Here is a 144,179-nt window from a genome sequence, read left to right as displayed (position 1 = left end):
CCCATAGTGCTGGTCCCAAAACCCGATGGCACTGTTAGGTTTTGTAACGACTTTAGGGAACTGAACAGTGTCTCCAAGTTCGATGCCTACCCGATGCCTCGGATCGACGAACTCGTGGACAGGTTGGGACAAGCCCGCTACATAACGACCCTAGACCTGACGAAAGGCTACTGGCAGATACCCCTAACTGAATCGGCCAAGGAGAAAACGGCCTTTTCCACTCCGGAAGGCTCGTTTCAGTATAAGCGCATGCCTTTTGGTCTGCATGGAGCTCCTGCATCATTCCAACGAATGATGGATAAAACTTTGAGCCCACATCGCCCGTATGCAGCTGCTTATTTGGACGATGTGGTCATCCACAGCCCAGATTGGGACTCGCACCTGCTCTGGGTACAAGCAGTGGTAGATTCCCTTAAGGAAGCAGGTCTTACGGCCAAGCCAAAAAAGTGTGCCATAGGCCTGGAGGAAGCCAAATACCTTGGCTACGTTATTGGCCGGGGACTGGTCAAGCCCCAGACCAATAAGGTTGAGGCAATTCAAAAATGGCCCCAACCGATAAACAAAAAACAAGTTCGGGCCTTTATTGGCATTACGGGGTATTACCGGCGGTTTATACCTGACTTTGCCACCATTGCCGCCCCTCTGACTGACCTGACAAAGGGCAGAGGGTCGGCCATGGTTAAATGGAATCCTGAAGCTGAGGAGGCCTTCCAGAAGTTAAAGCGGGCCCTTTGTGTACTACCGGTGTTGGTAACCCCGGACTTCTCAAAGGAGTTTGTGGTACAGACGGACGCCTCTGAGGGGGGCCTAGGGGCTGTCCTATCCCAAACCAGAGATGGTGAGGAGCACCCAGTGGTATACCTGAGCCGAAAGCTGAACAAGCATCAAAATAACTATGCCATTGTTGAGAAGGAGTGTCTGGCTATTAAATGGGCCCTAGACTCGCTGAAATATTACTTATTGGGAAGGTCGTTTAAGCTCGTCACCGACCATGCACCCCTAAAGTGGATGTGTGACAACAGGGAAAAAAATAGCCGTGTGACAAGATGGTTTCTGGCCTTACAGCCCTTTAAGTTTTCAGTAGAGCATAGGCCGGGCAAGCTCCAAAACAATGCAGATGCCCTCTCCCGCATGCATTGTATGCTGGGGACAGTTGCTCAGCCGCAGGGGCTAGAGCAGAGGGGGGGGGGGGGGGGGGGATATGTGACGGTATGTAAGGTGAGGTGGTGGATGATAGGTATGTTTCACCTCGCATGCGCTCTGTTGTCAGGGACTAAACCGGAATCCGGCCCGGGTTTTTCCAGCCTCTGTGGCAGGCTTGGTTCCGGTCCAGAGATTATGGCGTTCACCTCCAGGTGGACTTTAAATAAACAGGAAGAGAGCACAACAGGTCTCTCATGTGCTGAGTCTCAGGACTGTAACCTGTGTTGCTGAAGAGAGAGCTATGTTTGGATGCGGGAAAAACAAAAGGTTTGCTTCACCATTTGTGTTGTGGATGTTGGGGAGCAGCCCCACACCGTATAGTCAGGACACGACTGTATAGCTTAGCGCCAGACGGCAAGGATTTACTTTATGTTTTGCTTGTTTTCTGCTGTGCAAACCTTTGTGCCTAAATAAACCTGGCAACAAGCCAGATTTTCAAGGAAACTGCCTGCTTGCGGACTGTCTGTTCAGAAAAAGGTGATCCCCACGAGCTAATCTCCCACAATATTCAGAGATTAGGTGTTGCACCGGTGGCCTGCGGCTGCTCTGCTTCCCTCTCCCTGGCAGTCTGAACCTGCCTTCTCCGCCGGTCTTGCTCTGTCCTCCATGCAAACTGAGGCCTGCTTGCTGGCAAACACCCTAATCACATGCACATTTCCCTGTAGGATGGTGCCTGAGCAATAGGTTTTCTAGCATGCTAGTATCTTGCAAAGGCATTTGTGTTGTCTGTCGGTGTACCAACTTTCTGACTAGTGGCTGACCTCCATATAGACCATTCGCTGCCTACCCTGATCTTGGATCGTTTACCGTATGCCATGTACTTTGCCTGCCCTGACTCAAATTTTGCCTGACCCCTGTGGATCAGCTGTCAATCGTACAGAGATTACTCCAGGAGGTAGCAGCCTCATGGTTCCCCTCCAGTGAAGTCCACAACACTCTACAGGGGTTAAAACCAGGGGACTGCCAGGATGACACCCTTAGAAGTAGTGCAAAGTCAAATCTGTTGGTTGACAAAGTGGTTTCACATGGTTGCCACGCATGCTGTTGCCTGTAGTTACATGTTACTTGTTGGCTGGTGTGTGCACTTCCCTTTTTAGTGGTTTCCTCCCTCTGTCTGGTGCTGGAAGGGTTAACTCTCTGACTGGGTGTGGTCACTTGGGTTCTATTACCTGTGGCTACCTGGCTGGAGTCAGTGGTACTCCAGCCGTCGTTGGTGCTCGAGCTCTGCTCCAGTCCAGGGTGTTCTGTCTGCCCAGTCCTTGAGGGCTACCTTGTAGGAAATCGGTGTCATCTGCGATATCACCCTGTGTTCTCAAGCATGTCTTCCCTCTCTTACATGTTGTGTATGTTTGGTGTGGGGTTAGGTATTTGGTGTGTTGTTATGTCTAGCTTGTTGTTCCATGTTTGGTGTTGTCATCCAGCATGTATGCTACACATTTACTTGTCTACCTCCATGAGGGGGCTTGTTTCCTGGAGGGGGTGAACCATATGTCTGTATGCAGTGCTGCCTGGGGCTGCTGTGCACCTTGCTGTATGGGGCCCAGGCAGTATCAAATGTACTGGATACCTGTTTGTGGTGTTGTTGGTACGGAGTCCTGTTTGGTGTGTGGGCTCCTGTACGTATGCACGGGTTCCAGTCGTGGTGGCAGCGGCAGGTAAGCGTGTTGTCTGGTGTTCTTACCTGCCGGCTCTGTGCTGTATTTAGTCTTCCACTTTTTTTGCCTGCAGCTAGGCCATTTGAGACTCCTGTTCCTCTGTGTCTGGGAAGAACAGGTCGCCTCTCCCCTGCTCCTATGTGAGGGATTCTCAGGGCGACTCAGGGCCAAAGGTATCCAGGGTATGAGCCGTCCTACCATCAAGGTCCGCTCATACGGTTAGGAGTTAGGGCGAGGATTAGGGACGCGATAGGAGGTGACCTGATCCCGGCGTCCTGGACTAGCTGCTCCCCCTTTATACTTGACATTGTACAGTGGGGGGGGGGGGGGGGGGGGGGACATTGTACATGTTCGGTAGTGGTTACCTGCAAAATAACATCAATATAATTGTCAAGACCCAGTGTTTCCGAGCAGAACTTTGCCCAGAGCATCACACTGCCTCCACTGGCTTCTCTTTATCCCACAGTGCTTCCTGGTGCCATCTTGTCCCCAGCAAAGCTACATGATATAAAAGAAAAAGGGCATTTATCAGACCAAGCCTCAATTGTTCCATGGTCCAGTACTGACGCATACATGCCCATGGACTGTAGGTGTTTCAGCAGTGGACAAGTCACCATTAGGACGCACTGGTTGGTGGCTATAAAACCTAAGATACAGCGAGCTGAGATGTCCTGAGTACTCTGACATCTTTCTATCATAACCAGCAGTAGTTTGCGCTACAGTAACTATATGTATATATGTGGTATAGACCAGACGAGGTAGCCTCGTCACTCCCCTCAGATCATTGAGTGTTGGATTTCCATGATCCTCTTACTAGTTGTCCTTCCGTGCACCACTCTTATTAACCACTACTTTATTATTAATGTAATGGCCCCCTCTTTATTATTAATGTAATGGCCCCCTCTTTATTATTAATATAATGGCCCCCTCTTTGTTATTAATATAATGGCCCCCTCTATGTTATTAATATAATGGCTGCCTCTCCACTCTTATTACTATGCCATTCAGTACTCCTCCTCATTCTGCTCCAGTCCTCCCCCAACCCAATACTTCCCCCAGTGCCTCTGCAATTAGGTAAGGTAACATAAAAAAAATACTTACCTGTCTCCATCCCCGCTTGTGGCGTCCCGGTGCAGGCGGTCACGAACGCCTCACTGTGCCTTCCTGCGCCGCGTCATCTCGCGAGATCCAACGCAGGAGGTCACAGTGAGGTTATCGTGACCGAGTCCTGCATCGCTCTACTGCCTTATAGGCTTCAGGCCTAGTGGCATAACGGAGGGGACGGGAGCCATAGGCTCCCATAGCCCTCATTGAAATTTCGGCTGCCTGGCGCCCCCTGCAATTTGACGCCCAGGGCAACTGCCCCTCCGCCCCCCCCCCCCACGCTACGCCCCTGACCTAATATACCCCCCTCTCTTCACAGGTGCCAAGTTCAAAAGCTTGAATGCAAAGTGGATTACAATTACGTGTTTTAGCACTAAAGGCATCCGTCCACTCCACTGTGGAAAAGCGTAACCATTCATTAAAAGCAACTACTTTGTACTACATCCAGTAGCATCCATTATTTCTTGCATGTCTCTGCACCAATGGAGTTCCTATAGTGCCGCTTAGGTCCTAGGAGGAGGAGCAGCAGCTTATAGCACAGAATTGTGTCCATTATGTGCACATCTTGCCCTGGGTGAGCGGTTTGAATTTTCCCCTCATCTAGAACAGCGGTCTCTCCATTATGGATAGCAGTCTTTTCTATTTTCTGTATAAGACTGTAAGACAGTCAATGTTCTTCAAAGTCAGTAGCAATAAAAGAATTTTGATTTAAAAAAAAAATTTAATCCAAGGATGCAATTAGAAAAAGAGTAATAAAAATGATACTTGTGTACTTCAATGGAGCCGAGCTGCACCTAGGCCACGTGATCAATGAACTTGACATGACTCAGCCTAGGCAAAGCTGGAAAAGACCAAGGCGAGTGCTGCTGCCTTCTCAAACAGCTGATCGTCGGGGATCCCGGGAGTTTGACCCCCACTGATCAGATACTGATGACCTATCCTGGGGATAGGTCATCAGTACAGAAGACCTCTTTAACACCAAGTCATACAACACAATTCAGTTGCACCAAATGCATGAAAACTACAATTTCATAAATTTGGTGTAACCGTACAATGCAAAACCAGACTTAAAATTGACATTCAAAAGATAAATGTCCCCCTAAATGTTTGAAATATAATAAATGAAAAAAAAAGCCCATTAAGCGAGAGCAGAGAAAAATAAAAACCCAAGACATATTCTATTATTCTAGAACGGCTTGTACAACACAGATGGTGGTTGGAGGATAATAGAGGAAGTTACTACTTGGTGACTGTGGGTGGATGAGTAGAAGTCATTGCCTGGGGCTGAATGTTGGATGCTAAGACAGGGGCCTTCTGTTCCCAGAGACTATATTAGAGAGCACAACATAGTAGTTATGATGCAAAATCCAAGCCCCCAGCAGCACACTCATTAGATAATAATGACTACAGTATCTACTTCATGTGGGAGAATTAATGAAGAGGCGGCTATGGAATGTTGTGAGCAAGAAGGGGTTAATTAACATGCACTACTCCCACCATACAAACAGTTCATGTAGAAACCATTATCTAAAGCAGCTTTGGGGATTTATATAGAATATAAAGCATATAGAAATTACTGCAGTTATAAAGCCAGTGGTGTGGGGGGTAGCGGCCATTCTGTGGCCCATATGAACGTTACACGCAAGAATCCAGAGAAGCAAAGAAAATGCCTAAGACTACTTTCACATTGCCTTAGGCTTTTCCAGGAGGCTGTTCGGACAGGGGAACAGCCTGCCGTATCCTTACTACCATTTGCACCCGTACTGCCAGAAGTATGTCCAGCCCCATTCACTATAATAGGGACCGGCCGGGCAAAAACTGCAGAGTGACAGAAATGCCTAACGCCAATGTGGAAGAAGGCCTTAATATACCAAATAGATATTGTCAATATTCTGTAGGAATGCACACAACATCCGTCAAGGCAACGCTTCCTTAGGGCGTTTACATGGCAGACTTCTCACATGGTTTTCAGCTGAACTCTGTGCCGAAATCTGCCTCCCTTTCATGTTAATTGGTAATGTGCATTGCAAAAAAAAAGATTAACATGCTTACTGTTGCCATGCAAACATAGATTAGCCCCATAGCATGGAGGCTAAATCCGCCTGTGGATCTGCCACAGGAACAACTATAAATCTGCAACAGTAAGCCTTGGATTTCTTCAGAGGATACCCTTTGTTTCCATTCATTTCAATAGGAGCACAAAGAACAGCTCTGATGGCGATACATATGTAGTCTATTAAATACAATAACATTTTAATGGCGTAAAAAAAAATTCTGGTTATGGCGCACGCCCTATATGAGATTTTTTTGGAGCTTCGCACCACTTTGAGAAAAGGAGTGTGGCTCACCATATTTACTTTACAGAAAGAAAGTCAGAAGATGCCCTTAATAAATCTGGCACCTCTTACTCCAGGACACTTTGTAGAGAGTCCTAGTAAATCTCACCCTTATGCCTCATGCACACGGCCGTTGCCTGGCGTATTGCAGCCCGCGGCTCTGTGCTCCCCGCATCACGGATGTGGACCCATTCACTTGAATCGGTCTGCAACCCGGAACTTTGGTGCGGAATGGATGCACGGAACCACTACGGAGTGCTTCCGTGTTGTTTCTGTCTATGCCTCTGCATTGCAAACAAATAAAAAATGTTCTGTTTTTTCCGGTGCGGACGGATCACGGACCCATTGCAGTTGAATGGGTCTTGATCCGTCACGGACACCGTATGGACGTTGCCCGTCCATTGGGGACCGCAAATTGTGGTCCCCAATGCACGGAACGGCAGTGTGCATGAGGCCTTAGTGCTTTAACAATGGAGTCATGGCGGATAATGAGAAATATTCTCATTCCAATCATACACCAAATTATAAGTGGAAGTGACATAAAAGGGACCCATATTAGTGGCCTGTGTCACTTTCAAGCACTCCTTCTCCCAAAGTTGCAAGGTTTAAAGGGAATGTGTCATCAGAAAATGACCTATTGTTTAAGTTGTTTTCTTCTTACACTCATTTAAGAATTTTTGGTGATTTTTAAAAATCCATGTTTTCATGGCAAAAAAAAAAAAAAAAATATATATATATATATATATATATATATAATTATTAACTAAAATCCTGCAGTTTTTACATTCCTGTCTTTTGAGAGCAGCTACATGGGCCATAGACACAACGGACAGGAGCTGACCCCCATTGACTTCTATGGGGGAGGGGGGCATGTCTTGTGACCTGTGCAGGTCAGGTGGGAGTAGAGAAGCTGTGATATCACCTGTTGTGAATGGCGTGTGTGTATATATATATATATATATATATATATATACATACACACACACACACATAGATGAGTGACAGGGGGAAAAGAACGTTAAAAAAAAAAAAGTTTAACACAAAAATGTGATTTAAAGCGAACCTTTCACCAGGATTTCACTTAATAAACTATTACCAGTACCTTATAGATTATACTCATTGTGTTTCAATGCATTCTTGTGCCGCTTTCCTGGGATGGATATTCATGAAAGTATCCAGCTCCTGAAGTCACGCTAGAAGTCAAGGGGGTAGCCCTTCCCTCACTCCGGGCTGTAACTCCCCTGCCCTAACCCCGCCTCTAAGTAGTGTAACTGACACCCGGCTCAGTCGCCGGGACCCGGCTTGTACAGGCGGCGCATGCGCCGTCGGACTCGAGCGTGATCCTGTAACTGAATCGCGCATGCGCCGTCCTCGATGCCTGCCTGTCTTCTCTTCCTCACACGCGATTCAGTTACAGGATCGCGCTTGAGTCCGACGGCGCATGCGCCGCCTGTACAAGCGCGGTCCCGGCTACTGAGCCGGGTGTCAGTTACACTACTTAGAGGCGGGGTTAGGGCAGGGGAGTTACAGCCCGGAGTGAGGGAAGGGCTACCCCCTTGACTTCTAGCGTGACTTCAGGAGCTGGAGACGAGGACTTTATGTCGTTTTTTTCAGGAATATCCATCCCAGGAAAGCGGCACAAGAATGTATTGAAACACAATGAGGATAATCTATAAGGTACTGGTAATAGTTTATTAAGTAAAATCCTGGTGAAAGGTTCGCTTTAAACAATAGGTCATTTTCTCATGGCACATTCCCTTTAAAGGAAACCTGTCATCACTTTCTAAGCATATTTATCCACTCCCTTTTCTATAAATACGTTTTAATGCATTAATACTGATATGAAAATCAATTCTAAATGAACTATCAATTCAGAGAAAAACCGAAAATAAATGTTCCCGCCATATATGTAAATGCACCTTAGATGAGTCCTGTCTCCTCCATGCTTCAGAGAGGAGTCTAGCGTTCTCTGACTCTTGGAGTGCAGCCACGCCCACAAATGAATAAAACACACCCACTACGATTGCTCATCTCCACTCCTTCTCTTCCAAGTCTGGCAGCTGCGCAGTATACATTATATGATCAGTAGTAGTGTTGATCGCAAATTTTTATTGCAAATATTAGCACTTCGTAATCGCAAATATTTTTTTTTCATCAGTGAGTGAGGCAACTGGTTCTGCACATGCGCAGGATTTGGGACGTGAGTTCAGGAGGAGGGTAGGATCTTTAGATTCTGTCACTCTTATAACGCGAGGTGGGGTTAGCAATTGGAAATGATGAGGTAAGCATTTAATTTACATAACTTGAAAAAAGCTAAAGTAGACTGTAAATGAAGTACTTGGAGGTGTTTAAAAAAAATAAAAATAAACTAGGATGATTAGGGTGGGGAAGAACTATCTCAGGATGCCGATGATTCTTATGGTTAAAAACCGGTGACAGGTTCCCTTTAAGAAAGGCAAAATCCAACTCTATGTAGAAAGTAGATGTTGGTAATTGGGTGTCACGGATGGTGTTGCAGAAAGCTGGAACTTATAAATAAACATCCAACTGGCTTGATCCCAAACTAAGGAGCATATGGGTGAGCCCTATAAAACCCCTAGAGCTCTCCCTGACTGCTATGCCCATGCAAAGGTCTTTATGGTAGAAGATTGCATGTCCACGTACCTCATACTATGTGACACCTGAAAACCCTATAATAGTGAGGGGACACGGCCACCGGCTCCCTGCACTTAATACGGACGGAGTCAGGGTCACCTAGAATCAAGCCAGCAAGAAAACACAAATAAAGGAAACAGACTTATCTGAGGAAGCAGCCTCCAGCAGTGAACACAATCCAGTAAGAAGTATAAACCGCAAAGTGAGGCAGTATGGGAGGGAATATAAAGGGAGACAATTAGTGTAAATAGGTGACAGCTGGGAGAAGGAAAGGAGATGACAAAGTGAAACCAAAACAAGGAACTTCATGCAGGTAGAGAAGAACATCTAACAGACCTTCTCACAGAAGTGGTGGTGACATTGGGGTTGTGGGGGGAGTCTTTACGCGGCACATGCCACATCTGGGAATTTGGAAACAAACAAACAAGTTTGATTCTGCAAAATGGAAAATAAATCATACAGGCCTACTGGGATGGTGGGTGCATCTTGGAAGACAACCACCACAAACCAAGAACAAAGACTCCACAGGACATCTCAATTCACCAGTGATGGCAGCCAAAATATGACAGCGTAGGAGCAAGAAAAGGTCAAGAATGTCATGTTTATACTATACTACAATGCTCAGCAAAGGTTACAGAGCAATGACAATGACCACATACCTGAGTATTGTGCTCTAGAAGGATCTCCACGGCCCTTATGTTTTCCTGAGGCCATAAACATTAACCAATTGCTGATGGTTCCTTCCAACAATCTAATAAGCTTGGGGTGAACACACTGCCCCCCAACATCTGCAGTCAGAGGAACCTAGGCATTTAGATTGTGTTCTACTCTAATACCTTGTTCCCTGGGTAGATAAGCAGTGCGAGGTGTCTGGTAATCCCTTATGCTATGAATATGGATACTCATCTGATTCAAGAAAGCTGTGTTAAAGGATCTATCCCACACATTTAAAACGGTTTATGCTCACAGTTGCAAGAAAAAGTATGTAAACCCTTTGGAATGATATGGAGTTCTGCACAAATTGGTCATAAAATGTGTTCTAATCTTCATCTAAGTCACAACAATAGACAATCACAGTCTGCTTAAACTAATAACACACAAAGAATTCAATGTTACCATGTTTTTATTAATCACACCATGTAAACATTCACAGTGCAGGTGGAAAAAGTATGTGAACGCCTAGACTAATTACATCTCCAAGAGCTAATTGGAGTGAGGTGCCAACTGGAGTCCAATCAATGATATGAGATTGGAGGTGTTGGTTACAGCTGCCCTGCCCTATAAAAAAAACACACACCAGTTCTGGGTTTGCTTTTCACAAGAAGCATTGCCTGATATGAATGATGCCTCGCATAAAAGAGCTCTCAGAAGACCTACGATTAAGAATTGTTGACTTGCATAAAGATAGAAAGGGTTATAAAAGTATCTCCAAAAGCCTTGCTGTTCATCAGTCCATGGTAAGACAAATTGTCTATAAATGGAGAAAGTTCAGCACTGCTGCTACTCTCCCTAGGAGTGGCCGCCCTGTAAAGATGACTGCAAGAGCACAGCGCAGACTTCTCAATAAGGTGAATAAGAATCCTAGCGTGTCAGCTAAAGACTTACAAAAGTCTCTGGCATATGCTAACATCCCTGTTAGCGAATCTACTATATGTAAAACACTAAACAAGAATGGATTTCATGGGAGGATACCACAGAGGAAGCCACTGCTGTCCAAAAAAAACATTGCTGCACATTTACAGTTTGCACAAGAGCACCTGGATGTTCCACAGCAGTACTGGCAAAATATTCTGTGGACAGATGAAACCAAAGTTGAGTTGTTTGGAAGAAACACACAACACTATGTGTGGAGAAAAAGAGGCACAGCACACCAACATTAAAACCTCATCCCAACTGAAGTATGGTGGTGGGGGTATCATAGTTGGGGCTGCTTTGCTGCGTCACTGCCTGGACGGATTGCCATCATTGAAGGAAAACAACATTGCTTACCGGTAATCGTTTTTCTCGATACCCATGACGGCACCCTATGCGACTCAGGACCTCCCATCTGGACAGGAAACCTGAGAAGATAAAAAGAACACACCCCCTCCAAGCACCAGTGGAAGAAATAAATTGTTCTCCGGAGAGAGAAGTGGTACCTATGTACTAGAACATTCGACTTATATATCCATATTACCTCATATAGACACATATATATATAGCCACATTTTTTATTTTATTTTTGGGAGGGAAATTTGGAGGGTGCTGTCATGGGTATCGAGAAAAACGATTACAGGTAAGCAATATTGTTTTCCCCTCACCCATGACGGCACCCTATGCGAGATAAACTATAAATCGGAACCTAGGGAGGGACTACAGCCTGAAGAACCCTGTCTCCGAAGGATGCATCAGAATGAAGCTGCAATCTATAATGCTTAAGGAAGGTATGTGGAGAACTCCAGGTGGCTTCCCTACAGATTTGAGCTAGGGAAACATCTGCTCTCTCTGCCCAGGAGGTCGAGACTGCTCTAGTGGAATGGGCCCCGTATTCAGATGGAGGAGGAAGCCCTAAGGAAATATAAGCCTTAACTATGGCCTTTTTAATCCATCTAGCAATGACCCCGGAAGACACTTTGCACCCTTTGTTTTTGCCTAGAAACTGGACCAGGAGATTTTCATCCTTTCTCCAGGGGGAGGTGGCTTTTAAATAGGCCAGCAGACATCTTCTAACATCTAAGCAATGACATTTCTGTTCTGAACTGTTGGAAGGGTTTGGAAAAAAGGACGGCAGTACAATATCTTGGTTCCTGTGAAAATCAGAGACTACTTTGGGTAAAAAGGTAGGACGTGGTCTAATGACTACTTGATTCTCCAGAATAGTGGTGTAAGGAGGATAAGCCGAAAAGGCTTGGATCTCTGATATCCTCCTAGCGGAGGTGATGGCTAAGAGGAAAGCCATTTTTATGGACAGCATGTCTATCGAAACTTCAGACAGAGGTTCAAAGGGCTCCTGGGTAAGTGCTGTCAAAACCCTATTTAGATCCCAGGGAGGGGAAAGAGGTCTTAGGGAAGGATGGAGTCTAGCTGATGCAGATAAAAAAAACTATAGATAATATAAAGAGTATGGTGGCTCTCTGTTGCGTCTAACTATGAGTGGGTGCTGCTAAGCCTGAATGACTCACCCAGTCAAAAGAAGTAATAATGTATGTAGAGAGGCTGAGCACTCTCCCAACGGACCACACACAGACTATTCAAAAAATTATTATATTTATTACACCAATATATAGATCTAAAAGATAAATAATATTACAATATAACAAAAAACACAATAAAAATAATTTTTTTATTGTGTTTTTTGTTATATTGTAATATTATTTATCTTTTAGATCTATATATTGGTGTAATAAATATAATAATTTTTTGAATAGTCTGTGTGTGGTCCGTTGGGAGATTGCTCAGCCTCTCTACATGCAGATAAAAAAACGCTTAACCCAAGGGTGGACAGCTAGTTGGAAGTCGAAAAAGTAGCTCAAAGCCGCCGCCTGCACCTTTAAGGTGGAAGCCCTGAGCCCCTTATCCAGACCAGCTTGCAGGAAATCCAGGATCTTAGGGACTTCTGGAGGGCTAAACGGATCTGGACTGGACCCTAAAAAGGAGGAGTAGGTTTTCCAGACTCTATTATACTTTCTAGCAGTAGTAACCTTCCTGCTGCCTAAAAGGGTGGAAACTACTCTGTTGGAAAGGCCTCTCCCTAACCAGATATCCCTGTCAACTTCCATACTGATAACTGCAGAATTTCTGGGTTGGGATGTAGGACAGGGCACTGGGAGAGAAGATCTTCCCTCGGAGGAATGATCCAAGGGGGCTCCCTGGATAGGTTTATCAGGGTTGAGTACCACACTCTCTTTGGCCATCTTGGGGCTACTAATATTATGGAGGCTCTTTCCCTCTGGACTTTCTTCAGGAATTAGGGAAAGGGGAGGGAAGGCGTATTCGTATTCCTGATTCCAGTCTTGAGCTAGATCGTCTATAGCTGTAGGATTCTCTGAACGATTTAGGGAGAAGAATCTTTCCACCTTCCTGTTCTTCCGGGAGGCAAAGAGGTCTATTGTCGGAGACCCAAATCTGGACACAATCTGAGAGAATACTTCCTCGTTCAGACTCTATTCTGCTTGACTGAGCTTGACTCGACTTAGAAAGTTGGCTAGAATATTTTCTTTCTTCTTAGATGGACTGCGGATAGAAAAAGGTTCCTCTCTTCTGCTACCTGAAAAATCTCCTGGCAGAGGGAGAGAAGGGATGGTACTCTTGTTCCGCCCTGGCGATTTATATAAGCCACTGTCGTTGAGTTGTCTGAGTAGAAGACCAGTCTTCTGTTTGAGACTTCCGGGATTGCAATCTTTAGGGCCATCACTACAGCTTTGAGTTCCTTGTAGTTTGAAGTGCATTTTCTTGTTAAGTCCCATCTTCCTTGCCAGTATCTTTTTTCGGAGTGTACGCCCCAGCCCCAGGAACTGGCGTCCGTAGTTATCATCATGGGATCTGCAAAAGACCAAGGCATTCCCACCGAGAGGTTTCTTTGAGATGTCCACCACAGAAGGGATGATCTTGCTCTGGATGAAAGATGGAACCTTTCCTTCAGCGTTTGTGGAAGTCCATTCCAAGCCTGCAATGGTCTTGTGTGAATCTGCGCGAAGGGTACAGCCGGAATCGTAGCCGTCAAATGACCCAGTACCATCACTGCTTGTCTGAAAGAACACTGCAAGGAACAAAACAGGGTCCAAACATGCTCTATAGTGGACGAGACTTTCCTTTGTGGGAGGATTGTCTTCTGGAACTTGGAGTCTATCTGCATTCCTAAAAAGGTGCAATTCTGAGACGGGGTTAAAACAAGATTTTGCATGATTTATCTTCCACCCGAGATCTTTTAACAGGGAGCATACCAGAACTAGATCTTTCTGTAACTGGTCTTCTGTGTGTGGGCAATAAACAAAATGTCGTCCAGATAAGGTATCAACACCACCCTGGACAGTCGGAGAAAGGCCACCATCTCCACCACCACTTTTGTAAAAATTCTTGGGGCCTGTGATACCCTGAAGGGGAGTGCCCTGTATTGTAAATGCAGAAGCTGACCATGCATGTAGACTGCTGTTCTCAATTTTTTTGGGGAGGAAGCATGAATTGGGATATGGTAATAAGCATCCTCTAGATCTATGCTTGCCATCCAGCAATCCTTGAACAATAGATCTACGGTCATTTTTATTGTCTCCATACGAAACCTTTTGTATTTTAAGAACTTGTTTAGCTTTTTTCAGTTCAATATCATGCGAAAGGATCCGTTGGGTTTTTTGACCAAAAATAGAGGGGAGTAAAACCCCTTGCCTTCCTCCCTCTTGGGTACCTGGCAGACTACTCCTTTGTCTAGTAGTAAACGGACTTCCAATTCTAACACCTTGGACTTTTGGTAGTTTCTGGGAAGGGGAGTGCAGGTGAAAGAGTCTTGAGGATAAGAGAGGAACTGCAACCAGAATCCCTTCCTTATCCCCCCCCAGGACCCACTTGTTCTGGGTAATCCCTGTCCAAGTCGGGAAAAAGTAAGCTAACCTTCCCCCAACCTGGAGTCCGGCGTCATTGTTGTTTCCCTTTCAGCGTATTATCCTGTGTCTTAAAGAGGAATCCACCTGATCTTTTCTGAAACCTGTCTGTTTCCTTTTTATCATAAGGTCTGCCCCTCTGTCTTCTAAAACTCTGCTGGGGTTTACAAAAAAAGGGATTTCTCTGAGGTGTAGGAAATCTCTTCTTGTCTAAAGCTTTCTCCAATATTTCATCCAGACAAGATGCAAAAAGTCTGTTCCCTTTACATGGAAGGACGCAGAGTCTGGCTTTAGAACCTTGATCCCCTTTCCATGACTTAAGCCAAATGGCTCTTTTAGCGGCATTAGTCATGGCCGAGGATTTGACAGCGAAACGGATAACATCGGTAGAAGCATCTGTAAAAAAAATCTGCTGCCTTAGAGAATGTAGGTAAGGAGGCCAGGATTTCTTACCTAGGTTTCTTTTCTTTAAGATGAATCTCTAGCTGGTCCAACCAGATTTGGAGGGACCTGGACACTCAGGTAGCTGTGATAGCAGGTTTGAGACAAGTGGCTGATGTTTCCCAGGCACGTTTTAAATAAATATTGGCCGTTTCAACCTAGACCATCAAAGGGAAGTGTTGCTTTTTTGACTATTTTGGCGACCGGGGCGTCCACTGTAGGAGCCTTATCCCATATTGAGGATACTTCTTCATCATACGGATACTTTCTTTTTAATGAGGTGGGAGTAAAAAACTTCCTGTTAGGATTTTTCCACTCTTTTTTGATAAGGGCCTGTAAGTTTTCGTGCATAGTAAAAAACCCTATGTTTTTTAGGGCCTAGAGCTTGGAAGGCTTGATCCGCAGCAGATCTAGTTTGTTTAATATCTTCTAGCTGCATAGTGGATCTTACAGTTTCCAGTAATGGCTGTGTATCCTCAGGGGGAAAAAAGGATCTTCCTGAATATTAGTCATCCGAGGAATCAGAGTTGCTGGAAAACAACTGTCCTGATTCTTTATCTTAGTTATCAGAAGAGTCAAATTACCTGCTTTCATATTCTGCTGACCTATCCGGGGACCTGATACTGCCTTTACTGAATGCTTTAAGTGAAGCCTTCACTTCTGACCTAATCAAACATTTCATGGACCTGGTCAAACTCTGTGACTCTTCCGCCACAAGCTTATCTATGCATGTTGAACACAAAGGTTTAAGGTATGAGGCGGATAGGGCCACTTTACAACCTGCACATTCCTTGTGCTTGGTCTTGCTAGAAGACTTTTTAGGCAGCTTTGAGGTCTACAACAATCAAATAATATACCATTAGTAAGGAAAAGAATGTTCTCACCCATAGCAAATAAACTTTTCCTTCCCCACTCCTTAAGACCGGTATCAGGCTTGCGGGCCTCAAGGGTTCCAGGGGTTCAGCGTGTCCATCCACAGGTTCCATCATACTGCCAAGCTGGGAACCCCTTCAGCACAAACACTGTGTGCCTTCCACGCTGGCTGCCTGCTCCTGCAGCCGCTCTTATATTTGAAAGACACGCCTCGGCTCCTACTTCCGGTTTCCGCGGTCCCCGAAGGCTCCGCACCCCGACATCATCGAATGCGCCCAAGTGCGGCCGCGTGCATGCGCACAAGCGCTTGATGCACGCGGCCGCTATTCTTGGTATTGGCGGTGGCCCTCACGCCGGGACAAGAGTGGGGAGCCACCTTAACGCGGCCACAGCGACTCCCCGCAGGACCGGAAAGTAGAGCAGGAGGAGGAGGCAGACTTGCGGGGAGCGGCTTCCGGCACGGCCACAGAACTACCGCTCCCCAGGGAAAATGGTCTCCTTATGGCAACCGGCCAAGACCCTCCCCCAGCGGCAGATGGTGATGAGGTATGTTCTTTGGCAGCAGATCTCTGCTGCCCTGCTTCTTAGGATCTCCCATCCGGAGGACAGGAAACCTGAACTGGTGTTTGGTGGGGGTGTGTTCTTTTTATATTCTCAGGTTTCCTGTCCAGATGGGAGGTCCTGAGTCGTGGTGTGAGTGGAAAAATGAATTCCCAAGTTTATCAAGACATTTTGCAGGAGAACTTAAGGCCATCTGTCCACCAGCTAAAGCTCAACAGAAGATGGGTGTTGCAACAGGACAACAACCCAAAGCATAAAAGTAAATCAACAACAGAATGGCTTAAACAGAAGAAAATACGCCTTCTGGAGTGGCCCAGCCAGAGTCCTGACCTCCACCTGATTGAGATGCTGTGCCATGACCTCAAGAAAGAGATTCACACCAGACATCGCAAGAATATTGCTGAACTGAAACTGTCCTGTAAAGAGGAATGGTCAAGAATTACTCCTGACCGTTGTGCACGTCTGATCTGCAACTACACAAAACGTTTGGTTGAAGTTATTGCTGCCAAAAGGAGGTTCAACCAGTTATTAAATCCAAGGGTTCACATACTTTTTCCACCTGTACTGTGAATGTTTACATGGTATGTTAAAAAAAAAACATGGCAACGTTTAATTCTTAGTGTGTTATTAGTTTAAGCAGACTGTGATTGTCTATTGTTGTGACTTAGATGAAGATCAGATCACATTTTATGACCAATTTGTGCAGAAATCCATATCATTCCAAAGGGTTCACATACTTTTTCTTGCAACTGTATTGCTTGCCTTTCTGTGGGTGGGCAGCAGCATCAAGCTGCCATCTCCCAGGATGCATAGGAATTAATTTTACACACTTATATAGCACTGACTTATTACACAGCACTTTATAGACATTAGCATCACACAGTCCCTTACCAGTATGTCTTAGGCCTCATGCACATGGCCGTTGTTTTGGGCTGCATCAGAGCCGCAGCTTTGGCGGCTCGGATGCAGACCTATTCACTTCAATTGGGCCGCAAAAGATGCAGACAGCACGGTTCAGTGGTCCGCAAAAAAACAAACAAAAAAAAAACAAAAAAAACCTGTCCTATTATTGTCAGCGCTTTGCAGACAAGAATAGGCAGTTATTTTAAAGGCTGTCCATGCCGTTCCGCAAATTGCGGAATGCACATAGACGCCATCCGTGTTTTGTGGATCCTCGATTTGTGGACTGCAAAACACACAACAGTCGTGTGCATGTAGCCTTAAGGCTGGGTTCACACTTGAGCGTTGCGCAAACGCGCGTTTTACGCGCGTTTTTGACGCGCATTTTTATGCACGTTTTTGTAATAGTAAACGCGCGTTTGACGCGCGTTTGTGTGATTCACTACAGTGTCCTATGGCCACAAACGCCCCAAAAGTCGCTCATGTACTTTTTGGAGCGTCGGGCGTTTTACAGCGCGATCGTACGCGCTGTAAAACGCCCAAGTGTGAACCATTCCCATAGGGAATCATTGGTTTCTCCTTGTTGAGCGTTTTACAGCGCGTAGGAACGCGCTGTAAAACGCTCAGGTGTGAACCCAGCCTTAAAGGGAACCTGCCACCGGGATTTTGTGTATAGAGCGGAGGACATGGGTTGCTAGATCGCCGCTAGCACATCCACAATACCCAGTCCCCATAGCTCTGTGTGCCTTTATGGTGTAAAAAAACGATTTTATACATATGCAAATTAACCTGAGATGAGTCAGAGACAGGACTCATCTCAGGTTAATTTGCATATGTATCAAATCGTTTTTTTTTACTAAATAAAAGCACACAGAGCTATGGGGACTGGATATTGCGGATGTGCTAGTGGCCATCTAGCAACCCATGTCCTCAGCTCTATACCCAAAATCCCGGTGACAGGTTCCCTTTAACCACCTCCGGACCGCCTAACGCGCCGATGCGTCCGGAAGGTGGTTGCTTTTCTCCTCCTGGACGCATCGGCGCGTCATCTCGCGAGACGCGAGATTTCCTGTGAACGCGCGCACACAGGCGCGCGCGCTCACAGGAACGGAAGGTAAGCGAGTGGATCTCCAGCCTGCCAGCGGCGATCGCTCGCTGGCAGGCTGGAGATCCGAATTTTTTAACCCCTAACAGGTATATTAGACGCTGTTTTCATAACAGCGTCTAATATACCTCCTACCTGGTCCTCTGGTGGTCCCTTTTGTTAGGATCGACCACCAGAGGACTCAGGTAGGTCAGTACAGTCCCACCAAACACCACACCACACTACACTACACTACACCCCCCCCCCCCGGTCACTTATTAACCCCTTATAAACCCCTGATCACCCCATATAAACTCCCTGATCACCCCCCTGTCATTGATCACCGCCCTGTCATTGATCACCCCCCTGTCAGGCTCCGTTCAGACGTCCGCATGATTTTTACGGATCCGATCCATGTATCCATGGATCCGTAAAAATCATGCGGACGTCTGAATGGAGCCTTACAGGGGGGGTGATCAGTGACAGGGGGGTGATCACCCTGATTACCCTGATCACCCCCTGTCATTGATAACCCCCCTGTAAGGCTCCATTCAGACGTCCGCATGCGTTCTGTGGATCCGATCCATGTATCCATGGATCCGTAAAAAATCATGCGGACGTCTGAATGGAGCCTTACAGGGGGGGTGATTACCCTGATCACCCCCTGTCATTGATAACCCCCCTGTAAGGCTCCATTCAGACGTCCGCATGCGTTCTGTGGATCCGATCCATGTATCCATGGATCCGTAAAAAATCATGCGGATGTCTGAATGGAGCCTTACAGGGGGGTGATCAGTGACAGGGGGGTGATCACCCTGATTACCCTGATCACCCCCTGTCATTGATAACCCCCCTGTAAGGCTCCATTCAGACGTCCGCATGCGTTTTGTGGATCCGATCCATGTATCCATGGATCCGTAAAAAATCATGCGGATGTCTGAATGGAGCCTTACAGGGGGGGTGATCAGTGACAGGGGGGTGATCACCCTGATTACCCTGATCACCCCCTGTCATTGATAACCCCCCTGTAAGGCTCCATTCAGACGTCTGCATGCGTTCTGTGGATCCGATCCATGTATCCATGGATCCGTAAAAATCATGCGGACGTCTGAATGGAGCCTTACAGGGGGGGTGATCAGTGACAGGGGGGTGATTACCCTGATCACCCCCTGTCATTGATAACCCCCCTGTAAGGCTCCATTCAGACGTCCGCATGCGTTTTGTGGATCCGATCCATGTATCCATGGATCCGTAAAAAATCATGCGGATGTCTGAATGGAGCCTTACAGGGGGGGTGATCAGTGACAGGGGGGTGATCACCCTGATTACCCTGATCACCCCCTGTCATTGATAACCCCCCTGTAAGGCTCCATTCAGACGTCCGCATGCGTTCTGTGGATCCGATCCATGTATCCATGGATCCGTAAAAATCATGCGGACGTCTGAATGGAGCCTTACAGGGGGGGTGATCAGTGACAGGGGGGTGATTACCCTGATCACCCCCTGTCATTGATAACCCCCCTGTAAGGCTCCATTCAGACGTCCGCATGCGTTTTGTGGATCCGATCCATGTATCCATGGATCCGTAAAAAATCATGCGGATGTCTGAATGGAGCCTTACAGGGGGGGTGATCAGTGACAGGGGGGTGATCACCCTGATCACCCCCTGTCATTGATAACCCCCCTGTAAGGCTCCATTCAGACGTCCGCATGCGTTTTGTGGATCCGATCCATGTATCCATGGATCCGTAAAAAATCATGCGGATGTCTGAATGGAGCCTTACAGGGGGGGTGATCAGTGACAGGGGGGTGATCACCCTGATTACCCTGATCACCCCCTGTCATTGATAACCCCCCTGTAAGGCTCCATTCAGACGTCCGCATGCGTTCTGTGGATCCGATCCATGTATCCATGAATCCGTAAAAATCATGCGGACGTCTGAATGGAGCCTTACAGGGGGGGTGATCAGTGACAGGGGGGTGATTACCCTGATCACCCCCTGTCATTGATAACCCCCCTGTAAGGCTCCATTCAGACGTCCGCATGCGTTTTGTGGATCCGATCCATGTATCCATGGATCCGTAAAAAATCATGCGGATGTCTGAATGGAGCCTTACAGGGGGGGTGATCAGTGACAGGGGGGTGATCACCCTGATTACCCCCTGTCATTGATAACCCCCCTGTAAGGCTCCATTCAGACGTCCGCATGCGTTCTGTGGATCCGATCCATGTATCCATGGATCCGTAAAAATCATGCGGACGTCTGAATGGAGCCTTACAGGGGGGGTGATCAGTGACAGGGGGGTGATTACCCTGATCACCCCCTGTCATTGATAACCCCCCTGTAAGGCTCCATTCAGACGTCCGCATGCGTTCTGTGGATCCGATCCATGTATCCATGGATCCGTAAAAAATCATGCGGATGTCTGAATGGAGCCTTACAGGGGGGGTGATCAATGACAGGGGGGTGATCAGGGAGTCTATATGGGTGATCACCCCCCTGTCATTGATCACTCCCCCCCTGGTAAGGCTCCATTCAGCCATTTTTTTTGGCACAAGTTAGCGGAAATTTTTTGTTTGTTTTTGTTTTCGTTTTTTCTTACAAAGTCTCATATTCCACTAACTTGTGTCAAAAAATAAAATCTCACATGGACGCACCATACCCCTCACGGAATCCAAATGCGTAAACATTTTTAGACATTTATATTCCAGACTTCTTCTCACGCTTTAGGGCCCCTAAAAAGCCAGGGCAGTATAAATACCCCACATGTGACCCCATTTCGGAAAGAAGACACCCCAAGGTATTCCGTGAGGGGCATATTGAGTCCATGAAAGATTGAAATTTTTGTCCTAAGTTAGCGGAAAGTGAGACTTTGTGAGAAAAAAAACAAAAAAAATCAATATCCGCTAACTTATGCAAAAAAAAAAAAATTCTAGGAACTCGCCATGCCCCTCATTGAATACCTCGGGGTGTCTTCTTTCCAAAGTGGGGTCACATGTGGGGTATTTATACTGCCCTGGCTTTTTAGGGGCCCGAAAGTGTGAGAAGAAGTCTGGGATCCAAATGTCTAAAAATGCCCTCCTAAAAGGAATTTGGGCCCCTTTGCGCATCTAGGCTGCAAAAAAGTGTCACACATCTGGTATCGCCGTACTCAGGAGAAGTTGGGCAATGTGTTTTGGGGTGTCATTTTACATATACCCATGCTGGGTGAGAGAAATATCTTGGTCAAATGCCAACTTTGTATAAAAAAAATGGGAAAAGTTGTCTTTTGCCAAGATATTTCTCTCACCCAGCATGGGTATATGTAAAATGACACCCCAAAACACATTCCCCAACTTCTCCTGAGTACGGCGATACCAGATGTGTGACACTTTTTTGCAGCCAAGGTGGGCAAAGGGGCACCTTTCAGATTTCGCAGGCCATTTTTTACACATTTTGATTTCAAGGTACTTCTTACACATTTGGGCCCCTAAATTGCCAGGGCAGTATAACTACGCCACAAGTGACCCCATTTTGGAAAGAAGACACCCCAAGGTATTCCGTGGGGGGCACGGCGAGTTCCTAGAATTTTTTATTTTTTGTCACAATTTAGCGGAAAATGATGATTTTTCTTTTTTTTTTCTTTTTTCCTTACAAAGTCTCATATTCCACTAACTTGCGACAAAAAATAAAAAATTCTAGGAACTCGCCATGCCCCTCACGGAATACCTTGGGGTGTCTTCTTTCCAAAATGGGGTCACTTGTGGCGTAGTTATACTGCCCTGGCAATTTAGGGGCCCTAATGTGTGAGAAGAACTTTGCAATCAAAATGTGTAAAAAATGCCCTGCAAAATCCGAAAGGTGCACTTTGGAATATGTGCCCCTTTGCCCACCTTGGCAGCAAAAAAGTGTGACACATCTGGTATCGCCGTACTCAGGAGAAGTTGGGCAATGTGTTTTGGGGTGTCATTTTACATATACCCATGCTGGGTGAGAAAAATATCTTGGTCAAATGCCAACTTTGTATAAAAAAATTGGAAAAGTTGTCTTTTGCCAAGATATTTCTCTCACCCAGCATGGGTATATGTAAAATGACAGCCCAAAACACATTCCCCAACTTCTCCTGAGTACGGCGATACCAGATGTGTGACACTTTTTTGATGCCAAGGTGGGCAAAGGGGCACATATTCCAAAGTGCACCTTTCGGATTTCACCGGTCATTTTTTACACATTTTGATTGCAAAGTACTTCTCACACATTTGGGCCCCTAAATTGCCAGGGCAGTATAACTACGCCACAAGTGACCCCATTTTGGAAAGAAGACACCCCATGGTATTCCGTGAGGGGCATGGCGAGTTCCTAGAATTTTTTATTTTTTGTCGCAAGTTAGTGGAATATGAGACTTTGTAAGGAAAAAAGAGAAAAAAAAAAAATCATCATTTTCCGCTAACTTGTGACAAAAAATAAAAAATTCTAGGAACTCGCAGTGCCCCTCACGGAATACCTTAGGGTGTCTTCTTTCCAAAATGGGGTCACTTGTGGCGTAGTTATACTGCCCTGGCAATTTAGGGGCCCAAATGTGTGAGAAGTACCTTGCAATCAAAATGTGTAAAAAATGGCCTGCAAAATCCGAAAGGTGCACTTTGGAATATGTGCCCCTTTGCCCACCTTGGCAGCAAAAAAGTGTGACACATCTGGTATCGCCGTACTCAGGAGAAGTTGGGCAATGTGTTTTGGGGTGTCATTTTACATATACCCATGCTGGGTGAGAAAAATATCTTGGTCAAATGCCAACTTTGTATAAAAAAATGGGAAAAGTTGTCTTTTGCCAAGATATTTCTCTCACCCAGCATGGGTATATGTAAAATGACACCCCAAAACACATTCCCCAACTTCTCCTGAGTACGGCGATACCACATGTGTGACACTTTTTTGCTGCCAAGGTGGGCAAAGGGGCGCATATTCCAAAGTGCACCTTTCGGATTTCACCGGTCATTTCTTACACATTTTGATTGCAAAGTTCTTCTCACACATTTGGGCCCCTAAATTGCCAGGGCAGTATAACTACCCCACAAGTGACCCCATTTTGGAAAGAAGACACCCCAAGGTATTCTGTGAGGGGCATGGTGAGTTCCTAGAATTTTTTTTTTTTTGTCGCAAGTTAGTGGAATATGAGACTTTGTAAGAAAAAATAAAAAAATAAAATCATCATCATTTTCCGCTAACTTGTGACAAAAAATAAAAAGTTCTATGAACTCACTATGCCCATCAGCGAATACCTTAGGGTGTCTACTTTCCGAAATGGGGTCATTTGTGGGGTTTTTCTACTGTTTGGGCATTGTAGAACCTCAGGAAACATGACAGGTGCTCAGAAAATCAGAGCCGTTTCAAAAAGCGGAAATTCACATTTTTGTACCATAGTTTGTAAATGCTATAACTTTTACCCAAACCATTTTTTTTTTGCCCAAACATTTTTTTTTTATCAAAGACATGTAGAACTATAAATTTAGCGAAAAATTTATATATGGATGTCGTTTTTTTTGCAAAATTTCACAGCTGAAAGTGAAAAATGTCATTTTTTTGCAAAAAAATCGTTACATTTTGATTAATAACAAAAAAAGTAAAAATGTCAGCAGCAATAAAATACCACCAAATGAAAGCTCCATTAGTGAGAAGAAAAGGAGGTAAAATTCATTTGGGTGGTAAGTTGCATGACCGAGCGATAAACGGTGAAAGTAGTGTAGTGCCGAAGTGTAAAAAGTGGCCTGGTCATGAAGGGGGTTTCACCTAGCGGGGCTGAAGTGGTTAAAGAGAGGAAAGTGGAGTACTCGGTGGAAACCCACGCGAACACTGGGAGAACATACAAACTGCAAGCAGATGTTGTCCTTGGTCGGATTCGAACTCAGGACACCAGCGCTAAGGGTACTTTCACACTAGTTTTTCTTTTCCGGCATAGAGTTCCGTCCTAGGGGCTCTATACTGGAAAATAACTGATCAGTTTTATCCCCATGCATTGTGAATGGAGAGCAATCCGTTCAGGATGCATCAGGATGTCTTCAGTTCAGTCTTTTTGACGTTTTAGGACGGAGATAATACCGCAGCGTGCTGCAGTTCTCTCTCCGGCCCAAAAAAACTGAACACTTGCCGGAATGCCGGATCAGGCATTAAATTTACAGTTAAACGTGTCTGTGTGATAAACGGAACAACGGATCCTTTCTTGCAATGCATTTGTGAGACGGATCCGCATCCGGATCAGTCTGCAAATGCTGTCCGTTTGCATGCAGATTGCCTGATCCGGCAGGCAGTTCCAGCGACGGAACTGCTTGCTGGATTAATCTGCCGCAAGTGTGAAAGTACCCTAAGGCACCAATGCTAACCACTGTGCTACTAGCCTGTTAACCCCTTTTTACCACCTGCATAGAAAGTACTCCCTCACACATAGCCCTAGAGATACATATGCTGTGTAACACCCCTCGCAATTTTCTTTTCTACTGTCTAGACTAGGGATGCTCAACCTGCGGCCCTTCAGCTGTAGCAAAACTACAATTCCCAACATGCCCGGAAAGCCTACAGCCAAGCATGATGGGAGTTGTAGTTTTACAACAGCTGGAGGACCTCAGGTTGAGCATCCCTGGTCTAGATAGTGATATAGCTGTATATTTCTATGAATATAGTAGGTATGGATGAATTAAAGGTGTCTGGGCTGCTTCACTATCAGTTAACTATTCCAGTATTGGGAAAGGAAGGGGGCAGGGAGGCTGCTGAGCATGAATGCAGAAGATGGAACAGAAGCTTAACCAGCAAGGGCACTACTGAGAGGAAAATGCACAAACAAAAATATATTTTTATTGCATGTAGATTGCCATATCTCATTTGATGTGCCCTATTTGTCGCATAGAATTTTTTTTTCTGGGATAACCCCCTTTAACCACTTAAGGACAACAGGTTTATACACCCCTAGTGACCAGGCCCTTTTTTTACAAATCGGCACTTCACAACTTTAACGGTTTATTGCTCAGTCATGCAACTTTCCACCCAAATGAATTTTACCTTCTTTTCTTCTCACTAATAGAGCTTTCATTTGGTGGTATTTCATTGCTGCTGACATTTTAACTTTTTTTGTTATTAATCGAAATTTACCAAAATTTTAGCAAAAAAATGACATTTATATAAATTTTTCTCTAAATTTATTGTTCTACAGGTCTTTGATAAAAAAAATATGTTTGTAAACTCTATAAGTTTTATTTTTTTACCCAAACTATGGTACAAAAATGTGAATTTCCGCTTTTTGAAGCAGCTCTGACTTTCTGAGCACCTGTCATGTTTCCTAGGTTCTACAATGCCCAGACAGTAGAAAAACCCCACAAATGACCCCATTTCGGAAAGTAGACACCCTAAGCTATTCGCTGATGGGCATAGTGAGTTCATATAACTTTTTATTTTTTGTCACAAGTTAGCGGAAAATGATGATTTTTTTTATAATTTTTTTTTTCCCTTACAAAATCTCATATTCCACTAACTTGTGACAAAAAATAAAAACTTCCATGAACTCACTATGCCCATCACAAAATACCTTGGGGCATCTTCTTTCCAAAAGGGGGTCACTTGTGGGGTAGTTATACTGCCTTGGCATTTTAGGGGCCCTAATGCGTGAGAAGTAGTTTGAAATCAAAATGTGTAAAAAAATGCCCTGTGAAATCCTAAAGGTGCTCTTTGGAATGTGGGCCCCTTTGCCCACCTAGGCTGCAAAAAAAGTGTCACACATGTGGTATCGCCGTACCTCAGGAGAAGTTGGGCAATGTGGTTTGGGGTGTCTTTTTACACATGCCCATGCTGGGTGAGATAAATAATCTCTGTCAAATGACAACTTTGTATAAAAAAAAAAAAATGGGAAAAGTTGTCTTTTAGAGAGATATTTCTCTCACCCAGCATGGGCATGTGTAAAAAGACACCCCATAACACATTGCCCAACTTCTCCTGAGTACGGAGATACCACATGTGACACTTTTTTGCAGCCTAGGTGCGCAAAGGGGCCCAAATACCAATGTATCTATTAGGAGGGCATTTGGATTCCAGACTTCTTCTCATGCTTTAGGGCCCCTAAAATGCCAGGGCAGTATAAATACCCCACATATGACCCCATTTTGGAAAGAAGACACCCCAAGGTATTCCGTGAGGGGCATGGCGAGTTCATAGAAGTTTTTTGGCACAAGTTAGCAGAATTTCTTTTTGTTTTTTCTAACAAAGTCTCCCTTTCCGCTAACTTGTGACAAAAAATATAAATTTTACATGAACTCGCCATGCCCCTCACAAAATACCTTGGGGTGTCTTCTTTCAAGATGGGGTCACATGTGGGGTATTTATACTGCCCTGGCATTTTAGGGGCCCTAAAGCGTGACAAGAAGTCTGGAATATAAAGGTCTAAAAAATTTTACGCACTTGGAATCCGTAAGGGGTATGGTGAGTTCATGTGAGATTTTATTTTATTTGTCACAAGTTAGTGGAATATGAGACTTTGTAAGAAAAAAAACAAACAAAAAAAAACAAACACAACAATTTCCGCTAACTTGTGCCAAACAAAATGTCTGAATGGAGCCTTACAGGGGGGTGATCAGGGAGTCTATATGGGGTGATCATCTCCCTGTCATTGATCACCCCCCTGTAAGGCTCCATTCAGAGGTCCGTATGTGTTTTGCGGATCCACGGATCGGATCCGCAAAACACATACAGACGTCTGAATGGAGCCTGACAGGGGGGTGATCACCCCATATAGACTCCCTGATCACCCCCTGTAATTCTCCATTCAGAGGTCTGTATGTGTTTTGCGGATCCACGGATCGGATCGTCTGAATGGAGCCTGACAGGGGGGTGATCACCCCATATAGACTCCCTGATCACCCCCTGTAATTCTCCATTCAGAGGTCTGTATGTGTTTTGCGGATCCACGGATCGGATCGTCTGAATGGAGCCTTACAGGGGGGTGATCAATGACAGGGGGGTGATCACCCCCCTGTAAGGCTCCATTCAGACGTCCATATGTGTTTTGCGGATATGATCCATGGATCCGCAAAACAGATACGGACCTCTGAATGGAGCCAGCCTTACAGGGGGGGTGATCAGGGAGTCTATATGGGCTACATGTCATTAATCACCCCCCTGTAAGGCTCCATTCAGACGTCCGTATGTGTTTTGCAGATCCGCAAAACACATACGGACGTCTGAATGGAGCCTTACACGGGGGTGATCAATGACAGGGGGGTGATCAGGGAGTCTAATATGGGGTGATCAGGGGTTAATAAGTGACAGGGGGGGGTGTAGTGTAGTGGTGTTTGGTGCTACTTATTACAGAGCTGCCTGTGTCCTCTGGTGGTCGATCCAAGCAAAAGGGACCACCAGAGGACCAGGTAGCAGGTATTAGACACTTAACAAAACAGTGTCTAATATACCTGTTAGGGGTTAAAAACAAAACAAAAAAAAACCTGCATCTACAGCCTGCCACGAGATGACGCCAATCGGCGTTAGTGTGACCTGGCAGAGCCGCAGCATTGACGCCGATCGGCGTTAGCGAGACGGGAGATGGTTAAAGGGTTTCTATCACCTTGTTTTGATATAATTAGGCTACTTTCACACTTGCGCTTGATCGGATCCGTTCTGAACGGATCCGATCATATTAATGCAGACGGAGGCTCCGTTCAGTACGGATCCGTCTGCCTTAATAACTTAGAAAAATTTCTAAGTGCGAAAGTAGCCTGCGCGGATCCGTTCAGACTTTCAATGTAAAGTCAATGGGGCACGGATCCGCTTGAAGATTGAGCCATATGGTGTCATCTTCAAGCGGATCCGTTCCCATTGACTTACATTGTAAGTCTGGACGGATCCGCACGCCTCCGCACGGCCAGGCGGACAGCTGAACGCTGCAAGCAGAGTTCAGCTGTCCGCCTGGCCGTGCGGAGGCGAGCGGAGCGGAATCTGAACGCCGCCAGACTAATGCAGTCTGAGCGGATCCGCATCCATTCAGACTGCATCAGGGCTGGACGGAAGCGTTCTGCTCCGCTCGTGAGCTCCTTCAAACGGAGCTCACGAGCGGACAGCAGAACGCTAGTGTGAAAGTAGCCTAAGCTATCAGACACTAGCGATCCGCTAGTGTCTGCTCTACCAAACAATGCTATTATAATACAGACACGCACGGCGCAGGCGCTAGAATTCGTCCACTGGCTGAGGGAGGATCGCATTCCAGAGGAGATGGGCGGGCTGGAGGGACGCGCTGGGCGGCATTTTGTGTGAGTAGACCGAGCCTCTAGGTGCTGAAAAGACGCCCCCATAGCACCTAGAGGCTCATTAGCAGATCAATAAAAGTTCGTTTTTTTTAGGCAAACGGCTGCACACAAAGGTATTATAATAGCATTGTTTGGTAGAGCAGACACTAGCGGATCGCTAGTGTCCGATAGCTAATTATGTCAAAACGAGGCGATAGAAACCCTTTAAGGCTACTTTCACACTTGCGTTCCTGTTTTCCGGTATTGAGATCCGGCAGAGGTTTCCATTTAGTCCTCATGCATTCAGAATGGAAAGAGATCCGTTCAGGATGTCTTCTGTTCTGTCAGCATTCGATTTTGTGACCGGACACAAAACCGCTGCAAGCTATGATTTTGTGTCCGCTCTTAAAAACAGAGGAAAACAGATCTGGCACTAAAAAACAATAATGCAAGTCAAAGGTGACAGATCCGTCACCCATTGACTTTCAATGTATTTAGTGACTGATCCATTCCTCCCCCCTTCCCCCCCAGTTTTGATTTCACACAACCGCATCCAAACGGAACCGATGCACATGGAAGTGCAAAAATCAAAACGATCCATTTAATTCCAGTATGGAGATCATCTGCCGGATCTCAAAACCGGAATTAACAATACAAGTGTGAACTTAGCCTAAGAGTACAGATGAGTGAAGCGAGCTTTGGACGCTATATCTGAAGCCGCTTCGTTAAAAAATGTGTTATAATACTGTACGGAGATTCGTCTCCGTACAGTATTAGAACATATGGGCTCCGATGAGCCGAAGCAAGCTATTCATGAAGTCGCGCGAGACTTCGCTGAATAACTTCAGTAGTTGATTATTACAGGTGAAAAAACACTTCAAAACTTGGAACCAAAACTTGGCTTTGGTTCTGAGTTGTACCAAGGTTTTTCACTGTAATAATCAATCACCAAAATTGTTCAACGAAGTTGAGAGCAAATTCGGCTCATACATTTTAATACTGTATGGAAACGAAACTCCGTACAGTATTATACATTTTTTTTTTTTTTTAGAGAAGCGACTCTGGATGTAGCATCCGAAGCTGCTTCGCTCATCTCTACCTAAGAGTGTAGAGGTGATACATGAACGAACCATATAGGAGCTGCCCGTAGTACTGCATGCAATTATTCTGTCCCTGCTGTTACCATTTCCCAGATTTGCTGATACACAGTAGTCAATCACAACCAGCAGAGAAATCATGGGGGGGGGGGGGGGGGGGGGGACCAACAGCCTGAGCGTTCATCTTATTGTAAGGGGAGGGGGGGGGGGGGGTCCAGGCATGTGCCCTGCGGCTCCTTTCTTTGTCAGGGTCTGACATAGCCGAGCACTGCCAGCTCCATAGACTTTGAAGAGCGGCAGGGCGTATGTGTGAGCACCGCTTTCCTTCTAGCGATTATGGGGGTTGCAGTGAAGGTATTTACTATTTATTGGCCTTATTGTCGATGAATGTTTTGTGGAATAACCAGTTAAAAACAGGTGAGTACTTTACTGTCACAATGAGTTTAAGAGCAATCTTCTGAAAGCAGCAAAGAGAAAAAAAGTGAAACAAGTTTTTATTTTTATAAAAAATAAAACAAAAATATTTAAGTTACAACTTCACATTATAGATTGAGGTGGATAACACAGACTGACATACATATACAAAAGAAACCTAGTATAAATCACAGTGGTGACAGCCAGAGAGCAAAAGCCATCCATATACACAGGATTATACAAGACTTTAGAAATACCTCCATCTGAGGAACAAAGACCCACATAAAGACTAGGGCGTCATGTAAACAAATCTTTTGGCGACACCGTATTCCAGTCTTAATAGCTTTATACAAGAGAAACACAATCATACGGAAAGTACTTGAGTATAAAGAGGAAGATGGCCATCTGGTTACATGCCTCCTGTATCAGTTATCCATCCCTGGGAATTGGTAAGCCGGCTCATACAGTAATATATTGTGTAGAAAGTACAGCTTCTGCTTTGGATAGATTTACATCTACAATATGTGGATTGGTTTACACTGTAGACTAGATAGAAACGGTTTGATATCTGTACAGATCGGATGTAACAGGTGTCTAGGTCACTAAGCATGACATCTGGGTATGAGGGTCAGGTGGCAATCCTCCCAATAACAGGATAGGTTCACATGACATCTTTTTGGAGGAGGTTTGAGGCAGATTATTCAGCCAAAGCCAGAAGTTGATTTGAAAGGAATCAGAAATATAAAGTATTGGAAGGCCTTCCACCTCTCCTTCCTGCTAGATCCTCTCCTGGCTTTGGCTGGAAAACCTGCACGAAAATCCACCTCAAATCCTCCTGTAACTCTGTGAACCTACCTTAATAAAGGTTTAATGTAAAGCGGCAGATTTGCTGGAGAAAGTTCTGCATATACGTGAATGTGGAGGTAGTAAGCGCATGGATTTCTGCAGACACCTTTCAGATGAATAGGACAGTTTCAGGAATGACTGAATACAGATAGGCAATATACCCTAACACTTAGATGGTCAGCTTACAGGCTCTAGCCCTTGACTCATACAAGATTAAGACTGTCTGCCCTTCTAAACACTATAAACGACCAGGTGAAAGGTACGTTTCATCTAGAGATCAATGGTGTCTTGCCGCATAATACAGACATATTAATTATGACAGATATTATAGTTTGAGCCATCATGAGCACGCAACTTAGTTTTTCAGATCTATTCATGGGAGGGGGATTTAGACTTGAGATGTAAATTTGCCTGTTCCTGAAGGCTGTGCAGGTATAGGATTTGTCTGAAGCGTCTTCGTTCTTGGCAGGATCAGAAGGTTCGGCATTTAAACTCCAGCTAGAACTTCTCTATGCCATTAAGAGTCATTAAGATGCACTTAATAGCTGTGGGCAGAAGCAGAGGGCTCACTAGCTCATCCATCCCGGAAGGAGCAGGGGCGGGGGAGGGGATAGCAATATAGAGAGCTAGTGTAATGGACAAAATGGGAGAAAGATGAACACACAGGCTAATAAGCTATGCAGAAACACGAACAGGTAGATGACAAGATACAAGGAAATGATGGCACCAATCATCAATCTGTTTACCCCTTCACGATGCCACCCCACTAAGATAAATATCATAGGACGTACGTGACAGGGTTACAGTCGGTGTAGTACCGGGGGACCCCAAAGTTTGCTCATGAGCCAACACTGAGCAGAGCTGTTTTCCATACAAACTCTCATCCAAATTAACCTGAGCAGTTCTTAATTCTCCAAAATGAGCAGTCTGTTGAGGGTTACTGTGCCGCTGAGACACAAGCTGCGAATCCCAGTCCGATTCTGATGAGTTTTCATACTGTGCAAGCTTAGGGTTGAAGCAGAGCGTGAGGGCAGTGCCTTCGCCCTCGGTTGTTCTGTTACTGCGATCTCTATCTGCCCAGTCACTAAACACAGGGACTGTTGGCTGGTTCATAGAACCGGGAAGCTGGTGAAATACCCACATAGGCATTGACTGGCAATGTAATGGCTGTCTTTTTGCAGGAGGCTGACATGGAGACAAGCAGTGCTTTCGCTTACCTACACACCAGTCTGTAGTGGACACCATTGGCTCTGTCTCTTGTGAATCAACCAAATTGCCCAAAGGTTCAGTACTTTGTGTAACAGTCACATCACCTTCTGTACCTGGATGCCAAGGTGCCAATGTCAACTGGTCTATGGATAAGTTGTTACTTAGTTCGGTTTGTACCTCATGTGCTGCATTTACCAGCAGCTTTTTTTGTGTGGAAACCAACATAACATGTTGTCGATGGTCCACTGCAGGCTCCACTAGTGGCACCTCTGCACCAGTAACTGGATCCAGATGATGTACCGTGCACTCACTTTCACAAGCCGGCCCTCCAGCACTGGGCATAACATCATCTACCAGTAATTGATTAGTTTGGTGAGGAGCAGCACTAATTATTAGTGGCTCTAGATGTGCAGAGATAATAGGATCTCCTAGTACTGGTTCATTAGATGATCCATTAAAGCCACCCTGTGCCAGTGCATGAAGAGAATCTCCTAGGGCATTGAGGAATAATGGTTGTACCGATGTATTCTCCATGGCCAGCTCTGGATGCTGATCGAGAACATGAGCTGGGGGTATAACAAGCGACTGGACACTGTACATGGAGGTTAGCCCCGCTTCCTCTGTGTACCAAGAGACCTCAGTAACAAGTCCTACATGGGACGCCTCCCCTGCCTCAGCTAAGGGAAGATCACACTGCACCAGTGCATTTGTTGTACTCAATGTACATTGGAGTCCATCTTCTTCAACAACTAAATTCTCCGGTAAACCCCCATTGTATTCTTGTTCTGCATTTATCACTGTGTTTTCTACTGGTAGATCCCTAGACAACGGGCTGTCCATCACCATAGAACATGTTGAATCTTGTTTTACATGTTGTTTCTCTGGTAGATCCAGGTTGTGCTCCTCAGTGGGAAGTTCTAAGCTGTGGGCCACGGATTGTTCTTTGGATTCAACTTGTCTGTGCTCCTCCTTTAACAAGCATTTGTCCTCTGTTAGTGCAGGTTCCTCTACACTTTGTGCTGGGGCTCCATTGTCACTTTGCTCTTCCCTGGGTTTAAACCTTAAAAAGACAAAATAATTTATATATCAATGCATCACCCAATAATAAAATCTCTAATTCTATTGTAGAAGTCACTCGAACTTCTCCATCAGGGGCCGAACATTCAGGCACAAGCTTTCCCAACACTGAACCCCTCAAGAATGGTAAATGTTGGGTGATGCTTCATATTCCTGTGCATGAATATATGTACTTCTGTATTCTAAACCAAAATGTATTACACTGAAAGGACATGCCTGTATAAAAGGGCACATTTACCAGTAGTTGTGCGACGTACAGCGGCATCACTACAGCATTGTGAAAATTCTGTATGTTACATCAGACAATTTAGTAGAAACATGAAGCTCTTCATGACAAGGTACAAAGTCACACAGGTCATTATTCAGGCTGGAAGCTTCTAATTCACAGGTCCCCAGGACACTACAGGGGGTTGGATTACTGATAAAATCCTATTTCTGGAAGTACGCCTCAGTTGCCAGTGACAGAGAGGTTGCTTGGATCTGGGCTGAGAGCCATTGGCTGTGGAGTGTGGCCAAATAAGTAATCAGGACTTTGAAGTGGTCTAGCTGGAGGAGGCAGAATCTCAGAATCTTCAATGCACAATGTGCAAAATCTGCAGATTGCTGGTTGTTTTGAAACTAAGTGTATATACATACGGCAGTGTAGCCTATATGGATTTTCATGCAGTTTTCGCTACATTTCTTCACCAAATCCGCATGCTTTACTTGCGATCTTGTTGTGGACTTGCCCCAGATCTCCACCGAAAACCCACACAAGCAATTGACATGCTGTGGTTTTCAACATCCACATTGTAAATTAATTTCTGCATCGTGTACATGAGATTTTGAAAATCATATCTATTAGCTAGTACCAAAATCCTTGTGTCATATACACTGTGTGCCCACACGCCAACACTCCCATAATTTAGCAGTCTCCGTATTGACCACATGTACGCAAGAAAAGTTAAAAGGCGTTATCCAGGAATTAATATTGATGACCTATCCTCGGGATAGGTCATCAATATCAGATCGGCGGGGGTCCCTGGTGTTAGAAGAGACTGGGCACCCCGTGAGCGCTGTGGCCTCTTCCTAAGCCGTGTGACTTCACCATTCATCTCATCAGCTCAGCCCCATTCAAGTCAAAGGGTCTGAGCTGCAATACCAAGAACAGACTATTTACGATATACGGCGCTGTGCATGGTAAGCGTCCCTGGGAGGCCGCTGAGCACCGCAGCTTCCTCGAACCGCTGATCAGCGGAGGTGCCAGGACTCAGACCCCCTGATGATGTGATATTAACTTATCCACAGAGTAGGTCATTATCAATATTATTTCCTGGATAACGTGTTATCTGTTGGGTTCATTAAAGATCACAACCGTATCCATTTTGCAGTCCACAAAACACCAAAAGGCCATCACACACTTTGTAGTTCAATTAGAACATGTCCTATAGGCATTTTTACATCTAATTTTTTTTGCGGGGTGGACATCCTGTGTGCCGTCCACATTTTTTGCAGCGTCCTAAAAATAAATAGGTTTAGGTGCCTTATATGAAATTTCACTTACAATGCAGCCAATAGAGGAGGAGGTAGGAATCCATTAAAGAAAGATAAAATGGAAAGTGATTTCTTTCTACAGGAGGAGATGCACTCAACTAAATGCCAAGCTGCACAAAGACAGGAGGAACAAGTCACACTCCCAAATAGTGCTGCAATGGTACATTACCTTGCTGAATATGCAGGAAACTAATTACATAGCACAATAATGGATTACCTTAACTTTTTCTCAATGTCTAGGAACACAGGTCTACCCAAGTTTTTATATATATATATAAATCCGCTCAAAAGGAAAACTATATTCTATAAATGCAAGAATTGAAAGCACATCTCCATCTACACACTTGCCATTGGTCTGGTAATACAGTATTTTCCATTAAGATGCTACATGTCAATTCTTTTCATATAAGAAATATCCACCAACACCACACATCTAGCAACTGTATATAGTGCCCTATGTCCACATTGTTCAACTATTCCCAGCTAAAAGCAAATAAATTACATCTTAAAATCTCCTCTCATTTATTACCTTGCTTTGGAACATCAGCCTCTTTCCTGTTTACCTCAATAAAGGCCCCAGAGGACAAAATAAATCTTTAAGAGCCTATCAATGTGTACGTCAGATAGTCCTGTATTCTAAAAAAAGAGCTCTAAAATGCTCCTGCCGACATCGCAATAAGCCTTCAACTTTCTAGAAGCTCAGACCACTGAGCAAAAACTTGATAAAGCAAATGGGCAATGGACCATAAGATGAAGACATTGTGAGCACTTACCCATGAGGCAATGGAACAAAGTCACAGACGATATCAGATGTGATGTCATCAATGAGTCTGTAGTTGGAGGCATTGAGAGCGAAGAGGCAGTGCTGCTCGCTGATCAGGTGCTACGGGAAGTGAAGGGACAAGCAGTGTGAGATTTTGTACCGATACTTTCCTGTCTTACCTTCTAATGAGCGCATAACGCTCGTCTTACCTCGCTAAGCTTTGTGTAGGTCATCTGGCAGCACTCACAATATCCACTCTTCTCCCAGTTCTGTGGCCTCTCTCCGTCATCCTTGTCCTGTTCCCTAATAACAGAGGGGAACATGAGATAATATACACAACTGCATTTAAAATGCTGCTTCCCGACATTCCTAATATTCAGCAGGGTGTCATATCCAATAAAGTTAAAGGGGCATCCCGGTTGTTAAAAGATATCCCCTAGCGGCAGCTCATACATGTCACTCCATTCATCTCTTTAGGAGTTCCAGAAATAACTGAGCACTGCACTCGCCGGTCTCTGGAACTCACAGAGTTGAATGGAACAGCAGTGCGCATTCTCAAACTGCCACTCTGTCCATTTCGGGGGGCTCCGATGGATACGAGGTACCTGTTCTCGTGATCGGTGGGGGTCCCAGTGGTAGGATCCCCATCAAATCTAATAGTTATCCCCTATGTGGCTAGGAAAAAAACTTAACAACCAGAATACCCCTATAAAACAATGTGCTACCATAAAATATATATATAATTTTTTTTAAAAAAAGGGAACCTGTCACCTCCCAAACACGTTTTAAACCGACATCATTACCTTACAGTAGCCCCCAGTGTGTTCCTAATCATGTTTTTCATTCCTCCACTTATTAAAACAGCGTTTTCTACTGTGTTTTCGCTATCCTCAGAGTCAGCTTGAAGTCAAGGGGGCAGCGGCCTCCTTGCTTCAAGTCAAGCTAAGCCTGCCCCCTACCCGTCCTCCCTTCACCGCGTTTGACATCCTGTGAGGCTGGATGCACGATGGAAAAGCCCGGCGCATGTGCAGAGAGGAAAGCGGCCGGGTGAGTGCAGGAGTCGGGATCGCGCAGTGAGAAGGAAAGCACCGCGCATGCTCGAGACTTGTGCGATCCCAGGCTCACAGCTGGATGTCAATCACAGTGAAGGTAGGACGGGTAAGGGGCAGGCTTAGCTTGACTTGAAGCAAGGAGGCCGCTGCCCCCTTGACTTCAAGCTGACTGAGGATAGCGAAAACAGATTAAAACAGTCTTTTTATAAAGTGGATGAATGAAAAACATGGATTAGGAACACACTGGGGGCTACTGTAAGGTAATGATGTCGGTTTAAAACGTGTTTTGGAGGTGAACGGTTCCCTTTAACATCCAGCATAAAAACTTGCCTCCGCAAAAATGCTGTGTCCGCCTCCAGAGCAGAATGGACGCAAACTGATGCGTTCTTTTTTTTTTTTTTTTAAATATTTTTTATTATTTAATGCACATTTAACCACCCCAGGACCGCCTAACGCAGGATTCCGTCCTGGCAGCGGCCCTGTCATTCCTCCTGGAGGCGCCCACAGGCACACACAGGAGCGCGCGTTCACAGGAACCGGAGGTAGACGAGTGGATCTACAGCCTACCAGCGGCGATCATTCGCTGGCAGGCTGTAGATGCGATTTTTTTTTAACCCCAAAAACGTATATTAGACGCTGTTTTGATAACAGCGTCTAATATACCTTCTACCTGTTGGTCCCTTTTGCTTGGATCGACCACCAGAGGACACAGGCAGCTCTGTAAGTAGTACCAAGCACCACACTACACCCCCCCCCGGTCACTTATTAACCCCTGATCACCCCATATAGACTCCCTGATCACCCCCCTGTGATCCATTCAGACGTCCGTATGTGTTTTGCGGATCCGCAAAACACGGACACCGGCAATGTGCTTTCCGCATTTTGCGGATCCGCACATTGCCAGAACTATATAGAAAATGCACAAGAATAGGACATGTTTTATAGGCTCTACAAAAAACGCAGTGTTCACCCGATCAGGCCTCATCTTGTGCGCACACTTGCGTTCAGTCCGCCCCACCGCAGTGACAATTTTTATTTTATGATCACTGCAAAAACACCGTAAAATCGCTGCGGCGCTATAAAAAGATCACTTTTGAGGGGCATGGCGAGTTTATAGAAGATTTTTTTTTTTTTTTGGCACAAGTTAGCGGAAATTGATTTTAATTTTATTTTTTCTTACAAAAAGTCTCATATTCCACTAACTTGTGATAAAAAAATAAAATCTCACATGAACTCACCATACCCCTCATGGAATCCAAATGCGTAAAATTTTTTAGACATTTATATTCCAGACTTCTTCTCACACTTTAGGGCCCCTAAAATGCCAGGGCAATACAAACACCCCACAAATGACCCCATTTCGGAAAGAAAACACCCCAAGGTATTCGCTGAGGGGCATATTGAGTCCATGAAAGATTGAACTTTTTGTCACAAGTTAGTGGAAAGGGAGACTTTGTGAGAGAAAAAAAAAAACAAACAAAAAAAAAAAAACACCACACAACAAACAATTTCCGCTAACTTGTGCCAATAAAACAAAACAAAAAATTATATGAACTCGCCATGCCCCTCACGGAATACCCTGGGGTGTCTTCTTTCAAAAATGGGGTCACATGTGGGGTATTTATACTGCCCTGGCATTTTAGGGGCCCTAAAGCGCGAGAAGAAGTCTGCAATACAAAGGTCTAAAAATGCCCTCCTAAAAAGGTACTCATTGGAATTTGGGCTCCTTTGCGCACCTAGGCTGCAAAAAAGTGTCACACATGTGGTATCGCCGTACTCAGGAGAAGTTGGGCAATGGGGTGTATTTTTACATATGTTTTGGGGTGTATTTTTACATATACCCATGCTGGGTGAGAGAACTCTCTCTAAAATGACAACTTTGTATACAAAAAAAAAAAATTTAGAGAGGATATTTCTCTCACCCAGCATGGGCATATGTAAAAATACACCCCAAAACACGTTGCCCTACTTCTGAGTACGGCGATACCACATGTGTGACACTTTTTTGCAGCCTAGGTGCCCAAATTCTAAAGAGCACCTTTAGGATTTCACAGGGCATTTTTTACGCATTTGGATTCCAAACTACTTCTCACGCTTTAGGTCCCCTAAAATGACAATAAATACCCCACAAGTGACCCCATTTTGGAAAGGAGACAGCCCAAGGTATCTCGTGATGGGCATAGTGAGTTCATAGAAGTTTTTGTTTTGTCACAAGTTAGTGGAATATGAGACTTTGTAAGGGAAAATAAATAAATATCATAATTTTCCGCTAACTTGTGAAAAAAAATAAAACGTTCTATGAACTCACTATGCCCATCAGTGAATACCTTAGGGTGTCTACTTTCCGAAATGGGGTCATTGGTGGCGTGTTTCTACTGTCTGGGCATCATAAAACCTCAGGAAACATGACAGGTGCTCAGATAGTCAGAGCTGCTTCAAAATGCGGAAATTCGCATTTTTGTACCATAGTTTGTAAACGCTATAACTTTTGCGCCAACCAATTAATATACACTTATTGCATTTTTTTTTATCAAAGACATGTAGAACAATAAATTTAGAGAAAATTTTATATAGAAATTTAGTTTTATTTGAAAAATTTTACAATTGAAAGTGAAAAATGTCATTTTTTGGCAAAAATTTTGGTAAATTTCGATTAATAACAAAAAAAGTAAAAATGTCAGCAGCACAGCAATGAAATACCACCAAATGAAAGCTCTATTAGTGAGAAGAAAAGGAGGTAAAATGTATTTGGGTGGTAAGTTGTATGACCGAGCAATAAACCGTAAAAGTAGTGTGGTGCAGAATTGTAAAAAGTGTTCTGGTCATTAAGGGGGTTTAAGCTAGGGGGGCTGAAGTGGTTAAAGAGACAACGGAAGGCAAAAGCCACATATCACTAATCATAGCAAAATGTGCACAAATATTTTCTATGTCAAATAAATCAATGACAAAACCCAATATCATTTTGGAGATATGAGAACAAAAGTTGAAATTAAAACCCTTCCCACCACCCACCTTCCCTAGCCCCCTAGGATGTCTGTTATTTCATAAAAATTTCCCACACTTTACTAATTCAAATTCAAAATGAAAACCTAGGTTCCTCCACATTAAAACTGATGCATTCTGAACGAATCCTTATCCATTCAGAATTCATTAGGGCAAAAAGGATCAGTTTTGGACTGTTTGTGAGAGCCCTGAAACGGATCTCACATATGAAAGTAGCCTACAGCCTGAGAAAGTAGTGGGATACTAAGTTTTATTCTGCCAGGTTCTGCTCCTGCAAGTGCCCATGAGGCAGTGTTTCACTGTGTTCAACTCACCCCCTTTACACTGTGGCAGCTGTAGTGTACTCCTCATTAGATGCTACATCTGTCACTGCAGTACGCACTTCACAGGGAAGCTCCACCTCCAGTGCACTTACAGGAGCAGTGCCTGGCCGAATAAAACTTCATAGTCACACTACTCCTGATAAATGAACCAAAAAAGTATGTGTGTCCTGCTCTTCTCATCAACTACTAATGGCAGACTCCCTTTCATGGCTCAGCTCTCGTGTCCAGATACCCACATGACATACTGAATGTGCAGATGCAGTGAATATACAGCTTCCCCCAATGCATATGCACATAATAATGAAAATGGGGTATACTGCAGTACCATGAAATATTAGCAACATTGGGATTATTCGGAGATAGGTAAGGGGGGAGTTTAATTCTGAGGAGGGCTTATCCAGCTGGGTTAACCCCCTTTGAAAAAAAACTGCCTGTAGGACATACCCTAGGTCTCTGTCTTTATGTGTACTGTTGTTGGTGCGAGCAGTTTCGAAAGGACTCCTGTCTGAAGAGATAAAGGAGCACTCGGGGAAGTTGGAGAAGGAGCAGTGGATTGGACGGTATTTTCTGCAAAAAAGGAGCAGATAACAATATTAAAGACAAGATTATGACTACAACAATACCTACAACAGACATGTCCCACCAACCTTAGCAGTTCTCTTTGTCACATGTCCCAGGTGATATATCACCAAAGGCAGGAGATCCATGGATTGTATAAAGAGAACCTGTCACCACTGTTTCGCTTGTGAAATGGACATAGGCTTGCATTCATACATGAAAAAACTGGCTACTTTTGTTGCATGCGGTTTTACCACAACTGCATTATCAAATAAAAAATAAAAAAACTCAAGTTGTGTCAAAAATACATTCAGTTTTGCCATGGATCAGCAATGGTATGGCACTGCTGGATCATGTGAATACCGAAAATAAAACTTGAAGTTGCAATACCAACTAAAACTTTCATGACATATCAATTGTTTATACCATAAATGTCTGACAGGAGTACAGGCAGCACCTATCTAATGGGAGACACAAAAAGGCATGTCTGTGACTAGATGCTGGAGGGCCAGCCAAAATGAGGGCCGCAGGTTGTCCCTTGCCTAGACCATGTTTCTTAACTCAAGACCTCAACAGATTTTAAAGATATTCCATAGACCAGGGATGCTCAACCTGCAGCCTTCCGGCTGTTGTAAAACTACAACTGCCACCATGCCCTGCTGTAGGGTGTCCAGGAATGTTGGGAGTTGTAGTTTTGCAAACAGCTGGAGGACCGCTAGTTGAGCATGCCTGCCTGCCATAGACGGTATATATGCCAGTGACAAGTCCTAAAGAACGGACTATAATTCCTGAACTATCTTCACATGTGACAGAAGTATTGCAGAAGTTATTGTAACTGATAATCAGTTCCATATCCCTTAGGCCTCATGCACACTACTGTTGTGCGTTTTGCAGTCCGCAAATTGTGGATCCACCAAACTCGTGTGCAGACAGCCATTGATATAACTACCTATTCTTGTCCCCAAAACGAACAAGAATAGGACAGTTTTTTTTTTAAATCAGTGTATTTTTTATTGTCGAGCAAATTGCTGCAAAATGACAATCAGCAAGTAGCATTTGTTGACACAATAAAGTGCATCAATATTACAATATCTATTAGTTTTTGTCTTCATTACGCTGCATGCTTGACATCCCCCCCCCCAATAACAAAAAGTGCATTGCATTGTCTAGTGTTGTACAGTATTGCATTATATTGCATTGTGCGGCGAGACAGCCAACCCAACATCACACGATATCCTATCATTGCTAACAGAGCATATCCTATATTTCTCCACGAGTATGGGGCCATCCACGGATTCAAGCTCCATCGCTCAGCGATCAACACAGCATAATGTGGCCTATAGCGTGTGAGCAGGATTACTGCAATCTACCTAATCCAGACATTTGATCTGATACATTCTTCTGCTAGCGCCCTTGAGACTAATCTTGGATCAGACACCCAACCCCCCCTCCCCCCACAGACATAAACCTATTTGGACATTTCCTCTTCAGATAGATACCTCTCTCATAACGCAGAATAACGGTTAGTCTGTTAACAAATTCCCGTCTCGTGGGAGGGTCTGGTGCAATCCAAGGTCTAGCTATTAATATACGTGCTTGAAAGAGCATTCTTTGTATACAAAGAAATATATCATTACCCTGGACCTCCACATCCAATTCACCCAAGAGACACATTTTAGGGTTACATGGTATGTCTATTTGCGTAACTTGCTTAATAAGCTTCACCATCTCCTTCCAAAATTTTGTCAAGTTTAGGGCACGTCCAAAACATGTGTATTAAGGATGCATTTTCCATTGCACACCGAGGACAACACGAGTCAGGCCAAAGGCCTATCTTATACATAAAAACAGGGGTTTTGTACACCCTATGTAGTAAGTATAATTGTGACAGATGCTGCGCTTCATTGAGAGTCAAAGAGGGCGTTAGGGACAGCGTATCCTTCCATTGTTCCTGAGCAATATGTCCTACTTCAGCCTCCCATTTATCCTTAACCGGAAGGGTCTCTGAAGGAGAAACTATGCCATTAATATGTCTGTATAACAAGGAAATCAACCCCTTCGTATTGCCCTTGCTTAATAACTGTTGCATAATCGTTGGAGTAGCTAAAACATTCGCACTCCCCGCAAACTGCGCTTGATATGCGTGCCTCAATTGTAAAAATTGATAGAACGCTGAGTGCGGGAGTGCAAACTCACTTTGTAGCTGTGCAAGGATTTCATATTACCATCCTCCTGGATATGGTTTAGCCTGAGATCCCCCCCCCCCCCCAAGGAGAAAACCCCTCTAGTCTAAATATCTCCGGAAGCTTTGGGTTTCGCCACAAAGGCGCATGTCCATAGAGTCCAGTAAGGCCAATAATATATCTTTAAATTTGGACCAGATCTTACACATTAGGGACTCCGTGGGTAAATCCCCAACACCTTGTACTCTCCCTATTTCAGGTACACCGATTGGTATGTCTTGCTTTCCCACACAAGATACTATACGTGCTGAGGGCCCTCCTTCCATACTATGCCCCCAACCCTTTAAGTGTTGCAATTGGGCAGCTACATAATACACCCAGGGATTTGGTAATGGACAGACCTCCCTCCTCCTTACCTCTCTGCAATGTCTCCAGTTTTATTCTAGGTTGCTTTTTCTTCCATATAAGTGATCGGAAAATGCCTTGAATTTTATAGAATAACCTTTGGGGAACCCAAACAGGTGAGTTGTGTAGGAGATATAGCAGTTGGGGCATCAGGATCATCTTAATTAAATTGCATCTCCCCACCACTGAAAGTGGGAGTTTGGACCTTATCCAAAAATTTAGTTACCAGGGGGTCTATATTAAGTTTAACATAGTCCGCAACTCTTGATGCAATCAGGACTCCAAGATATTTAAATTTATCGACAATTTGTAATTGAATCTTTGACCAATCCATATGGAGAGGAAACGTATCAAGTGGAAGTATCACTGATTTATCCCAGTTGATACGTAACCCTGATCGAAGGCCAAATTCAGTAATATGTTGCATTACCGGATGGATCGACCTCTCCAAGTCAACAATGTACAAAAGCAGGTCATCTGCGTATAGGGAAACTGATTCTTCACGAGGACCCAAAGGAAGCCCCGTCCAATCCGGTGACGAACGCAGTGTACACGCTAACGGTTCAATGGCCACTGCAAATAGGAGTGGGGACAGAGGACACCCCTGTCTAGTCCCACGATACAATGAGAATTGCAGACTAAGCTTTCCATTTGCTCTAACTCTGGCCAGCGGGGACCTATATAAAAGTTTCACCCAGGATAAGAATCCCGGGCCAAACCCCATAATTTTCATGGTTTCCCATAGATCGTCTCACTCGACGCTGTCAAAGGCTTTGGCAGCATCGAGAGAAACCGCTGCCCTACACCCCCCGTATCCACTCGCCATTAAAGATTAAGGAAAAGCATCCTTAGGTTGATAAAAGCATGTCTATCAGGCATAAATCCTGATTGGTCATTATGTATTAAAGTATTAATAACCCTGTTGAGGCAAATGGCCAATATTTTTGCAAAAATTTTTACATCTACAGGGAGGGAGATGGCCCTGAGGGACTCCTGAAACGTTGTATCCTTACCCGGTTTTGGAAGGACCACTACCACAGCCTCTCTCATGGAGGCCGGCAATAGTCCCTCCCTGAAAGCATCATTAAACACGTCAAGAAGTTTTCGGCAGGATATCATCCTGGCATCTTTTATAAAATTCACTAGGTAATCCGTCAAATCCTGGGGCCTTTTCGTTAGAGAAAGACCCAAGTGCCATTCTAAGCTCCTCTAATTCTATACGTTCATCTAAATAATGTGCCGATTCCGACAAGTTTCCGCAGCAGAATATTGGCAAGATACAACCTAATATTACTAATATCCAACGTAAGTTTAGAGGAATATAAGTCCCTATAATAGGAATGGAATTCATGAAGAATGACAGTCATCCATCGACAAGATTCCCCCTGTCGTTCGGATAGCCAGTATCCTAGATCTGGACTGTGAGCGGACTATTCTAGCCAATAAACTGCCTGCACTCTCCCCCGCTTCGAAATATTTCTGGGACATAAAGAGGCGTTTATGTTCTGCAATTTGAGTAAAATGATACTTTCGTTTATAGTGTGCCTCCTTCCACTGCAATTCCCTTTGAGGTGAGGGGTGTCGTATATATTCTGCTTAAAAAAAAAATTCACTTCCCTCTGCAGGGTATCTGTAAGCTCCCTAGTCGCGGATTTCTTCCTCTTTATATTCCAAAAATTAAGACCCCCGGACATACGCCTTCATGGCGTCCCAGACAGTCCCAACAGATGCCGAGCCCTGATTGGTGAGAAAAAAAAAAATCCTTAATCTTTTCCGCAATTGGATCCCCTCTATCAAGGAGGTCTATCCAAAACGGATTAAGTTTCCAGATATAGGGACCTCCATTTCTAAAAAAAAAAAAAAAAAATGCAATTCCACTCGAAGCGCAGAATGGTCCGACAGACTACGCAGTAAGTATTAAATGTGCGATATAAGAGGTAACAGTTCCAAGGATCCAACAACCAAATCAATCCTGGAAAGGGAGCCATGCGCCGGAGAGAAACAGGAGTATTCACAAACATCCGGATGCCAAACTCTCCAAAGATCATGGAGATCCAGCTCCCTGAACAATTTGGCCAGTGAAGTCTCCCATACCTCTCCAGAGAGAGGGCTGTATTGGAATTTATCCAACACAGGGTATAAATATTTGTTAAAATCCCCTAGCATAAGTACTGGAACTATCGGACCCTTAGATGCTTTATCGCCTGACATGAATACGGTGGAGGTATATATAGAGCAACAAGAAAAAGTGGTCTATTGTATATAGAGCAGTGAAGGCAGACAAATCTACCTTCGGGATCTATAACAGAGGTATAGCATTAAAAAGGTATGGTCCTATGGATCAGGACACTGATCCCTCTAGCACGAGTAGAGAATGTGGAATGATAGGAGTAAGAGATCCACGGCTTGTGTAGCAGATTTCGATTTTGCGCAGACAAATGTGTCTCCAAGAGACTTAATATGGCAGGTTGATGTTGTTGAACTGCCGTGAAGATAGCTTGTCTTTTGACACTGTCTCTCACCCCCCCTAACATTCCACACCAGTACCTGCATTTCACCCGACATTATGTTTCAACATGGTAATAATAGGCAGGATGTGCCATATATGTGAATGGACGAAGTCCACACTTAAACGCTAATGTATGCAAGTAGGCCGTCTCACCGCATCCTTTTTCCCAATATGACTGCACTTGACCACAATAGAACAATGCACAGTACAATAAAACTGTAACAAACAAAGTGAAGACAATATCTCTGCTAGGTAGAGATATGAAGCTCAAAATATTCCTGGAGCTAGCACTCAATCGGATGCATTCAGTAAAGATACTATAGTGAAAAGATTCTGGCATAGACAAAAGAGTCCCGAGCTTAGCATCTCAAATACAGTTGCAAGAAAAAGTATAAAATAATTAAATGTTACCATGTTTTTATTGAACATACCATGTAAACATTCACAGTGCAGGTGGAAAAAGTATGTGAACCCCTAGACTAATGACATCTCCAAGAGCTAATTGAAGTGAGGTGTCAGCCAACTGGAGTCTAATCAATGAGATGAGATTGGAGGTGTTGGTTACAGCTGCCCTATAAAAAAAAAAAAACACACACATACCAGTTCTGGGTTTGCTTTTCACAAGAAGCATTGCCTGATGTGAAGGATGCCTCGCACAAAAGAGCTCTCAGAAGATCTACAATTAAGAATTGTTGACTTGCATAAAGCTGGAAAGGATTATAAAAGTATCTCCAAAAGCCTTGCTGTTCATCAGTCCACTGTAAGACAAATTGTCTATAAATGGAGAAAGTTCAGCACTGCTGCTACTCTCCCTAGGAGTGGCCGTCCTGTAAAGATTACTGCAAGAGCACAGCGCAGACTGCTCAATGAGGTGAATAAGAATCCTAGAGTATCAGCTAAAGACTTACAAAAGTCTCTGGCATATGCTAACATCCCTGTTAGCGAATCTACGATACGCAAAACACGAAACAATAATGAACTTCATGGGAGGAAGCCACTGCGGTCCAAAAAAAAAAAAAAAAAAAAAAAAAAAAAAGGTGTTTGGAAGAAACACACAACACTATGTGTGGAGAAAAAGAGCACAGCACACCAACATCAGAACCTCACCCCAACTGTGAAGTATGGTGGTGGGGGCATCATGGTTTGGGGCTGCTTTGCTGCGTCAGGGCCTGGACGGATTGCCATCACCGAAGGAAAAATGAATTCCCAAGTTTATCAAGATATTTTGCAGGAGAACTTAAGGCCATCTGTCCATCAGCTGAAGCTCAACAGAAGATGGATGTTGCAACAGGACAACGACCCAAAGCATAGAGGTAAATCAACAACAGAATGGCTTAAACAGAAAAAAAAAATATATACGCCTTCTGGAGTGGCCCAGTCAGAGCCCTGACCTCAACCCAATTGAGATGCTGTGGCATGACCTCAAGAAAGTGATTCACACCAGACATCCCAAGAATATTGCTGAACTGAAACAGTTCTGTAAAGAGGAATGGTCAAGAATTACTCCTGACCGTTGTGCACGTCTGATCTGCAACTACAGGAAACATTTGGTTGAAGTTATTTCTGCCAAAGGAGGTTCAACCAGTTATTAAATCCAAGGGTTCACATACTTTTTCCACCTGCACTGTGAGTGTTCACATGGTGTGTTCAATAAAAAACATGGTAACATTTAATTATTTGTGTTATTAGTTTAAGCAGACTGATTGTCCATTGTTGTGACTTACATGAAGATCAGATCAAATTTTATGACCAATTTGTGCAGAAATCCATATCATTCCAAAGGGTTCACATGCTTTTTCTTGCAACGGTATAGTCATAAGACCGAGACACATGTAATATATGATCAGCTTATTAAATGACACAAGCTGGTCCAAACGCTTCCGGGCCTGTATGTATGGCAATATAATAATGGCAAAGTGAAACGTCCCAACAAGAACAGTCAACCCATTAGAAGAGTAATAGAACGCATGAATGGAACAGAATACAAGATATACTCAGCAACCAAATATCTGAAGAGCGAGGAAGTCAGGACGACATCTTTTGCAATCTTCAATAACCCTGATCGTCAGTCCAGATCTTCAGTAGAAGCCTTATGTAGATCCTGTTGATCCAACCAGGTGGAGGAGTCTTCTGATGACTTAAAGAAATGCGTTTTTTCCTCCCGCAATCACATGCAGCTTTGTGGGATACAACATGGAGTATAGCACATTTCGGATCCGCATACGTCTTTTGACCTTGTCGCCGCTGGACTTCCGCTGAGAAATCCGGGAATATAGAAATGTTATTGCCATCAATAGTAAGATCCAGCAAATCTTGTGCTTTATGCAGGATGACATCGTGGTCTCGGAAGTGAAGGATTCTGAGCAGTACAGGCCGGGGAGGCGCCCCTGGTGGTGGAGGACGAAATGGTACCCGATGCGCCCTTTCAATGGCAAACAATAGGGATAACGCTTGAGCACCAAATTTTTCTTTAAACTAATTTTCAACACTGGGGCGTCGGCCCCTCCAGCTCTTTCCGGCACCCCCACCAGCCTGAGATTATTCCGCTGAGACCTGTTCTCAAGGTCCTCTGCTTTATTAATGAGGAGGGTGATGTTATGTAAGACTTTAGTCATGTCCCTTTTTACAGGAGAAATTTGGTCTTCCAAGTCACCCATGCGGTGTTCCACTTCTGCTACCCTCTCATTGACTTTAAGATCTTGCCGTATAAAAGTCACATTTTACTGGAGGGAGCCTATAGAAGTATGCAGAGAGGCCAGTGCAGTGTTGCATTGTTGCACCGCCGCATATATATCTTTAGCCGTGGGTTTAGTCCCCTGGGAGATATCAGGAAGTGCCTGCTTTTGCAGGGGGGTTGCCTGCCTTGAAAGTGGGGCCTTGTGCATTTCATCACTGGCCTGTTTCACCACTAGATCATCCTACCCCACAGCTTCATTACCTTTAGTGTGGTCTGGAGCCACAGGGTCAGGGAGAACTGTCTGAAGCTCACCTGCTCCAGAACCGGTCGCCAGTAGGCTCTCCTCAGTCCGAGGAGTTCTGTAAAATTTATCTAGGCAGGCCGCTGCGTCTGCTGCTCTGGCCGCAGCGCCATCTTGTTTCACCGCCGGCATGCCCGGGCCCTCTCTGCTCTCCTTCTACTTCTTACCTGCACAGGTCATTGCAGGAATCTACCTACGGAGTGTCGGGGTATCTTCTCTGCCACCAGCCCGCCGAATGTGTGTCTCCAGCCTCAGGATGCCTCTGGATAATCGCTATGCCGCTCAGGAGCTCAGCAGCGTGAGTCCTCTCACATCGCTAGCCAGGCCATGCCCAAGGACAGGTTATATTTTTTTGCCGACAGCTCCACGGAACGGAGCAACGGATGCGGACAGCACACGGAGTGCTGTCCGCGTCTTTTGCGGCCCCATTGAAGTGAATAGGTCCACATCCAAGTCGCAAAAACTGCAGCTCGGATGCGGGACCATAACAACTGTCGTGTGCATGAGGCCTTAAGGGGTATAGCATGGATTTTTACAAACCCATTCAGAATATACCAGATGTATGTAAAAGCTGCAGAAATGTCTGCAACAAATCTCCTCTGCGTGCACACACATTTAGTGTAGTCAGAGCCCCTTCGTTATCTGCGTACAATGCTCTGTTCCACGTCACATTAGGTACCTCTACCAACACAGTGCACTATGGGGGAACAGACCACTGGACACAGGTAATAGAGGTGTTCTGACTACACACAGGGAATATTAATTTCGATCTGTTCTGTAAAAGGTTAGCTTATACTTATACACAACATGGAAGACAAGATCACCCACCGGCTCTGGTCCTCGATCTTCAGGAAAGGGCTTTTCAGTTTACCAACTGTGAAACATGTAAGAAGAGAATGTCATCATTACAAGACTTTAAAAGAAAAGCCCAGCATAGTGAAGAGCAGTATCCTCTGCGGCACCAAGGCTGACAGTGTGCATTAGTAACAGATGCCACCACCGGTTGCAGTCAAGCTGGGTTTGGTGCTCCATAATGAATTACTACGAGGATAAAACGCCTTTTATATCTGCACTTCCTCTTGAAGGGAAGTAGCAAATCATGCACAAGCACTTACCTTTTAGTTTCTTCCCTGCACCACCAGCTCCTTTACCCTAAAATACATAATAAATATACTCAAAACTGATATATAAAACCAATTACAAGAAAATCAGGAGCTTATTAATTACTATGGGCAGCCAAAATTGCCCTTTTCCCCCCCATCCTTAAGTAAACCAAACTGTTAAGTGACTACAATAATCCAATGTCACATAGCTTACATCAGTGGGCCTGTCAGCTTGCCTTTGTGTGGAATACTCAAGATATTTCAGCACCTCTGGGAATAAAACTGGTTAAGGAGAGCAGCGGAAGAAACGGGCACATACTATCTTTATACTTCATCTCCACGATGGGCTTTTTGGCAGAAGTAGATGGCACCATCTACAGGCTGCAAGGAGGTACTAAGTTACTAAAGATGACCTTGTATTTTTGTCCACGTCTTTACGGGGCTAGTTTCACACTAGCGTTACCAGTCTCAACACAATGTGTTTGTCCAGCCGTATGCATATTTGCCGCCTAGCAGCCAGATCTCATTATAGTCAATGAGGCCAGCGAGCATTGCAGTAACAGTCGACCATGCTGAACCCATTGAGATCTGGCAAGCTGTTCTCTGCCAGAGCAGCCTGCTGGATACCGGTAAAGAAGCCTTACAGTTCATGAGAATCATATAAACGCTATTATCTATATCACAGCATGTTCTACATTGCACATTTTTCACGTAGACCTGGCCCTGTAGAAATTTAAGGGCTCTTTCACACTTGTGTTCTTTTCTTCCCGCATAGAGTTCCGTCATCGGGGCTTTATGCCGGAAGAATCCTGATCAGTTTTATCCTAATGCATTCTGAATGGAGAGAAATCCGTTCAGGATGCATCAGGATGTCTTCAGTTCCGGACCGGAACGTTTTTTGGCCGGAGAAAATACCGCAGCATGCTGCGCTTTTTGCTCCGGCCAAAAATCCTGAACACTTGCCGCAAGGCCTGATCCGGAATGAATGCCCATTGAAAAGGCATTGATCCGGCCTTAAGATAAACGTTGTTTCGGCGCATTGCCGGATCCGACATTTAGCTTTTTCTGAATGGTTCACTTGTGTTTTTCCGGATCTGGCGTGTAATTCCGGCAAGTGGAGTACACGCCGGATCCGGACAACGCAAGTGTGAAAGAGGCCTAAATTGGACTTGCGTTAAAAACAGAAGGCATCCAGATTAAATGTATTTTTCCACTGATAGTTGCTAAAAGATTTTCAGTGTTATTCAGGTTTTTCTTCATGATCGTGAAAAACACCAGAAACTGCATTAGCGCAGAAAATACTGAAACAATGAGCACAATCGCACACAAAACTAATTCAACTTGCGTTCAAAACCTCCAGTTTGTCACAGAACTGATGCAGACACAATCTGTAACACTTGTGTGAAAGTGCCCTAAAACTTCCATTGTAGCTCCTGATCATTAACAATTCTAAACAGACAAAGTCCCAAACTGATTTACAAAAAGGATACCGTCCACGTGGAGGACACAGACTCCCCAAGAGCGGGCGCTGGAAAGTATGCTGCTGCACTCCTGGGAAGGAAGGGGGAGAAACCGTAACTTAGAAGAGCATGGACACAGCAAAGTAACAATGTAAGAAGCGCAAATTAGGTCACGAGTTGTACATGAAAGTACAGAAGACTGGAAAGAATAAGAGTACGATGGGGTAAAAACCTCAAAATAATCATACCTGGGTCTGCACAACTTTCTTCAGCAGCTGCTTTCCCCGGCTGAATGGTGTTTTCTATAAGATAGGGTAGAAAACAATGAGCAGAAGACCTGGAATCTAAGAAATGTCCTAGGTAGGAGAACCAGCAGAAGTGGAATTGTCCCTTCGTCTGACTCTTTCAGTCTATTCCAAAATGTGTCGGAAACAGCAAATAAGGTAACTTATATGATATGGAGAACATATGCATCTGTTCGCTGCATTCATAAACTGCCACCCCATGGCTTACACTGGTCTGCATCCCAGGCTGTGTGGTGTTCTGGTCCCAACATAGAGACAGATGCAGGGTCATGTGACCTGATGCTTCCGTCAGTGGCCGCCTTTCAACCACACTGCCTATGCGCTGTTCAATGGAGGCTAAGGATGGACAGATCGGATAACATGACCAATCATTGGCAGCCATGTTGAGACCAGTACGCTGCATAGCCATGGAAGACGATCAGTATATACAAATCGGGAAAATGCTTTTAAAGCCGGGAACCAGTGCGGTTGTCCTCCAATTATTAGTAAGTTACATGTGTGGTTTACAGCACATTTTGGCAAAGAATGAAAGAGTGGCCAACCCATGTAAGCCCTATAAAATGCTGTTATTACAAAACAGCATGCTTGAGATAGACAGGTTCTTATTCATGTAGATGCAACAGTTAGATGTTACAGAAACGCAGGAAAGAAAACCACAATGTGTGAACAAGGCCTGACCTCTATTTTCTCCGCAGCGGGATTCTGGGCGATGCCCCCTTTTCTATCCCTGGATTCTCCATTAGCCACGTCTGCAGGTTTTCTGCTCCCAGTCACCATGTAATTGACATCTTTGCTCAGGAAGCTCTCAATAACCTTGAAGAGAGACGTAGGGACACATTTACTAATGCGGTGTAATACTTACCCAAAGTACTCTCAACTTTCCAAAGCCACACAGCCTTTTGTAGACACTTCTGAAAAGTATCTAGCAGGGTACAAAGGGGGAGATTTATAAAAACTGGTGTAAAAGGAAAACTGGCACAGTTGCCCATAGCAACCAATCAAATTCCACCTTTTAATAGGCAACTAAGTTTTCCTTTATACCAGTTTTTATAAATCTCCCCCTTTGTACAGACGAATCGCGTGTTTTTTTTTACTTTTAGTGTTACGGCGTTCACCGCATAGGGCATTTAAAAAAAATATTTTAGTAGTTTGGATTTTTTTCGATGTGGAGATACCGAATATGTAAATTTTTATTCATTTTATATGTAAAATTGGGAAAGGGGGTGATTTTGGGCGTTTTTGAATTTTTTTTTACTTACTAACTATTAGACCCCTTAGGGGCTAGAACCCTTGTCCTGTTAATAATCTATCAGGGTGATTAGGATATTACACTGTCCCTGCTTCCCTGTGCATAGTGCACACAGCAGCAGGGAGCTTACCATGGCAGCCAGGGATTCAGCAGCGTCCTGACTGTCATGGTAACTGATAGGATTTCACTGCTGGGGCTCTGATCAGAAGCTGCCACTGCCACCAATGAATAGACTGAGGTGGAGGGGACCCTGTGGCCATTGCGCCACCAATGAATATAATTAAACCATAAATACTAACGTAGGCGGCGGGTGCCAGCGGCAGTTTCACATACCCGGCCTCTATGACCGGGCGCTGCAATCCCCGTCAATTAACCCCTCAGGTGCGGCACCTGAGATTTGCGGGATCGCATGCCCCATCATTGCAGCGGGGTATGTGATATGGACGGCACCCCCTGCCTACATTTGAATAAATGGGTTAAGTATATTCATTGGTGGCGCAGTGGCCACATCCCCTCACCTCCTCCTCAGTGCCATCTCCACATTGGTTGCAGCGGCAGCCGTTTCACAGTGGGGAGAGAGGGACTGCCTCCTTCTCCCATGTGCTGCTGAAGAGAACATGGTGCGCACCCAGGGCGTGCGTGCCATGCTTTGTAACTGATGCTAGGCTGCGCAGTACCGCACCCTAGTATTGCAAAACATAAATTGCTTACCGGTAATTGTTTTTCTTGAAACCCATGACAGCACCCATGCGTGAGGATATAAAAAGTTCAGACCCCCACCACACCTGATTTCCCAACAACAACAAAAAAAAAAAAAAAAGAGATAGACCCCAGCCAGGTAACAAATACAGTACATTCTTTCCTTAACTAAACTGGGATATAATAACTCCCCACACCCATGCAGACTAAACTATGAACTTAAAATGAGTGGAGAGGACCACAGCTTGCAGTACCTTTCTCTCAAAGACAACATCAGAGTCCAGGTGCAACCTGTAGTGTTTTAAGAAAGTATGGGGCAAAGACCATGTGGCCGCTCCGCAAATCTGAGATAAGGAAGCCTCCGCCCATCTTGCAATTGAGGCTATGGACGCTTTCTTTCCCTTACCAGATCCCTTAAACTGGATCAGGAGAGTTTAATCTATTAGTGGATTCCAGGTAAGTAATTAAACATCTTCTAACGTCTAGAAAATTAAAATTTTGTTCTCTAGAATTCTAGAATTATTGGGATTAACACAAAAAGGTAGAATTATGTCCTAGTTTCAATGGAAGTCAGAAACCACCGTAGGCAAGAAAGGAAAAAAAAAAAAAAAAAAGGTAAATGCCTTAAAATGACTTTAATCTTCCAATATCTTTGTATAAGGAGGGAAGGCTGAAAGGGCCTGGATCTCAGAAACTCACCTAGCAAATATAATAGCTAACAAAAAAGTTATTTTTAAAGTAAGCATCTTGATTGGTATCTCCTTAATAGATTCAAATGGGGAATAAGTCAATGCAGTTAATACTACAGTTGAATCCCAGGGGGGAGACAAAGGTCTTAAAGAGGGTTGTAATCTGGAGGCCGCTGATAGAAACCTTTTCATCCAAGAATGCTCTGCTAGTTTCGTAGAAAAAAAAACTCAGGGCCGCTACTTGGACTTTTAGGCCCCTTTCACACGGGCGAGTTTTCCGTGCGGGTGCGATGCGTGCGGTGAACGTATTGCACCCGCACTGAATCCTGACCCATTCATTTCTATGGGGCTGTGCACATGAGCGGTGATTTTCACGCATCACTTGTGCGTTGAGTGAAAATCGCAGCATGCTCTATATTGTGCGATTTTCACGCGACGCAGGCCCCATAGAAGTGAATGGGGTGCGTGAAAATCACATAGCATCCGCAAGCAAGTGCGGATGCGGTGCGATTTTCACGCACGGTTGCTAGGAGACGATCGGGATGGAGACCCGATCATTATTATTTTCCCTTATAACATGGTTATAAGGGAAGATAATAGCATTTTGAATACAGAATGCACAGTAAAACAGCGCTGGAGGGGTTAAAAATAAAATAAAAAATAATTTAACTCACCTTAGTCCACTTGATCGCGAAGCCCAGCATCTCCTTGTGTCTCCTTTGTTGAATAGGACCTGTGGTGAGCATTAAATACAGGTAAAGGACCTTTGATGACGTCACTCCGGTCATCACATGGTACGTCACATGATCTTTTACCATGGTGATTCACCATGGTAAGAGACCATGTGATGACCGGAGTGACGTCATCAAAGGTCCTTTACCTGTATTTAATGCTCACCACAGGTCCTATTCAACAAAGGAGACACAAGGAGATGCCGGGCTTTGCGATTTTTCTTTAACCCCTCCAGCGCTGTTTTACTGTGCATTCTGTATTCAGAATGCTATTATTTTCCCTTATAACCATGTTATAAGGGAAAATAATACAATCTACAGAACACCGATCCCAAGCCCGAACTTCTGTGAAGAAGTTCAGGTTTGGGTACCAAACATGCGCGATTTTTCTCACGCGAGTGCAAAACGCATTACAATGTTTTGCAATCGCGCATTTTCCCGCAACGCACCCGCCTCTTATCCGGGCCAAAAATAAGACACCCGTGTGAAAGAGGCCTTAGAGTTGTATTTTTTAGATTCTTGTCCAGGCCTGCTTGCAAAATGTTTTGTATGTCCGGTGCACAAGGTGCCTGCAAAAGGGTCAGAACACCTTTCTAAAAATTTAGAGAATGTATCCCAAATCTTAACATACTTTTTAGCCGTGACCTCTTTCCTACTGGCCAGTAAAGTGGAAAAAACTACCTCATTTGACAAGCCCCTCCTAGCCCATATTATCCTTTTAATTTCCAGGCTGCTAGTTGTAAAAGACCTGGTCTGGGGTGAAAAACTGGACCCCAATACATTAGGTTGTCCCACACTGGAAGCATCCATGGGGGTTCCATTGCTAGATTTTGTAACATTGAGAACCAGGCTCTTTTGGGCCATCTTGGAGCTATTAAAATCAAAGAAGCCCTCTCCTGGATAACTTTCTTCAGGACTCTGGGATCGAGTAAATACGGAGGGAATGCATATCTGAACTACTGATCCCATGACTGGGTTAATGCTTCTATCCCTGTCGGGAAGTCAATTCTCTTGAGTGAAAAATATCTGTCCACCTTTACGTTTTCCCTTGTCGCAAAAAGATCTATAGTTGGTAGACCCCACTTCTGTACTATGAGCTGGAAAGCCGGAATTAGACTTACCGGTAATTCAGTTTCCACGAGATCACCACGACGGCTACAAGGAGAGATTGACCCCTGACCTCTGTAGGGGCAGGAACAGAGAGAGGGTTTAAATCCCCCCCTCCCACCACCAGCACCAGTGTGTCCAAAATTACAGAGACAGAAATAAGTGGTGAGAACAGAAAAAATAATGAACCGAGAGGGTATTACTTCATAATCTCCCAGGTAAGACTAAAGGAAGGGTAGGGAATATATGTGCCGTCGTGGTGATCTCGTGGAAACTGAATTACCGGTAAGTCTAATTCCGGCTTTCCACCTCATCACCACGACGGCTACAAGGAGATATAAAAAATTATAGCTTAGGGGGGGACGACCGCCTGAAGGACCTTACGTCCAAAAGACAAGTCTGAAGTAGATAGGTCTAACCTATAGTGTTTAGTAAAGGTGTGGATGTTAGACCAAGTAGCAGCCTTACAAATATCCTCAAGAGAAGCTCCGGCCCGCTCGGCCTGGGAGGAGGACATAGCCCGGGTAGAGTGAGCTCTCAAATTTGGGGGGCACGACAGACCTTGGGACTCATAGGAGATGGAAATGGAATCCTTTATCCACCGTGCTAAGGAGGACCTGGAGGCTTTTAGACCCTTATTCTTACCTGAGAATAAGACAAATAGGTTGCTGGATTTACGGAAACCTTTTGATACTTCAAGATACCGTAAGACAGAGCGTCTTACATCTAGAGAGTGGAAGCTAGATTCCCTAATATTAGAGGGATTACTGCAAAAGGAGGGTAAGACTATCTCCTGGTTACGGTGGAAATCCGATACCACTTTAGGCAAAAATCCTGGGTCTAACTTAAGAATGATTCTGTCATCGGTGATACGTAGATAGGGTTCCTGTATCGATAGTGCTTGGATCTCGCCTAGCCTTCTTGCGGACGTGATGGCCACCAAGAATGCAGTCTTAAGCGATAGATGTTTGGTGGAACAACTAGATAGGGGCTCAAACGGAGCAAGAGTCAAGCCAGTGAGTACCGTATTAAGGTCCCAGTTGGGGATCCTAGATTTTAGAGAGGGACGTAGTCGGGAGGCAGCTCTCATGAATCTTTTGATCCAGTGATGACTGGCTAGATCTTGATCAAAGAAGCAAGCAAGTGCCGAGGCCTGTACCCTCAGGGTAGAGGGTCTAAGACCTAATTCAAGCCCCTGCTGGAGGAAGTCCAAGATTTTCAGAAAATTGGGCGGCTCTAAATTTGGGGCAGGGTTGCCAATCCAGGTACAGAATCTCTTCCAAATCTTTAAGTAAATTGAGAAGGTAACCTTCTTCCTACTCGCTTTTAGGGTGGCTATCACTTGGTCTGAGAGCCCTTGGGACTTCAACCTCTGGACCTCAGGATCCAGGCTGACAACTTGAGGAAGCTCGGATCTGGGTGTAGGATTGGCCCCTGGTGAAGCAGGTCCCTCCTGGAAGGAAGAGGCCAAGGGTCCTCTACTGATAGATTTTTTAAAGAAGAGAACCAGCTCCTTTTCGGCCAATAGGGAGCTATTAGAATTAGTGTCGTATCTTCTAGGTAGAGTTTCTGGATTATCCTGGGAAGTAGAGGCAAAGGTGGGAATGCATAACTGAGATCCCAGTCCCAATGAATCGCGAGCGCATCCAGCGCCCAGGGATTGTCCCGTGGGTTTAGCGAACAGAACGTTGGTACCTTTGCGTTCTTCTTGGAGGCGAACAGATCCACTTGTGGAGTGCCCCATCTTTCCGCCAGAACCTGAAATACTTCTTGATTCAGGGACCACTCGGTATGATCTATTAACTGGCGACTGAGAGTCTGCTTCTACGTTCAGTATTCCTTTTAAGTGAATTGCGGAGATGGAACTCACATGGGATTCTGCCCAGTTGAAGATCTTCCTTGCAATAGACATCAGTTTCTCCGATCTCGTGCCACCCTGGTGAGAGAGATAAGCCACCGTCGTCGTGTTGTCCGAAAGGATTTTTACGTGCTGACCCACCAGAAGGGTCTCTGCAGCCTTCAGGGCTTTCCAGACTGCTTCCAGCTCTCTGAAATTGGAGGACTGAGAGCGGGTTGTTGGAATCCAGGAACCTTGGAACAAATGATCTCCCACTTTCGCTCCCCATCCTTTTCCGCTTGCGTCCGTAAGTACTTGAATGTAGGGAACCTTCTCCCAGGCAACTCCCAAGGACAGATTGCTTGTGCTTTTCCACCAATTCAGGGAGGTCTTCACCGCTAGGGGAATCAGAACTTTGTGATCCAAGGAGGACTGTTGTTTGTTCCAAGTTCTGAGGATCCATGCTTGGAGAGATCGGAAGTGGGCCTGACTCCATGGGACGGACATGATACAAGACGAGAGAAGACCCAGGAGGCTCATAGCTTCCCTTATGGGACATGACCTCCTGTTCTGGAAACGTCGAACCTGTAATTGAAGGTTTTTGACCTTGTCTGGTGGAAGGAAGGTATGCTGCGTTCGGGAATCCAGGATGACGCCCAAGAACTGGATAGTGCTGGAGGGCACCAGGTTCGATTTTTTCATGTTCACTAACCAACCCAGATTTTGAGTGAGAGACAGGAAGGTTTGTAGGTCTGTTCTGAGTTTGTTCTCCGAATTCCCAATTAAGAGGAAATCGTCCAGGTACGGTATAATCACCAGACCTTTGTGTCTCAGGAAGGCCACCATCTCGACTACTAGCTTCGTAAACACTCTGGGTGCAGATGATATCCCAAAGGGGAGGGCCGTAAACTGGAAGTGATGGGTTACTCCCTTGTGGTCCTGGATGGCGAACCTCAAGAACCTTTGTGACTCTGGATGAATTGGGACGTGATAGTAGGCGTCCTGAAGGTCTACTGAGCACATCAGGGCGTTCCTCCCTATTAACGGAATCAGGGACTTCAGGGATTCCATCCTGAACTTCCGATAAATGACAAACTTGTTCAGGGCTTTCAAGTTTATAATTGTGCGGAATGAGCCCTCTTTTTTCTCTACCAAAAACAGGTTCGAATAGAACCCCTGTCTTTGCTATGTTGACGGGACTTGTACTATCACGTCCGTCGCCAGAAGACTTTGGACCCCTTGCAGAATCTTTTTGCGCACTTTGGGGGAACTTGGGTTGGTGACAATGAAGCGGTTTGGGGGAGATGAAGAAAGTTCGATGTGGTACCCGGATTTTATTATGTCCCGAACCCAAGGGTTCAGGGTAGTGGACTCCCAGGGAGTCAGAAAATTCTTCAATCTCCCCCAACTGTGGCGTCATTGCTTGTCCGAGGGCTTATTCTGGGAGGAGGAGGGGTTGTTCCTACCCCTGCCCCCTTTTGGGTAACTCCAGCGTCCTGACTTCCCTTTATCCTTAAAGGGTCTATTCTGGCTGGTGGGGGCCCGAAAGGGATATCTCCTTTTATAGGGTCTCTCCTCTGGGAACCCCTTTTTTTTGTCCGCCGCTTTCTCCAGGATACGGTCTAGGACGGGCCCAAAGACGTATTCCCCCGAGAACGGGATGGAGCATAGTTTCATCTTTGATGTGTTGTCGCCTGACCAGCTCTTCATCCACAAGGCACGGCGGGCCGCATTAGAGAGCCCGGCATCCTTTGCCGCAAATCTGACCGACTCAGCTGAGGTGTCTGCCATAAATGCTGTGGCGGATTTCAATAGGGGGAGGGACCTTAGGATCTCATCCCTGGAAGTATTATCTCTGATGTGAGATTCCAGTTCCTCTAGCCACAGCCTCATGGATCTTGCCACTGAGGTAGCTGCGATGTTTGTTTTTAAAGTGAACATTGCCGCTTCCCACGATTTTTTTAAGAGGCTATCTGCCTTCCTATCCATGGGATCACGCAGCTGAGAAGTGTCTTCAAAGGGCAAGGCAGTCTTCTTATTGACCTTTGCGACTTGAATGTCGACCTTTGGTGTTTCACTGAAAATTTTTGCTTCGCTCGAGTCAAACAATAGCCGGTTCTTAAAGGACCTGGACACCCCCAACCTCTTTTCCGGGTTGGACCACTCGTCAAGCACCATATCTCGTATGTTCTCGTTTATTGGAAACACCCGGGTCTTTTTAACCCTGAGTCTCCCAAACATCTCATCCTGGACCGAGTGGGCTCTAGGGGTTTCTTCGACCCCCATAGTGGCCCGGACCGCCTTCAGAAGGTCTGGCATCTCGTCCAATGAAAAGCAGAATCTTCTATCTGATTCCGAAGTATCAATATCAGAGGAGGCCCCCTCGTCCTCCCAGGCTCTAGATGATGAGGCATCTTCCTCTATCATCTCCGGGTCTGATAAGGAAGGAGACGGACCCCTACGTTTTTTTGGTGGAGGTGCATCCCTGGGTGAAGGCATCTGGGATAAGGAGGTTCTTACTTCCTCATGGATCATGGACCTTAATTCGTTAAAGAAAGAGGGCTGTTCTTCAGCGATAACGCTAGAGATGCAGTCTTTGCAAAGCTTTTTGCGATAGTCGTCCGGAAGCCGTTTAAGGCAGGACACACACTTTGACTGTTTTCTGATTTTTTTCTGGGCCTCCTTAGCGACCTGGGAAGAATAACCCCCATTAGCCATACTAGGAATACATGGAACTAACAGTCAGAAGCCCCAAGCCAGAGAAGTGGAGGAGGAGGAGGAACAAGCAACCTGGTACGGTGTCTAGGAACAAGTAACAGGGTGGAAAAAAGCGCTTCCCCACAGGGGAACTTACTGCAGGCGGCACAGAAGGGTCTCCAGGGGAGCGGGGTTCGGTCGACATGACTGCACGCTGCTCCGATGTACGCCGGTACACTGAGACATTCGGCACCACTGGCGCCGAAAATTTGAATGGGAGACGCCTCTGAATGACGTCACTTCCCTCGTCCACCGGAAGTGACGTCTGCCGCTTTCCTGAAGCGCTTAGGCGCGCACCCGGCGATAGCCAAGCCGGCCCGGCGGGAGAACGCGACCCGGGAGCAGGCTCACATATTATAATGGAGAGAGTCCTCCCTCCTTCACCCCTGCCCAGCGTTAGTACGAGGACCGCAGGAGGGCAGGGGGAACACCCGGCAGGGGGAACACCCGGTAGAAGTTACATCCTCTTCATCTCCCCGCAGGGAGACTCTCTCTGCCCCTGTCCTCTGTAGGGACAGGAAACACTGGTGCTGGTGGTGGGAGGGGGGGATTTAAACCCTCTCTCTGTTCCTGCCCCTACAGAGGTCAGGGGTCAATCTCTCCTTGTAGCCGTCGTGGTGATGAGGTGGAAAATTGAATTGTAAAGTCACCAATTTCCCTGCTTTAACTCTTTCCTGCTCGAAAAAAAAATATAATATAAATATATTTATTTATTAAGGTGAACTGCTCCGAGAATGAACTGGTTCCCCCCTGCAATTTGAAAAATCTCCTGGGATAACATCAACAGATCTCTTATTCTTGTGCCCCCTGGTGGTTTATACAAGACACTGCTGTTGTATTGTCTGAATATATCATTACAGTTCTTTCTGCCAATGTTAATGGGATTTTTAATATAGCCTCTTTTGTTGCACTTAGTTCTTAGTAGTTTGAGGAACGGTTTCTGGACTGAATGTTCCATCTTCCCTGCCAGAAGACTCCCCCTGAATGTGCTCCCCATCCCCAAGGGCTTGTATCCGTGGTGATTGCTATCGGATTCTGAGACACCTAAGGGCATCTAAAGGATAAATTTGTTGGGATTGTCCACCATAGTAATGACATCCTTGCTACTGAACTCAGATGAAAGTTGTAATCCAGGATAGGGGAGAACCGTCCAAGTTCTTTAGAATGTCCTCCTGCAATGGTCTTGAATGAAACTGAGCATAGGTTACCGCCGGGATGGTGGAAATAGCCTGTCTCCGGGAACACCCATAACTGAGAAAAAGATCCTGTAGTTTGTCTACCAATAACATCCCCTTCTGTTCTTACAGGAAACATCTCTGATTCTGGGAATCTAGTAGTATCCCCAAAACCACGCATCTCAGAAGGAAGTAACTTGGATTTTTTTCCAATTTATCTTCTATCATAAAGATTCCAGAATTACACACAATTGATCTGTCTCCTACTTCAAAGACGATTCTGTCTAGGATTTTATTAAAAAGTCGTCTGAATAAGGGACTAGAGCGATTCTTTTTAATCTTACATAGGCTGCTACTTTCGCTTAGGGCTTTGTATTGTAGATGAAGAAGAGAGCCCTGAACCCAAACTGCCATTCTCAAACATTTTTGGGAGCAGATACTGATCGGGACATGATAGTATGCCTCCTCTAGATCTATACTTGCCATCAAATAGTTCTGGGGGGAGTATATTTATGGCAGATGGTAAAGTCTCCATACGAAATTTTTTGTAGCTCAGATTCTTGTTTAATCTCTTTAAATTCAAGATTACTCTGAAGGAACACAGTTTTTTTGTTTTTGTTTTTTTTAAGTGGAGAATAGACCCCGGTTCCTTTTTCTCCCTCGGGAACTAAACTTACAAAAAAACCTCCCTTTGCAAAATTAAAGATTTTTCTGCTTCTTTCGGATTCTTGGTTAAAATAATAATAATAATAATAATAATAATAATAATAATAATAATAATAATAATAATAATAATAATAATAATAATAATAATAATAATAATAATAATAATAATAATATCTTCCTGTGGTGTGAGGAATTCTATTTGAAACCCTCTTAAAATGTCTAAGGCTACTTTCACACTAGCGTTTTCGCCGGATCCGGCAGGGTTCAGCAAAAACGCTTCCGTTACTGATAAAACAACCGTCTGCATCCGTTATGAACGGATCCGGTTGTATTATCTTTAACATAGCTATGACTGATCCGTCATGAACTCCATTGAAAGTCAATGGGGGGAGGGAATCAGTTTTCTATTGTAGCAGAGAAAACTGATCCGTCCCCACTGGCTTGCATTAGGCTGGGTTCACACCTGAGCGTTTTACAGCGCGTTCCTACGCGCTGTAAAACGCTCAACAAGGAGAAACCAATGATTCCCTATGGGAATGGTTCACACTTGGGCGTTTTACAGCGCGTACGATCGCGCTGTAAAACGCCCGACGCTCCAAAAAGTACATGAGCGACTTTTGGGGCGTTTGTGGCCATAGGACACTGTAGTGAATCACACAAACGCGCGCGTCAAACGCGCGTTTACTATTACAAAAACGCGCATAAAAATGCGCGTAAAACGCGCGTTTGCGCAACGCTCAAGTGTGAACCCAGCCTTATGGTTCATGCTGGATCCGTCTTGCTCCGCATCCCAGGACAGGAATCAATACTGGAATACTAAAAAGTTAGAGTGAAAGTAGCCTAAGATCCCCTTGTTTTTTTTAAAAATATATTTCCAGGCCGGGTAAAACTAAGTCCCCTTTTTAGGTGCTAATCCTTCAAAAAAAAAAAAAAAAGGGTCAGCAATGGATTTCTGCTGCCCAACATCCTCCAATTGCATTGTCACTCTTACTTTTAATAATGGCTCCGTATCTTGAGTGGGAAAAAGTGCTCTACCGGCTTCATCTTCAGAAGAATTACTCCCCACATCACTAGATGCATCAAAATTCCATTTATCTTCATATGAAAAATCAGAATCAGAAGCCACATTCTGTCTAGTGCCACATGCAGTTTTAGTGGGGCCCCACTGCCCATTCATATACTGCTCGGTAGGCACTCTCTCCTGCTACTGCAGGTCCCAGCCACGTGTCCCCAATTGATCCGGCATTGGCCCGAGCTGCCGGCGTCATGACGCCGCTCCAACGTTTCTACTGCACATGCCCATATGCTGTGGCCATCTTTGAAAGTCCTCCACAGGGTGATCAAACTGGAGCCACCTGGCACGGCCACAGCAGCTCCACACATGGGAAAAACTGGGAGGAGAGGTGGAGGAACAGCAGGCTCGACGGGCGGCTCCCCAGAGAGTCTTACGCCGCCATTGGAAAGGTCACCCATGGACTAAAAACCTGGACCCTCTACAGCCATCTTGGTGTGAACTTCTTCAGAGGTAGGTTCCCCAGGACCTCTTATCCGGAGGACAGGAGACCCGAACTGAGGTGTGGTGGGGGTGTGAACTTTTTATATCCTCAGGTTTCCTGTCCTGGATGGGAGGTCCATCACGCATAGGTGAGGGGAAAATAGCAAATTCCGGTATCAAATCAATCCGGGTCTAAAAGTATTGATTGGGTATCGATACCCGGTGCAAACCTAGTCTCTAAAATGGAACCTGGCATATTTTTTATTGTAAATCTTCCCCATAATGTTGAACACTACTTTTCTCCAGCTTACAGTAATTATCTCTGTTGAGCATACCTAAGCTGTTATGACGACTGCTAAAACCCAAAGGGCATGCCAGGCTCCAGCACAGTCATGCCGCTTGGCCATGGCAATTAAGGAGAGGGAGGGGCTGGCAGAGGAAACAGGAGGAGTGAGGGCGCAAAAAGTGGCTTCGGCCTGCCCTCGGTACACAAACACATAGCTGTGGTTCACCTGATTAAAACGTAGTTTTTCTTGTTGACCTGAGGCTCCGTTTCCGAGTTATGATACCTTTTCTTAATATGCAAATTAGGCCTTTGGTGCAATGAGGAGGTGTCACCATTGCTGTTGTTGCACCAAAGCTCCACTCATTTCTATGGCCAGCCCCTCCTTGGTTGCTTTCCCACTGCCTAGCCCTGAATCAAAGCAGCGAGGGAGAGGCTCGTCACAGAAAGGAGTGGAGCTTGGGTGCAACAAGAGCAATGGCGATGTCCTCATTGGCCTAAATTAGCATATTAAGAAAAAGCGCCATAATGCAACTTCTTTGTAGAAATGCCTATTATTGTCTGCAAAACGGACAAGAATAGGACATGCTATATAATTTGCAACGGTAGCACAGATGGACAGCAAACAGATGACTTCTGTGTGCTATCCGCAATTTTTGCTTCCCCATATAAAAGAAACGGGCCAAACGGATGCACATTTCGTATACGTCTGAACCATTTCCGTCTGCAATTTTTTTTTCTTAATCTCAAAAAAACGAAGTACTGTCTTAAAAAAAATTAAAATATGGATCTCGGACAGAAATTGCTCAAAATGGATGCCAAATGTGCAACAGAATCTTTATTTTTTTTTAAAAGGATCCTATTTTGTTTCAGTTTTTCGGACGGATCAAAAGAACAGAAAATGAAACAGTAATGTGAACTCTCCTTTAGGCCTCTTTCAAACTAGCGTGACGGATTAGCTCCGGATGCGTTCAGTGAAACTCGCACCATTTTGTAAGCAAGTTCAGTCAGTTTTGTCTGCAATTGCGTTTCAGTTGTTCCGTTTTTTCCGTGCAGGTGCAATGTGTTTTGATGCGTTTTTCACGTGCGTGATAAAAAAAAAAAAAAAAAAACTGAAGGTTTACAAACATCTCCTAGCAACCATCAGTGAAAAATGCATAGCATCCGCACTTGCTTCCGGATGCAATGCGTTGTTCACTGAAGCCCCATTCACTTCTATTGGGCCAGGGCTGCTTGAAAAACACAGAACTGATATGTGAAAAAATAAAATAAAATAAATAAATAAATAAATAAAAAAAGACATTGAAATGAATGGGTCAAGATTCAGTGCGGGTGCAATGCGTTCACGTCATGCATTGCACCAGTGCGGAAACCTCGCTCGTGTAAAAGGGGCCTTACCTCGATGGGTTCATGTGCTGTCTGTTGCGCACATGGAAGAAAAACAAGTTTGTGTGGATAAGCTTGAAGTAAAAATCTTAAACTTTACTACCCACTAACAACTTCTGATTTACTAGTAATGACCATTCTTTAGTTCTGGGTGTAGCTGTACTCAAACTGTGCAGACACTGAACAAGAAGGAAAGGCTGACAGATTTCTGAAGCGGCTGATCAAAGAAGTATGACACCAGTACAATTTGGTCTGTACCGATGCCGATGGTGTAGAACACTCCACTACTAAGGTCTTGCTCTTAGATCTTTGAGTGTTACCATCTTTAACCCCTGGATGGGCATTTCTAGAACACGGAGAAGTCACAGTACTTTAGGCTTTCTAGCATGTACAGACTAATATTACTGTGCAGAAACTTCTTTTACTCACCCCACCCAGGCTGCTTATGGCTTTAGTTAGGAGCCGAGTCTGCTTGTTGTGGGGAAGATCCAGGTAGAACAACTTTCCTGTAAAGGTGATTATTTTCCTTCTGTCCAAAGTCAGACTCTTTTCTGGATGTCGACCTTCACACAAACACAAGAGTGATAAATCGTACCATGTACATCCAAACCTACCAGAAGAACCATTAAAGGGAACCTGTCACAAGGATTTTGGGTATAGAGCTGAGGACATGGGTTGCTAGATGGCCACTAGCACATCCGCAATACCCAGTCCCCATAGCAGTGTGTGCTTTTAGTGTGTAAAAAAAAAAAAAAAAAAACGATTTTATACATATGCAAATAAACCTGAGATGAGTCAGAGCTTGAAAATATGACTCTTCTCTGGTCACACAAGTAAGATATGACTCTTATGTTAATTTGCATATGTATCAAATAGTTTATTTTTTTGACACAATAAAAGCACACAGAGCTATGGGGACTGGGTATTGCAGATGTGCTAGTGGCCATCTAGCAACGCATGTCCTCAGCTCTATACCCAAAATCCCGGCGACAGGTTCCCTTTAAAGGAGTTGTCTCACCTCACAGTTACTAAGGCGGGACGAAACACAGTTCCGACCACTCGCGGAAGGGAAACAGCAGAATGCTCCGGCTCATGGCAGGTGCATGACAGCTACTGCAGTATAGCACAACAAGCTATACGGTTTCAGTAGCTCTCATGCTCCGCCGTTTCCTGGCCTGGAGGTGGTCGGAACGGTGTCTCATGTCGCCTTAGTAACGGCAAGATGAGACAACCCCTTTTACTACATGAAAATATGGAGTGATGCCCAAACACCACACATACATGTATTCATTTACATACAGAAGTGTTACTCACTGCGTAATCAATAACCTGCAAAATACAACCGGGAGCAGTAAGGCTAAGCTCTTTAAGGGTTTCCCTATGGTACCTTCTGAAAAAAGGCCCTGGCAAAGACAATCTAGAGACATATTCCTACTCAGGCTCTTCTTCAGTGTTAACCAAGGAGTGTCATCCTAGTAGGGCAAAGACCCCATGGGATGTATACCCCTCTTTAGCACTGCAGTAATAGAGCTCATGCACATGAAAGCATATTTGGTCCACATCCGATCCGCATTTTTTGCAGATCGGATGCAGACCCATTCATTTCAATCAGGCCACAAAAGATGCAGCAAGCACACTGTGTACTGTCCCCATCCGCAGCACCACAAAAAGACAGAACAGGTCCTATTTTTTGTTCATTTTGCAGACAAGGACAAGACTGCTACAGAAGTTAATAAAGAAATGGTGGCATGCACTTGGCCGGGATCTATGCTTTGCTTTCCGCAATTTGCGGACTGCAAAACATTTATGGCCGTGTGCATGAGCCTGTAAGCAGTTAAAGTAGAAGGAAATGATAAGAGGAGAAAAATAAATTGCCTATGCTGAGAAGAATGAGAATAAGTTACCTTTAATGTATAACTGTCATATTTTTTTGGGGAGTATTGGATTGTGGTGATTAATATCTACTTGGTGGCCCTATTTCAACTTTTCACTGTGTACTCAATTGCCCCTTAATTCCACAGTTTTGTTCCCTGTACTGCCTACTTTTACCTGTGCTTAAAATCAGGTTGCTAGGCAGGGTCCGTCTATCTGTTGAAGGACGGAGGACGCAGAAGCACGCAGCGTGCAAGGTCACATTCCTGACAGCCAGGGACTGTAGGTAAATGATTAAAGCCAGGTCCTCCCCAGCAGCTGATAACAGTGCCTGGGCTGTGTGCACTTCTCCCTGTCCCTGCGCTTGGCAGACGCTCCCTCACTCAGCAGAGTTGGAGGATGCAGAGTGGAAGCAGCGCAGAGCAGGGAAGGGAGATCTGCCATCTGCTCAGTGTATAAATGAAAGCAACATGTGGTAAGAGGACCCCTGTGTGCGGCAGGAGATTAACCCTTTAGGGGGAGGGCTCTGGTTACTGACACTTTTGGGGGGCTATTGTTACTGGCTAGTGAGGGCAGGCAGGATTAGCCTCAGCGTGAGGGCAGTGGCGACCATCTTAACTGAATAGTGAAATTGCAGTTTTATGCAGACTGGTTGCTAAAGGCTGAATCTTATTAAATATGGGGTAAGTCAGTCTAATAGTAACTGATTCTGGAATATCATGTTATTAGTAACTACGTATATGAAAATTGAAATTAGGGTCTAAGTGTGACAGTTATCCTCTAAGGGCTCATGCACACAACGTTGTTGTTTTGCGGTCTGTTTTTCACGGATCCGCTGTTCCGTATCTGAGTTTTTTCCCCCCTTTCTCTGATTTAAGTCCTTTTCCGTTCCGTTATTCCACAAAACATATCTGTATGGTTTCCGTATACGATCCATTTTTTGTGGATCGGAAACTAAAACAGTAACTTATTAATCACCAAGCACATAAGCAATATTGGCTAGGAGTAGCATTTCTACAGTATGGATCTGCAAAATACGGATGACATACGGATGTGTTCCGTGTGCGTTCCGTATTTTTTGCGGACCCATTGACTTGAATGGGGCCTCGAACCTGATTTGCTGACAATAATAGGACATGCACTACTTTTTTGCAGAACGGAAATGGAATGCACACAGAGTACCTTCCATTGTTTTTGCGGACCCATTGAAGTGAATGATGCGAACGCATTGCGCCCGCATGGAATCCGGACTCATTCATATCAATGGGTCTGTGTACATGAGCGGTGGTTTTCACGCATCACTTGCGTTGCGTAAAAATCACAGCATGTTCTATATTCTGCGATTTTCACGCAACGCCGGTCCCATAGAAGTGAATGGGGCTGCGTGAAAAATGCATCGCATCCGTAAGCGGTTGCTAAGAGATGTTGTTTGTAAACATTCAGTTTTGTATCACGTGCGTGCAAAACACAGTGAATCGCATTGCACCCGTGCTGAATGGCTTTGTTTGCGAAATCGCACAGTTTTCACTGAACGCATCCGCTCGTCTGCAAGGGGCCTAACTGTTCTACTCTTTTACATGACACTTTTCTCTCTATGGTGCCCATTTGTGTGTAGGAAGGGTAAGATACCCACATTGGTGAAGGACGAGGTAGTGTGGTATTAGTTACGGAGCAGCTTTTACAGGGATTATATGGGCAGTGTAAATTTCCCACACATTACCCGCGGTGTCACGCTGGCTGCCCGGCAGTCAGGAGAACTGCAGAGGTTTATCTATATTGGATCATTTACATTTATTTAGTGGTCTGTCAATTAACTGTTGTTGTAAAGTCGTTTCCGACAACTTCTGAGCACTGCCACCATATGAGAGCAAGTTCTCGGAAACCACTTTACAACAGCAGATAAGTGACAGACCTCTGAAATAAGTGTCTATTACTACTTCATGCTGCTCTCCGTGATGACACGTTCCCTTTAATACAGGGGTCTGAAACTGATTTAGTGGACTGGGGTCTGATTTTGATATAGGGGGTCTGAAAATACTTAAGGGATCTTGGATCTGATATTAAGATAAGGTTCGCTTAGGGTCTTTTCTATCCAATATCAGATTGGTGGGGGTCCGACTCCAGGTGTAAGCAGAGTAATGTGTAATGGACATGCTGTCACACTTCAGCTCAGCTTCGATTCACATGACGCTGCTTCCAGCATCATTCACTGTTATGATTCCAGCACTGACCACAACCAGCTGAATAGTGGGGGTGACGGGCTTCCACTTATTGGATACTGATGACCTATCCAATCCAGATAGGCCATTAAGATCTAAAAGGTGGAAACCCACTTGAAAAGGAGTGGTCCCAAGATGTATACTTCTCATTATACACAAGATAGAGGATGTGTCTGACTGGTGGGGATCCACAATGATCATGAAAACAGAGGTCCTGTGTTCCTCTCCCACTCCAAGGAAAAGAATGGCGGACGAGTATGTGCGCTGCAGCTCCATATATTTAGAAAAAAAAACGTCGGCACTACCTGGTTGGGATTCAGTTGCGTCTTACTCCCAGAAAGAGGGACTGTATAAAAACAGTGTTGTGGTGCCCAGCATAAAAGGAAAAAACTACAGCACTCATCATTCTAAAAACTTTCATTCCTTATTGGATCCATTAAAATCGGGTACATGAAGATACAGGAGATGTGGCCTGTACCGCATCTCTTGTATCTTCCATAAAGGAGTGGAAGTTTTTACAGTGGTGAGTGCCGCAGTTTTTTCCTCTATCCTTAGATTTATGTGCTGGAGACAGCAGAGCACTGTTTGAATGGGTTTTCCAAGATTTTAATAATGAATGACCTATCCTCAGGATAGGTCATCAATATCAGATTGGCAGGGGTGTCAGACCACAGCCAATCAGCTGGTTGAAGAAGGCTGTGGACAGCGCGAGTGCTGCCTTCCTTTCATTGCTTACCTGCTTGCCACTGACAAGCTGTCCCATTCACTTCAATGGGACGAGTCCTTCCTAATCAAGTGTATAGGAACGAGCTGTCCCATAGACGCGAATAGGACAGCTTCTTGTAACTACACCTGCTCACCGCTGTGATAGACAGCGAGCAGGTAAACAATGAAGGGAAGGCTGCGCTCACACAGCACGCAGCCTTCTCTCCAACCAGCTGATCAGTGGGGGAGCCGAGTGTCAGACCCCTGCTAATCTAATATTGATGACCTATTCTGAGGTTAGGTCATCAATAGTAAAATTCCAGAAATCCACTTTAAGGCTTTCTGTGTAAGTTACATAGAGAATTAACAGAGCAGAAGCGAGTAAGCTTGTCCGTTGTTCTATTCACATGGGGGACACACAGGACCTCTGTACTCATGATCACTGGGGATCCCAGCGGTCAGACACTTGTCCCCTATCCTGGGATTAGGTAATATGTTTAAAGTGTCAAGAAACTTTGTATAGATGATACAACTATATCAAAGGTTTTGATTGGTGGGGGTCCGAGTGCTGAGACCCCCTCTAATACCTATAACAAAGAGAAGAAATGATCACTCTCCTCGCTGCATGAGACAGGCTCAATAGAAAATGTATGCCTCCATCTCCTACAGGGAGGAGAGCTATGCAAGTGCTTCTCTCTAGTGTTGAGCGAACTTGTGTTTCAAGTTCGGGTTATCTAACAATCCATAACTTATGGTCCGTAGTAGCGGAATCCACAACAGAATTCTTAGATAACCCGAACCCTGTTCGACGAACTTGAAACAAAAGTTTGCTCGTCCCTACTTCTCTCCCCTTGGTCTAGTGATGGTTGGGGGTCTCAGCACTCAGAACCCCACATGTCTCTATGACCTATCAAAAGTACTTTAAACCTCAACACAGTATAGAGGATCTGAACATATTTAGTCACAGGTTTTATGTAAGGCGAGCTCCCAGGAATGGGGCATATTTGCTGCAGCAGACATGTCTGGTTGTCATCAGATTCTGTCTTCAGGCCTGGAATTGATCAGATACCAGCACTCACGTGAAACACAAGAAAAAAGCCTTCCACATCTTACTGGACACTGGTGGTCACAGCGCTCTCCTGAGAATACGTACCAGATGGCACAGGACTAAGCGCTGCCATTGCATCTATGGGAGAGAAAATCCAGTTACAACACTGCAGTTATCTACCTGATCCCCCCCCATCCCCTATGTAATAGCGGGTGCACACAACCAGTGGTCGTGACCCCAGTCGTTATGTCACCAGGAGTGCAACTCTGGCCTACAATCTGCAATTTCAGTCAGTATTGCTGCATACACCTCACGTATGAGCAGAGTGTGGAACTACAAGACGCAGCAGGTTCACTCTGGGAATTGTAGTCCCACCACAGCCAGCTATATCCTACGTCCCTCACTGAAGCCACCGCTCACCCGGTCTCTCAGCCGTCTTCGCATCTGTCGCTTTCTGTAAGAGCAGAAATTTAAAAAACTCAGTCACTCCCGCCTGAGCATAACACCGACGGCGAGCCAACAGGGCCAAACAAATTCGGAAAGCGGAGCCAAAGAGGACGCATGCGCAGTGGAGTTTTCAGAGCTTCCCTGGGAAGGCGCCGCATAGCCACTCCTCCTCGGGTAGGACCCCAGCCCGGCTGGAAGATGGCGGCGCCCAGCGAGCAGGTGGCAGCCGGTGATTTCGAGGCATGGTTGGACGAGCGGCTGGAAGCTCTGGGGATGGATCCGGAGGTGTACCCGGCTTACATCAAGGGGGTCCTGCGGGAGGAGGACAATCCCGAGGAGAGGGATGAGGCGCTCAGAGGCATCCTGTCTGCCTTCCTGGTGAGCGCAGCTCCTCTTCCTGTTGTGAAGCTGTAGTTCCTAGCATGCTGGGAGTTGTAGTGGTTTCCACTAGTCCCTTGTGCTGGGAGCCTTATTAGGAAGCGCTGGCACTTTTTCCCACACCTGGAGGACCATAAGCACCAGCAGGGTCTCCTACAGCCATGGGAGTGGGTGGGGTAGGTACTCCTAGCAGAGTCTCCTGCTCCAGTTTTGAGACTTGTCCCCTAATTGTGCCTCATGTGTCCATTACTGATGTGAGCAGAAGGATCCTTGTCCATGGTGAGGGACTCGGGGGGAAAAAAGTTTTATTTTCTCTGTGACCTCAGCAAAGGAGTCAATGACACTTCCCCCAGGAGGTGACATTCCCATTTCTCCTCGATGGAGCTAAAAATTTGGTGGCACGCCTCTTCTGAAACTGTTATGATAGTCGGATGGTTGTGCCAGCCCCTGCCAGTTTTTACAGTTTCCACTGCCGAGGGCTAAACCTCAGTTGCCGGCTAATGTTTAACCAGGGACTGATGTAGCGATACAGGGCCAGCCATTTACATTTCTCCTTAAAGGGAATGTGTCACCTATTGTTTCAATCATATTGTAAGGAATTTTTGGCGATGTGATTTTTAATTTTCCATGTTACCATCTGTATTTAATTAAAAAAATTCCATTAAATTCTGCAATTTTCCTACTGGCCACTAAGCCTAATTGGCGCCATTCGGTCTGTACAGATTGCTTTTCATTATTATCATCACAGGCAGGATTAGAATGACAGATATCACCACTGTATAGATAACCCAGTAGGTGATATTGCAGCTTATCTACTCCCTTCTGACCTCAGCACAGGCCACAGAGAATCTCCCATAGAAGTTAATGAGTTCAGCTCCTGTCCACTGAGTCTAGGGCCTATGGTGGCTGCTGTAAAACATACTTCCAAATCCCGTTAAGAAAAGCTCAGGCAAGATGAATAAAACATCTACGATCGGAGAATAAAAACGGATTTAAAAAAGGACGTGTCGCTAGTTTTAACAAGCAGAATTTTTTTTGGTGACACATTTCCTTTAAAGGGCTATGTTGTTAAAGGGAACCTGTCACCGGGATTTTGTGTATAGAGCTGAGGACATGGGTTGCTAGATGGCCGCTAGCACATCCGCAACACCCAGTCCCCATTGCTCTGTGTGCTTTTATTGTGTAAAAAAACCGATTTGATCCTTATGTAAATTAACCTGAGATGAGTCCTGTCCCTGAGATGTGTCCTGTACGTGAGATGAGTCCAGCGTGAAGTAGCCCAGCACCGCCCCGCATCCTCAGAATCTCCTCCTTGCTCCCCGACTTCAGAAAGCCAAGGCGCCGTAATCTCGCGATGCGCAGTGTCCTCATAGTGTTCCTTCCCTGTGCTGGCATCCACCTCAGGGAAGGAACTGCGCATGCGCTAGGTCGCGCATGGCGAGATCACGGCGCTCTGGCTTTCTGATGTCGGGGAGCAAGGATGAGATTCTGAGGATGCGGGGCAGTGCTGGGCTCCTTCACGCTGGACTCATCTCACGGACAGGACTCATCTCAGGTTAATTTGCATATGGATCAAATCGTTTTTTTTCCACAATAAAAGCACACAGAGCTATGGGGACTGGGTATTGTGGATGTGCTAGCGGCCATCTAGCAACCCATGTTCTCAGCTCTATACACAAAATCCCGGTGACAGGTTCCCTTTAATGCTTATATTTATTTTTCATGGTTTTCAAGATCTCTGCCAGTGACTGGGAACCTTCATGGTTTACTTCTAGAAACTGAAAATATACCTGGGTGATAACTGTACGGTAATGAGCTGAGTATCAATATGTTTAAGGGTACTTTTACACTAGCGGCAGGACGGATCCGACAGGCTGTTCACCCTGTCGGATTCCGTCCTGCCGCTATTTCACCGTGCTGCCGGACTGCCGCTCCATCCCCATTGACTATAATGGGGACGGGGTGGAGCTCCGACGCAGTGCGCGGTGAGAGACTAAAAAGTCGGACATGCAGTACTTTTAGTCTGGCGGCCTCTCGCCGCGCACTGCCGTGCTGCGCCGAAGCTCCGCCCCGTCCCTATTATAGTCAGTGAGGACGGAGCGGCAGTCTGACGGCATGGCGAAATAGCGGCAGGACGGATCCGACAGGGTGAACAGCCTGTCAGATCTGTCCTGCCGCTAGTGTCAAAGTAGCCTAACACATTATTCAGGCAGATTTTCAGTTTCTAGAAGTAAACCATGAAGGTTACCACTCACTGACAGCTAGCAGAGATCTTGCAATTTACTGTATTTTACGCATCTTGAGCTGAATGTCATTTTTTATTACAAATTTTCAGCAGTTTTTGTCCTGCAGGGTTAAGTTTTAGTGTTTGCAGACTCATTTTTTGTTTTTACATTGAGTCCTGTGAAGTCCTTATTTCCAAATGCCTGACCGCTCATAAACACTTATTACAGGCAAACTTGCCGAACTGATAAGAATATGGTTTGAGTGTTAGGCTACTTTCACATTAGCGATTTTGCTGGATCCGTCATGGATCTGCAAAAATGCTTCTGTTACAATAATACAACTGCATGCATCCGTCATGAACGGATCCGGTTGTATTATGTCTTCTATAGCCATGACGTATCTGTCATGAACACCATTGAAAGTCAGTGGGGGACGGATCCGTTTTCTATTGTGTCAGAGAAAATGGATAAGTCACTCCGCACCACATCGCGGACAGAAAAATGCTGCTCGCAGCGTTATTCTGTCAGCGATGGGAGCGCAACCAAATAGAACGGAATGCATTTTGGTGCACTCCGTTCCTTTGAGTTCAGTTTTGTCCCCATTGACAAAACAGAAGCGTTCCCGACCCCCCCCCCCCCCCCCCCTCCATTGAGATCCTATGACGGATCTCAATAGCGAAAAGGGAAAGCGTAGATGTGAAAGTGGCCCTAATGAGCTGCCAGGAGTTCTGAGATAAGGGCGTCACGTGAGCCGTCAGAACAGCAACATGACTAGTCCTACTTGTAGGGATCTTGTCACCTACATTTTGCATATAGAGCCGTTTATAGGGTCTGCTAGGTCTCCTATAGCGTGCCTGCAATATACCTTTGCATTAGATACCTTTGCATTAGATATGAATGCTTCAGTTTATTCAGAAAATCGATTTTATAAAAATGCAAATTACCTCTGAAAAGAGCCCAAGGGGCTGTTCCTAACGTCTCTGGAGCCCAGCCTCGCCCATTCTGAAGGTGCCGAGTAGCGTCCCACATACCAGAGTTCCCTCCTAGTCCTCTGAGTGACGTCATGGGAGCTAGCAGGGGACTTTGGATTGCAGGGTGGTGCTCGGCTCCTTCAGAATGGGGGCGGCTAGGCTCCAGAGACGTTAGGAACAGCCCCTTGGGCTCTTTTCAGAGGTAAATTGCATCGGCTCTATATGTAAAATCTAGGTAACACAATCCCTTTAATTCTTTATGAAAATTTCTATAAAGACAAATGTGAAGAAACAATTTTTAGCCCAAGATGAGTAAAATGCAATCGTAAAAAATTGCCTCCAAAGGTGTTCAAAGCCTACATATACAGTGATTGAAGGAGCAAATATACTGCTTTACAAGAGATGGTCTATCCTCAGGATAGGTCATTACTATCTGATTAGCTGTCCTGCAGTGGACGGAGCTGGACTACTGCATAAGAGCTGACCAGTGGGGGTGCAGAGCGTTGGAACCCCACCCATCAGATAGTGATGACCTATACCGAGAGCACAACCCCTTTAAGGTCTGATGACAGTCTGCTTTTCCACATTAGACATTTTCCTTCTTTATGTAGCACTCATCTCTACAGCTGGAGACTATTCAGACAATATTGGCTTTTCATGTACCAGGAAGAAGACTCGATAGAAGAGGTCTGTCTAGAGATAGTCACCAAATGGTGTGACGCTGAGAAGGCGACCAGAGCCCAGACTAAAGCAGAAGGTAACTTTCCATACATGACACTGGGGCACATTTACTAAAGTCTGCCAGAGTTTGATGTGGAAAATGTATTAAGAGACTGATGCTTTGCCGCATCTTGTACGGTCCGTGCGCCACAAACTGGAGTCTACACCGGATATGAGCAGAGCAGTGGAGAATTGTAAAAAGCCGATGCTTTGTTTTTATTAAAAAAATTGTATAGCAGAAAACAGACACGTAACTTCAATAATGCAGTTTTCTTGTATGGAAAAGTGATAAATAGCTGCAGAAACAAAGGGGGAAATTTACAAAGATCCAGGGGTATTCCCATCTGGGACACTGATAGCATATCTCTAGCAAATGCCATCAGTGGCAGATAGGTGCGGGTCCTAGATGTGGGACCCAAACTTATCTCTAGAAAGGGACCCTCAAAGTGAACAGAGCGCAGCTGCACATGTGTGGCCACCCAGTGTTCACCTTCTGAGCACAATGTTCTCTCCTTCACTTCGGCGGCCCCGTTCTCTAGATACGTGCAGGCCCTAGAGGTGGGAGCCACAGCTATCTGAAATGAATGGCATATCCTAGTGGTAAGTCATGAACTAGGATTATCCCTTTTAAATGATCCCACCTCTTAATAATTCGGGCACATCTTGGGATGTCCATCCTCCGGAAACTAAAATCTACACTGAATTTAACAGTAATGTTAAAAGGGTTTTCCAAGATATTTTTTTTAATGATGACCTATAGCAGTGATGGCTAACCTTGGCACTCCAGCTGTGGTGAAACTACAACTCCCAGCATGCTCAATTTATTTCTATACAGTTCTGAGAGCAGCCAAGCAAGGGGGGCATTGATGTCGCCGTTTGCTCCTTTGTCTCGTTCTCACAAACCGAAAACGACCGCCAGAAGTACAATCGTGAAATCCCTGGTGTAGTGTGCGTCGATGTGTGCGCAATTCCTCCAAAATAACATCACAGAGACGTTCTCAAGTAGGTTCCAATAATGTGCCTCCTTCCCAGCAGCTAGGCGTGGTTTATTTATACCAGAAGATGGAGGCGGTCTTACAATCATGACCAATGAGGAGACAGGTTATGGTATGAAGTGATTGGCTGGAAGGCGGTCTTACAATCATGACCAACGAGGAGACAGGTTATGGTATGAAGTGATTGGCTGGCAAAGATGTGAATGATCGTGCGAACTTATGTTCGCGCGTTCACACACACATTCGCGCCCTTTCCATTGCCGTGCTTATCCTCGTGGATGAAGAAACCCCCCCGCGACGGCCCCCATTCCTCCCTCCTCAGCCGGCGCCATGACACTGGTATCCTGCAGTAATACCAGGCCGGGCACAAATCAGCTACAGGTCGGGACGACCGGACCATCGTGCGAAAGTCTCTGCGCAGATGCGAACGCGAATGCGAACGAATCTGCGCTACTCCATAGGATAGATGGCGACCATACGGCGAACAATTATTTTTCCACAACAGCATCTTGGGAGTTGTAGTTTTACCACAGCTGGAGTGCCAAGGTTAGCCATCACTGACCTATAGTAATGATAGAGGATAGGCCATCAGTATCTGATTGGTGGAAGTCCGACACCCTGGTACCCCTGTAGATCAGCTGTTTTGAGAAGGCACCGGCGATCCTGTGAGTGCCACTGCCTTCTCGCAGCTCACCAAGCACAGCGCCGTACATGGTATAGTGTCTATGCTTGGTATTGCATCTGAGCCCCATTCACTTCAACGGGGCTGAGCTGCTCCTAGGTCACGTGACACATGAATGTGTCATCACTCAGCCTAGGGAAAGCGGCCTTCTCAAACGGCTGATTGGCGGTGGCCCCGGGTGTCGGACCTCACCATTCAGATACGGATGACCTATACAGAGGATAGGTTATCAGTAAAAAAAAAAAAATCTGAAAACCCATTTAAATTTCTGAATGTTTTATACCGGCACCACTGATCAGTTGCTTGAAGAGGCCGCGTCTCTAGTGAAGGTTGCAGCCTCTTCCTAGGCCAGTGATGACCCGTTCATGGGTCACATGGCCTAGGCGAAGGTCAGTCCCATTCCAGTGAATGGGGCTGATCTGCTATATGAAGCACAGTCACTAATTTACAGGAGTACCAGGTGTCTGACCCCCCTCTGATCAGATATTGGTCGCCTATCCTGAGGATAGGTCATCAGTATAAAACACTCAGAAAACCTCTTTAAAGTGATACTGACTCCTTGCTGCATCTCCTGATGAAATTTACAGAAGATGGATCATCAGACGGGGTAGTGTGGTTGCAGAGCCAACTGTATTATACCTAAAACTGCACCCATGGCAAATTCCAGCAGGAGGTGTGGGTAGGAGATAATGGAGTCTTAATCTTCTATGGACAGATTCTTGGTTTTCTCCTTGGTCAGTTATGTGATTATACATGGCTTATGGTTTCCCTGTCATCCCGTCTAGACGAGGTGGAAGCGCTCACCAGCATGATAGAAAAGCAAGCACAAATCGTGGTAAAGCCCAAAGAAGTGTCAGAAGAAGAGCAGCGCAGAAAGGCTGCCCTCCTGGCACAGTATGCCAATGTTACCGATGAGGAAGAATATCCTTTACATCCAGCGCAGCGCTGTGTCTATATAGTAGCATACAATTTAATGAAAATATATGGAGAATATGCAACAGGTATGGGGTTAGTACTAGACATGAGCACACTTCCTAAAATTTGATGCGGGTACAAGTCAATTGTAGATCTCCAAAGCTCTCCCTGGAAATTCTCTTTTCATATGAGCATCTTACTAGAGTGCATGCAGTGATTGGGTGTGTAGGCCCTTCCTACAGTATGGAGTGGTATTACATGTATTTTACTGCTCTTTGCCTGGCTGACCTGCTGTGACATCAACGGCATCCCATTTTGCACGATACTAGAAAACCCCTTTTTTTTTTTTTTTTTTACTTTGAAATTTGAGGATTTCAAAACTAAAATTATTCGTTTTCTGTAGAGTGGTGGTCTCAAGTTACAATAATTTCAAATTACATTGGTTGTCTCCGTACAAATTAACGTTGTAACTTGAGTGACCGCTGTATTGTGAAGGTCTTGCGCACATGAAGGAGCAAATTCACTGCGAGAAACGCACTCCGCTTGGGAGCATGATTTCCCTTCCTGGACTCTCTTCTAACACGACCTCACCGCATTATAATGATTTATAAGACTATGTCCCTGCCCAACAGCATTATGTCACTACTATTTATTAAAGATGTTGTCGGGCAGGGACACACAGCCTTATAAATCATTATAATGCCGTGAGGTCCCGTTTTATAAGAGCAGAGTTTAGGATAGGAGATCACAATCCCACACGAGTATGTTTTTCACAGTGAACACGGGCTATTAGGCTTTAATGAGTTTTAGGTATTCACGTCTAAGTAATCCTGATTTTAACCTGAGCCAAAGGTAGAATAAAAATAAAGCAAAGATAAAGTCAGTCAACAGCAACTTACCAGCTTGTTGACAGTTTTCACATTGAAGCAGATCATTTTTCTACATTGGAGAAATTGTAAAAAGTTATAATAAATTCTGACGATATACAATATATTTCCAAGTTACAATAACCATGGGCTAGAAGGAACACATGCCCAGCTAAAGTTTACAGTGCAACATTTTCTTCTTTGTGCCTCTATGTATGTATGTCAGTGTTTAATTACACACGTTACTTCCTTAATTAATGATACTGCAGATGAAGAGGAGGACATCGCTGCTGCCGCCCAGAGCAATGATAAATGTATCCTGACTTTATACAGAAATTGCAGTGTATATATATTTGTACAGAAATTGGAGAATATAAAGCATATTTTTCTCCTTATAAGATGCACTTCTTTTCCCCCCCAAAATGAGGGAAAATGTCAGTACATCTTATGAGGCGAATACCAATGAGGGCTTCCACTACTAATGAGTAGGACTTCCTGGTCCTGCAGGCTATGCACACTGTGCTATGACCTGCACATACCATGAGTACGTAGGTGCGCTCTGAGACCTCATGCTGTGCGACGTCAGGTTAGGAGTGACAGCGTCCAGAACAGGAGAGGTAAGTTAATAATTTATTTTTTTGTATGCTGATCCCTGAAGATCTGAACACTGAGACACCAAGCAATTGCAAGAAGTGTATGGAGCAGTGGACATGCATGCACGCAGGGAAGGCTTAAGTGACCCAAAGGTCCTGGGCTGTTCCTCAAGCTTGGGCCCGCACGAGGAAAAAAAAAACAAAACAGTATACTGCACAGTATACCCCTGCTCCCCAAACATAGTGATAAAGACATATTTAGATGGACTTTAAAGGCTATGTACACCTTTTGGGGGCATTTTATTAATGATTTTTTTATTAATGAATTGTACTCATTATGAGGTTAGAATATTTTTTTACAATTGGTCTATATTAAAAATATGGAGTCCTTTTCTCTGTACAGAGCTGAGACGCTCTAGTAGCAGGATCTGAATTGTCTCCTTGCTCCGTCAGGCAGGGAGCTGACAGGCTTGTTATCTCTGTTCTCAGACCACCCTGGAATCCATCAGTGGTGATCGTGCTTGCACACTATAGGAAAAAACACCAGCCTATATGTCCCATGGTCCCAGCCACCAAATAGGCCAGCACTTTTTCCTATAGTGTGCAAGCACGATCACCACTGATGGATTGCAGGGTGGGCGTAACCCTGGAAACGAGCAGTGTACAATTCGATGGAAAAATTAATCCAGCCAGCAAAGGAAGCATTATGGATAATAACAATACATTAGTAAGTGCTTTGTATTAACTTCCTCTACATAATAAATGCTTAAGTGTGACAATCCCTTTTACTTAAATATGTGTTTATGACCTCTTAGTAATTTAAAGATATGGGTTATTAGATGATAGGCACAAAGTGCAAGTAGGATTCGCACAGCTAGAAAAACTGTTAATTCTTTGTGACAGAACGGCTCAATATTTTTAATAAAGACCAATTGAAAAAATTATTTTTAGCCCAAAATTAGTAAAACGCAGTCATAAAAAAAAATGCCCCTGAAGGTATACATAGCTTTTAAATTCTGCACGGTCACACATACAGGACAATACAGCACTGCATACCTGTTACATCCAGTGACATCTCCTCTGATATAGATGTTCTCTTTCCTCATTTTCTTCAGACCACCATGTTATTTTAACCACGTCTCCTCTCTGCAGCGTTTACCACAAAGAATCTTCCTTTTCCTCAGTTTTCCATCATCCGTCCTCAAAAGTACTCTCAGCAGTTACAATGCCGCCTATAGCAACCCTAGTGGTAGTACACTGCCACCCATAGTGGCTCCAGTAGTTATGTGCTCCCAGTCATTATATGTTCCCCAATAGTGCTTATTGCCCTGTTCACATAGCTGTATACCGGCTTGTTTGTTGCAGGACAAGTTGCACCTTCTAATTGCACCATTTAATATGGCATACAATGTAGGGGAAAACTGGAAAAAATAATATTCCACGTGGGATGAAAATGGAAAATAAAAACCCCAATAGCGCCATAGTTGTAGGGGTTTTGTTTGTACAGCATTCCCTATGCCAGTGATGGCTAACCTTGGCACTCCAGCTGTGGTAAAACTACAACTCCCAAGATGCTCTCAGAACTGTATAGAAATAAATGGAGCATGCTGGGAGTCGTAGTTTCACCACAGCTGGAGTGCCAAGGTTAGCCATCACTGCCCTATGCGGTAAACCTGACCTGTTACCATCATTCTCCAGGTCAGTCCAATTGTAGTGACTCCAAACTAGTATGTCTTTTTTTTTTTTTTTTTTTTTTTTTTTTACAGAAAAAAAAAGATAAAAAGCTTTGGAAAATGTTTTTTTTCTTTTTTTTCTATGAATCACCATATTCTGACCCCCATAATTTTTTTTTTTTTTTTATTATAATTGTGTGGGCTAATTTTTGTAGGCCAATTTGTAAATTTTATTGATACCAATTTGGTGTGTATGACAATTTTGTTCATTTTTTATTTTTTGGGGTAAAAAAGGTAGCAGGCACACTCGTATTTGGGATTGGATAGAATAGCTTTATTCTAAATATTTGTATAAAACTTGTATGGTTACAAGTATGACGTAGAGAAAATTATAAATAGGTGAGACCTCCAGACACTAGATGTGTGTACCTGATGGGGTAAAAAGAAGGAAGAATGTGATGTGTGATATAGTAGCTGGTACCAGACTTTAGTGAAAAACCTTGTGGGTTAAATCCGTGTAGAAATAGATTATTAAAATTGGAGATAAAAATAGAAAAATATGAGGAATATGGCTATATTAGCCATATAACTTGTAGTACATCTAGGTGATGTCTGTTGTATAGCGCTTTTCAACAGGATGCAGTGGAGTAGTTCCCCTTCCAAGGGACTATTAGTGGTGGAGTATCCTTTTTAAATGGAGCTATCTCGCTTTGAGGTAGTGTATATCTGGTTATGTATATAGTCACGTATGATTTTGTATATTGTCTTTGCAGGCAGAGTAAATGCTGTGGGGGAATTAGTGTTCTGAACCTGAGTGCGGTGTCCCGTACTGTCTTAGGTTCAGAGTTCACTTACCCACCGACCAGGGATGTCCTCCGTAGGTGTTCCGGGCAGGTCCCTATCGTAGCTCGGCTCTCTGGCTCGTGGCGTCCCTCATGGTTCCCAAGCGCGTCTGTTGTGTGACGTAATAAGTGACCAGGGGTTAGTCAAGTGATCGGGATCCGCCGGGCTGTTTGAGTGAGGCAATTGGGTAAATGGAGCGCTCCTGAACGAGAAGTTCTTAGTTGTAAGATATTCCTTGTTTATTAGCAGTGATCCTCCACACTCTTAGGTCTCGCCTATTTCTAATTTTCTCTACGTCATACTTGTAACCATACATACAAGGTTTTATACAAATATTTAGAATAAAGCTATTTTATCCAATCCGAAATACTCATTTCCTTTGACTGGGTGAGTCAAACCAGCAGATAAACACCTCTGCCATTCAATTGAACAGTTGAGCCGTCTTTATATTCACTATTAATTTATTTTTGGCAGATGAAGAGATGAAAAAACTGCGAATTGGCTGGGTGTCTGCTGTTTTTAAAGACCGTATCGCCGACATAGTCGTACGGCGGTAGGGTAGTGGATAATCATGCTAATTAATGGTTACTATTGGGAGGATGATTAAACAGGGGTATATAATGCTTCACATAAAGTTTTTTTTTTTTTTTTTCTATTCTGCAGCATCTTCACATACAAGTACAGCAATGTCATTGTCATTGGGAGGCAATTTTACATGCCAATCCACCATTTTTCTGCGATTACATAAACAGTGAATTTCCTGGCCATTTTGCATTGCCACTTATCTGCCTCCCAAGTAACTGCACGACCAACAGGCGAGAATACCAGAAGAGCCTTGTCTCCCTTTGGCTATGCTGTTTCTTGAAAGGTCACTAAATTTAGTGTTTATGTAACTGCAGAAATACATATGGCTGACTGGCATTCAAAATGTCCCTCCCAGCCCCACATTGCCCCTTACACAGCTTAGACTTCAAGTTGCTGCCTGCACTGATGACCTGCAAGCTTGAAGCAGCACTGTGTCAGGGCAGTGCCTGACTGCTAAAGTTGCCCAGCGAGCACTCCATATTCCGTACGGTGCTCTTAGCAATGTTCTCACCCTCAAAGAAGCTACCACCTCATTCTTCACTCTGCGATGCTCCTGTTATTTCGGCCAGCAAGGAAGCGATGCTGACTTTAAGCCCCATGCAGAACGTCCTGACTGAAGCCTCAGGACGTTATCACTGTTGGCCTGCTGTAGGTTGTTAGTGCGGAAGTAATGGGACGACGAACGGCCCAGGGCTGCCGACCTAAACTCCTCTATTCTAATCCACCATTGCATGCGTACCAGGGTCAGGGGGTCCCAAGCTCTGACAATAATGAACCCCTAATAAAATGGGGCCCTTAAGGCCCTCTATACACAGAGGGTATCCTCAGAATCATTTCATCTGGTGGGCCAAAGGGACTTCAGTCTGACGCTGATATGCACCACCACTCCAAGCACATGGTGGACTCTGGGACTTGCTTTCTTTTGGTGTCCCAGTGGTCAGACCTAAGGCAAGCAGGCACCTTTAATTGTTATTAGTGGGGAAACCCTTTTAAAATTAAAGGTATATTCCAGCCTTAAGATATTGATGATCAGATATCAGATCGGTGGAAGTTCTAACAACTGGCACCGCTACCAACCAGCTGTTTTGGTCAGCTGCAGGAAACTAAACAGTGGACAGGGTCAGAAGCAGAAGGTCCAATGCATCTTGTAGTGGCTGTGCCGATGTCCTGCAACCCAGCTCTGGTTCACTTGAATGGAAGCAGACCTTCAGTTCGCGGGCACAGACACTACTCAGCAGTTAGAGCCTTCTGCCTCCAACCCCAGTGTTAGGTTTACGTCAGCTGACTGTTGAGGGCGTAGGACCCCCACCAATCTGATATTGATGACCTATTTGGAAAGTTGGTTTCCATATCTAAAAGCTGGAATGACCCTTTAACGTTTCCTTCTTGCCGGTGATGGAATCTGCAGCTTTTTTTTCCCCCCAGGAAACATATGAACAAAACAGACAAAAAATTTAGGCCTGTGAATAAATACAATCTGTAGATGTTTTTTTTTTCTGGGCGCTGCTCCGTTCGCCCACTGTGCCCCCCTGCAGTTTTCCCGGGTGGTATGCTGGGCTATTTAGGCATGGAGCAGGGATCTAAGAGCGCTTACTATTTTTTCTGGGCGCCGCTCCGTTCTCCCGCTGTGCCCCTGTTGAATTCTCCCGGCTGGTATGCTAATGAATAGCATCGATACAGGGAGGCGGAGACGACTGCAATATTTCTCAATGGGCATCTCCTCCCTGTCTGTAGTGCGATCCAATTACAAAGGAGAGCGTCACACCCAGGGAGAAAAAAAAAAAAACTCACCTTCTCCCTGGCTGTGACGCTCTCTGCTGTGGTTGGACGGCGCTACAGCCAGGAAGAAGGAGATGCCCACTGAGAAACAGGGAAGTCTCCTCCTCCCTGTACTGATGCTATTCATTAGCATACCAGCCGGGAGAATTCAACAGGGGCACAGCGGGAGAACGGAGCGGCGCCCAGAAAAAATAGTAAGCGCTCTTAGATCCCTGCTCCATGCCCTAAATAGCCTGCTACTTATTTCATAATGTCTGGACCCATGAAAGGTCCTCTTTAAGTACTGTTATTATTAAGGATCTTTAACTAAAGTTTAGCACTTTTCAAGAACACGAATCTGGAAGACCTTGTGAATGCCAGGAAACATGAACGAGATGCAATGCGGGAGGCATCGCATAAGAAGAAAGATCAGGACAAGCAACAACGGGAAAAGGACAAACAAGCCAAGCAGGACCGAAAAGAGAAGGAAAAAAAACGCACACAAAAGGGAGAGCGCAAACGATAAATCTCCTGCATTACAGACTTTGCCATGGGTCGGGTGCATAAACTATATGGATGTCTATATAACATAATCTGAGCTCCTTCCATTGAGTGTATTCAGCAGCAGCAAGAAGCGAGTTCAGGTCTCATTTCTGGTGGTTCTAGCTTGAGAATAACTAACTGGTGTAACCAACATAACTGACAGTCACACTGCATTATTAAAAGAGCGATGAAACTGAACTGCTATTGTTCTCCCCTCTCCTGCCAAAGAGTATTTGGAGCATGAACAATACAGCTTTCATCTGACGGGTGGGTTAGATGTGTTTAATGGTGGGGTCTTCTGCTTTGCACTGAACATCTATTTATACATTTGTAAATGAAATAAATTTTGCCCGGCACGCTGACCTTTGTAAAGACGTGGAGCTGTTATTTTTGGTGATGGAAATTACGCATACCATTTAATGTCTGTAAGGTTACCTGGAAGCACTTAGGCCTCTTGCACATAAACGTGTGCACCCCGTGACCGTACTGCGGTCCGCAATGCGCGAACAGCCACCGTGGGGCAGCCGCAGCGGATCGCGGACACATTCACTTTAATGGGTCCGCGATTCGGCCGTTCCCCAAAAAGATAGGACATGTTCTTTTTGTGGAACGGAAGTATGGGACGAAACCCCAGTACTGTAAGGCCTCTTTCCCACAAATGTGTGCGCTCCATGGCCGTATTGCGGACCGCAATACACGGGTACCGTTCCGCATCTCCAGATTTGCGGACCTATTGAAGAGAATAAGTCTGCATCCGTGATGCGGAATGCACACGGAACGGTGTCCGTGTATTGCGGATTCATGCATAGTGTAGGCCAGATTTTTAATGACTTTTTTGGTTGCTAAAAATGAAACGCGTTTGCTAGCAGTCAATGAAATTCTAAGCACAATATGGAAGAGATGCTGCATTTTTAACACTGTTTTGTGGCAAAAGCCACCATGGCCAGATTTTAGCTGTGTTGTGTTTTTTTTTTTTTTTTTTTTTTATTCGCTTGTGTTGCATTTTTTTTTCAGAAGAACAACCTGATTTTGGCCATAGTGTTGAGAGAAGTATTTTGGGTATGTGGCTTTCAGGCTTCTAAAGTACTGCTGCACATAGATATGGTGGCAATGGGATCAGAATAGCTTAAAAACATAAAATCTTAACTTATACTCACCTCGACTGGTTCCAATGCTCAGCCAATTACATGCGTTACCGCGGCAGTCACTGACTGGCTGAGACGGCACAGGAGCAGGAAGCGGAGAGGACTTGAGCAGCATTAAACCTGCATCAGTAAAAGCATTGTTTTTTTTCCACCTCATCACCACGACGCCCACTAGATTGACCCCTGACCTGTGTAGGGGCAGGAACAGAGAGAGGGTTTAAATCCTCCCCTCCCACCACCAGTGTTTCCTGTCCCTACAGAGGACAGGGGCAGAGAGCGTCTCCCTGCCAGGGAGATGAAGATGATGGACGCCGTAACACCTTACCTGGTGTTTCTACTGCCCTCCTGAGGTCCTCGTACTAATGCTGGGCAGGGCTGATAGAGGGAGGCCTCGCTCCATTACTATATGTGAGCCTGCTCCCAGGTCGCGATCTCCCACCGGGCCTCTGGGGCTGTAGCCGGGTGCGCGTCAAGCACTTCAGGTAATGCGGCAGACGTCACTTCCGGTGGACGGAGGAATTGATGTCTTTTAGTATGCGTCTCCTTTTAAAATATCGGCAGAGCACATGGAAGTGCCGAACAACATACCGTTGTGTGTGCCGACATGTCGACCAAGCCCCGCTCCTCTGGAGACCCTTCCGTGACGCCTGCCGTAAGTTCCCCTTAGGGGAAGCGCATATCTGCCCTGTTACTTCTTTTTAACACTACCAAGTTGCTTGCTTTTTCCTCCTCCTCCACCTCTCTGGCTTGGGGCTTACATGTTCTATATCCTCATGTATGTTCAGCTAGCTGACTGAGGCTATTTTTCCCCAGGTCCTTAAGGAGGCTCAGAAAAAAGCCGGCTAAGTGTGTGTCCTGTCTTAAGCGACTTCCGGATGACTACCGCAAGAGATTACGCAAAGATTGTATCTCTAGCGTTATTTGTGAAGAACAGCCTTCTTTTATTGAGGAGCTAAGATCCATGATACACGAGAAAGTAAAATCCTCCTTATCCCAATTCTCCTTCTTACCCAGGGACCTGCCTCCATCTAAAAGAACGTAGCCACTCCCCCCGGCAGGAAACTAGAACGGTGCGTTCCAGCTTGGAGCGCATCGGGTTACAAGTGACTGCACAGGAAGTGGATTCGTTGCTGTGCGCTCCAGGCTGGAGCGCACCAAAGGGTAACAGATTATCCAGGAGGCGAAGTATAGGTGTGTTCCACAGTGGAACGCACAGCGAAATCTAACCTCTAGGAACGCAGCCAGAGGGTATAGACCGCTGGTTAAAATATATTCCCCTATGGAAAACTTTGTTACTCTGAATATAGCGATTTAACCCCTGCAAATTAAGAACATTCAGCCATAGCTTTTCACCAATACACTTCCTGTTCCGGCCCCGGAGGTCATGTGACCAGGAAGTGACTGCCCACAATGAGACGCCATGGAATCCATCAAACAAATGATATGCATCCTCCCTACTTAAGCGTGAGTCTGTCTAGTGTTATGTTATGTGTATACTTTTGCTCTTGATAAAGGGGACTTAGTTGTAATCCCCGAAACGCGTCAAGCTTTTTAATAGGAATAAAACAAGCATCCTTTGTCTGAAGCCCTCCAGTTTTCTTTCAACACGAGGACGGGGTGCGTATCCATCTTACAGGCGAGGGAGGTAAGGGGAACAGGTGTCGTGAGCTTATCCTGTTCATCCTCCTCCCTGGTGAAGTAAGTCCCCTGACTTAATGTTTTTCAAATTTTTCATTTTAAATATGGTGATGGCATGTTTTCATACAGCCACAATTTAAAAATAATAGACTCGCTAACCAAACTGTTGTAGCTACTCTTCCTATCATCATATATACATACATGTCTATATTGCCACCATTGTGATACTGGTCACGTGTAACTGGCGCCCCACTATACTGTTATGTCCATCTAAAAGACAGAGGGGACCATCTTTTTCTTTATCAGATTCGGAGGAGATAGCGGAAAATGCTTCATCCTCCAGAACCTGGGAGGACGAGGAGGCCTCCTCTGATATTGAGATTTCCGAATCGGACAGATTTTGTTTTTCCTTGGATGAAATGCCAGACCTACTAAGAGCAGTCTGGGCCACTATGGGGGTAGAAGAAGCCCCAAAAGCCCACTCCGTGCAGGACGAGATGTTCGGGAGACTCCGGGTTAAAAAACCCTGGGTTTTCCCGATCAACGAAAACATACACAATATGGTGCTTGATGAGTGGTCCAATCCAGAAAAGCGCTTGGGGGTGTCCAGGTCCTTCAAGAATCGTTTATTGTTTGACCCTAACGAATGCAAAATTTTCGAAGAAAAAAATAAATTTGATGTTCAAGTGGCAAAAGTCAATAAAAAGACTGCCTTGCCCTTTGAGGACGCCTCCCAGTTACGCGACCCCATGGATAGGAAGGCGGCTAGTCTTTTTTAAAAAAATCTTGGGAAGCCGCTATGTTTAACTTAAAAGCTAATATTGCTGCCACCTCAGTGGCAAGGTCCATGGGGTTGTGGCTAAATGAATTGGAGTCTCACATTAGGGACAACACCCCTAGAGAAGAAATCTTAAGGTCCCTCCCCTTACTAAAGTCAGCCACGGCATTCATGGCAGATGCCTCGGCAGAATCCGTCAGATTAGCTACCAAAGACGCCGGCCTCTCCAACGCGGCCCGCCGGGCTCTGTGGATGAAAAGCTGGTCAGGAGACAACACTTCAAAGAAGAAAGTTATGCTCCATTCCGTTTTCAGGGGAATATGTCTTTGGCCCTGTTCTGGACCGTATCTTAGAGAAGACTCTATAAAAGAAAATATCCCTTTCGTGCCCCTACCAGCCAGAACAAGATAAAGGGAAGTCGGGACAATGGAGCTATCCGAAGGGCGGCAAGGGTAGAAGTACCCCTTCCTCCTCTCAAAACAAATCTTCAGATAAACAATGACGCCAAAGTCGGAGGGAGATTGAAGAATTTTCTGGCTCCTTGGGAGTCCATTACCCCAAACCCTTGGGTCTGGGACATCATAAAATTCGGATACCAAATCAAATTTTCTTCATCTCCCCCAGACCGCTTCATTGTTACCAACCCGAGCTCTTTCAACGTACGCAAGAAGATTCTGCAGGGAATTCAGAGCCTTCTGGAAATGGATGTGATAATACAGGTTCCATCAACACAGCTAGGACAGGGGTTCTACTCGAATCTCTTCCTGGTAGAAAAGAAAGAAGGCTCATTCCGGACCATTATAAATCTAAAGGCCCTGAACAAGTTCATAGTATATCGGAAATTGAGGATGGAATCCCTAAAGTCCCTGATACCTTTAATAGGGAAAGATGCTCTCATGTGTACAGTAGATCTACAGGATGCTTACTACCACGTCCCAATCCATCCAAATTCTCAAGTTTTTAAGATTTGCCATCCAAGACCACAGGGGAGTAACCCTTCACTTCCAGTTTACGGTCCTTCCCTTTTGGGATATCATCTGCTCCCAGAGTCTTCACGAAACTGGTGGTCGAAATGGTGGCCTTCCTAAGACCCAAGGGACTGGTGATCGTACCATACCTGGACGATTTCCTCCTGATTGGAAATTCTGAGAACCAACTCAGAACAGACCTACTAACCTTCCTGTCTCTCATCCAAGATCTAGGGTGGTTGGTGAACCAGAAGAAATCAAATCTTCTACCTTCCAGCACAATCCAGTTTTTAGGGGTCATCCTGGATTCCAGGGTTCACCATACCTTTCTCCCACCAGACAAGGTCAGAAACCTCCAGTTGAAAATCCGACGGTTTCAGAACAGGAGGTCTTGTCCCATAAGGGAAGCCATGAGTCTTCTGGGTCTTATCTCTTCCTGCATTCTGTCTGTCCCATGGAGCCAATCCCACTTCCGATCTCTCGAGTCATAGATTCTCAGAATTTGGAACAGGCAGCAGTTTTCTTTGGATCACAAGGTGCCGATCCCTCCAGTGGTGAAGGTCTCCCTAGACTGGTGGAAGAGCACAAACAACCTGTCCTTAGGAGTTCCCTGGGAGAAGACTCCTTACATACAAGTGCTTACAGACGCAAGCGAAAAAGGATGGGGAGCGAAAGTGGGAGATAATTTCTTTCAGGGTTCCTGGCTGTCAACAACCAGCTCTCAATCTTCCAACTTCAGAGAGCTGAAAGCGGTTTGGAAAGCTCTGAAAACAGCAGAGTACCTACTCGAGGGCCGGTATGTAAAGATCCTTTCCGACAATACTACAGCAGTAGCATACCTCTCTCACCAAGGAGGGAAGAGATCAGAGAAGCTGATGTCCGTGGCAAAGAAGATCTTCAATTGAAGATCCATCTCCGCGATTCACTTTAAAGGAGCACTAAACGTGGAAGCAGACTATCTCAGTCGGCAGCTAATAGACCACACCGAATGGTCTCTAAACCAGGACGTGTTCCAGATACTAATAGAAAGATGGGGCACCCCTCAAGTGGACCTGTTCGCCTCCAAGAGGAACACAAAGGTACCAACGTTCTGTTCCTTGAATCCATGGGACAATCCTTGGGCGCTGGACGCGCTCACGATACGATGGGACTGGAACCTCTGTTATGCATTTCCACCCCTGTCTCTACTTCCCAGGATAATTCAGAAGAGGATACAACTCTAATATTAATAGCCCCTTATTGGCCGAAGAGGAGCTGGTTCCCTTCCTTAAATAACCTGTCAGTAGAGGACCCATGGCCTCTCCCTTCCAGGAGGGACCTGCTTCATCAAGGGCCAATCTTACACCCAAACCCGGGTTTCCTCAAATTTATCAGCTTGGATCCTGCGGTCCAGAGGTTGAAATCACAGGGTCTTTCTGATCGGGTAATATCTACCCTGAAAGCGAGTAGAAAGAAGGTTACCTTCTCGATCTATCTGAAGATTTGGAAGAGGTTTTGCTCCTGGATCGGTAACCCTGCCCCGAACTTAGAGCCGCCTAATTTTCAGAAGATCCTAGACTTCCTCCAGCAGGGTCTCGAATTAGGTCTTAGACCCTCCACCTTGAAGGTACAAGTCTCGGCCCTAGCTTGTTTCTTCGATCAAGATCTAGCCAACCACCGCTGGATCAGAAGATTTATGAAAGCAGCCTCTCGGCTACCCCCTTCTCTAAAATCCCGGATCCCCAACTGGGACCTCAATACAGTGCTCACAGGCCTGACACTCGCCCCTTTCAAGTTGTTCCACCAAACATCTATTTCTAAAGACCGCGTTTCTGGTTGCCATCACGTCCACAAGAAGGCTAGGTGAAATTCAAGCTTTATCAATACAAGAACCCTATCTCTGCATCACCGATAATAGAATTATTCTTAAGCTAGATCCCGGGTTTCTTCCTAAAGTAGTATCTGATTTCCACCGAAACCAGGAGATAGTTTTGCCTTCCTTTTGTGGTAATCCCTCTAACAATAGAGAATCCAGTTTCCATTAACTAGATGTAAGACGCTCGGTCTTACGGTATCTTGAAGTTACAAAAGGATTCCGTAAAACCAATAATCTATTTGTCTTATTCTCAGGTAAGAATAAGGGTCTAAAAGCTTCTAGGTCTTCTCTAGCACGATGGATTAAGGATTCCATTTCTATCTGTTATGAGATCCAAGGCCTTCCTTACCCCTCAAATCTAAGAGCTCACTCTACCCAAGCTATGGCCTCCTCCCAGGCCGAGCGGGAGCTTCTCTAGAGGACATCTGTAAAGCTACCACTTGGTCCAACATTCACACCTTTACGAAACATTATAGACTAGACTTATCTAGTTCAGACTTGTCTTTTGGACCCCCCCCCAGGTTAGAATTTTTTATATCTCCTAGTGGCTGATGAGGTGGAAAGCCGGAATTAGACTTACCGGTAATTCAGTTTCCACTAAATCACCACGACTGCACGTATTCCCTACCCTTAATTTAGTCCTTAGTTGGGAGGTTATGAAGTAATACCTTCTTGATTTATTAAAAATTTTTCTCACCACCTTTTTCTGTCTCTGTAATTTTGGACACACTGGTGATGGTGGTGGAAGGGGGAGGGATTTAAACCCTCTCTCTGTTCCTGCCCCTACAGAGGTCAGGTGTCAATCTCCTAGTGGCCGTCGTGGTGATTTCGTGGAAACTGAATTACCGGTAAGTCTAATTCCAGCTTTTTATGTTTTTCTTAAGCTATTCTGCGCTTGTTAGCACCAATTTCTGTTGAACTGTCATAGAATTGAAATATTAACCCTTTTTAAAATATAACCTTTAATGCTATCAATTAAAATCCCAGACTTAATCCATGAGTTATATAATTATAAAATCACAATGGGTCCGGTATCACAATTTGAACAGGGAGAATCCATAGAATGGATCTGCCTGGTCATTGTTTCCCAGATGTCAGGCAAGTGTTTGGCAGCCCAACAGACAAATAGTGTACGTCAAACATGTTTAACCCTTTCACAACTGCCATACGGCTATATACGTGCTGTCTATGCCCTGTCAGGGTTAGCAGGTATATAAATGTCAGCATGACTAATCCAGAGCGCAGTACATGCATGTCGACGTATTAGACTACTTTCACGTTACTGATAATACAACCTTTTGCATCCGTTATGAACGGATCCGGTTGTATTATCTTTAACATTGTCAAAACGGATCAGTTTTGAACTCCATTGAAAGTCAAGGGAGGACGGATACGTTTTCTATTGTGGCAGAGAAAACTGATTCGTCCCCATTGACTTGCATTGGGGTTCATGACAGATCATTTTTCCCAGGATGGAAAGCAAAATACAACATGTTGCGACTTGCTCTCCGTTCTGGGAACGCAACTAAACGGAAGGGAATACATTTTGGAGAATTCCGTTCTGTTCAGTTTTGTCCCCATTGACAATGGATGGGGACAAAACTGAAGCCTTTTTTTTCCGGTATTGAGCCCCTATGACGGAATTAAAAACCGGAAAACTTTAACGCTTGTGTGAAAGTACCCTTAAAGCTCCTGAAATTTAGCAGGTTGGGTCCCCAACTGTCAGTGACGAGAAGACATCTCCATGTGTCTTAGGTATAGGAGAGCTGCAGGGTCTTAGCAGACTCTGATAATTTCTGGCTGTGTACAATGCTTCCATAAGGGGATGTTTTCCCCCTGTAACTGGGCTCCTTTGGATGCCCCAGTTACAATGGAAAATATCAAAAAAATAAGTGTCCGTGTCCCCCAGAGGTCTTTTTCCCCACTCATCGGGACATTGAAACCGTCGAAACATGCAGACGAAACTATACATATTATATATCAACCACTGACACAAAATCAGGAACCATAAACCATAAATTTTTATAATTTATTTTTGTGTCAGTTTGTATATTTAAATAATTAAAAAGCTATAGTTTAAAAAAATAAAATTACTATTTTGTTGGGGGGTTTAACCTAAAAAATTCTAACCTAAAAAAAAAAAGGAAAAAGAATTCTCTAAAAAGACATTTTAATAAAAATCTCTAGGTGTCACGTAAAAATGCAAAAAAAATATATTTTGGTAGTCCAACTAATAAAAAAAAACAGGGTCGTTAAATCACAAAAACACGTCTAGTGATAAAAGCATTTTTTTAAAGCTGGCCATAAATGAGATTAGCTATCACTCAAATAACCATTCAACCAACAGCTATTTCTCTAGACTCCACCATAGGCATACATGCTTGGCTAGGCTGAGTGCGTATATTCATTATATTGGGGAGAGTAAGCAGATGAGCTGCGCGACACATGGCTTCACTTTTGTGGGATCAGGCATGTTACATCCAATCTCCTGTTAATCCCATTTTGGCAACTAGATTGTCTGCAGATACTGCCTTAGGGCTCATGCACACGACTATGTATTTTGCAGTTTGTAAAACATGGATCCGCAAAAAGAAAAAAATGGACGTTTTTTTTTTTTTTTTTTTGGTCCATTGTAACAATGCCTGTCCTTCTCTGCAAATAGGACAAGTTCAAATATTTTTTTTTTTTTACAGAATGGACATACGGACACAGAATTTCTTTCTCTCTTTTTTTTTTTTCAAGCCCGATTGAAATGAATAGTTCCATATACAGAGCTGTAAAAAAACTGAACGGAAGAAAAATACATCAGAGCCCTTATTCACACGTCTGTGTTAGTGTCAGAATAGCGCACGTCATGTAAGGCTACTTTCACACTACGTTTTTACTGGATCCGGCAGTGTTCAGCAAAAACGGTTCTGTTACTGATAATACAATCATCTGCATCCGTTATGAACAGATCCGGTTGTATTATCTTTAACATAGCAATGATGGATCCATAATGACCCACAATGCAAGTCAATGGGGGACGGATCAAGTTTTCTATTGTGCCAGAGAAAACAGATCCGTCTCCATTGACGTGCATTGTGGGTCCGTCTTGCTCCGCATCCCAGGACGGAAAGCAAACCGCAGCATGCTATGGTTTGCTCTCTGGTATGAGAACAAAACGGAACAGGATGCATTTTGGAGCATTCCGTTCTGTTCAGTTACGTTTTGTCCCCATTGACAATAAATGGGGACAAACAGGAGCGTTTTTTCCGGTATTGAGACCCTATGACGGCTCTCAATACCGGAAAATATCAACGCTAGTGTGAAAGTGGCCTAAAATATTCTTGAATTTATGAATATTTACTTTATTAATCCTTCCAGCAACACACATTATTATTAATATTATTATGTGGCGACACGAGTGCTTTGGTCTGTCCTGAACCTTATTCATGGCCTAAGTAGTGTACAAAATGAAACCATCAGATTAATATCGTAATACAGTGCGAATTCATCATGCAGGGACCCCACAATGAGAATTACAAAAATTGATATCCGGCATTTTTTTTCAAATTAATACAGCTAGCAGCAAAATTAGGCCCAGTTTACATCACTGTTTAGTTTTCCATTCTTCTGATCTGTCAGATGAAACAAAAAAGAAATACGGATCCTGAGCATCAGTTATGCACATTTGGCATCTGTTTTAGGGCTCATTCACAAGACCGTATGCAGAACCATTCACTTCAATGGGTCCGCAAAAAAGACTGAAGTTACTCCATATGTTAGCTCCGCAAAAAAAAATATAGAACATGTTCTTTTATTGTCTGCATTAAGGACAAGGATAGTACTGTTCTATTAGGGGCCAGCTGTTCCGTTCCACAAAATACGGAATGAACACAGATGTCATGTGTTTTTTGCAGACCGCAAAATACATACGGTCGTGTGCACGAGGCCTTAGCCATTTCCATCGGAGATTCATTATTTTAGACCAAGCAACCTTTGGCATCCCAGCTGCTGGCAAACTACAACTCTCAGCATGCACCATTACTTGGCTGTTCTTGTAAGGGAGCATTCACATGAATGTATTTTCGGTCCACATCCGATATGCATTTTTGTCGATAAGATGAGGACCCATTCATTCAATCAGTCCACAAAATATGCAGACAGCATTCCCTGTGCAGTCCGCCTCCACATGTCCTTTCCGTAGCCCCGCAAAAAAGATAGAACATGGAATTGTTAAAATTGATCCACAAAAAACAAACGGATGCAACACTATTCAATATTTTATACATACGGTCATGTGAATACACCCTTAGGGATCCGCAAAACACAGACACCGGCCATGTGCGTTCCTCATTTTGCAGACCGCACATGGCCGGCCCTGTGATAGAAATGCCTATTCTTGCCCGTGGCTGCAGACAAAAATAAGGCATGCTCTATCTTTTTTGCGGAATGGAACTACAACACTGTGTGCTGTCCACATCTTTGAGGCCCTATTGAAATAAATGGGTCCGCATCCGTTCCGCAAAATTGCGGAACAGATGCGGACCCGTTCATACGGACATGTGAATGGACCCTTACTCTCATAGAAGTGAAAGGAGGATTCTATGAAGTTTCAGAACAGCTGCGCCAGAGATAGCTGATATCTGTTTTAGATGGGGAAAAAAACTTGCATGCCAAATGTGCATACCTGATGCTCGGGGTCCATTTTTTTCTTTATTTTTCTGTTCCTCTGACGGTTCAGAAGAATGGAAAAACAAATGCTGATGGGAACTCGGCCTTAGCAGTATTCCGTGGCCTCAGAGGGGAAGTAGAAAGTATAGAGTTAAAAATGTCATATGAAGACATGGGCCATTTATCAAATCTGCTACGCCAGTTTTGTGGCATAAAAAATGGTCACAGGTGATGCCTGTATGCAAAATTTGGCAAGTCTCGCCAATTTTGGAAGTGGAGTGAAAGGTAGGTCAGGATTTCTGATTAGAAAACCTTTAAGTCTCATTTAAGATGTGTGGCTTTTTATCAAGTTAGATCTCTGTGCCAGGCAATCCCCTGGTGTACTTTTACAGACATAGGCGTACACCACATTGCACTTGCGCCAATGTTTTTCTTTACTTTTCTGTTCCTCTGATGAATCAGAAGAACAGAAAGATAACGGTGATGTGAACTCTCCCCAGTATTGCTATTAGCTGCATTGCTTTTATATAAGCTGCCTGACAGTATTTTGTGATTCTCCTAGTTGGGTCCTAACTAACCATACCTTTGTCATGTCTACCTTTTCTAGACTTTATTTTGTATGATCTATTCCAGAAAATTGCCAAGTTGGGTCTTTGTACTGCCCTATGTCCTGCATCCACACACATGATTATACACTGTATTACTATATCTGATTGTTTCATTTTGTATACTTACCTAGGCCATGAACAAGGTGCGGGACAAACCAAAGCACTAGTGTTGCCTCATAACATGATGCTGGAAGGATAATAGAACAATTATCTTTTAATTGAGGAATATATTGCATGCTATGGTTTATTCTGATATTGTTGATGTTCCTACCACAGACAATACTTCCATGAGGGGTCAGAATGTCAGTTTTTCACAGTCTGTGTGTCATCTGTATTCCACATGCACTGGTAGTCTGAAAAGAGGATTTCCTTAGCACTTTCTAAGGGTGCCTGCACACAGCAGTGGATTATGCACAGTTTTTCTGCTGCATAATACAGTACCAGCAAAGTATATAAGACAAAGCTCACATTCACTTAGCTTTTTTTCTTAGTTGCGGAAAGTGAACTGCTGTCCGGATTTTGAAATTCCGTAGCATGTCAATTGTGCGATTGTTGGTGTAGACTTTACTCTTTTCAACGGAAGGTTGAAATCTGCGTGAAAACAGCACAAAAAAATACACTAAAACCACAATAAATAGTGTGGATTTATGTGGGTTTTGGTGCATATTTCTTGAGCATTTTCTGCACACAAATCTGCAGCGTATGCAGGCATCCTAATGAAGGGGAAACCACAGAATATGAATACCATCCATGTTCTGTTACAGGTTTTCAAGGAACTATAGACTTCAATAGGCATGTTTGGTCCACATCACAGACCAAAGTAGATCATGTTTCCGTAAAAAACAAAGGTGTGTGAATGAACACGTTAAGGGGGTGCATTCACACGACCGTATTTTTGGCTCCGCATCCGTTCCGCAATTTTGCGGAACGGGTGCGAACCCATTAATTTCAATGGGGCCGCAAAAGATGCGGACAGCACACAATGTGCTGTCCGCATCCGTAGATCCGTTCCACCCCGCAAAAAAGATAGACCATGTCCTATCCTTGTCCACAATCGCAGACAAGAATAGGCATTTCTATCATAGGGCCGGCTACATTCACACGGCCGGTATCAGTGTTTTGCGGATCCACAAAACACATACGGTCATGTGAATGTAGCCTAAAATAAATGGTGTAGGAAGGCGCAAGGATCCGTCATTGACGGAAGGTACGTGTCACCGAGGCTCCTGGCCTCGGTGAGATAAGAACCGGTAATTTTGTGTGTCAGCGGCAGCTAGTGCTCGCTGACACTGTTTTACTTAGTGTGGCTGTAAAGCCAATCCGGCCCGGTTCTTATTGGGAGCAGCCAAAGAGCAGGGTGGGTGGCTGTTCCCTATGTCCAGGCCGGGTTTTGGGCTGGGAATAAAACCCAGCCAGCAGTCACAACTGTGTGTGGATTACCCTGTATTTTCAGAGTGGATCTGTGAAGCACTGAGGTTTTAGGGTTCCAACCAGTTGGTAGCGTGCTGGAGAGCCGCACGCTGAAAATCAGGCACCCTTAAGCCTGCGGTGGACGGCTGTGGATTGCCCTGGACAAAACAGTCCGCCAGGTGACACATTTGTGCTGTGGACTTTATGTGGTGTGAATTAATACCAGGACTCTGCACAGTGTTATTTTTGCTTTGTTGCTTTTTGTGTGAATAAACACTGAACTTTTGCTTTATTACCGTGTTCTTGCTTCTGTACTGCGTCCGCTTACCCTGCCTACCAGAGCAAATTCCTACAATGGATACGTGTAAAGTTTGTGGAGAACACAAACTGCACGTTTCTGTGATTCACTGATATGTGAATAATCTTTAGGTGACATCGGCCAATAGATCGCTAATATACTGTACATGCCTACATTTCTTCAGAGTTCCCTTTAGTGCAGAAAAACAGCTCCTTGAGGATGCCTGCCCATGATCAGTTCATGCCTTTATTTCCAATCTAGATTACAATTTTGTCTAAACACTTACCTTACTAGATTTGTATTCTGAAGAATGGGACATTAACCTGCAACCTCTGATTCGCATGGCAGCACTTTCCTTTTGCCATTTTTATTAGTAAAGGTGACATGGTACATTGCAGTTAACAATTGCATTTTTATTTCTTTTTAGCAGACTGAACATGCTATAAGTCATACACAGAATAACCATTGCAGCACTTTTCTACAACATAACTTGTTTGTGCATTGATCCATCAAAAACAGGGTATATTTGAAGACGGTAACTAATTCATTAAAAGGTAATTTTTATGAAACGATGATCAAATCAAGTTTGGAATACAGGGCTTTGTTTCTCATTTCCTTCTACAGCAGTAATGCCAAAGTCTACATTAGAAGAAATTATTTATAAAGGTGTCTTCACACACAGCACATTTTGCTGCAGAAATTTTCTGCAACTAAAAATCAGCTCCATTCAGCGGAATAGGACGTGCAGAAATCCAAGTGCTTCCTGGCAAAAACAACCCCAACCCGATGAATAGAACTGATTTTCGGTTCCAGAAAACTTCTGTATCAAAATCTGTCCTGTGTGAAAGCACCCTAAGGGCTCATGCACACGGCCGTTCCATGCATTAGGGACCTCATTTTGCGGTCCCCAATGCACGGGCAACATCCGTGCGGATTCCGCAGACTGATCCAGACCCATTCAACTTGAATGGGTTTGTGATCTGCGTGCACCGCAAAAAAATAGAACATCTTCTATTTTTTTGAGGTGCGGAGGCACAGAGAGAAAGTCCACGGAAGCACTCCGTACCGTGCCTCCGTTCCACACTGCACTTTCCGGATTGTAAATCCGTTCATGTGAATGGGTCCAAATCCGTGATGTGCGGTGCACACGGCTGGTGCCCACATACTGCAGGCCACAATACAGGCATGGCCGTGTGCATGAGCCCTAAAAGTGCTGTACCAGTTCAGGAATCCGATATTAGTTAGTTCTATCTGGAGTGGCATTATCGTTTTGTTCACATTAAACATGTAATGTGCTCATACAATGGAAATGTGTACAACTTTTATTACATAGGAAAGCCCTGCAAACAAAATATCTTGTATCCACAAGTCTATCAACTGCTTTACATGGAAACGTTCTACATTTTGAAATAAAATCTTTAAAGGAGCTGTCTGTATTCAGACGTCTGAAAGGTTCTATACTAATCAAGTGGGCGCAGGAAAAACGGTGCATAGCAGCAGCCTTTTCATGATCTTACAACTGATGTCTATGGCCACAGCTTCATCCTGGTGTCATAGCTGGCCAAACACATTATATAAATGACAACCCGCAGAACTGGCTGACCATCTAATGTGTATGATGGCCTCCCAACTCTTGGATATTAACTGCTCAGTCCTTTATTTCTCAGGGAGATAAGCACATCAGGATACATGTTCAGCTATAAGCATGTATATGGTTTGTGAAATATAGATGTCGACCAGACGAGCATTCGGTTGACAGCTAATGTGTATGGCCAGCCATAGAACTAGCTCATACCTTACGGTTTTAGTGTTTCTGGGCACAGTAAGGCTACATTCACTCAATAGTTAAAACTGTATGATGGATGCTTTTTTTTAACAGCTGTCACACGTCCGTTTTAAGAACAATGGTAATCTATAGGTTTATTTTTTGACAGCAAGTGAACAACGGATGTCAGAAAATAGGACACGTTATATCTTGTCCCTTCTCACTGATCAACAGCCCCATTCAATCGAAGGGGACCGTTTTAACATCCCTTTCTAAGAAAGGCATCAGTGAAGAAAACCTCCATTAAAAACTGATGGTTTATCCGTTGTGTGAATGTAGCCTAACACATGGTCTCTGCTGTAGCTTTTGCAGAATGATGGTTATGTGGCTTTGTGCTGAACTATTACAGCCACTTTCAAATGGCTGTAACAGGTGTGCTCCATCAGATCCAAATTTAAAGCACCATAGGCTTCTGTGCTCTATGGTACTGTGCGAGATTCAGGCATTATGTCCGGTTGTTGGAAAATGACTTGTAGGGGAGAGAAGGGAGTGTGCCTACCCCTAATATCAGTTTCATAAGTGGTTGTTAGTCCGCAGAGACCATGTATGTGATAAGCTACACTGAGGCATAAGTCAACATGTCTGCTTACCCATAAAAGATTATTGCTAGAAATGTGATTCCTTGGTAATTTAAAAACCCATAAAATGCAATTTTGCATTGACTGCAATAATAGAACTCTATTCATTGCATACGATATATAAGCATGGTTTACTAAATCAGCATTACTTTTCTGTATAATCAGCCATCTAAAATGGGAAATAATATTTCTAATTTAACAATTCTGTTTTAAGAATGAATTAATAAATACTCTGATCCTTTATACACACCTGTTATTGAGTGATGGGATGTAGTGTTGGTGCTTACATACACAAACGGACCACTTAACTTACATCCATGGAACATCTGGGATATGCAAAGGTTAAGTGGCACATTTGACCACCCCAACAGGAAATAAAAGCTGCTTGCCCTGGGTACTTGCCCACATTTCTATTTGCAGTAAATGAAATACCATACATAAGGCCACTATTCTGATGTCAAAGCTTGCCTGAAGCTGAGATGGGAAAATATCAACCACATTAGGAGCCCAATGGTAGACTATCTTCGCTTTGAAGGGGTTGTCCGTGCTTTTACTATTGATGACCTTTCCTCAGGATAGGTCATCAATATCAGACCGGGTATCGGACCCCTGCTAATCAGCTGTATGAGGAGACTGTGCGCGCAGGGCACAAGTGCCGTCTCCCTTCTCTCTTGCTGTCTATGGTCTTTGCCATAGACAGCAGTAGCAGACTGGAAGAGAGAAGGCACGTATGAACTTCTCATACAGCTGATCAACTGGGGTACTGGGTTTCGGACCCCCGCCGATCTGATATTGATGACCTATCCTGAGGATAAGTCATCAATATTAAAAGTCCGGACAACCCCTTTGAACTAACACAATAAATATTAAGATCTGGAACGTATTTCATGGCTGGAAAAAAACAAACCATAACTAAATGGTGAGCTAGACTGCAAAGGCTTCTTAGGTATACAGTAGCTGAATCATTGTAACCAATATAACATCAAGTTGGGGTAAAGTGGTTTCTTTTACATTAGTACCTCACGGTAGTTACATTTTAATATACTTAATTATGAAAAAATTCCTTCCTAAATAAAATGCAAACTGACAAATGTTTTTTGTCCATTTTCATAAACCAATTGAACTTAAAAGATTATGAGTTCTGCTGGACTCCTGATGCACCCCATTTCCCCATCTTCCTGGTGATTTGATTGCCTCTTTCCACCACTGCATGTTGCCTCTTCCATAGGCAGCGGGCAGGCCACGGGACATGAGATGGTCAGTGCACGACACGTCCAGGTCAGAGGACAAGTAGTGAAAGATGGTGGATACAGTAGAGGGAATATTCACATCTCATTTTTATTCCCACATCCAAATGTGTCCGTAAGATATAATGGCCTCGAAGAAAGCCCTAAGATTTTCCTTTTTGCTGGCAAAACATTTTGGTCCTGATTCACCAAAAGTCCACCTTTCATTTTCCTAAAAAGCTTTGAAAAATGAAAGGTGGTATCTGATTGCTATGGGCAACTAAGCCAGTTTTCCACCAGTTTTGATAAAATCTCCCCCTAAGTACTGTATGGGAAAGTGTAAGCTTCATCACTTTTCCATACAAATAAGTGGCACATAAAAGGTATATTTACAGTCTCAGTTAACAGCAATGTAACTACGGTACGTACATCAGTCTTACTAGATGTATTTGCCGACAGAAGGGAAAAACCAAGACATGAATACAATCTAAATGGAGCACTCAAGACGGTGGGAGTGGAGAAGCACCAGGATATCAAGCAAAACTCTGATTTTGAGATTTGCCAGATTTAAAATAATAAAGGCGCTCAATTTTGATCATGTGACCTCCCAACAGTTTGCAGCACCCGCTCCACTTCCCCCGTACTTTGTCCAGGTGATGACTTAGGCAGAGTCATCTGCAAGGCACACCACAATGCTGTTCGAGCCTTACGTGTTGCTATAGTCATTTCTCTAATCGAAGAGGCAAGAACGATGACATCTGTTATGGGAGAAGGAAAGAGAACGTTTAAGTTTCTGCTCTTTGGATTCTGGATTGCTAGATATCAAAGTTGTTGTTTTTTTACCTCTGTCATCATGGCGAAGTCTTCCATGCTTCTGGTGATGATTGGATGTATTCATAATCTCATTCTTGCGTCGGGCTTGGACATTGTGAATAGCCTCTAAGTAACGGTCAAGCGCAGTGGAGATGTTTGCATGGAGAGGTGAGCTCCGAAATCGTTCCATTTTTCCAAGCAGAGTTACCATCTTGTAGACCAAAAATAATGTTCTATTAGAGCCTCCATGTACAAACAAATGTCTAACTATTGAAGCATTTAGAAACAAAGCACTGAAAAGAGAAGGGACATTTCATGCACCAAAAGAAACAAAGGATTGGAAAGGTTAAAATCTAACATGTCAGCTCCTTGTGTTATTTGACAGGAGATGCCAAGGAAGACTCAGGCTGTCCCCATTTACATTTAAAGAGGACCTTTCACCGATTATGACAATGGGAACTAAGTATACAGACATGGAGAGCAGTGCCCGGGGATCTCACTGCACTTACTATTATCCCCGGGCACCGCTCCGTTTTCTTGCTATGCCCTCCGGTATCTCCGCTCACTAAGTTATAATAGGCGGAGATTTCAGTCACTAAGTTATAGTAGGCGGAGTCTACCCTTGTTCTGCTGTAGCGCTGGCCAATCGCAGCGCAGAGCTCACAGCCTGGGAGGTTATTTTCCCCCAGGCTGTGAGCTCTGCAATGCGATTGGCCAGCGCTACAGAAGAACAAGGGCAGACTCCGCCTACCATAACTTTGTGACCAGAGATACCAGAGGGCATAGCAGGAGAACGGAGCGGCGCCCAGGGATAATAGTAAGTGCAGTGAGATCCCCGGGCGCCGCTCTCCATGTCTGTATACTTACTTCACAGTGTCATAATCGGTGAAAGGTCCTCTTTAAAGGGTTTTTCAAGACTTTTATACTGATGACCTCTCCTCTGGATAGGTCATCAGTATCTGATTGGTGGGGGTCTGACACCTGGGAACCCCACAGATAACGGTTTCCAGTCTTCTCTCTGCTCACCAAGCATAGCCCCGTACGTTGGATAGCGGCTGTGCTTGGTATGGTGCTCAGCCCCATTCACTTGAAAGGGGCTGAGCTGCACCTAAACAACGTGATCGATGAACAGGTTGTCATTGGCCTAGGAAAAGCTGCAGCGCTGCCTTCTCAAACAGCTGTTTGGCGAGGGTCCTGGGTGTCAGAACCCCCACCAATCAGATACTGATGACTTATCCAGAGCATAGGTCATCAGTTCTAAAGTCTTAGAAAACTCCTTTAAATTGCTCTTAAAGGGGAACCTATATTTACCTCTCCTATCCACTGCAATTCTGCTTCTGCTCCCTACGTCCTGCTCCTGCCTCGGAAATGGCTGGGATTGCCACAATCACTGAATGAGAAGGGTAATCGTGAATGGCTGAGTGACCTTCATAGCCATTTCCAGTTTTGCTGAGGTTGAGCAGAAAGCAGCCACCATTGGAACGGCAGCAACTATTTCATCATTTGCAGCCCAGGAAAAAAACTTCTGTTTAGGGTCCGTTCACACGTCCGTGTGTGTTTTGCGGATCCACAAAATACGGACCGCACATCAACGGCACTTAATAGAAAATGCCTAATCTTGTCCAAAATTGCGGACAAGAATAGGACATGTTCTATATTTTTCGGGATCGGAATTGCGGACCCGGAAGTGCGGATCCGCAATTCAGGATCCGGGCAGCACATCGTGCTGCCCCATAGGAATGAATGGCTCCGCAATAAATTGCGGACGTGTAAATGGAGCCTTACACTGGAAAACCTCTATAACTTGACACAAGATCTTCAGCAGCCAATGATGGCAGGCGGTCACGGGGATGAGCTCGCCACTGGCTGCCGCCCACCCGCCACCGGATGTTTTCAGCTGTGCAAGGGGAGAAGCAGAGGCGTAGGGAGCCAGGTAAGTAGAATCAGTGTGAGAGGCCGGGCATATGGGGGAGCATTTGCTAGTGTCGGATAAACCCTTTAAAGTTACAGAGCAGGGTCGTCGAGTGCTGAGGTGCATAAAAATTACCAACGCTCTTCAGACTCAATAAGTGTAGATTCCAAACCTCTTCTGACATTAACATCAGCAAAAAACTGTGCATTGGGAGTTTCATGACATGGCTTTGCATGGCCAAGAAGCTGCATCCAAGCCTTACATCACCAAGCAGAATGCCAAGCGTCAGATGGAGTGGTGTAAAGTATGTCGTCAATGGACTCTGGAACGTGTTCTGTGGAGTGATGAATCACGGCTCTCTATCTTGTCTGATGTCCAAGTCCCTTTAGTTCCAGTGAAGGGAAATCTTAATGCTTCAGCATACCAAGACATTTATGACAACTGTATGCTTCCAACTTTGTGGGAGCAGTTTGGAGAAGGCATTTTTATGTTTCAGCATGACGGTGCCCCACTGCACAAAGCAAGGTCTATAAAGACACGATTGGGTGTATTTGGTGTGGAAGAACTTGACTTGCCCTCATACAATATAAAATCTTGTATACACAAACTCCATATTAAAAGGGTTTTCCGAGATTTTAATACTGATGATCTATCCTCTGGAAAGGTCATCAGTATCTGATTGGTGAGAACCCCGTTGATCACTTGTTTGAGAAGGCACCGGCACTCCTGTGAGCACTGCGGCCTTCTTGCACCTTACCAAGCACCACGCTGTACATTGCATAATGGCTGTGCTTGGTATGGCGCTCAGCCACATTCACTTCTATGGGGCTGAGTTGTGCCTAAGCCACGTGACTGATAAACGTGTTGTCACTTGGCCTAGGGAGAGCAGCGACAAGCTAGCGGCACTACTGTAAGCGACGTTGCCTACTGGAACAGCTGATCAACCGATCAGATACTGATGAACTATTCAGAGGACAGGTCACCGGTATTAACATGTTGGAAAACCACTTTAATGCCTGTGGACTTCATGAGATATCATAAAAGCTACTCCTTTAATGTTGAGTATAATGTGGCGAGAAGCTGGGAAAAAATCCAAATCAGATGGAATTGGAAAAAAACACAATTCTGCCAATTTCTTTTTAAAGAGGACCTTTCATCAGTTTGTACTTTCTAAAACCAATACCTGGCACTGTAGGCCAAGGTTAGGAGATGTGATATAGCTATTTTTTTTCTCATACGATGCTCTGTTGTGCCACTGTGCTCCCCTTCTCTTTTGGCACCCTATATGCTAATCAATAGCATCGGTACAAGAATGAAGAGAAGGCCATGTTTCTCAGTGAGCGTCTCCTTCTCCCTGGCTGTGGCGCAGTCAGAACGCAGTGGAGCGCGTCACAGTTGGCTGCGATTGGACCACGCCACAGCCAGGAAGAAGGAGACGCCCCCTGAGAAATGCAGCTGTCTCCTCCTTCCTGTACCGATGCTACTGATACATACAGGGCAGCAAGAAAAGAAGGAAGGCATAGTGACACAACGGAGCAGCGTATGAGAAAAAAAAAATCTCCTAATCTTGGCCTACAGTGCCAGGTATTGATTTTAGAAAATGGGCGAAAAAGTCTTCTTTAATCACAATATACCAAGTGTATAAATAATAAGGCATCCTATTTAATCTGAAAATAAATTTTATTGATAAAATTGCTTTATTTTAACAAAATTCTATTTTTTGTCCCCCTAGGGTAATTGAAACTGCAGTCATTTGATCACTTCTATAATACTTTGGAATACATAGTATTCCAAAGTGTTACATCCTGTCACTGATACATTCCAGGTAACCTATTAGGTAGATTGTGTTGGTAGGCATTGGGCATTTGTTATACCCCCTGCTACCAGAGTAACGCATTGGTATCCTGCAACCTCTTTGCAAGGTGTTGATTGTCAGACAGAATGAATCTATTAACCACTTACAAGTGCATCTCAATATATTAGAATAGCATCGAAAAGTTCATTTATTTCAGTAATTCAATTCAAAAATTCATTACACACACAGTGATCGATTAAAAGCATTTATTTCTTTTAGTGTTGATGACTATTGCTTATACAGTGGCGGAAATAATTATTTGACCCCTCACTGATTTTGTAAGTTTGTCCAATGACAAAGAAATGAAAAGTCTCAGAACAGTATCATTTCAATGGTAGGTTTATTGTAACAGTGGCAGATAGCACATCAAAAGGAAAATCGAAAAAATAACTTTAAATAAAAGATAGCAACTGATTTGCATTTCATTGAGTGAAATAAGTATTTGAACCCCTACCAACCATTAAGAGTTCTGGCTCCCACAGAGTGGTTAGACACTTCTACTCAATTAGTCACCCTCATTAAGGACACCTGTCTTAACTAGTCACCTGTATAAAAGACACCTGTCCACAGAATCAATCAATCAAGCAGACTCCAAACTCTCCAACATGGGAAAGACCAAAGAGCTGTCCAAGGATGTCAGAGACAAAATTGTAGACCTGCACAAGGCTGGAATGGGCTACAAAACCATTAGCAAGAAGCTGGGAGAGAAGGTGACAACTGTTGGTGCGATTGTTCGAAAATGGAAGGAGCACAAAATGACCATCAATCGACCTCGCTCTGGGGCTCCACGCAAGATCTCACCTCGTGGGGTGTCAATGGTTCTGAGAAAGGTGAAAAAGCATCCTAGAACTACACGGGAGGAGTTAGTTAATGACCTCAAATTAGCAGGGACCACAGTCACCAAGAAAACCATTGGAAACACATTACACCGCAATGGATTAAAATCCTGCAGGGCTCGCAAGGTCCCCCTGCTCAGGAAGGCACATGTGCAGGCCCGTCTGAAGTTTGCCAATGAACACCTGAATGATTCAGAGAGTGACTGGGAGAAGGTGCTGTGGTCTGATGAGACCAAAATAGAGCTCTTTGGCATTAACTCAACTCGCTGTGTTTGGAGGAAGAAAAATGCTGCCTATGACCCCCAAAACACCGTCCCCACCGTCAAGCATGGGGGTGGGAACATTTTGCTTTGGGGGTGTTTTTCTGCTAAGGGCACAGGACAACTTATTCGCATAAACGGGAAAATGGACGGAGCCATGTATCGTGAAATCCTGAGCGACAACCTCCTTCCCTCTGCCAGGAAACTGAAAATGGGTCGTGGATGGGTGTTCCAGCACGACAATGACCCAAAACATACAGCAAAGGCAACAAAGGAGTGGCTCAAGAAGAAGCACATTAAGGTCATGGAGTGGCCTAGTCAGTCTCCGGACCTTAATCCAATCGAAAACCTATGGAGGGAGCTCAAGCTCAGAGTTGCACAGAGACAGCCTCGAAACCTTAGGGATTTAGAGATGATCTGCAAAGAGGAGTGGACCAACATTCCTCCTAAAATGTGCGCAAACTTGGTCATCAATTACAAGAAACGTTTGACCTCTGTGCTTGCAAACAAGGGTTTTTCCACCAAGTATTAAGTCTTTTTTTGTTAGAGGGTTCAAATACTTATTTCACTCAATGAAATGCAAATCAGTTGCTATCTTTTATTTAAAGTTATTTTTTCGATTTTCCTTTTGATGTGCTATCTGCCACTGTTACAATAAACCTACCATTGAAATGATACTGTTCTGAGACTTTTCATTTCTTTGTCATTGGACAAACTTACAAAATCAGTGAGGGGTCAAATAATTATTTCCTCCACTGTAGCTGATGAAAAACCAAAAGTCAGTATCTCAGAAAATTAGAATATTGAGAAAAAGTTAAATATTGTAGACTCATGGCGTCACTCTAATCAGATAATCACATCACAAAAAACACCTGCAAAGATTCATTAAGCCTTTAAAGGTTATGTACACTTTTGGAGGCAATTTTTGTTTATGATTGCATTTTTCAAATTTTTGGCTAAAAATCATTTTTTCAATTGGCCTTTATTAAAAATACTGAGCCATTCTTGTCACAAAGGGTTAAAAAATTTTTTTTTAGCTGTGTAAATCCTGCTTTTATTTTGTGACAGTCATCTAATAACCCTTATCTCTAAACTACTAAGAGGTCATAAACACTTATTTAAAGGGAACCTGTCACTGGGATTTTGTGTATAGAGCTGAGGACATGGGTTGCTAGATGGCCGCTAGCACATCCGCAATACCCAGTCCCCATAGCTCTGTGTGCTTTTATTGTGTAAAGAAAACAATTTGATATATATGCAAATTAACATAAGAGTCAAGAGTCATATCTTACTTGTGTGACCATAGAAGAGTCATATTTTCAAACTCTGACTCATCTGAGGTTAATTTGCATATGTATCAAATCGGTTTTTATACACAATAAAAGCACACAGAGCTATGGGGACTGGGTATTGCGGATGTGCTAGCGGCCATCTAGCAACCCATGTCCTCAGCTCTATACCCAAAATCCTGGTGACAGGTTCCTTTTAAGCCACATTCTTATCAATAAGATAAGGACTGAGCTAATGAGTGTTTATAATGTCAGAGAGCAGAGATAAGGAGTCCTAGCTCCCCAGATGGCGAAAAAGACAGAAAATCCACAGCCTGCTACTACTGAATCTCAGATATGTACACAAAAAAGGACTCCATATTTTTAATAAAGACCAATTGAAAACATATTTTTTTTTAGCTCAAATTGCAATAATAAAATAAAATAAAATCCCCCCCAAAGGTGTACATAAATGGTCCCTCAGTCTGGTTCAGTAGACTACACAATCAGAAGATAGTTACTGACTCCCTCCACAAGGAGGTTAAGCCAGAAAAGGTCATTGCTAAAGAAGCTGGCTATTCACAGAGTGCTGTATCCAAGCATATAACTGGAAAGTCGAGTGGAAGGAAAAAGTGTGGTTGAAAAAGGTGCCCCACAACAGGGATATTCGCAGCCTTCAAAGGATTGTCAAGAAAAGGCCAGTGAGTCAAGAGCCACCACACACAGACATATCCAGGAAATGGGCTACAACTTACAGAGAAACATAGAATGTGTCAGCAGATAAGAACCATCTGGCCCATCTAGTCTGCCCAATATACTGAATACTATGAATAGCTCCTGGCCCCATCTTATATGAAGGATGGCCTTCTGCCTATCCCATGCATGCTTAACCACTTCAACCCCCCCTAGCTGAAACACCCTTAATGACCAGGCCACTTTTTACACTTCTGCACTACACTACTTTCACCATTTATTACTCGGTCATGCAACTTACCACCCAAATGAATTATACCTCCTTTTCTTCTCACTAATAGAGCTTTCATTTGGTGGTATTTCATTGCTGCTGACATTCTTACTTTTTTTTGTTATTAAACGAAATTTAACGATTTTTTTGCAAAAAAATGACATTTTTCACTTTCAGTTGTAAAATTTTGCAAAAAAAACCCGACATCTATATATACATTTTTCGCTAAATTTATTGTTCTACATGTCTTTGATAAAAAATAAAATGTTTGGGCCAAAAAAAAAGGTTTGGGTAAAAGTTATAGCGCTTACAAACTATGGTACAAAAATGTGAATTTCCGCTTTTTTAAGCAGCTCTGACTTTCTGAGCACCTGTCATGTTTCCTGAGGTTCTACAATGCCCAGACAGTACAAACACCCCACAAATGACCCCATTTCAGAAAGTAGACACCCTAAGGTATTCGCTGATGGGCATAGTGAGTTCATAGAACTTTTAATTTTTTGTCACAAGTTAGCGGAAAATGATGATTTATTTTTTATTTTTATTTTTTTCTTACAAAGTCTCATATTCCACTAACTTGTGACAAAAAATAAAAAGTTCTACGAACTCAAATCAGCGAATACCTTAGGGCAGGGGTGTCAAACTCAAATTCATCGGGGGCCGCATCAGCAGTTTGGTCACCGTCAAAGGGACGGTTGTATCGGACTTATGGGGGATCTGTGGGTGACACTTATGGGGGCTCTGTGGGTGACACTTATGGGGGATCTGTGGGTGACACTTATGGGGGATCTGTGGGTGACACTTATGGGGGATCTGTGGGTGACACTTATGGGGGATCTGGGGTGACACTTATGGGGGATCTGGGGTGACACTTATGGGGGATCTGGGGTGACACATGAGGGATCTGGGGTGACACTTATGGGGGATCTGGGGTGACACCTTTGGGGGATCTGGGGTGACACTTATGGGGGATCTGTGGGTACTTACAACTACAAGCGCTCGCCGCTCGGTAGGCAGGAGGCAGGCCGGGAGGACAGGCGCTGGCAGCGTGAGTCATACGTCATGCGCCCACGCCGCCTGCTTCATTCATAAAGTGGGCGGCGCAGGCGCGTGACGTATGACTCACACTGCCAGCGCCCAGCCTGCCTCCTCCCTCCTCTCAGTCTCGGCGAGCGCTTGTAGTTTTATTATCACTTCCTGCAGGGGCCGCCTGCAGGAAGTGATAATAAAAGGTGAAGGCTGGCGGCCAGCCACATGACAAGGTCTGGCGGGCCGGATTCGGCCCGCGGGCCTTCTGTTTGACACCCGTGCCTTAGTGTGTCTTCTTTCCAAAATGGGGTCACTTGTGGGGTAGTTATACTGCCCTGGCATTCTAGGGGCCCAGATGCGTGAGAAGAAGTTTGAAATCAAAATCTGTAAAAAATGACCGGTGAAATCTGAAAGGTGCTCTTTGGAATGTGTGCCCCTTTGCCCACCTAGGCTGCAAAAAAAGTGTCACACATCTGGTATCGCCGTACTCAGGAGAAGTTGGGGAATGTGTTTTGGGGTGTCATTTTACATATACCCATGCTGGGTGAGAGAAATATCTTGGCAAAAGACAACATTTCCCATTTTTTTTATACAAAGTTGGCATTTGACCAAGATATTTCTCTCACCCAGCATGGGTATATGTAAGATGACACCCCAAAACACATTCCCCAACTTCTCCTGAGTACGGCGAGACCACATGTGTGACACTTTTTTGCAGCCAAGGTGGGCAAAGGGGCCCAAATTCCTTTTAGGAGGGCATTTTTAGACATTTGGATCCCAGACTTCTTCTCACGCTTTCGGGCCCCTAAAATGCCAGGGCAGTATAAATACCCCACATGTGACCCCATTTTGGAAAGAAGACACCCCAAGGTATTCAATGAGGGGCATGGCGAGTTCATAGAATTTTTTTTTTTTTTTTGGCACAAGTTAGCAGAAATTGATTTTTTTTTTGTATTTTCTCACAAAGTCTCCCTTTCCGCTAACTTGGGACAAAAATTTCAATCTTTCATGGACTCAATATGCCCCTCACGGAATACCTTGGGGTGTCTTCTTTCCGAAATGGGGTCACATGTGGGGTATTTATACTGCCCTGGCATTTTAGGGGCCCTAAAGCGTGAGAAGAAGTCTGGAATATAAATGTCTAAAAAATTTTACGCATTTGGATTCCGTGAGGGGTATGGTAAGTTCATGTGAGATTTTATTTTTTGACACAAGTTAGTGGAATATGAGACTTTGTAAGAAAAATAAAATTAAAATAAAATATCTATTTCCGCTAACTTGTGCCAAAAAAAAGTGTCTAAATGGAGCCTTACAGGGGGTGATTAATGACAGGGGGGTGATCAGGGAGTCTGTATGGAGTGATCACCCCCCTGTAAGGCTCCATTCAGACGTCCATATGTGTTTTGCGGATCCGATCCATGTATCCGTAAAAAACATACGGACGTCTGAATGGAGCCTTACAGGGGGGTGATCAATGACAGAGGGGTGTTCAGGGAATCTATATGGGTGATCACCCCCCTGTAAGGCTCCATTCAGACGTCTGTATGTGTTTTGCGGATTCGATCCATGTATCCGTGGATCCGTAAAAAACATATGGACGTCTGAATGGAGCCTTACAGGGGGGTGATCAATGACGGGGGGTGATCAGGGAGTCTATATGGGTGATCATCCCCCTGTCATTGATCACCCCCCTGTAAGGCTCCATTCAGAGGTCCGTATGTGTTTTGCGGATCCGATCCATGTATCCGTGGATCCGTAAAAAACATACGGACGTCTGAATGGAGCCTTACAGGGGGGTGATCAGGTAATCTATATGGGTGATCACCCCCCTGTCATTGATCACCCCCCTGTAAGGCTCCATTCAGACGTCCGTATGTGTTTTGCGGATCCGATCCATGTATCCGTAAAAATCATACGGACATCTGAATGGAGCCTTACAGGGGGGTGATCAATGACAGGGGGGTGATCAGGGAGTCTATATGGGGTGATCAGGGGTTCATAAGTGACGGGGGGTGTAGTGTAGTGGTGTTTTGTGGTACTTTACTGAGCTACCTGTGTCCTCTGGTGGTCGATCCAAGCAAAAGGGACCACCAGAGGACCAGGTATATTAGAAGCTGTTATCAAAACAGCGTCTAATATACCTGTTAGGGGTAAAAAAAAATCACATCTCCAGTCTGCCAGCGAACGATCGCCGCTGGCAGGCTGGAGATTCTGTCTCTTACCTTGTGCGCGCGTTCACAGGAAATCACGGCTTTCGCGAGATGACGCGTATATGCGTCACTCTGCGCAGAGCTGCCGCCTCCGGACCGCGGATCTGCGTTAGGCGGTCCGGAGGCGGTTAAACTCCTTCACTGTATTTGCAGCCATCACTTATGCAGGAAGGCTATTCCATGCATCCACTACTCTCTCAGTAAAGTAATACTTCATGATATTACTTTTAAACCTTTGCCCCTCTAATTTAAAACGATGTCCTCTTGTAGCAGTTTTTCTTCTTTTAAATATTCTCTCTTTTTTTACCGTGTTGATTCCCTTTATGTATTTAAAAGTTTCTATCATATCCCCTCTGTCTCGTCTTTCTTCCAAGCTACACAAGTTAAGGTCCTTTAATCTTTCCTGGTAAGTTTTATCCTGCAATCCATGTACTAGTTTAGTAGCTCTTCTCTGAACTCTCTCCAAAGTATCAATATCCTTCTGAGATATGGTCTCCAGTACTGAGCACAATACTCCAAATGAGGTCTCACTAGTGCTCTGTAAAGCGGCATGAGCACCTCCCTCTTTCTACTGGTAATGCCTCTCCCTATACACCCAAGCTTTCTGCTAGCATTTCCTGCTGCTCCGACATTGTCTGCCTACCTTTAAGTCTTCTAAAATAATGACCCCTAAATCCCTTTCGACAGATACTGAGGTCAGGACTGTATCACTGATTTTATATTCTGCTCTTGGGTTTCTACGCCCCAGGTGCATTATCTTGCACTTATCAACATAAAATTTTAGTTGACAGATTTTTGACCATTCCTTTAGTTTTCCTAAATCCTTTTCCATTTGGTGTATCCCTCCAGGAGCATCAACCCTGTTACAAATCTTTGTGTCATCAGCAAAAAGACACACCTTACCATCGAGGCCTTCTGCAATTTCGCTGATAAAGATATGAAACAATATGGGTCCCAGAACAGATCCCTGAGGTACCCCACTGGTAACAAGACCATGGTCTGAATATACTCCATTGACTACAACCCTCTGTTGTCTGTCTCTCAGCCACTGACTAATCCATTCAACAATATGGGAGTCCAAGCCCAAAGACTCTAATTTATTGATTAGCCTTCTATGTGGGACAGTATCAAAAGCCTTACTAAAGTCTAGATAAGCAATGTCTACTGCACCTCCGCCATCTATTCTTTTAGTCACCCAATCAAAAAAAATTAATAAGATTAGTTTGACATGATCTCCCTGAAGTAAACCCATGCTGGTTTTCATCTTTCAATCCATGGAATTTTAGATGTTCCACAATCCTCTCCTTAAGTATGGTTTCCATTAATTTCCCCACTATTTATGTCAGGCTTACTGGCCTATAGTTGCCAGATTCCTCCCTACTACCTTTCTTGTGAATGGGCACAATATTTGCTAATTTCCAATCTTCTAGGACGACTCCTGTTACCAGTGATTGGTTAAATAAACCTGTTAATGGTTTTGCTAGTTCACCACTAAGCTCTTTTAATAGCTTTGGGTGTATCCCATCAGGCTCCTGCGACTTATTTGTATTAATTTTAGACAGAGGAAGACTTAGAATCTCTTCCTCTGTAAAGACACATGCATCAAAAGATTTAACTGAGGTCCTTTTCCTTCATTTTCCTTTATAAAAACTGAACAGAAGTATTCATTGAGGCAGTCAGCTAGTTCTTTATCTTCTTCCATATACCTTCCTTCTTTTGTTTTTAATTTGGTAATTCCTTGTTTTAGTTTCCTTTTTTCATTTATGTATCTGAAGAATGTCTTATCGCCTTTTTTCACTGACTGAGCTCATTTCTCTTCTGCCTGTGCTTTAGAAGCTCTTATAACTTGTTTGGCCTCTCTGCCTAATCTTATAAATTTGCTGTCAGCCTCATTTTTTTTTATAATACACTTCTGCTGAGTACGACAGTGGTCTCTTCCTTTTTTTGCTTTTACTGACAAGCCTAATGCAATTATCTGTTGTCTTCAATAGTGCCACTTTTAACTATTCCCATTTCTCCTGGACTCCATTGAAACTGTTCCAATCTGATAGGGACTCATATACCACTAATCTAATTTTAGAAAAGTCATTTTTTCTAAAATCTAAAACTTTTGTTTTTGTGTGCTGTGACTCAGTCACTGTGCTTATAATAAACCACACTGACTGGTGATCACTAGATCCCAAGCTTTCTCCTACAGTAATATCAGATACCAAATTCCCATTTGTGAATACTAAATCTAAAATGGCCTCCTTCCGGGTTGGCTCCTCAACTACTTGCTGTAGAGATAATCCCACACAAAGCTAAACCCTTGTTTCTGACACCATTCACCAAGCCATACATTGAATTCCTTAATGCGCATCTTCCCGTCATGCTGAAGGTTATGAACAAAAAAAATGCAGAGAATGAAACAGTTGAAGCAACCTCCTATATATCATTTTCAAGTGTGTGAAAAGCTTCCTTCACCTTTGAAACCACATTGCAAGCCAGATCATTTGTCCCAAGATGGATAATAACATCCACCTCCCTTTCCTGCTTTGCTTGCCTAACAATATTAAGGCTATGTCATCTATCCCTGCTAGCAGTAGCACCAGGGAGACATCTCACAAAACCATTTTACTCAAACTTCACACCTCTTATGATAGAATTGCCCACCAACAGCTACTTACTATCAGTCCTCACCTTCTCCTTTTTGTCTTTGGCTGCAGTCTTGCATACTTTAGGCATGGGAGATGATTGTTCCTCACCCACTGTGCCTGAGCTATCCTCCATGTTTCTCTTGCGCTCTGAAAGTGCTGCAAATGAATTATGGAGAGCTACAGACTGTGGGACTTGTCTTCTATCCACAACTCTCAGTCTACCAGAACCTGCAGTAACCCATCTTCCATTTCTAGGGGGCCTCTGTGGCAGTGGCATTGCAACATTACCAGCCTGAGTTTGTTTAACAGTTAATTTACAAATCTCAGATTTCAAAAATTCAATTTCCTGCTGCATTATGGAGAGCTGTCTACAGATCAGACAGTATCCAAACCTCCGAAGAGTGGAACCTGAAATAAAAGCACAACAATTCCTGCACAGAACCAGGTCTGCCATTTTAAAGAGGGGAAAGATTTTAAACAAACAAATCTTACTTGTTTCGATTGTATCCACCTCCAGATTACCTCCTGAGTATCTCCAATGCACTTACAAAAGCAGCACTTTGAAAATGCAGCAAGCAACTGTCGCAGTCCTTGTGTCAAGAGACTTACTTGGGCTAAGGAAAAAAGAACTGGACTGTTGCTCAGTGGTCCAAAGTCCTGTTTTCAGATGAAAGTAAATTTTGCATTTCATTTGAAAATCAAGGTCCCAGAGTCTGGAGCAAGTGGAGAGGCACAAGTTTCTTGAGGTCCAGTCTGAAGTTTACACAGTCAGTGATAATTTGGGGAGCCATGTCATCTGCTGGTGTTGGTCTACTGTGTATATCAAGTCCAAAACTATGGTATCACTGTGCTTGTTTGGCCAGCAAACTTGCCTGACCTAAACTCCACAGAGGATCTATGGGGTATTGTCAAGAGAACGATGAGAGACACCAGATCCAACAATGCAGACAAACCTTGAAAGCAACCTGGGCTTCCATGATCGATTTCCATGCCCCATGCAGTAAATCATGAAAAGGAGCCCCTACCAAGTATTGACTGCATATACTGGACATACTTTTCAGTAGGCCAATGTTTCTGTGTTAAAAATAATATTCAAATTTTCTGAGATACTGACTTTTGGTTTTTTCGCTAGCTGTAAGCCATATTCTTAAACACCAAAATAAATTAAGTTTTCGATGATATTCTAATTGATTGAGATGCACTTGTAGATGCTGTGTGTAACAGTGGCTACTGTGAGCCGCTGTTCCCCTGCTTACCGCCGCAATCCCGGGCGCCGTGTTCAGCAGTGATTTGCTGCTAGTGCTTCCCCATTCACCCTTGCAGCCCTGTCTTTGTGGGTGCTGTTTGTTCTGGAATCCGGTCGTTTCCTTTCAGCCCTGTCCACTGCAGCACTTCCTTATGGGCGGCACGCATCACTTCTGGTGCTTTATGGGTTAGATCATGTGCCCCGCTGACCAATCCTAGCCCTCCTGCACATATATAAGTGGCTCAGCCCCCTTCCTAGATGCCTCAGTGTCAAGGTCCTTGTGTCCTACAAAGGTTGCTGATTTCTCTGTTTGTGTTCCTGATCCGTGCTTGTGTTTTTGGACTCCGCTACCTGTTTGATCCCTGCCTGCTTGCCTTGACTCTCTTGTTGCCGACCCGGATTGCCTGACCTGTGCAGCCTGCCCTGACCTATTGTTTGTTTGACTTCGCCTCTGCCTCATCCTTCGGTCACAGTGGGTTCACAACCACTCGTTTGTGACACTGTGGTCACTATTGGACTGCCATGATCGCAGCTAGCAGAGCTTCCGCCGCAATCTTGTGGTGCACTGAGCAGTGCCCATGAGAAGATCATGATGGATGTATCTTTTATAGTGCAGGAACTGGCACCTGCTCAGGACAGATATATACATCATGGGTTGTTAAGAGGTTAAAGTGGACCTGTCACCACTACTGACATGTTTTTTGTAAATAATTGTATTCCACCTTAAAAGACTCTTGTGAATTTATGCTATGATTTTCCTCTAGTATTCCTACTAGTATTCCCAGTTTGGGGTTATCTCTACACAGTCTGACGATGCCCACTCAGTGCTGCTATTGGCAAACTGTTCAGGGACACACTCCAAACTGGTAATGCTCAGTTGGCAATTAAATTACATGAAACCCCACCCCACTTCCCATCAGCAGCCATTTTATGCACAGGACCTCCGTGTGGACAGCACAAAAGACTTGGCAAACATGGGGTCACGCCTTATGAAATATAGAAAATGGTGCAGAATATCAGCAAAGGCTAAATTAGTAAGTGCCACATAGACATCTTACAAACACACTGGTCAACAGAGGCCACAGAGTAACCAACCTCTTAGCAACATTGGTTTCATACACATACCTGCGGGAGTGCTTCCAAAATTATTTGTTTTCTTCTGTTGGCTGGTACTTTATAGGCAGAATGACTCCAATCTGATCACAGCAACTTCTAATGCTATCTGATAAGCTAAGTTAATGATTTGACTTAAAACACATTAAACAAGTAGACTTATTACAAACGTACTGAAGTGGAAAGTAGACAAGTAATAGTTATGATTCTGTTTTTGTAAGATAAATGGGAAAATTAAACGTAAAATAGAGCTTGTCTAATTGCTCACCCCTAGCCGTAATAAAAATTAGGGTCCCTGAGTGCCCTGTGTGAAGTGAGTGGTGGTGCATATGTGTGACCAGTGCTCCATTCACTTCTATGGCACACCCAGAGATAGGGCCTTATAGATTGCTTACTTTGGCTTGTTCGCGTAAATGTTCCACTATCAAACGGTCAACTCTTGAGGGGTTGGCAGGAAGCCTTGGGACAGACGCATTATTCGTGCTGGAAACCTTCTTACCAGGATAATGTTTCAGAAGAAGAGATTCTGCCTGAAGCCGATAAATACATCACTATAATTACTACACTGGAAAACGCATCCCAGCTCACAATACAAACCAATTTACAACATTATCCACAGGCATTACTGAAATCAGCAGATGACTATAGACACCCATGATAATAGATGTATAACAAAAACATGCCACATGCCACATGCTACTTGCTCTTCTACACATAGATACATAGCAACTGTAATCTGATCACCAAGTGCTATTATATGTAGATCACTGTCAGCAGTTGTCTATATTAAAGAAAACACAAATTGGAAAGGAGAAGTCCCAGTAGTCATGCCCACATGTCAAACATTTACAGTAAATCCACATGCCATACATTTTTCTCATAAGAAAATATATCTCTATGTATATATAAAAATATAAATGTAAAGTTAAAAATGGGTTTGTATAGCCCACAAATATCTTTTTGCAAGTAACTGAAAAGTACATAATGTACAAATATTTCAATTCAATATATTCCTTTATATATGAACCTATATCGCACTGTCCTTGCACATACCTTTTTCCTTTCCTTTTCGAGGGCTCTACACTGGTCGTAAGATTCCTCCAGACGAAGGTGGAGTTCATTTGCAGGTATACTTCTAGGCTTTACTGATCTCTGAGAGCTTAACATAGCAGCCAAGCCTTGAAGGCAGGCATCACCGTGCAAGAGGTCATTGATCTGTGGCCATACTTGGCTCTGATTTTCATAGGAATATGGATCATAGCTGTCTATCACTGGGTGGATGCCATTACCCAAGTTATTAGAAAGGGGTGACCTGAAGTTACTGGGAGAGAGCATACTGAAGTTGCTACCCATGTCACCCATCATCAGTCCATTGGGTAAATACATATTCTGTGGATGAGTTAGTTTGCTGCTGTTTAGGGACTTATTATCAGCATTTACATTTCTTATATTACTATATCCATGAGCACTGCTAAATAACTCCTTGTAGTTTTGGACCATGCTTTCAAGACTTTTATCCTGGACACTAAATGGCATGTTCTGCTTCTGCTGTGGAATGGCATTGTACAAGCTTGCCACATTACCATTTAAAGTCTTCAGCCTTTTTTCAGCCACAGACTCAAACCTAAGTTCCTCTGTAATTCTGTCACAACCTTCCAGTGTCTTGTCAGCACTACTATAACCATAATCTAAGGATGAATATGTGCGATTTTCACTATGAATTTTTGAGGCATTGGCAGCAGGCATGTGTGGAGAACATGAATTTGAAAAGCTGGAGACAGTTGCAGGATTTTTCTGAGAAGTTGAGAAAAGAATACCTGACTTCACCTGTTTGTTATACTTGTTTTGAGAGTTTCTCTCCATTTGGCCGTATGTCCATGGTAACTTGTCTGAGCTATTGCTGGGCATAATGCTGGAAGGCTTTAGGTCTGAATTTTGATGTTCCTGAATAGATGTGAGCTTTTGAAAATGATCAGTCAAAGCCATATTGTTACCACGCAGAGTTTTCATTCCAAAATCTGGCTTGTGATCATAGTCCAGCATATATGTGGGATCTTTTAGGAAAGATCTATCTGATACTAGGCGTGTTGTCTTCGGGACGGTAAATGTTTCGTCCAAAATAAGATTGTCATATGTTTGGCAATTCTGTTTTGCTTGGAATAAGTTACTGTATGTATCTGCATCTAAGACAGATAATTCAGATGATAAATTAAGGCAATTTTTTATATCCTGAAAGTCAACAGTGCTTTTATTGTGCATGGTTTTACCATGATTGCTCATATCAAACCTACCAAGATCTTCTTCAAAGTTATACTTATTTAATGGTGAAACAAATGCATCTTTCTTCTGAAAGGAGGCTTTTGGTTTTTCAGATGAAATGAATTCATTGAGATGATAGTACTCCTGTGGATTTATTTTGACATTTACATTATAACTGCGCGGAATTTCAGTCTGACACTGATATGGCCAATGTTCATCTTGTTTTAAATAATCCGTCTCATATACTCCCTCCTCAGGCTCTGTGCCATATAAACGCTGTTGGAGACTGATCAGATCCTCAGATTGTTTAAGGTCTGGAAGTAGGTCCGTGTGATCAGATAGTCTACTTACATTATATGGCCATGCAGATTTCAAAATAGAAGAGCAAAACCTAGTAACAAAACAAAATCAAATGAGATGGCTTAATACTTTCCCCTCATAGTTAGGGTGTGTTCACATCACATTGTAGCCCTGTGCTTTCCGTTGGAGGTAAACCGATTTATTCATTATAATTAAACAAATGGAGGTCTACCGTGTTATTCTGTCTGGCAAAAAAGACTGAAATGAACCGAAAGTAGGTTAAACTGAGTCCAAAGTGTAATCCTCTGAACTCCATGTCCATTTAGGTGAGTGGATCTGATGAGGTATACAGTATTAAGTGTTTTCGGTATTCAAATGTATACTCCCGACAGTTACTCCCTATGTTTAGCGGAGGACTAAACATGATATGATTACACCCTTAGACACAGAATATAATTGTCATTTCTAGCACCCAAGAGTGCATACAAGTGTTAAACAGTAATCAGAGAACCTGCTTTCAGCTTAACCCCTTAAGGACTCAGCCCTATTTCACCTTAAAGGGAACCGGTCACCTGGATTTTGGGTATAAAGCCGAGGACATGGGTTGCTAGATGGCTGCTAGCACATCCGCAATATCCAGTCGGAAAAGCTCTGTGTGCTTTTATTGTGTAAAAAAAAAAACATTTGATACATATGCAAATTAACCTTAGATGAGTCAGAGCTTGAAAATATGATTCTTCTCTGGTCACACAAGTAAGATATGACTCTTTTATGTTAATTTGCATAAAAGGCAGGAAGTAAAAAAATGCATAATACTTATTGAATTCGTCTGAAAAATGAAATTAAAAGTGTAATTTATATGTTTAGGGTAACACAATGAACATTTAGAAACGCTCAGTGAGGGTAGCACAGTAGAGGTGACAGGCTCCTTTTAACCACTTTAACCCCGCTAGATAAAACCCCCTTAATGACCAGGCCACTTTTTACACTTCTGCACTATACTACTTTCACCGTTTATTGCTCGGTCATGCAACTTACCACCCAAATGAATTTTACCTCCTTTTCTTCTCACTAATAGAGCTTTCATTTGGTGGTATTTTATTGCTGCTGACATTTTTACTTTTTTTGTTATTAATCGAAATTTAACGATTTTTTTTGCAAAAAAATGACATTTTTCACTTTCAGCTGTAAAATTTTGCAAAAAAAACTACATCCATATATACATTTTTCTCTACATTTATTGTTCTACATGTCCTTGATAAAAAAAAATGTTTGGGCAAAAAAAAAAAAATGGTTTGGGTAAAAGTTATAGCGTTTACAAACTATGGTACAAAAATGTGAATTTCCGCTTTTTGAAGCAGCTCTGACTTTCTGAGCACCTGTCATGTTTCCTGAGGTTCTACAATGCCCAGACAGTAGAAAAACCCCACAAATCACCCCATTTCGGAAAGTAGACACCCTAAGGTATTCGCTGATGGGCATAGTGAGTTCATAGAACTTTTTATTTTTTGTCACAAGTTAGCGGAAAAAGGAGATTTTTGTATAACTTACCAGTTAAATCTCTTTCTCGCTCTTCCTTGGGGGACACAGACCTTGGGTATAGCTCAGCTCCCTAGGAGGCGTGACACTAAGTAAAACTGTTAAGCCCCTCCTCCATCAGCTATACCCTCAGCCTGGAGATAGAGGCTACCAGTTGCGTGTCCAAGTAGTGAAAGGATAACAACCAATAACGGAAACAACCAGCCAGCAACCCAACGGGGCGCCAGACCATAACCCTGTAACCAAACACAGAAGGGTGGGTGCTGTGTCCCCCAAGGAAGAGCGAGAAAGAGATTTAACTGGTAAGTTATACAAAAATCTCCTTTTCTCGCCCATTTTCCTTGGGGGACACAGACCTTGGGACGTTCAAGAGCAGTCCAAGAAGGGAGGGACCACAAACCCAAGGCGGACCACCAGAGCATCAGGAAACCGCTGCCTGCAAAACCAGGCGGCCCAAAGCAGCATCCGCTGATGCATGCGTATGCACCCTATAGAACTTTGTGAAAGTGTGCAGAGAGGACCAAGTGGCTGCTTTGCACAACTGTTCAGCCGAGGCCCGATGCCTCTGCGCCCAGGAAGCTCCGACTGCTCTGGTGGAATGAGCAGTGACGCCGAAAGGCGGAGGTCTGCCCTTGGCTCGATAAGCCTCAGACACCGCCAGTTTAATGAAACGGGCAATAGCCACCTTGGAGACCGCCAACCCTTTGTGCGAACCCTCCGGAACCACAAACGGAGTCCGTGCGCCGAAAGGACCCGGTGACCTCCAAGTAAATCCTCAACGCCCTGACCACATCCAGACGGTGCAGTTCCCGTTCTCTGGGGTGGGAAGGAGAGGGACAGAGCGACGGAAGGACGATGTCCTTATTGATGTGAAAGGCGGAGACCACCTTTGGCAGGAAAGTCGGGACAGGCCGAAGCACAACCTTATCCTGGTGGAAGATCAGGAAAGGTTCGGAGCAAGAAAGAGCCGCTAACTCCGACACCCGTCGGAGAGACGTGACGGCCACAAGAAAGATGACCTTGCAGGACAGAAGGCGAAGGGAGACCTCCCGTAAAGGCTCGAAGGGGGCTGATTGGAGCGCCGAGAGCACCACATTCAGGTCCCAGGAAGGAACTGGAGGGCGGTACGGCGGAACAGAGTGAGCCACCCCTTGTAAGAAGGTCTTAATTGGCCCTAGAGGGGCCAGGGGACGCTGGAGAAGAATAGACAGCGCCGAAATCTGACCCTTCAGAGAACTGAGGCACAGCCCCAGGTCCAGACCCGACTGGAGGAAGGACAGGATTGTGGGAAGAGAAAACCGGAGAGGTGGGATGCTCCGGGACTCACAGAACCCCAGATAGGACCTCCAAACCCGATAGTAGATCCTAGAGGATACGGGCTTACGAGCACGGATCATGGTGCGGACTACGTCCGCGGAGAAACCCCGTCGCGTTAAGACGGCGGTCTCAATAGCCACGCCGTCAAACGTAGCGAGCCTAAATGCTCGTGGAAGATCGGTCCCTGAGAGAGAAGGTCTTCCCTGGAGGGCAGTGGCCACGGTGCGTCTGCCAACAGCAACATTAGGTCGGCGTACCAAGACCGGCGGGGCCAATCCGGGGCGATTAGAATCGCGGGGACGCCCTCTGCCGCGATCCTCCGAAGAACCCGTGGCAGGAGGGGAAAAGGAGGAAAGACGTACAGAAGGGAGAATTCGCACCACGGAAGGACGAGCGCGTCGGCGCCGTATGCCTTCGGGTCCCGTGCCCTGAACAGGTATAGGGGGACCTTGTGGTTGAATTTGGAGGCCATGAGGTCCACGTCGGGGCGACCCCAGCGAAGACAAAGGGCTTCGAACACCTCTGGGTGCAGGGACCATTCTCCCGGGTCGATGGTGGACCGGCTGAGGAAATCCGCCGCCCAGTTGTCCACCCCCGGGATGTAAATCGCAGATAAGGCCGGCACGTGCGTCTCTGCCCAGAGGAGAATGAGGGTCACCTCTTGCATCGCTGCGAGTGCCTCCCTGATGGTTTATGTATGCCACAGCTGTGGCATTGTCCGATTGGATCCGAACAGGGTGGCCCCCCAGCAGATGGGTCCAGTGTCTGAGGGACAGAAGAATCGCCCTCAGTTCCAGAATATTGATTGGAAGTCTGGACTCCGATAGAGACCAAACGCCCTGGACGGACCGGGGAGGGAAAACCCCCCCCCACCCCCGTAAGCTGGCATCTGTGGTAATCACCAGCCAGTTCAGTGGAAGGAAGGACTTCCCCCTTAGAGGGATATGCAACCACCAGCCGAGGGAAGCCCGAGCCAGGGGAGGCAGAAGAAAGGTCCTGTCCAGACTCCTCGGTGATTTGTCCCAGGCCGACAGAATTGCCCTCTGAAAGGTGCGGGATTGGAATTGTGCGAACGGCACCGCTTCGAAACAGGCAACCATCTTTCCCAACAACCGCATGCTGGATCTGAGGGAAGGGCGGTGATGACGGAGGAGACTGCAAACCGACCCGCGAAGGGCCAGACGCTTGTCCGACGGAAGGCGGACCTCCGCCAACTCTGTATCCAGGAGCATCCCCAGGAAGATCAGCCGTCTGGAGGGGGTAAGGGAAGATTTGGGGTGGTTGATAATCCAACCGAACCGCGTCAGGGTCTCCAGAGTGAGTTCCACACTGCGGGATGTCTGAGAGAAGGAGGGTGCCTTGACCAGGATGTCGTCCAAGTATGGGAGAAGAAAAACACTTCTTGAACGTAGAAGGGCCAAGACAGGGGCCAGGACCTTGGTGAACACTCGAGGAGCCGTCGCCAGACCAAAGGGAAGGGCGACGAATTGGAAGTGATCGTCCCCCACCGCGAAGCGCAGGAAGCGGTGATGACATGGAGCAACCGGAACGTGGAGGTATGCATCCTGAATGTCGATTGAGGCCATGAAATCCCCTCTTTCCAGGGAGGCCACTGCGGACCTGAGAGACTCCATCCGGAATCTCTGCAGTCGGAGAAAACGGTTCAGGCGTTTTAGGTCCAAGATCGGACGCACTGAGCCTTCCTTCTTGGGAACCACAAAGAGGTTCGAGTAGAAGCCCCTGAACCTTTCCGTCGGAGGCACGGGGGCGACGACACCCTTGTCCATTAGAGAGTGAATGGCCGCGAAGAAGGCGGCCACTCGTACGGGATCTCGCGGAGGACGGGATCGGAAGAAACGGTCTGGCGGAATGGACGCAAATTCGATTTTGTATCCGCAAGATACAATCTCGAGCGCCCATGCGTCTGAGATGTGGGCCCGCCATACGTTCCTGAATAGGAGAAGGCGGCCCCCCACCCGGGTGGGTGGGGGCGCACCTTCAGGCAGAGGGCTGCTGGCCTGTGGGAGCCCGTGCAGGCTGGGACTTGCGCCAGGTAGATTGCGTCCGAAAAAACGGCTTCTTGCGTCTATCCTGGGCTGGGCCAGAGGAAGAAGAACTGGCCGCGGGTCTAGACCCGGTGGGCTTGCGAAAGGACCGAAAACGGGACGAACCAGCGCGACCACGGGGGGCGCCCATTGGCCTGGACTGGGGGAGGAGAGTACTCTTCCCACCCGTGGCCTCTGATATAAGTTCGTCCAGACGGGTTCCGAACAGGCGGGAACCCGTGAATGGTAGGCCGGCCAAAGAGCGTTTGGAAGCGGCGTCCGCCGCCCAAACCTTCAGCCAGAGTTCCCTCCTGACAGAAACTGCCAGGGCAGAGGAACGGGCAATGAGGGCACCCGCATCAAGGGAGGCCTCACAGACGAATTTTCCGGCCTGAACAATTAGTTGGGCTAAGGAACGGAGGTCCTGAACAGGGACGTCCGACCCTAACTCCCGTTCCAGTTGGAAACCCCATTCAGAGACCGCTTTGCCAACCCAGGCGGAGGCAAAGACCGGTCTAAGGGCCGAACCAGAGGCAGTAAATATGGCCTTGGAGAGGGATTCCGTACGACGGTCCTCAACAGACTGGAGGGAAGATCCGTCCTGTACAGGAATAGTAGTGCTTTTGGACAGGCGAGCCACGGGAGGATCAACCTTAGGCGGGGATGTCCACGTGGTCACAGAATCCGCTGGAAAGGGATAACAAATGTCCAGCTTTTTGGGTGTAATAAAGCGGACGTTAGGCCGAGTCCAAGCCTTGGATACCACAGAAGAAAAATCAGCGTGTATGGGAAAAACCTTGGAGGCCTGTTTGGGGCGGAGAAAGGACACGCCGGCCTGTTCAGAGCTGGGGGGGTCATCGTGTAGCTGAAAGGTATCACGGATGCTAGTGACAAGATGCCCCACCGCGGACGCCAATTTGGACGGAAGCTCTGAGTCCATGTCCACGTCCGAATCCGCCAGTTCTCCCTCAGAAAGCGTATCCCTTTGAGAAGATAGACTTGACTGAGCTCGCACGCATGGCGGAGAGAGCGAAGCATCTGGAGAAGATGTGCGCTCAACCCTTGAACGTTTCTGAGTATGCCGGGCCCTGGAAGATTCGCTGGGAGGCAGGGAACCAGTGGGGGCGGCAGAAACGGTAGTCCCAGCGGGTGCGACAGGGATTGTGGCAGCCTGCGGGAGAGGCGGTCTATCCACGAGACGGCCCACTACGTGTGTAAGGCTTTCCACCGCCTGAGACAGAGACCTAGCCCAGTCAGGGGGTTCAGAGGCACCGGGGGGCGCAGCGGGAAGCGGGCCCTGCACCGGGGCCTGACATGCAAGGCAATGCGGCTCAGATTGCCCACGCGGAAAAAGTTCCTTACAGGCGGTACAGGCATGGTACCAGGGTTTGGGGGCACCTGTGGGATCTGACATGCTGAAGTGTGGTTGTACTCTAATATAGAGACCACAAAGGGTTATAGCAGCTATGACCAGGAGGGTTAGGAGAGGGTTAACTGTCCTACCAGTGCCTCAGAAGAACGTCAGGAGATGGCCCAGATCAGCAGCAGCAGAGAAGCAGTGAACAGCAGTGAGCAGCAGAGAGCGCCCACAGAAGCCGAGCGATGTACACAGGAGGTTAGAGTCCCCCACCGTGTCCCAGCTTCCTGTCAGGAGTGAGGAAGCGCGGGAAACCTCAGCAGAAAGCGCGGGGAACAAGCTCCGCCCCCTCCAGCGCTTGAAATGTCTCCTGTGAAGGAGAACGTAGCTCCGCCCCCAAAATGACGCGCGCGTAAGCCCCGCCCCCTGCCGGGACCGGTAAGCCCCGCCCCCGTTCTCGGAACGGAGCGGGCGGCGGCGGGAAGGGGGAGAGAGAGAAGAGAAAAATGGAGTCAGCCCCGAATGAGGGGGAGGGGGGGGGGGAGAAAGATAGCAGCGTGGGGGGGAACGGCGTGGGGGTGCTGAGGATGCTGCTGTGCTGCATTGTCCTGCAGATGAGCGCTCAGAATGAGCGACCACGGGTGCCCCCCTTACCCAGAGGGGTAGATGCTGCAGATAGGGACGGGGTATGGGCTGGAATAGCCATCTCACCGTCCGACGTCTTCACCCTCAGTCCTTTCCAGCAGGGTCGCCCCTTCAGCCACTGGCACCGCAGTGGCAGGAAGCTGGAAGAGGGGCTTGGCGTGCGGGCGACCCCCTAGCTGGCGGGATGTAGGGGAGCCATTGCTGCCCAGATCCTCCTATTGCTTCTGTGGGGGAGGCAGCAGTGCAGATAAGTTGGCACTGGCGCAGCTCAACCCCGGGAGAGCAGAGAGGTCTAATGCGTCTCTGGTATCCCTAGGAAAAAATAAAATAACAAAATTAGAAGAAAAAGTAAAAATAACAAGGAGAAAACAGCCCTGCAGTAGCAGGGGGTGTCTTGCCTCCTTGGACACTAAGCTAAAACTGGTAGCCTCTATCTCCAGGCTGAGGGTATAGCTGATGGAGGAGGGGCTTAACAGTTTTACTTAGTGTCACGCCTCCTAGGGAGCTGAGCTATACCCAAGGTCTGTGTCCCCCAAGGAAAATGGGCGAGAAATGATGATTTTTTTATTTTATTTTTCTTACAAAGTCTCATATTCCACTAACTTGCGACAAAAAATAAAAAATTCTAGGAACTCGCCATGCCCCTCACTGAATACCTTGGGGTGTCTTCTTTCCAAAATGGGGTCACTTGTGGCGTAGGTATACTGCCCTGGCAATTTAGGGGCCCATATGTGTGAGAAGTAGTTTGCAATCAAAATGTGTAAAAAATGGCCTGCGAAATCCGAAAGGTGCTCTTTGGAATATGTGCCCCTTTGCCCACCTTGGCTGCAAAAGTGTCACACATCTGGTATCACCGTACTCAGGAGAAGTTGGGGAATGTGTCATTTTACATATAACCATGCTGGGTGAGAGAAATATCTTGGCAAAAGACAACTTTTCCAATTTTTTTATACAAAGTTGGCATTTGACCAAGATATTTCTCTCACCCAGCATGGGTATATGTAAAATGACACCCCAAAACACATTCCCCAACTTCTCCTGAGTACGGCGATACCACATGTGTGACACTTTTTTGAAGCCTAGATGCACAAAGCGGCCCAAATTCCTTTTAGGAGGGCATTTTTTAGACATTTGGATCCCAGACTTCTTCTCACGCTTTCGGGCCCCTAACATGCCAGGGCAGTATAAATACCTCACATGTGACCCCATTTTGGAAAGAAGACACCCCAAGGTATTCCGTGAGGGGCATGGCGAGTTCATAGAATTTTTTTTTTTTTTGGCACAAGTTAGCGGAAATTGATTTTTTTTGTATTTTCTCACAAAGTCTCCCTTTCCGCTAACTTGGGACAAAAATTTCAATCTTTCATGGACTCAATATGCCCCTCACGGAATACCTTGGGGTGTCTTCTTTCCGAAATGGGGTCACATGTGGGGTATTTATACTGCCCTGGCATTTTAGAGGCCCTAAAGCGTGAGAAGAAGTCTGGAATATAAATGTCTAAAAAATGTTACGCATTTGGATTCCGTGAGGGGTATGGTAAGTTCATGTGAGATTTAATTTTTTTGACACAAGTTAGTGGAATATGAGACTTAGTAAGAAAAAACAAAAACAAAAACAAACAAAAAATTTCCGCTAACTTGTGCCCAAAAAAATGTCTGAATGGAGCCTTACAGGGGGTGATCAATGACAGGGGGGTGATCAGGGAGTCTATATGGGGTGATCACCCCCCTGTAAGGCTCCATTCAGACGTCCGTATGATTTTTTACGGATCCACGGATCGGATCCGCAAAACGCATACGGACGTCTGAATGGAGCCTTACAGGGGGTGATCAGGGAGTCTATATGGGGTGATCACCCCCCCCCTGTCATTGATCACCTCTATATGGGGTGATCACCCCCCTGTAAGGCTCCATTCAGACGTCCGTATGATTTTTTACGGATCCACGGATCGGATCCGCAAAACGCATACGGACGTCTGAATGGAGCCTTACAGGGGGTGATCAGGGAGTCTATATGGGGTGATCACCCCCCCCCTGTCATTGATCACCCCCCTGTAAGGCTCCATTCAGACGTCCGTATGATTTTTTACGGATCCACGGATACATGGATCGGATCCGCAAAACGCATACGGACGTCTGAATGGAGCCTTACAGGGGGGTGATCAATGACAGGGGGGTGATCAGGGAGTCTATATGGGTGATCACCCCCCTGTAAGGCTCCATTCAGACGTCCGCATGTGTTTTGCGGATCCGATCCATGTATCAGTGGATCCGTAAAAATCATACGGACGTCTGAATGGAGCCTTACAGGGGGGTGATCAATGACAGGGGGGTGATCAGGGAGTCTATACGGGTGATCACCCCTCTGTCATTGATCACCCCCCTGTAAGGCTCCATTCAGACGTCCGCATGTGTTTTGCGGATCCGATCCATGTATCAGTGGATCCGTTAAAATCATACGGACGTCTGAATGGAGCCTTACAGGGGGGTGATCAATGACGGAGGTGATCAGGGAGTCTATATGGGTGATCACCCCTCTGTCATTGATCACCCCCCTGTAAGGCTCCATTCAGACGTCCGCATGTGTTTTGCGGATCCGATCCATGTATCAGTGGATCTGTAAAAATCATACGGACGTCTGAATGGAGCCTTACAGGGGGGTGATCAATGACGGAGGTGATCAGGGAGTCTATATGGGTGATCACCCCCCTGTAAGGCTCCATTCAGACGTCCGCATGTGTTTTGCGGATCCGATCCATGTATCAGTAGATCCGTAAAAATCATACGGACGTCTGAATGGAGCCTTACAGGGGGGTGATCAATGACGGAGGTGATCAGGGAGTCTATATTGGTGATCACCCCTCTGTCATTGATCACCCCCCTGTAAGGCTCCATTCAGACGTCCGCATGTGTTTTGCGGATCCGATCCATGTATCAGTAGATCCGTAAAAATCATACGGACGTCTGAATGGAGCCTTACAGGGGGGTGATCAATGACGGAGGTGATCAGGGAGTCTATATTGGTGATCACCCCTCTGTCATTGATCACCCCCCTGTAAGGCTCCATTCAGACGTCCGCATGTGTTTTGCGGATCCGATCCATGTATCAGTGGATCCGTAAAAATCATACGGACGTCTGAATGGAGCCTTACAGGGGGGTGATCAATGACGGAGGTGATCAGGGAGTCTATATGGGTGATCACCCCTCTGTCATTGATCACCCCCCTGTAAGGCTCCATTCAGACGTCCGCATGTGTTTTGCGGATCCGATCCATGTATCAGTGGATCCGTAAAAATCATGCGGACGTCTGAATGGAGCCTTACAGGGGGGTGATCAATGACAGGGAAGTGATCAGGAAGTCTATATGCGTGATCACCCCCTTGTCATTGATCACCCCCCTGTAAGGCTCCATTCAGACATCCGCATGTGTTTTGCGGATCCGATCCATGTATCCGTAAAAATCATACGGACCTCTGAATGGAGCCTTACAGGGGGGTGATCAATGACAGGGGGATGATCAGGGAGTCTATATGGGATGATCAGTGGTTCATAAAGGGTTAATAAGTGACAGGGGGGGTGTAGTGTAGTGTAATGGTGCTACTTTACTGAGCTACCTGTGTCCTCTTGTGGTCGATCCAAACAAAAGGGACCACCAGAGGACCAGGTAGCAGGTATATTAGATGCTGTTAACAAAACAGCGTCTAATATACCTGTTAGGGGTTAAAAAAAATCACATCTCCAGCCTGCCAGCGAGCAATCGCCGCTGGCAGGCTGGAGATCCACTCTCTTACCTTCCGTTCCTGTGAGCGCGCGCGCCTGTGTGCGCGCGTTCACAGGAAATCTCGCGTCTCGCGAGATGACGCGTATATGCGTCGCTGAGCGCAGGGCTGCCACCTCCGGACCGCACATCTGCGTTAGGCGGTCCGGAGGTGGTTAAGGACCAGGCCATTTTTTGCAAATCTGACCAGTGTCACTTTAAGTGGTGATAACTTTAAAACGCTTTGACTTATCCAGGCCATTCTGAGACTGTTTTTTCATCACATATTGTACTTCATGACACTGGTAAAATGAAAAAATATGGGTGGACAGCACTCCTTGGTAATGATGTATTGGGTGCTCGTCTCCAGGAGGGGTGGTAAAAAGCCCCTAGTAGAACAACTTGTAGATATCCAGAAAAATAAAAAACGGAGACAGCACGTCCAAAAAGGTGCAAAAAGTGGAATTTATTCCGGATGCAACGTTTCGGCTGCGTGTTAGCCTTTTTCAAGCATTGAAAAAGGCTAACACGCAGCCGAAACGTTGCATCCGGAATAAATTCCACTTTTTGCACCTTTTTGGACGTGCTGTCTCCGTTTTTTATTTTTCTGGATATCTACTGGTAAAATGAAGTCACAAAAATTCATTTTTATTTATAAAAGAAATACCAAATTTACCAATTTCTCTAAGTTTCAATTTCTCTACTTCTATAATACATAGTAATAACTCCAAAAATAGTTATTACTTTACATTCCCCATATGTCTACTTCATGTTTGGATGATATTTTATTTTTGGGGGATGTTACAAGGCTTAGAAGTTTAGAAGCAAATCTTGAAATTTTCAAAAACCCAATTTTTAGGGACCAATTCAGGTCTGAAGTCACTTTGCAAGGCTTACATAATAGAAACAACCCAAAAATGATCCCATTCTATAAACTACACCCCTCAAGGTATTCAAAATTGATTTTACAAACTTTGTTAATCCTTTAGGTGTTTCACAAGAATTAATGGAATATAGAGATACAATTTCAAAATGTAACTTTTTTGGCAGATTTTCCATTTTAATAATTTTGTTCCAGTTACAAAGCAAGGTTTAACAGCCAAACCAAACTCAATATTTATGGCCCTTAGGCCTCATGCACACGGACGTTTTTTTTGAGGTCCGCAAAAACGGTTTCCGTTGTTCCGTGATCCGTGTCCGTTTTTTCTTTCATGGGTCTTCCTTGATTGTTGGAGGATCCACGGACATGAAAAATGAAAAAAAAAAAATCTAAGTCAAGTTTGCGTTTGAAATGATAGGAAAAAACGGACACGGATCACGGACACGGATGACAATCTTGTGTGCATCCGTGATTTTTCACGGACCCATTGACTTGAATGGGTCCGTGAACCGTTGTCCATGAAAAAAATAGGACAGGTCATATTTTTTTCACGGACTGGAAACACAGATCACGGACACGGATGCCAAACGGTGCATTTTCCGATTTTTCCACAGACCCATTGAAAGTCAATGGGTCAGCAGAAAAAAACGGAACAACGGCCGCGGATGCACACAACGGTCGTGTGCATGAGGCCTTATTCTGTAGTTTACAGAAACACCCCATATGTGGTCGTAAACCGCTGTACAGGCACACGGCAGAGTGCAGAAGGAAAGGAATGCCATACGTTTTTTGGAAGGCAGGTTTTGCTGGACTGTTTTTTTTTTTTTTTTTGACACCATGTCCCATTTGAAGCCCCCCTGATGCAACCCTAGAGTAGAAACGCCATAAAAGTTACACCATCTAAGAAACGACACCCCTCAAGGTATTCAAAACTGATTTTACAAACGTCGTTAACCCTTTAGGTGTTGCAAGAGTGTTCAAGAGTTATTGGCAAATGGAGAGGAAATTTCAGAATTTAAATTTTTGGGCAAATTTTCCATTTTAATCCATTTTTCCCAGTAACAAAGCAAGGGTTAACAGCCAAACAAAACTCAATATTTATGGCACTGATTCTGTAGTTTACAGAAACACCCCATATGTGGTCGTAAACTGCTGTAAGGGCACACGCAGGGCGCAGAAGGAAAGGAATGCCATACGGTTTTTGGAAGGCAGATTTTGCTGGACTGTTTTTTTTGACACCATGTCCCATTTGAAGCCCCCCCGATGCACCCCTAGAGTAGAAACTCCAAAAAAGTGGCCCCATTTTAGAAACTACGGGATAGGATTGCAGTATTGTTGGTACTAGATTAGGGTACATATGATGTTTGGTTGCTCTATATTACACTTTTTGCGAGGCAAGATAACAAGAAATAGCTGTTTTGGCACCATTTAAATTTTTTGTTATTTACAACATTCATCTGACAGGTTAGATCATGTAATATTTTTATAGACCAGGTTGTCACGGATGCGGCAATACCTAATATGTATACTTTTTTTTATTTATGTAAGTTTTACACAAAGATTTCTTTTTTGAAGCAAAAAAAAATAAAAATCTTGTTTTAGTGTTTCCATAGTCTGAGAGCCATAATTTTTTCAGTTTTTGGACGATTACCTTAGGTAGGGTATGATTTTTGCGGGATGAGATGATGAGTTTTATTGGCACTATTTAGGGGTGCGTGTGACTTTTTGATCGCTTGCTATTACACTTTTTGTGATGTAAGGTGACAAAAAATGGTTTATTTAGCAGTTGTTATTTTAAATTTTTTACAATGTTTATCTGAAAAGGTTAGGTCATGTGATATTTTTATAGAGCCGGTCGATACGGACGCGGCGATACCTAATATGTATACTTTTTTTTATTTATGTAAGTTTTACACAATAATATCATTTTTGAAACAAAAAATAATAATAATCATGTTTAAGTGTCTCCATATTCTGAGAGCCATAGTTTTTCAGTTTTTGGGCAATTATCTTAGGTAGGGTCTCATTTTATGCGGGATGAGATGACGGTTTGATTGGCACTATTTTAGGGTGCATATAACTTTTTGATCGCTTGCTATTACACTTTTTGTGATGTAAGGTGACCAAAAAAATTGTTTATTTAGCACAGTTTTTATTTTTTATTGTGTTTATCTGAGGGGTTAGGTCATGTCAAATTTTTATAGAGCCGGTCAATACGAACGCGGCGATACCAAATATGTATACTTTTTTTTTTATTTATGTAAGTTTTACACAATAACAGCTTTTTTTAAAACAAAAAAAGGAGATTTTTGTATAACTTACCAGTAAAATCTCTTTCTCGCTCTTCATTGGGGGACACAGAAACAGTGGTTATAGCTATGTCCTCTAGGAGGCGTTGACACTAGTAAAAGCTATTAGCTCCTCCCCTGGCAGCTATAGCCCCTTCAGCCTGGAGAGATAGCTTCAGTTTGTGAACACGCAGTAGGAGAAGCAAGCACACCAAGAAAAAACATGGAACATCAACCATGCCAAAAGACCCAACAGAGTTCTAACCAGTAACTACCACATTGTGGACGAACAACAATACTGGGTGGGTGCTGTGTCCCCCAATGAAGAGCGAGAAAGAGATTTTACTGGTAAGTTATACGAAAATCTCCTTTTCGCGCCCATATTCATTGGGGGACACAGAAACTGTGGGACGTTTATGAGCAGTCCACGGGGAGGGAAAAAACCACAGAACTATGAAAGCAAGCGTCCCTGCTGGTATCTAAGAAACTGCCGCCTGCAAGACCTTGTGGGCTAAGCAGCGGCTGGCGATGCATAAGAATGCACCTGGAAAAATGTTGCGAATGTGTGTAAGGAGGACCGGTAGCCGCGTTACACAACTGCGCAGCTGAGGTGCGATGCCTCAGAGCCCAAGAAGCGTCCACCGCCCAGAGGAGCGAGCCGTGACACCTAAGGTGCAGAATGGTACAGCATTTGCAGACCGAATCCATCGTGCAATTGCCACCTCGGAGGCCGCCAATCCTTTGCGTGGATCCTCCGGATGACAAAAAAGGGGTTCCGTACGCCGGAAGGGACTGGAGGCTCCCAATAAGAAGGATCAATTCTACATTAAAGTGGAAGAGAGACCACCTTCGGGAGAATAAAGGAATGGGCCAGAGAACCGCCTTATCCTTGTGAAGACCCAGGAAAGGGCACCCCCAACTCGAAACACCCATCTGATGGATGTGAGAACCACAAGAAAAAAATACCTTCTAGAACAGAAGCCGGAGAGATATCTCCCCAAGGGCTCAAAGGGAGAAGACTGGAACTCTTAGAGAACTATATTCAGATCCCAAGGCGGTAAAGTAGGATTTCCATGGGCACCAGGGGAAGCCACGTCGTCAACCAATGTAATACCGGACCCTAAAAGAAGGTCGTCTCTGAGTGGCAGTGACAAGGGACATCTCCTAGAAGGCGAACGAGATCGGTGTACCACGCGCGACGGGGCCAATCCGGAGCGACTAGGATTTGACGGAAAGCCCTCCATCTGATCCTCCGTAGAACCCTGGGTAGGAGAGAAGAAACACATGAGGAGGGGGAACTCCCGCCAAGGAGATGTCAGGGCATCCATGTCATATGTTTTCGGAAACTCCTGCTCGGGAGAGAAGGTGGGGAACTTTCGTGTAGATACCGTTAGCAAACCCAGACCAATGGAAGGAGTCCCCATAGAAGGAGGGATGTGGAGAGCGCCACAGCCCACCAGTTGGGACCGGAGCGTGCCTGGAATGGAAGGCCACTAAAAGAATACCCCGTGCAGATGTAGATGAGGGAAGGTAGTAACATAGGAACTACCAAGCCATGTGAGGTGTCTATGAATCATGATCCAGAGGAGGAAAAGGACAGGGGAAGAATAGGCTAGGTCCAAGCCCATTTCCCGTAGAGACTGGCGCTATACAAAAGGAGCCAAGGATTTCAGTTGTAGAAGAGTCCATCACCTGACGAAAAGACTAAACAGACAGACCCAAAGTATGTAGTGGTATGCAATTACTGCTCCCACCGTAATAGCGAGTGCTTGCCCCGTCAGCGCAAAAAAAATAAAAAATAATGAGAGGGAGGCCTGAGACTATCCGTAGAAGCCACGTACCATACTGCCCCAATTTAACCACATCAACCCCCCTAGCTGAAACACCCTTAATGACCAGGCCACTTTTTACACTTCTGCACTACACTACTTTCACCGTTTATTGCTCGGTCATGCAACTTACCACCCAAATTAATTTTACCTCCTTTTCTTCTCACTAATAGAGCTTTCATTTGGTGGTATTTCATTGCTGCTGACATTTTTACTTTTTTTGTTATTAATCGAAATTTAACGATTTTTTTGCAAACAAAATGACATTTTTCACTTTCAGTTGTAAAATTTTGCAACAAAAAAAACGACATCCATATATACATTTTTCGCTAAATTTATTGTTCTACATGTCTTTGATTTAAAAAAAAAACTTTTGGGCAAAAAAAAATGGTTTGAGTAAAAGTTATAGCGTTTACAAACTATGGTACAAAAATGTGAATTTCCGCTTTTTGAAGCAGCTGACTTTCTGAGCACCTGTCATGTTTCCTGAGGTTCTACAATGCCCAGACAGTACAAACACCCCACAAATGACCACATTTCGGAAAGTAGACACCCTAAAGTATTCGCTGATGGGCATAGTGAGTTCATAGAACTTTTTATTTTTTGTCACAAGTTAGCGGAAAATGATGATTTATTTTTATTTTTTTCTTACAAAGTCTCATATTCCACTAACTTGTGACAAAAAATAAAAACTTCCATGAACTCACTATGCCTATCACAAAATACCTTGGGGTGTCTTCTTTCCAAAATGGGGTCACTTGTGGGGTAGTTATACTGCCCTGGCATTCTAGGGGCCCTAATGTGTGGTAAGTAGTTTGAAATCAAAATGTGTAAAAAATGACCTGTGAAATCCTAAAGGTGCTCTTTGGAATGTGTGCCCCTTTGCCCACATAGGCGGCAAAAAAGTGTCACACATGTGGTATCGCCGTACTCAGGAGTAGTTAGGGAATGTGTTTTGGGGTGTCATTTTACATATACCCATGCTGGGTGAGAGAAATATCTTGGCAAAAGACAACTTTTCCCATTTCTTTATACAAAGTTGGCACTTGACCAAGATATTTCTCTCACCCAGCATGGGTATATGTAAAATGACACCCCAAAACACATTCCCCAACTTCTCCTGAGTACGGCGATACCACATGTGTGACACTTTTTTGCAGCCTAGATGCGCAAAGCGGCCCAAATTCCTTTTAGGAGGGCATTTTTAGACAATTGGATCTCAGACTTCTTCTCACGCTTTAGGGCCCCTAAAAAGCCAGGGCAGTATAAATACCCCACATGTGACCCCATTTTAGAAAGAAGACACCCCAAGGTATTCAATGAGGGGCATGGCGAGTTCATAGATTATTTTAATTTTTTTTTGGCACAAGTTAGCGGAAATTGTTTTTTTTTTTTTCTCACAAAGTCTCCCTTTCCGCTAACTTGGGACAAAAATTTTAATCTTTCATGGACTCAATATGCCCCTCACGGAATACCTTGGGGAGTCTTCTTTCCGAAATGGGGTCACAAGTGGGGTATTTATACTGCCCTGGCTTTTTAGGGGCCCTAAAACGTGAGAAGAAGTCAGAAATATAAATGTCTAAAAAAAATTTACGCATTTGGATTCCGTGAGGGGTATGGTGAGTTCATGTAAGATTTTATTTTTTGACACAAGTTAGTGGAATATGAGACTTTGTAAGAAAAAAAAAAAAAAAAAAAACTTGGGCAAAAAAAATGTCTGAATGGAGCCTTGATCCATGTATCCGTAAAAATCATATGGACGTCTGAATGGAGCCTTACAGGGGGGTGATCAATGACAGGGGGGTGATCAGGGAGTCTATATGGGGTGATCACCCCCTTGTCATTGATCACCCCCCTGTAAGGCTCCATTCAGACGTCCGTATGTGTTTTGCGGATCCGATCCATGTATCCGCGGATCCGTAAAAATCATACAGACGTCTGAATGGAGCCTTACAGGGGGGTGATCAGGGAGTCTATATGGGTGATCACCCCCCTGTAAGGCTCCATTCAGACGTCCGTATGTGTTTTGCGGATCCGATCCATGTATCCGTGGATCCGTAAAAATCATACGGACGTCTGAATGGAGCCTTACAGGGGGGGTGATATCACGATCGGCGTGACTATCACATACGTGACACAGAGGGAGGGAAAGAGGAAGGCCCTGCCCAAGTGAGAGGGAAGGTGGTGACCCCTGACTCACCTTGCGGCTGGCACCTGGCTGCCCTGACGTCCCTAGACGGGTTCCTCACCCGTACGCCGATCACGTGCCTAAAACCCTGGCTTTCCCTAAGATGAGCCCTAGATAGTGAACAGGGCGGTGGGAACACTAGTCCGCACCACTAGCTCTAAAGAAAAACACCAAGGGGAGGACAGACAATACAGACTCAACATATAATCCCAGGTGGGCGACAACAGGAGACAACAAAAAGCCCAACAGGGATCCGGAGGGTAGCACTCTGGAACAACAACCAGGATTCACAGCTCCAGTGGGTCAGTATAGAAGTCCAGGCAGGAAGCTCTATAACTGGCAACTAGAGAAGTGTGAGAGGAGAATATAAGGAGGTTGGGAGTGGCAGACAAGAAACAGCTGAAGAGGAGAAGCTACGGATCCCTGAGTGAGACAAAAAGGATTGCAAGGCAAACACAGAAAACAATCACTAAGAAACAACGTGATCTTTAGACATAGAGCGCGCAGCCACCCGCTGCGACTTCCTGACCCCGGGTATAACGGAGTCAGACGTGGCTCTTGACACCCTCGTGACAGGTGATCAATGACAAGGGGGTGATCAGGGAGTCTATATGGGTGATCACCCCCCTGTAAGGCTCCATTCAGACGTCCGTATGTGTTTTGCGGATCCGATTCATGTATCAGTGGATCCGTAAAAATCATACAGACGTCTGAATGAAGCCTTACAGGGGGGTGATCAATGACAGGGGGGTGATCAGGAAGTCTATATGGGTGATCGCCGCTGGCAGGCTGGAGATCCACTCGCTTACCTTCCGTTCCTGTGAACGTGCACGCCTGTGTGCGCGCGTTCACAGGAAATCTCGCCTCTTGCGAGATGACGCATGGATGCGTCCAGGAGGAATAAATCAACCGCCTCCCGGACGCATCCGTGCGTACAGCGGTCGGGAGGCGGTTAAGTAGAGCAACCTTAAAAACTCTACCTTGAACGGCGCTGAACACGAGCAACTGCCAAGCTGGCAGGGCCCCTACCTGAGGGGATGTCCCACTGCAGCGACCACAAACTCGAGCATTAGCGAAAGGCTGCACCTGTGGAGGAAAACATGCTGTAGCTGCTACCAGAGCGCCAGCATAACCACTTTCCCAGAGAAGGAGGAGTGGTGGATAGAGAATACAGTCAGTGAAGCACTTGACTCGCTGGAACGTACTCACCATATATGTGCAATGGAGTACGCACTACTACTCATGCGGACAATATCATGACCGACTGGAACAATGAAGACCCATGGAGATGGGAGTCTCTAGGACACAAGTGATGCTAGTAAACCCCCTGAGAAGACAGAGGAGTTATAATCATGGCCAAAACCAGCACCAAAAAGAACACAATGAGAATAGCCACCGTATCCATTGGCGGCACTCATATAGCACTAGGGTAAAAGTACCAGGCACCGTCGAGTACCGACTCTTGAATTGCCGTATCTGAAGATATTCAGTTATTCCCCCGCTAGTGGATCACTTGCGAAATGGAGTAAGGCAGGCAGGAAGCACAGTGATGTGTAACACTCCGGCTATGGGAGGATAGCGCGACAGTCGGACCGCATCCAATGGTGGTGCAACTACCCTACCTATGGAACGTGGAATACATACGGAGTACTTAAGCCAGTGGTAGGGAAAATACCCCACCTAAGGAGGGTTAATGCCAACGGCGAGAACTAGTGCATATGGTGAGTCCTGTAGCCTGTGGGAGTGCAATTAGCACCTAAGTAAGGGGGTAATGCATACAGCACACCTTGTAACCAGTGCTAATGTCATAGCGCCACCTATGGAAGGAGCTAATGAATACGGCAGGCACTGAACGCAGTGGAGATGCACTTCCACCACCTACAGAACGGGGAATGTATACGTCCGGCACTGAAATCAGTGTTATTGTACTTAGTCCACCCATGACAGGGGACAATGTATAAGGTCAGTACTGTATCCCAAAGTAGTGCAATTACTCTGCCTAAGGAAGGGGGTGATGCCTACGACAAGTGCTGCTGGCCACCGTAGACGCAATCTTAGGAGATTGCTTCTGATTCATGTCAGGGTCTGAATCAGCGATTCTTCCCCTTCCCCCCCTCGGACGGACCCGCTCCTGTGAGAGGGTGCACCTGAGCGTGACCTGGGGAGGAAGGGAGGGGGTGCGGAGATGTTCGAGGAGAAGATGACCTGCTGTGGTCCGCTAGTGTGCAGGTCTGCTCCTCAGAATCTCGCCCCTGGCAGACGCGGAGGAGGGGGCTTAGCAACCAAACCACCCAGGGGGTGGAATGGGAACAGAGGTCCTGTATAAAATTGCACCGGCTGAGAATCATCAACCAAACGACCCGGGAGGGTGGATTGGGAACAGGGGTCCCGTATAAAATTGCGCCGGCGGAGAATTATCAACCAAACGACCCCAGAGGGTGGATTGGGAAGTTCCAGTTGTCTCCCACTGGAATTGCGCAGGTGGGGAGTTATCAACCAAACGACCCAGGAGGGTGGATTGGGAATCCAGAGGTTCTCCACTGTATGGCTCAGGTGGAGAATCATCAACCAAACAGCCCCGGAGGACGGATTAGGAATCCTGCGGAGATCCTTCACTGAATTGCGCAGGTGGAGAATTATCAACCAAACGACCCAGGGGGTGGTTTTTGAATACTTAAGCTGTCCTCCACGTGATGTACGAAGGTGGAGAATTATCAACCAAATGGCCCGGGAGGACGGATTGGGATCCTGTAGTGGTCCGTCACTGGATTGCGCAAGTGGAGAATCATCAATCAAAAGGCCCGGAGGACGGATTGGGATCCTGCAGCGTTCCGTCACTGGAATGCGCAGGTGGAGAAACATCAACCAAAACTGCCCTGGAGGGCGGATTGGGATTCTGCAGTGGTCTGGGAATTCCAGAGGTTCTCCGCTGTATTGAGCAGGTGGAGAATTATCAACCAAATGGCCCCGGAGGATGGATTGGGATCCTGCAGTGGTCTTTCACTGGATTGCGCAGGTGGAGAATCATCACCCAAACGGCCACGGAGGACGGATTAGGATCCTGCAGCGGTCCGTTACTGGACTGCGCATGTGGAGAATCATCAACCAAACGGCCCCGAAAGACGGATTGGGATCCTGCAGCGGTCCGTCACTGGACTGCGCATGTGAAGAATCATCAACCAAACGGCCCCGGAGGGAGGATTGGGAACTATGCGAGGTCCCCCTTACCCGAGATAGGACACGGGCCCAGTGTGGGACCACAGACCGGGTTGCCCTGTGGCTGAGGAGGGGGACCCGAATGGACGCACATTTTCTTTATTATAGTATATATATATTTTTTTTTATTTTTTTTTTAACTAGGAAACCGGCCACAATGACAACAGGCAGGAAGGGGTTCAAATCCTCCACTCATGCACTGTACTTAGGGGGGAAGAGCCCCAGATCATCAGGTGACGGCCTAAGAATGGTGGTGGCCAGGAAGGCTTAAAGGGAACCTGTCACCGGGATTTTGTGTATAGAGCTGAGGACATGGGTTGCTAGATGGACACTAGCACATCCACAATCCCCAATCCCCATAGCTCTGTGTGCTTTTATTGTGGGAAAAAAAAACGATTTGATAGATATGCAAATTAACCTGAGATGAGTCCTGTCCCTGACTCATCTCACATACAGGACTCATCTCAGGTTAATTTGCATATGTATCAAATCGTTTTTTTTTAAGCAATAAAATCACACAGCGCTATGGGGACTGGGTATTGCGGATGTGCTAGTGGCCATCTAGCAACCTATGTCCTCAGCTCTATACACAAAATCCCGGTGACAGGTTCCCTTTAAGGCAGTCACGAGGACCAGTGACGGCACTCAGCAGGTGTCTGGGGGATGGGGAGAAGAGCGGTAAGAATTTTGCGCCAGAGTGCCCCCGCGCACGGGGACGAAAGCTGCGGCATTCCAAGAGAGTGCCCCCTCCTCAGCCGAATGTTGCACCGACTGGGGGCGTTCACCGAAGTTGATACTCGGGTAGGGCAGAGAAAAAGCGCGGGCCGGAGCACCGATGCGGTGCACGGCCGATCGCGCTGCAGTTAACCCCTTCCAAAGTCCGCTCCAAGGGGTGTAAATTGTGGTAGGTGTCGGGGAGCGGAGCCTCCTCCATAAAACACAATTTAGCTCTGACTTAATTTTTATTTAGAATTAAATACAAGAATTACCCTCTTCTTCTCCAAAGCAAGGTTCTGCTGAGGCACCCAACACACTGATAACACTGCTAGCCACAATGTCCACCAGCATAGTATCCCTAAATGTGCCAACCAGAAATAATCTGTATACAGATATGTCCAGGAGAAAGATCTTCCCGACGTCAGGTTCATAGGGGACAGCCACCAAGGAAGAGCTGTCCGAACCCGCTGAGAGAGGCGGATGCGAGCGTCCAGACCACGAGAGGTCTTGTCCCATAGGGAAAGGATCTCCTGTTGCAGCGAACGAGTGTGAAACTGGGCATATGCTACGGCCTCGAAAGAGGCTACCATAAGACCCAGGACCCGCATGCACTCCCGGATGGAGAGACACGGTGAGCGCAGGAGGTGCGACACTGCCCCCTGGATCTGGGAGGACTTGGAGTCCGGAAGAAACACTTTTGGCGGCCGAGGTATCCAAAACCATTCCCAGGAAGGATGTCCCGAGGTATCAGGATGTCGTCCAGGTAGTGCAGCAAAGGAATGCCCCTGGTGCGAAGAAGCGCCATGAGCAGCGCTAGGATCTTGGTAAAGACCCGAGGGGCGTTCGGTAACCCGAAAGGAAGGGCGACAAACTGATAGTGCCGACCACCAATGGCGAAGCGCAGGAATCATTGGTGAGATTCTGCGATAGGGACATGCAGATAGGCGTCCTGAATGTCTACGGACGTGAGGAACACCCCTGGAAGAAGAGAAACAATAACGGAGCGGAAGACTCCATTCGAAACCTCCCCACTCGCAGAAACTTGTTGAGCAGCTTCAGATCCAGGATCGGACGCACCGACCCCTCCTTCTTTGGGACCACGAACAGGTTTGAATAGAAAATATATATTTTTTATTTCATAATAATAGACAATACATTATTT

The 144,179-nt window shown here is 45.0% G+C and overlaps 3 protein-coding genes across 5 annotated transcripts; 1 reads left to right on the top strand and 2 right to left on the bottom strand.

Annotated features, from left to right (window-relative positions):
* Window positions 1-30,196: 30,196 nt before the first annotated feature.
* On the bottom strand, window positions 30,197-71,862 carry DBF4B (DBF4 zinc finger B). 2 transcript variants are annotated; one of them, XM_044298210.1, is made up of 13 exons: window positions 71,779-71,862; window positions 71,464-71,496; window positions 65,944-66,077; window positions 52,119-52,253; window positions 51,384-51,437; window positions 51,166-51,226; window positions 49,890-49,945; window positions 49,688-49,724; window positions 49,401-49,446; window positions 40,384-40,506; window positions 35,771-35,864; window positions 35,572-35,681; window positions 30,197-33,248 (listed from the first exon to the last, which is right to left on the bottom strand). In XM_044298210.1, the coding sequence occupies exons 2-13, from the start codon at window positions 71,489-71,491 to the stop codon at window positions 31,730-31,732; spliced, it is 2,397 nt and encodes a 798-aa protein (XP_044154145.1). In that variant the 5' UTR covers window positions 71,492-71,496; window positions 71,779-71,862; the 3' UTR covers window positions 30,197-31,729. The 2 variants fall into 2 exon arrangements, with proteins under 2 accessions (XP_044154145.1, XP_044154146.1); XM_044298211.1 differs by lacking the exon at window positions 71,779-71,862 and adding an exon at window positions 71,582-71,616.
* A 93-nt stretch (window positions 71,863-71,955) lies between these two features.
* Window positions 71,956-85,914, top strand: CCDC43 (coiled-coil domain containing 43). Of its 2 annotated transcripts, none has more exons than XM_044298212.1 (5): window positions 71,956-72,183; window positions 76,046-76,136; window positions 78,562-78,697; window positions 79,822-79,871; window positions 85,348-85,914. In XM_044298212.1, exons 1-5 carry the CDS (start codon window positions 72,004-72,006, stop codon window positions 85,533-85,535), a joined length of 645 nt encoding a protein of 214 aa, XP_044154147.1. In that variant the 5' UTR covers window positions 71,956-72,003; the 3' UTR covers window positions 85,536-85,914. The 2 variants fall into 2 exon arrangements, with proteins under 2 accessions (XP_044154147.1, XP_044154148.1); XM_044298213.1 differs by having other exon boundaries at window positions 71,975-72,183; window positions 75,991-76,136.
* A 16,170-nt stretch (window positions 85,915-102,084) lies between these two features.
* Window positions 102,085-140,154, bottom strand: MEIOC (meiosis specific with coiled-coil domain). Its single transcript, XM_044299543.1, has 6 exons — window positions 140,114-140,154; window positions 122,790-122,810; window positions 119,733-121,329; window positions 119,075-119,209; window positions 103,381-103,561; window positions 102,085-103,295 (listed from the first exon to the last, which is right to left on the bottom strand). Exons 1-6 carry the CDS (start codon window positions 140,152-140,154, stop codon window positions 103,123-103,125), a joined length of 2,148 nt encoding a protein of 715 aa, XP_044155478.1. The 3' UTR covers window positions 102,085-103,122.
* Between the last annotated feature and the right edge of the window lie 4,025 nt (window positions 140,155-144,179).

This window comes from Bufo gargarizans, chromosome 6, assembly GCF_014858855.1.
Source record: "Bufo gargarizans isolate SCDJY-AF-19 chromosome 6, ASM1485885v1, whole genome shotgun sequence".
Lineage (NCBI taxonomy): Eukaryota > Metazoa > Chordata > Amphibia > Anura > Bufonidae > Bufo > Bufo gargarizans.
Note: the sequence above shows the minus strand (reverse complement) of the source record. Positions and strands in the feature narration are given on the sequence as shown.

Excerpts from the sequence above, each read along its gene's own strand:
- CCDC43 (XM_044298212.1), top strand. The coding sequence starts at position 72,004 with ATGGCGGCGCCCAGCGAGCAGGTGGCAGCCGGTGATTTCGAGGCATGG. Across the intron at positions 76,137-78,561 it reads AGCCCAGACTAAAGCAGAAG|ACGAGGTGGAAGCGCTCACC; the intron begins GTAACTTTCCAT and ends CATCCCGTCTAG. Across the intron at positions 78,698-79,821 it reads AATGTTACCGATGAGGAAGA|TGCAGATGAAGAGGAGGACA; the intron begins ATATCCTTTACA and ends AATTAATGATAC.
- MEIOC (XM_044299543.1), bottom strand. The coding sequence starts at position 140,154 with ATGCTCGAGTTTGTGGTCGCTGCAGTGGGACATCCCCTCAG. Across the intron at positions 119,210-119,732 it reads TCGAAAAGGAAAGGAAAAAG|GCAGAATCTCTTCTTCTGAA; the intron begins GTATGTGCAAGG and ends TATCGGCTTCAG. Across the intron at positions 103,296-103,380 it reads ACTTCGCCATGATGACAGAG|ATGTCATCGTTCTTGCCTCT; the intron begins GTAAAAAAACAA and ends CTCCCATAACAG.
- DBF4B (XM_044298210.1), bottom strand. The coding sequence starts at position 71,491 with ATGGCAGCGCTTAGTCCTGTGCCATCTG. Across the intron at positions 49,946-51,165 it reads CTGTGTCCTCCACGTGGACG|AGGTGCTGAAATATCTTGAG; the intron begins GTATCCTTTTTG and ends TTTTATTCCCAG. Across the intron at positions 49,725-49,889 it reads AAGCTGACAGGCCCACTGAT|GGTAAAGGAGCTGGTGGTGC; the intron begins GTAAGCTATGTG and ends TATGTATTTTAG.